The sequence below is a fragment of the Hyperoodon ampullatus genome, assembly GCF_949752795.1.
Source record: "Hyperoodon ampullatus genome assembly, chromosome: 13".
NCBI classification, from domain to species: Eukaryota; Metazoa; Chordata; class Mammalia; order Artiodactyla; family Ziphiidae; genus Hyperoodon; species Hyperoodon ampullatus.
In genome coordinates this window covers 66,551,548-66,695,726 of record NC_136926.1, presented here as the reverse complement: position 1 = coordinate 66,695,726, position 144,179 = coordinate 66,551,548, and the positions used below count along the sequence as shown (strand labels likewise).

At 42.4% G+C, this 144,179-nt stretch overlaps 4 protein-coding genes across 25 annotated transcripts; 3 read left to right on the top strand and 1 right to left on the bottom strand.

The window, feature by feature from the left end:
* Positions 1-26,542: 26,542 nt before the first annotated feature.
* On the top strand, positions 26,543-31,367 carry CXXC1 (CXXC finger protein 1; the record flags this gene model as incomplete). Its single annotated transcript, XM_079718187.1, is given in 16 exon segments — positions 26,543-26,561; positions 26,800-26,835; positions 26,838-26,973; positions 27,075-27,175; positions 27,495-27,730; positions 27,821-27,997; positions 28,410-28,436; positions 28,513-28,758; positions 28,927-29,034; positions 29,167-29,351; positions 29,643-29,850; positions 29,933-30,043; positions 30,171-30,220; positions 30,310-30,406; positions 30,698-30,850; positions 30,931-31,367. Coding segments are annotated over 16 exon segments (2,037 nt in total). The 3' UTR covers positions 31,078-31,367.
* A 21,163-nt stretch (positions 31,368-52,530) lies between these two features.
* On the top strand, positions 52,531-68,248 carry MBD1 (methyl-CpG binding domain protein 1; the record flags this gene model as incomplete). Of its 22 annotated transcripts, XM_079717465.1 has the most annotated exons (17): positions 52,531-52,640; positions 58,806-58,920; positions 59,016-59,182; positions 59,268-59,350; positions 59,522-59,562; positions 59,920-60,066; positions 60,160-60,288; positions 60,452-60,526; positions 60,657-60,776; positions 60,860-60,928; positions 61,525-61,692; positions 62,067-62,366; positions 62,460-62,597; positions 62,948-63,082; positions 63,167-63,249; positions 66,283-66,443; positions 67,936-68,050. In XM_079717465.1, the coding sequence occupies 17 exons, from the start codon at positions 52,531-52,533 to the stop codon at positions 67,950-67,952; spliced, it is 2,058 nt and encodes a 685-aa protein (XP_079573591.1). The 22 variants fall into 22 exon arrangements, with proteins under 22 accessions (XP_079573591.1, XP_079573611.1, XP_079573606.1 ...); XM_079717485.1 differs by lacking the exon at positions 66,283-66,443 and having other exon boundaries at positions 63,167-63,228; positions 67,936-68,248; XM_079717480.1 differs by lacking the exon at positions 67,936-68,050 and having other exon boundaries at positions 63,167-63,230; positions 66,299-66,447.
* A 997-nt stretch (positions 68,249-69,245) lies between these two features.
* CFAP53 (cilia and flagella associated protein 53) lies at positions 69,246-138,055 on the top strand (the record flags this gene model as incomplete). The annotated part of the gene is made up of 8 exons (XM_079718131.1): positions 69,246-69,329; positions 73,130-73,359; positions 73,868-74,041; positions 102,514-102,817; positions 107,746-107,964; positions 126,106-126,322; positions 128,136-128,238; positions 137,827-138,055. The coding sequence occupies exons 1-8, from the start codon at positions 69,261-69,263 to the stop codon at positions 138,053-138,055; spliced, it is 1,545 nt and encodes a 514-aa protein (XP_079574257.1). The 5' UTR covers positions 69,246-69,260.
* LOC307061896 (BAG family molecular chaperone regulator 1-like) lies at positions 81,885-102,351 on the bottom strand (the record flags this gene model as incomplete). Its single annotated transcript, XM_079717267.1, has 4 exons — positions 81,885-82,824; positions 100,204-100,399; positions 101,864-101,969; positions 102,202-102,351. 4 exons carry the CDS (start codon positions 102,349-102,351, stop codon positions 81,885-81,887), a joined length of 1,392 nt encoding a protein of 463 aa, XP_079573393.1.
* Positions 138,056-144,179: the final 6,124 nt, after the last annotated feature.

Sequence of the window (144,179 nt, the reverse complement as noted above, 5' to 3'; positions counted from 1 at the left end):
TCTTCAAATGTTAATATTTTGCCATATTGTGATATATATGTACTTCAGAAATATTATTGTATATTGCAAAATCTAGGGAAACCACTTGTATATGGCCATACTGCTCAGCTTGCGGGATCTTAGTTCCCCAACCAGGGATTGAATCTGCACCATGGCAGCGAAAGCGCCAAGTCCTAACCATTGGACCGCCAGGGAATTCTCCAAAATTTTTTTAAAAGAAGAATAATTGTTTACTAATAAAGAATGCTCACCTAAAACCAGAGAAGTTAAGAAAATAAGCCTCTGGTGACAAATAGAAAATAGTTACAAACATTGTTGGTATTAATCCAAATATACCAATAATCACTTTAAATGTGAATGGGTCTAATTACACCAATTAAAAGATAGAGATTGTCAGGCTGGATTTAGAAAAAATAAACACACACACACAGGACCCAACTATATGTTGTCTATAAGAAACCCACTTTATATATAAAGAATCTAATAGATTAAAAGTAAAGAGAGAGGTAAAGATATACCATGATAACACTAATCAAAAGAAAACTGAAATAGCTATATTAATTTTGGACAAAGTAGACTTCAGACCAAGAAAAATTATCAGAAATAAACAGAGACACTACATAATAACAGAGGGGCCATTCTCCAAAAAGACATACAGTCCTAAACATGTATGCACCTAACAACAGCATCAAAATACATGAGGCAAAAACTGATAGAAATGAAAGGTAAAATAGACAAATCCACTCTCACAGTTGGAGACTCCAAAACCCTCTGTCAAATAACCAACAGATCAAGCAGGCAGAAAGCATTAAGGATATAGTTTAACTGAACAACACTATCAATTTGATCTAATTAGCATTTATAGAATACTCCATCAAACAACAGCAGAATACATATCCTTTTCAAGCTTGAATGGACCATTCACCAAGAGAGACCACATTCTGGGCCATAAAATATACCTTAACTAATTTAAAAGAATAGAAATAATACATAGTATGTTTTCAGACAACAATGGAATTAAAATGGAAATCAATAGTAAAAAGATAGCTGGAAAATCCTCAAATATTTCGAAATTAAACAACAAACTTCTCAGCAACACATGGGTGAAAAAAGGAGTCTCAAGTGAAATTATAAAATATGTGAGGGTTTCACTTCTGGGATGGCAATGTGGGGAGCCCCCCAGCAGAACAAACATAACTAGTGTAGACTCTGAAGGGAAAAAAAGCCATTTAAAATGTCTGGAAGTTGTCTGAAGGGCATACAGAAAATTAAGAAATATTTATTCATAAAGGCTACTAAAACTTAGTTAAGACCAGTGAAAGTCTGTGGGCCTTGATCCACCACCTCCTTCCTGTCTTTCCAACTCCAGCTCAGCTTGAGGGAAGCTCTACTCCAGGCCGTTGTGGCCAAGAAGACAGTGGGGATCGCTCTCCCCTCGGGTTTCTATCAGGGAACACAGTATCTCACCAGCAGGGCAAGCCACCAGTATTGCTCATTCCCTCCAACTCTGAGTTGAAAAGGCTGAATTTCTGGTGAGAGCGACCAAAAAGTCGGGGGATCCCCTTCCTCTACGCAGCCCCTCCCTACAAAGAGGTTCCACCCCAGGCTTGGCAGGCAGGCTGAGACTACTAGGACCCCAATGGCCCTCCCTCCAGCTCATTCACAGGGCAGAGGGTCCATGCTGGGAGGGGCCAGCCGCGAAGACCCCACCCAGCACCCAGAGTAGTGGTTCACAGATTTTGCCCTTTGTGTAGCATTTTAATTTTCCCTTTTGCCTTTTGATGTACTCTTTAAATCTTTATATGTAAGCATCTGTCATTTTAATGAAAAAGTAAACCAGTATGGGCTTTCTTTAAACGGGGTGAGGGTGGGGTTTGGACTGGAAGCAAATATGTCAAGTAGGCTAGCAGTGGTTATATCCACTGTTACTGCTGTGATAGGATTTTTGTCCCTGCATTTTCAATACACATAAATAAAGCATGCACGGTCTTAGCTTGAGCTTCTTTAAAAAAATTTATAGTCTCAGTGTCTTAAACAACAGACATTTACTTCTCACAGTTCTGGAGGCTGGGAAGTCCAAGATCGAGGTGCCAGCTGATTCGCTTCCTGATGAGAACCCACTTCCTGGCTTGTAGACAACCACCTTCTCCCTGTGTCCTCCGGTGGCAGGAGTGGTTGGGTTGGGGTAGGGCGGGGATGGGGAGAGAGGAAGAGAGAGAGAGAGAGAGAGACATCTCGTCCTCTTCTTATAAAGGCCACCAATCCTATCGAATTAAGCCCCCCAGCCTTATGATTTCATTTAACCTTAATTGACTCCTAAAAGTCATATCTCCAAATAGTCACAATGTTGGGTTAGGGCTTCAATATATGAATTTTCAGGGACACAATTCAGTCCATAGAAAGGTTGGCAGTCTCCAACTGAGACTGGGAGGCTAATCTTTTATATCTCTGGCTTCTAGAGTCTAGCATTTACAAAATTTTTTTAATTATTTTTTTTTCGGCCGCTCCCTGTGGCATGTGGGATCTTGGTTCCCAGACCAGGGATCGAACCCGTGCCCCCTGCAGTGGAAGCACAGTCTTAACCACTGGACCGCCAGAGAAATCCCTAGATTCTAGCATTTTAATGTGACAGAATGTGTATATGTAATAGTAGGATAAGATGAGAGGATCAGCTGCCTATTTAGAGGAAGGGACAAGGGCACAAATGAAAGAAATTACTTAATAATTTTTCAGTAATAAGAAAATCCATCCTCTTTCTCATTCACATATTCTAGAGAATGGTTGCTGCATACAGGGGTATAAAATGTCCAATGCAAACATTAGCAATGTATGAATAATCCCTTGAATCCTGGCAGGCTGTGGGTGACCTGACTTCAAGAGAGACTCAGAGCTGCCTGGAAATTGGAGCATTGGTTTCTATCAATACTTAAAAGGAAGAAGAGAGAAATATTAATAGAGCACATTTGTCGTACACAATTTCTCCAGTTTTTCACAATTAGAGGTTGTGTTTTAGCACTTTTTTGGGCATATGCTTAGTTCACACAGAGGAAGAGAATAACTACATTGTATCATTCAATACCTTGGCAAGAATCAGACTGAAAACTCAAAAGGGATAACTGGAGGAGAATTTAATTAAAAAGCTACCCACAATGTGTAGGCAGAGATTACAGAAGGTAACAAGTGATGGCGAGTTTCCCTGGCGTTCACAAACTCAAGGACCAGTTATTACCTCTAAGCACGAATACTAACGGTCACGTGACCATGGGGAGACAGTTCTATGGAGGTGCCACCAGGCAGGAGCTGTGGCCTCTGGTTAGGTTCAGAGCACACCTGTCAGGAACATAGCAGGAAGGAAGCTGGGAGAATAAGTACCTGCCTCTACTGTCCTCCCACCTGTGGATCTTCCCAGTCCCATTGGCTACATCCAACCTGAAGTCAGAAAGCAAAGGACACTCTTGAAGTAGTCTGTATAGGTCAGGCCCCCTGGGTCCAGGGCTGGATGGAAGACCATGGAGAGTGGTTACTGAGGGGCAAGCAGAAGGCAGCCCGGACATACAGTTAGATTACAGCATTCATATATTGACATACTTTGTGAATTTGGTAAAATATTTCTTAGAACAGGCATCAATATTTATATATAAATATTTGAAATTGGGTACTGTAATGTTACATAACTGTATCTTTTATTTGATAGACACTTTTCCCAAAGCACTTAAAGGATATTATTATATTGATATTTACAAAGTGGGCAGTTGTCCGATTCTTGAGATAGAGAAGAGTAAATCTTGTCACATTTTCCAGAATCAATTAATTGTGGAAATAGCTGCCAATCAGATCTCTAATAACAGGGCACAGGAAAGCCAGAAAAGACTGTTTGGGTATCATTTATATCAGCGTGTTCATTTTGCTGAATATGTTCTAATTTCCTGGAACTAAGGTGTTTTTCTTGCTTACCTTCTGAAAGTTCTTCTCCTTAAGAAAAACTTAGCAATGAAAAGGAAAACTCGGTTAGAATTTCATTTTATTAACTGTCATTTTGATGTCCAAGTCTGTATGATGAGGTAATTTCCACGCTCTGGAAAACTTCTGTCTGCATGGATGCAACCAAACATACTGAAGTACATTCTGTATAACAGGTACATTTACAAATCTTGTGTAAGCCTTATTTAAATCTAAATTAATAATAACTCATGCATTTCAAAGGTGCTTATAATAAATTGGAAGATTTTCAATCTTTGCCTCAAAGATTTATCAGAAATCATCAGAGCACTCTTAGGATTTACTGTATCCCCCAAACCTCCAGATAAACTTCCTGGATAATCTAGAAAATGGTCAAATTACACCAGGAATCTCTCACCATGTGTTGTAATACTATTGTAGGAGAGACAACAAACGCAAGCACAGCACATTTACCCTCCCAGTTGCTACTGATGTTCGAGAGACAAGGTCACTCAGGAGTCTGAAGTGCAGATGAGGGCTCCCGGCCACACTCACAGCAGCACAATCACGCCAGCCCACGTGTGCCTGCGCCACGCCAGCGCCTGGAGCAGCAAAGCTCGGCCCTCCAGAGCTTAGCAGTTGTGCACATTCAGCAGTTGAGTGGCTCTAATCCCCTTCACCACATCCCAATGAAGCTGCTCCCAGGACCTTCACTAGCCCAGACTTTCCCCTCTGCCTTTTCCCTTGTACCCAGCATGGGTCCTTACACCATGTCTTTAACCTCAATGCCTGGACCCAGCTGTTCACCTCCCTTCTCCCCTCCCCACGATGCATTTCTGCACTATCCACCCCACTGTTTGTCTGGGTCCAGATCTCCCCACCATCCATTATGCTCCATGCGTCTTGCCCAGCTGTTGCCCTGCTCCTTCCACTCTAGCCTGACTCACTGCCATCCATGGCACCTTTGGATGTGGTAACAGCATTCTTCTTCGTATCTTTTGACTCACACTTGTTATTGTTTACAAAAGTAGAATCAGGGCTTCCCTGGTGGCGCAGTGGTTGGGAGTCCGCCTGCCGATGCAGGGGACACGGGTTCGTGCCCCGGTCTGAGAAGATCCCACGTGCCGCGGAGCGGGTGGGTCCGTGAGCCATGGCCGCTGAGCCTGCGCGTCCGGAGCCTGTGCTCCACAGCGGGAGAGGCCACAGCAGTGAGAGGCCCGCGTACTGCAAAGAAAAAAAAAAAAAAAGTAGAATCAGAACTGTGATTCAGCTGACTTGAGGGCAGCCAAATAGGGGAGGCAAGGACGGGATGGTCAGGAGTGAGCGCAGTGATCACGGTGGGTCTCAAGGCTCCCTTTCTGAAATGCTGAAATTGATGCACAAGTCCACCCTTGACCTGGGCCCTGCCTGCCTCCTCATCTTCATCTCCCAGTACCTCTTGTTTGTGGGGATACACCCGTGCCCCTGTGCATGAGCCCTGCCAAGACACACGCAGACCCTGCCATCCTATCCGTGTTATTTGACCCCTCTGTGTCTTTGCTCACGATGTTCTTGGCTATGTCCCTCTTTATTTTCTACCTCAAGCATTTCCATTCATTTTTCAAAATGCAGCAAATAAATCCGCTTCTATCCGAAGCCTTCCTGAATCCCTTCATTTGGGTTAGGTTTCCTTGCAAATTTCCTCCAGCAATTCTGATTCAACTGATCTACGGGTAAGGTTCATGATTAGAATTTTTAAAAAATTCCTCAGATAATTTTAATGTGCATCAGGGTTAAACACTATTGAGGGAGAAGAAAAGGAAGAGGGGAAGAACCGAGGAGCTGAGGATTTGCAGGTACCAACCTGAGGCTAACTGGTCTCCTTCTGAAATGTAACATTGGGAGGTATTATGGGTTGAATTGTGTACCCCACCCCTCAAATTCATATGTTGAAGTCCTAACCCCTCTACCTCAGAATGTGACCTACTTAGAGATAGGGTCTTTCAGAGGTAATCAAGTTAACTGAGGTCATTAAGTGGGCACTAATCCAGTATGACTGATTTCTTTATTAAAAGGGGGAGATTTGGACACTGATCCCTTTAAAGGGAAGATGAAGTGAAGAGACACAGGTAGAAGATAGCCAGCCACAAGCCAAGGACAGAAGCGTGGAAGGAATCCTTTCCTCACAGACCTCGGAAGGAAGCAAACCTGCCAACACTTTGATTTTAGACTTCCAGCCTCCAGAACTGTGAGACAACAGATCTCTGTTGTTTAAGCCACCCAGCCTGGCACTTTGTTATGGCAGTTCTAGCAAACCAACACAGGGCGTAACTGTAAGAAACTGCTACCACCATGCCCTGGATTTACTGATTAGCTACAACTAAGCCTGGGTTCTTCCTGATGATGGAGCTATGTATCATTTCAAAAGACCATGAACTCGAGGATAGGTTGTTGTGTCCAATATATTCAGTTTAAGAATTGAGTGAGAATGTTCATTTAATTTTTATGTAGTAGTGTAGAGTTAAGCTTTGAGTGGAAATCTGTATTCCCAGATGATGCAAAAAAGATGAGATATTATCACAAAACAGAATACTTTATCTGCGTTTGTTATCACTAAGGCTTCAACCAAATCAAAGTTTTACCTAGAACACAGTATATTTGTTGTCTTCTTCAAACTTGATAAAACAGACTTTGGCTTTACCGGAATGCTCGTTGGAAGGCTCCCTTGCCACATGGTCACTAGATGTCAGGGAACACCATTCTTTTGAGGGCACCAGCAAAACAAACTGCAAACTTAGGGAATCATGGCCACAGATGGGCAGTCAACCTGCTCTAAAAGTTTATGAAATTAAACTTCACTATCTTCCTTTTTAGCACTCGCTTTTTCTACTATAAAAGGGGCACATGTTTTTAATTGAAAATTTGAAAAACACAGAAGAGTATAAAGAATATAATGAAAACTCTCATTATTCCACCTGTCAGAAACAAATGTAGGGTCCACGTGCTTACTCCTAGGATAAAATGCGTAAATGTGGACCATTTCCAGCATTCTCTGTAAACACCTCTGCTCATGGTTTCCTCTTCTCTCACTTATTATGACTTTTACCCAAACCTAACCATAATCCCAACTCTGATCCAATGTTACCTAAACCATAACCTCCCTTTTAACTGTATAATGGCTATTTTTTGAAATTTGTTGGCACTGTGGGTGAAAGGATACATTCACCATTCATAGTACTCACCATGGATACCAAATCTTGTGACAACAGCAGCAGTAGGTACCAAACGAGGAAAATACTTTTTTAATTTTAAAACAGTCATTTTAAAATACAGGTGAAACACTGACACCTGAGGAGATGTCACAGAGAAATTCAACTTTGGTGAAATGTTTGTTCAAATCTATTGCCTGTGTTTTAAGATTGGGTTGTTTAGGTTTTCTTACTTTTGAGTTTTGAAAGCTCCATATACATTTTAGATAGACATCTTTTTTGGATATGTGTTTTTAAAATATATTCTCCCAGCCCTTCTTGTGTTTTCATTCTCTGAACAATGTCATTCACGGAGCAAAAGTTTTGAGTTTTGATGAAGTTCAGTTTATCTATATTTTTATTTAATGGATCTTAATTTGATGTCATGTCTAACTGCTCTTTGTATAACTCCAGGTCATAAAGATTTTCTCCTATGTTTCTTTCTAGATGTTTTATAGTTTCATGTTTTATATTTAGTTGTATGGTACATTTTCAGTAACTTTTTGCATAAGATGTGAGGTTTGGGCTGAGGTTCTTCTTTTTTTGCATGTGGATGTCCAATTGTTCCAACATCATTTGTTGAAAAATACTATCTTTTCTCCATAGAATTGCCTTTGCATCTTTGCAAAAAATCAGTTGGCTGTATTTGACTGAGTCTATTTCTGGACTTTCTATTCTGTTGCATTGATGTATATGTCTATCCCTTCACTAATACCATCCTGTCTTGATTACTATAGTGTCATGCCTTAAAATGAAGTCGTGTGAACCCACCAGATTTCTTCTTTTAAAAATTGTTTTGGGGTTTCCCTGGTGGTGCAGTGGTTGAGAGTCCGCCTACCAATGCAGGGGACACTGGTTCGAGCCCTGGTCCGGGAGGATCCCACATGCAGCAGAGCTGCTGGGCCCAAGTGCCCCAGCTCCTGAGCCCGTGTGCCACAACTACTTAAGCCCAAGCACCTAGATCCCATGCTCTGCAGCGAGGGAGGCCACCGCAGTAAGAAGCTCGCACACCGCGCAGCAACGAAAACCCAATGCAACCAAAAATAAATAAATTTAAAAAATTATTTTGGCTATTCTAGTTCCTTTGTCTCCATAAAATTTTAAAATAAATTTGTGTATATATACACCAAAAATTCTGCTGATACTTTGACTGGAATTGTGTTAAATCTGTTGCTCAACTTGGGAATGACTGACATATTAAATATATTGAATTATCTAACCCATGTACCTGACATGTTTCTCCATTTAATTACATCTTCTTTTATTTTTCTCATTAGCACTTTGTAGATTTCAGCAAAGATACAGCACATATTTTGTTAGATTTATACTATGTGTTTCATTATTTTGGAGTTATTTAACTGGTATTATTTAAATTTTTTTGCTTTCAAGTTGGTATGACGTTCATATGTTCACATGATTAATTTTGTCTGTTGACCCTTTATCTTGTAGTGTTACTAAACTACTTATAAATTATGGAGGCCTTTTTTTAAAGTCTTTTTTGGATTTTCTACGTAGAAAATCATGTTGTTTGAGAATAGGGGATGTTTTATTTCTTTCTTTCCAATCTGTATGCCTTTGACTTCTTTTTATTTTCTCATTTTACTGACTAGGCTGTAAGTATAATGTGTAACAGGAATGGTAAGAGCAGATGTTGAGCAAGTAACACCTGTTGCCTAGCAGCAACAATCCCAGGGTGTCAACCCTCCATGGTTTGCAAATGTCAGGGTAGCAGAGAAAGACATGACTCGCATAGGCGCTGGATGGAACAATGCTTTCCTCACGTAGAGAAGAGACAGAGCAAGATCAGCTTCAATAGTAAGTGTCTGTCCCTTATGGCCAGCAGGGCTTGCCCAGCAGCTGACACAAGGAAATGGTCTGCATGCACCCCTCTTGGGCTGCAGGTAAAGGAATCCATTACCTCCCCTCCAAGAACAGATATAGCAATGGGGTTGGCCAGGTGCTATAGGACACACACCCATAAGCAGAACAAAGATGTATGCATTAAGCCTGGAACAGGGAAAGATATTCCCAAGCAAAGAGATATGCCTAGCTTGGGCTGTGAGGGCTCTTTATCTCTTTGCTAGGAAATGTTCCAGGTCAAAGGCCTCTCTTATACAACTGTGCAAGGGGCAAGAAACTGCATGTGACTGTGTTTCCCAACAGCAGACATCCTTGCGTTGTTCCCAGTCTTAAGGAAAAAGCATTCAGTCTTTCACTATTTAAGTGTGGTATTAGCTATAAATTTTTTTTTATGGATGCACTTTATCAGGTTAAAAAGTTGATCCTGTACCTTGTACCTTGCAACTTTGTTTAATTTGTTTATTATATCTCATATTTTATTTTTGTGAATTCTTTGGTATTTTATATATATAACATTATATCATCAAAGAATAGAGATGGTTTTACTTCTTCCTTTCTAATCTGGATGGTTTTTTTTCTTGCCTAATAACTCTGAACTTCCAGCAGAATGTTGAAAACAGTGGTGAGAGTGGCCATTTCTTGTCTTCTTCTTGATCTTAGGTGGAAAACTTTCAGTCTTTCACCATTTAGTATGATACTAGCTGTGGATTTTTTCAAAGCTATGCCCTTTATCATGGTGAGGAAGTTTCCTTCTATTCATAGTTTTCTGGGTGTTTTTACCATGAAAAAGTGTTAGATTTTGTCAAATGTTTTTCTTCATTAATTGAGATGACCATTTTTCCCCTTCATTCTATTAATGTGGCATATTACATTGGTTGGTTTTCTTTTGTTGAACCATCCTTGCATTCCTGGAGTAAGTCCCACTAGATCATGGTGTATAATTCTTTTAATATGCTGTTTAATTTAGTTTGCTAGTATTTTGTTGAGGATTTTTTGCATCTATATTTTTAAGGGATATTGGTATGTAGTTTCTTTGTGATATCTTTTTCTGTTATACTTTGGTATCAGGACTGCTGGCCTCATAAAATGAGTTATGAAGTTGTTATAGACGGAATGTGTCCCTCCTAATGTTCATATCTTGAAACTTAATCCCCATTGTAACAATATTTGGAGATGAAGCCTTTGGGAGGTGATTAGATCCAGAGGTGGTGCCCGCACAAATGGGATTAGTGCCCTTAGGCTCCAGAGAGTGCCATTGCTCCTTCCACCATGTAAGGACACGGTGTGGTGACTGTCACCTATGAACAAGGAAGCAGGCTTTCACCAGACATAGAATCTCCTGGTGCCTTGATCTTAGACTTCTCAATCTCCAGAACTGTAAGAAATAAATTTCTGTTGTTTATGAGCCACCTAGTCTATGGTATTCTGTTGTAGCAGCACAAATAACTAAGACAGTGTTCCCTCTTCTATTTTTTGGAAGAGTTAGAGAACAATTAGTGTTAATTCTTCTTCTTTTTTTTTTTTTTTTTTTTTTTTGGCGGTACGCGGGCCTCTCACTGTTGTGGCCTCTCCCGCTGCGGAGCACAGGCTCCGGACGTGCAGGCTCAGCAGCCATGGCTCACGGGCCCAGCCGCTCCACGGCATGTGGGATCTACTCGGACTGGGGCACGAACCCGTGTCCCCTGCATCAGCAGGCGGACTCCCAACCACTCCCAACCATGGAAGCCCAATTCTTCTTTTAAGTTTGGTAAAGTTCACCAGTGAAACTAAGCTATTTATCATCCAAAATGGAATATCTGGCCCATGATCTATTGTGCTGTTCTGGCCTTGACCAGCTCCTGGAGGTCCTGCCCTTTCATCTGGCCTGCCGCATAGATGTTCATGACAAATTTGGAATTGACAACAATATCCTCATCACACTCAGATTTGTTATTGATTAGAAAAACAGGGTCAGGGACTTCTCTGGCGGCGCAGTGGTTAAAAATCTGCCTGCCACTGCAGGGGACATGGGTTCGAGCCCTTGTCCAGGAAGATCCCACATGCCGCGGAGCAACTAAGCCCCTGCGCCACAACTACTGAGACTGTGCTAGTGAGCCACAACTACTGAAGCCCATGCGCCTAGAGACCCTGCTCCATAACGAGAGAAGCCACTGCAATGAGAAGCCTGAGCACTGCAAGGAAGAGCAGCCCCTGCTCACCGCAACTGGAGAAAGCCCTCAGGCAGCAACGAAGACCCAATGCAGCCAAAAATGAATAAAATAAATATTTTTTTTTAAGTAAAAAGAAAGAAAAACAGGGTCAGAATTGGAGTTCAGCTGACAGGAGGGGAACCAGATCAGGAATGTCTGATACACAATGGTCATGGGTGAGCATGGTGATTGTGGCAGGACTCACATTTTTTTCCCCCTGAAAAAAGTGCCTTCATGGCTCCCTATCATCTTCAAAGGAAAGCCCAGGTTCCTTGGCATGACATACCCGTTGCCCTGGCTCCTGCCTACCTCAGCAACCAGCCTCTCTAGCCAGGAAGTTAATCCCACCCAAACAGCTGTTTCTGGAGGTTGCCACTTCTGTGTGCCTCCAACCGCACCCTACCAGTACAAGCACGCTCTTTGACACCTCTGAGTTTCTGTTCATCACGTTCTTCTGTCCAGAATATCCTTCGGCCCACAAAATTTTTTTATCCTCTGTGAATAATTCGAATCATCTTTCAAAATTTAAGTCAATAATTACCTCTGCAGGGAATCTTCCTTGATCCGTTTAGACTAGGTCATATTTTTCTGAAATTTGCATTCCTTTATTACTGATGAGCTTTTAACAATTTTATATCGTCTCTCCAACTACATCGTGAGTTTCTCATGGGAAAGGACTGTTATGGTAGTTACCATAATCGATTTCCTGAGCGTCTGCACCTTTCCATCAGAACGTGTGAGCAAGCGAGGAACGGAGCCTATGGGCGTGACCAATGGTGAGGTGAGAACTGCGCAGACTCAGCCGTTCAACCCCATAGGAAGTCGCGAGTCCTGGAGTCTTCGGTTCCCATGGAGACAGAGCCCGCTTCCGGTCTCTTACTTGGAAAGTATCCCCTCTGAGCGCAGGGCGCTGATAGGCGTCCTGCAGCGAGAGGTGTAGGGCCCCACTCCCAATGGTTATCATGGTAAAACTCGGGAGTTGGCGGGAGTGTGCGAGACCCTTAGATTTCTCCGGCTTTCCCCATCCTTAGGCCCAACCTAGCGCACCCAACTGGATCGCAGTCAGGGCTCCAGTTAAGAGGGGACTGTGCTCTGGTTTACTAGGGCGGTTTGGCAGGTGAGTTCACTATGTACCCTACTCCTAAGAAATATACCCCACTAGTCAGACTCAACATATAAATTATGTCTCTGGAAAATCATCATTTGAGGTCTTGAATGTCCTTCAGTCTCCAAGATACATCGGGGAGGGGGGTCGGGGATGCTGTCTACTTGTGATAGGTTATGTCCCAAGAGACACAGGGCTGAGAGGCAGGAGATCTGGGCTCTGAGCTGGCTGTTAACCAGCTTGAGATATGGAACTAGTTCTGCATCTCTTGGAGTGTGGTCTGTGGTATGTGATGGAGCTGTGGATTTCATGCCTATGTCCCTCAGCCTTCTATGACTGCTTTATGTGACCAGTTCTACCCTGAGAGATGCTTGGCGGAACTGACCCTGCAGACCTGGAAACTGGAGGAAGGACGGGCGCTGGAAGGACTATGGTTGTGGAAGAGACCAAGGGAATGCTGCTTGCCATAGAATATTGATAATTTCTGCACAGCACTGTAGAATTGTTGGTATAAGCACCCAAATTCCTTTGTTTCTGCCTAACCAGTACAACACTCTAGTAACCCCTCCATTTGCATTTATGCAATTACAGACATACTGATTTAGCCCCACATTGATTCTGCAATGTGTACAGTATGATGGAAGACACAGGAGGTCACAATTATCCCATGCATTGCTGGTGGGAATGTAAAATGATGCAGCCACTTTGGAAGACAGCCTTGCAGTTCATCAGATGATTAAAGATAGAGTTACCATATGATCCAGCAATTCCATTCCCAGGTATATACCCAAGAGTAATGAAAACATATGTCTATGTAAAAACTTGTACACAAATGTTCATAGCAGCAGGGGTCATAAGTGCTAAAAAAGTGGAAACAACCCAAATGTCCATCAACGAATGAGTGGTAAAATGTGGTATATCCAAATAATGGAATATTATTTGGCTATAAAAAGGAATGAAGTACTAATACATGCTACCACATGAATGAACCTTGAAAGTTTGCTAAGAAACCAGTCACAAAAGTCTACATATTGTATGATTTTGCTAAATTTTGCTAAGAAACCAGTCTACATATGTAGACAAAAGTCTACATATTGTATGATTCCGTTAATATAGAATGTCCAGTCTAAGCAAATCTATAGAAACAAAAAGTAAATTAGTGATTGCTTAGGGATGGAGAGGTTGCAGGGAAGTGGGGAATGTCTGTTAATGGGTACAGACTTTCTTTTTTGAGGTGATGAAAATGTTCTAAATTGATTTTGGTAATCGTTGTACAACTGTGAATATACAAAAAAACATTGAATTGTACACCGTAAACAGGTAAATTTTACGACAGGTGAATTATATCTTAATAAAGATGTTTTCAAAAAAACAATGAGATAAATAAAATACATTGCTCATGAGACTGGTACAGCCACTCTGGAAAAGTTGGCAGTTTTTAAAAACTTACCAAATCACCCTACAATCCCAAGTAGGTATTTACTCAAGAAAAATGAAAATTTATGTTCACGTAAAAAATTGTATGCAAATATTTATAGCAAGTTTATTCATAACCACCAAAACCTGAAAACAACCTAAATGCCTTTCAGTAGATACATAAAATATGGTACATTCATACAAAGAATACTAACACAATTAAAAAGAAGGAACTATTGATACATGAACAACTTGGATGGATTTCAAAAGTATTAATCCAAGTGAAAGAGGCACATGTAAAAAGTTTCCTTTTATATGACATTTTGGTAAAGGTGAAATTATAAATAGTATAATTATTAACATGTTGCAACAAAGGAGTCCCAAAAGCCCTAAAAGGAAGGGTCTGGCCCAAAGATTCTTCCTGATGGATTGAAGAAGTTGCTTGTACAATGCTGAGACTAAAAACAGTTACCTTATCAAGGAAGAGTTGTAACTAATCTTAAAATACTATAATGGTAGAAAAAAAGTCAGTGACTTCCCTCCTCTCCCCTTTTTGTCAGGTCAAAGGAAAATATTTATGAAATGAAAACAGTAACCTTTGTATTTGCCATTCTTCTTTGTAGTATTACAAATGATTTTTCAAAAAATCCTTTATGTAATGAGGAAATATAAGCACATATATTGTAAATTCATAAAGATTACATAATACATTTAAGAACAAACAGTACAATGTTTTATAGCTACATTTGTTTTTTGAAATGCAAACAAAAACACTATCTATATTAAGCTAAAACACTAAAAACTGTTCCAAACTATTTCAAAGAAATTACACAAGAATTTTTTTTTCTTTTTGGTTCTTTGTTTTGTTTTCACACAATTCCCTGTTATGCTTGAGATCAAAAGAATGTTGGGACAATTACACTTTTTGAAACAGCACAAAGCAGAGACATAACATGGAGCCTAAAATAAACATTCCGAAACTTGCAAACATTTGTTTTATCTTCCTAAATCATCAAGAGAAGAAAAGGGTCAGTCGGGGACATAGGAGGGAGACAAAGTCATATCACAATACTAGAAAAAAAAGACAATCTGGCAAGTGGTGATAGTAACTTTTAATTCAGTTGTGGTGTGAAAGGTGGTGCCTGGGAGAGAATAACAATTATCACACAGCGGCCTCCAGCAGATCTCCCACTGCTGATGGGATTCCTCTATCCTAGTACTCATGGCCCACAGAAGGTAGGGAGGATGGAGGCTGACAAATGCAATCAGATACCCAAGGAAGCAGCCTCAAGTCCCCTGTCCAGGTGACACCTATCCCTGATGGGCTGCAAACTCCAGCCAGCCAGTGATGCAGGTTTTCTAACTCCTGCTTCTCCTTGTGTCACGGTCCCCAGGGACCCGTGATGCACTTCCTGGCTTACTGAGGTCAACCCAGTTCCCAAGCCACATGCTCTTCATGCCGCCTGTCCCCGGATCTGAACTGGTTGGGCCAGGGCTCTGTGATCTGGCTCTCCCTAGGCAGCGGCAGAGGGGTGAGTCCTTGAGGGGGATGAGAGTGGCTTGATCATGGGCTCCCGTCTTATGCCACTGTCTTGTGACTTTGTTAAATTAACATTTGTTAAGTGAAGCATAGCGTGCAGGTTGGTGACAACAGGACCACAAGAATACTTAGAGAAGTTTATTACTCACAGGTCCTGGAGAAAGTACACTTCATCTCTACAGCAGCTGTCAGGTCAAGGCAGAGTGCAAGAAGGCAGGACATGGGGGCACATGCCCTTGCTAGGGTCCCTGGGTGGAGTGCTTTGGGCTTCCCAGGCTAGGACCTGATAGGTCAATTCAAACCAGAGTTTTGGTAAGCCTCAGGAGTTCTATCTAAGGGGTGCATAAGGCATACAGGCGCTGGGAAGCGGGGGAGACTGTTGATCAAAAGAGCTGTTGGGGAAGGCATACCAGGAACTTCGGTTTGCCTGTGACTCTGTGGCTGCCATGGAGGGTGTGCGCTTGCATGAGGGGGCTAGTGTCAGTTTAAGGTCCCTGCAAGCCACTTGGCCAAACAAAATGGATGAGGAGGCAGCAATACCCAGGAGTAGTAGCTCAGTTAAACTCTCCGTATGTCGACATGGGTTTCTCCGTAAGAGCGAAGGGCGCCCGGCGGCCGGCTGCAGACCTGGCCAGGAAGACGCCCGGCTCCCACCCGGTCCCCGGGGCTCGGCTGAGAGCTACCCTGCCGGTGGGTAGTGTCTGGAGGAGTCTCCCCAGTAGAGTGCCGGGCTCGGGCACAGCCCGGGCCTCCTGTCGCTGAGCCGAGGCCCCTCCAGCTCCAGGTACGCGCTGATCGCCGGGGGATGCAGGATTTCCAATATGAAGACCCATCCTCCCAAGAGCGGTTTCAGACGTTGGACAAACCTGCAGAGGGCGGACGGACCTCACGCGGGACTCGAGTTCCGGGGCTCCTTGGCGGGTTGCGGAGCTCTTGGAGTGCCCGGGGTCTCCGGTTGGGGCCCTCCCGCCGATGCCAAAGCCGAGGCACCCGCAGGCAGCGGAGGGGGCCCGGCGGGGGGCGGAGCCGCGGCTGCTGTGGGAGGCGGGGAAGGGATACCTTGACCGCTACCACGACCTTCGCTCTCCTCCGCCTGATCCGGGGGGGGGGGCACTCCTGCCCGCCCACCCCCATTTTAAGCCAGTACAATAAACAACAAAATAACACAAATCTTCCCGACGTGCTAAGAAAGCCCGAACTGTGCACTCCTGGTACCAGGTGCGATCTAACCAAACCTTTATACCTATTATAAGATACAATTAGTTGTATAAATTGGAGTTGTATTTAGACCTTCGACTTTGCCAAGGGGAAAGACGTACTAGAACATGATTTGCCTCCGGGCAAAACCCCGAAAATATCCAGAGAGGTGGAGGAGAGAATCTCGAAGCCTAGAGCCAAGAGGAAGTAGCTGGTCTCGGCGTTCTAGGTTCCCATGGTCACGCTGCCCACTTCCGGCCAGGCGCAGACACAGCGCCACACACCTTCCTCTTGGAGTTGGTAGCCCGGGGCAACCAGGACGCCGAACTTGAAGCACTCCTCACTGGTCGCTGCAATTTGTGACATCCTGCCAGTATGGCGGCGGCTGACGGTACCAGGGGCTCTGAAAACGTAAAGACAACTTTTTGGCTTTCTGGGGCACAGGGAGGTGAAAGGCCTGACACTCCCTACTTGGCAAACCTGGCGATTGAGGAGTTGGAGGGCAGGGAGCTGGACATGGGAAGGGAAAGGGGAAAGAAGGGAGTTAATGACCTGGGCCCTAGACCCTAGAAAGTTGTCCAGCTGCCTCCAATTCCTGGGCCCAGACTAGCCCAGCTGGACCTGCAGTCAGGGCTAATGTTAAGAGGAAAGAATGACATCCCATGTTTCTGGATGGAGAAACTGAATATTGTTACTATGATAGTACTGCCCCAAACTGATCTACAGGTTCAACACAACCCCTATCAAAATCCCAGGTCACTTCTTTGAAAAATTAAACAAGCTGATCATAAAATTTGTATGGAAATTTAAGGAACTCAGAATAGCCAAAACAATATTTTAAAAGAATAACAAGTTGGCGGACTCACACTTCCTGCTTTCAAAACTGTCAGAGGCAAATAATCAATAAACAATCTATAATAGTGAGACCATCACTTCAAATAAAACAGTTGATGGCATTTGTTGCCAGTGATAAAATTAGAGCTTTCCTATGCATGATCATTGTCAACAATACCCACAACTGCTCACATTCGGGCAACATAGCCAACTGGTAAAGGAAGCACCAGATTTGAGTCCTCACCCACACCTTGCTCTTATTTGCCATGGTTAAATTCCACTAGCCCAGTTTCCCAGAGGTAAGCATGGAAAGTAAAAGAAGAGTGAGGAGGGTTAATAATGTGGTTTGGGTCTCTTAGAGCCAGCTTGGGTCTTTTATTCCCCTACCCAACCATGAGGCTGAGCATTCTATCAAATTGGAGGCGTGCTTCCTAGAATTTCCACATTACTGCCTATCTTATTGTGTGCTTTACTGGAAACTGAGTTTTGATTGCCCACTTATTTAGTTTTTCTTTTTAGAGTCCATTACACTCAAATCAACAACGTAGATTTTCAGATTAAAATAAATAGAAAAAGGAAAGCAAATTAAACCCATAGCGATCAGAAGGAAGGATAATAAAGATTAAAGTGTAAGTTAATAAAGATGCAAAATCAAAGAGCTAGGTCTTTGAAAAGATTTGTTGTTTTTTTTTCACCACACGGCTTGTGGGATCTGAGTTCCCCAACCAGGGATTGAACCCAGGCCCTTGGCAGTGAGAGCGTGGGCTCCTAACCACTGGACTGTCAGGGAATTCCCATGAAAAGATTTCTTTAATGACAAATTAGCTAGAATGACCAAGAGAAAAGTGATTCAAATTACTAAAATCAGAAACGAAATAGGAACTTTACAGAAGTAAATGATTATTTTAAAAAATAGTATAAATCATTGCCAATAAATTAGATAACTCAGTTGAAATGGACAAAATCCTAGAAAGACAGAAATGACTGTAACAGAAATAGAAAATCTGAGTAGACCTATAACAAGCAAAGAGACTTAGTAATTTTTAAAACTTCTCACAAAGAATAGCCCAGCCCACATGACTCCACTGGTGAATTCTACCAAATGTTTAAGGATTAAGTAATGTCAATTCTTCACAAACTCTTCAAAAAAAAATACAAGAGGAGGTAACAGTTCTAACTCATCAAAAGAGGCTAGTATTACTCTGGTACCAAAACCAGACAAAAATATCACAAGAAAATAAAGTTATAGATCAAGATTTTTTATGAATATAAAACACAGTATCCTCAATAAATGACTGGCAAGTCAAATCCAGCAACATATAAATAAGATCATACACAATGATCAAGTGGGTTGTATTCCAGGAATGCAAACATGGCTTAACATAAAAAAATCAATCTTTATAAATCAATATTTATAGAACATTAATCTTCTCAATAGACACAGAAAAGCATTTGACAAAATTCAACAGCCTTTCATGATTCAAAAACAAAACACTCAACACATTAGGAATAGTAGGGAACTTCCTCAACCTGATAAAAGGCATCTACAAAAAACCCCACGGCTAACATCATATAATAGGAAAAGACTGAATACTTTCCCTCAAGACTGGAAACAAAACAAAGATGTTTACTTTATGTCTCTATAGATTTGCCTATTCTGGACATTTCATATAAATGGAATCATACAATATGTGACCATTTGTGTTTGTTTCTTTTATTTAGCAATGTTTTCAAGGTTCATGCATGTTGTATTGATAGCATGGTGTATGAGTACTTCATTCTTTTGTGTAATGGTATAATATTACATTGTATAGCTATAATACATTTTGTTTATCTATTCATCAGTTGATGGACATTTCGATTGTTCCCACTTTTTGGTTATTTGTTGCTATGAACATTCATCTACAAGTTTTTGTATGGACATATGTTTTTAATTATCTTGGATAATTAATTATCTTGAATGAGTGGAATTGCTAGATCAAATGGTAGTTCTACGTTGAACTTTTGAAGGAACTGCCAAAATCTTTTCCAAAGCAGCTGCACCATTTTACACTCCCACCAATGTATGAGGGTTCCAATTAATTCTTGGGCCAAATGGTATGGCTAGAGTTGGCTGATTAGACTGGAATCTCACTGTAAGCTGAAAAGTGGCAGGAGTGGTGGGTCATCCTTGGTATCCCTAAAGGCGAGTCAAGAGTTCTATGTAGTCAATCCATCAAGAGCAGATAGGGCCAAAGTCTTTTTCTTTGTGCCCATCCCAGATGGTGGATGCACTGCAATGTCTGGTGGTGATCTGAGCAGTGCAGTTTGATGAGCAGCTTGATTACAGTCAATCTCATCAGAGAATAATCCCTTACTGTGAGTATCTACATGAGTGACCAGAAGGTCTGATTAGCAGCTGCAGTTTGTTCATGGCCCCAGAGAAGAGTGTCTTACTCTGCCAGTCTGTACTCTTAAGTGGCAGACAAAACAGTCCAAGAATCAGTAAACAAAGCAAAACAAAATGGGTTCCTGAAGGGAAGTACTGGTTGCCACTATGAAAATGCCTTTTGAATCCTTCCCATGGAGCACAGTGATGACATCTGCTTTTGATTCTACATAGCTGACAGGTTTAACAGCAGCTGTAGCATAGTTGCCAGGTTTTCATGCAAAACTGAGACTTTCTTGACACTGAGACTTTGATTTGCCAAACAACAGGTTATCATTGATTAAGAGAAAGCTTTGGAATCGGGATAGAAGCGCTTGTGCTATATCCTGACCTTGCACTGGTGTCAATGGCAGGGGAATTTGTCCCATAATACTTCTCTACCTGTAGCTCTACCCCAAAGGGGAGAATGTTTCCTGGAAGTTTATGAGCATTTATAGTTCAGGCATATAACACATCAATTTTATTGTATATTTGGCAGAGGAAGCTATAGCAACAGTAGATTAATTGGCCCAGAGCCCTCACCTGTATGGTAACTTTAATTTTTTTCCCCTTTTCACTGTAAGTTTTGCCCAAATTCTATCAGGACATCATGTTACATTCTGGCTGAGAGCCTGAGGATTGCTGGAGGATGGTGGAGGCTAGGCAGTAGAGGTTGGCTGGAGCAACTGGGGAGCCTTTTTTATCCTTTGGCTCCTTGCCCACTGGATGCGTCCTCCACCCCTGTGTGTCTCCCAGTGTCTGGAGAGCACCTGGGTTCCAAGGCTTGCTCTTTCTTCCTCCTCACATGCCACAGCTTAGTCCTGCAGGCCTTGTTACAATCAGCTACCCCTGTGCCTCAACCACACCCACCCCCATCCACCATGGTAGGATGATGACTTGGGCACCTGAATCCAACAAATCCAACTCAGTAAAAATTTGAGTCCTTCCTCTACCCGGAATTCCCCAGTTTACTTGACATTTTTCCTTTTAAAGCAGCTAAGGACAGAGGAAAGCAGAGATCAGGGAGGGAGAGAGTAGCTCAGCACCAGTAAGGAAGGCTTTGCATATACTTGAAGCTTCTTGCAGCTGCCCACTAATGCTAAGCATACAAACTCATAACATTTTTCGTCTACCCAAAGCTCTATATCCTCATTGCTGACATTATTTATTTTCAGTTTTTCAATCCCCTAATTCACTACCCATAGCCTACATTGCCTTTTGACCTAGGCAGCAGGGTCTGCTGTCCCATTATCCTGATGACATTGCTTTCTTCTCTTGCACTGGAGGTGAGTGAACAACCACCAAAGCACAAGTCAGGTGACTTCTTTCAATCCTACTTCTTGCTGCCCAGTCTGTAAACATTCATTAACAGGTTGGATAATGGGGGACACTTAATCCCCCGTCACCCACCACTTAGGCAAGAGCATTTGTTACTGGATCCCAGGGAGTCTTAGTGTTCACTGCCCCAAACTGTCAAGTGGACAAGCGTTCCTTAAGCACTAGTGTGGTGGTTAATGAGGTTACATGAATCACTACTATAGCTGTTCAGTTGCTTACCATGCTTTCATAGACTCAGTTGGTTAGGAGACAACAAGCCCATATACATTCAGACAGTTCATTGCAGTTAGCAAAAGAACAATCATCATGATATCAATTTCTTGCATCCCTAGTCCCATGGAAAACACTAAAACAGAGGAGCCATATAATAGGTAATTAGAATGGTGGTCATTCTTTCACTGAAGAGTCAGCTCTAAACTTAAGCCAAGTGCTTCTATAACCTGCAGCCATATCCAAAGAGGAGGTGAAATGAAGTCTTGAAGTCAACTGTAACTGAGAAGGTGGATGACAAATGGTCTTTTGGCTATTTCTGTTAAGGCTGCTTGTCTCCCTTGGTTTGGGGGAATGCAGGGCATTCTACCAAGACTCATTTACACTGCAATTAAGCTTTGCTTACTTGGCCTGTATGGAGATGTATAAGGTAAACAAGGTGCCGTGGTGTAACTATTCCCCCAAGAGACTTCAAATCTTAAACTAATCTTGCATTCCTGGGATCATTCATGGCATAAATACAGTTGCTCATGGTGTGTTATCATTTTTATAAATTGCTGGATTCAATTTTCTTATATTTTGTTAATGACTTTTTCATCTATGTAGTAAAGAATTTAACCTTGGCCAAAGAGAGGTCTGCCCTTTGCCCTCCTTGGCTTAAGGTGGTAATATCTAACTAAGCCTGTCAATGTTATTCCTCACAGGAGTGTCTTTGTTTGCCTGTGGATCTTTAGTCACTTGACAGTAATGTGATTTAGGGTTGTGGCTGGCCATAAGTCTAACAGTGTGATTTAGGGTGAGGACTTTGGGTCACATGGTATCAGCTTGACCTCCTGAGGGGCTAAAAACTGAGATCAGGCACACGGGCAGTCAACAGTGCGTATGTAATGGAACCCCAATAAAGATTCTGGGCACCAAGGCTCAGGTGAGCTTCCCTGGTTGACAGTTCTCCATGCATATTGTCATACATCATCCCTGGGAGCAGCTAACCCTGTCCATGATTCCTCATGGAGAGGATAACTGGAAGCTCTGAATTTGGAGCCCTCCTGGACTCTGTCCTATGACTGATTTTAATCTGTATCTTCTTCCTGTGGTAACTGTGGATATAACAACTTTCAGTGAGTTCTGTAAGTCCTTCTAGCAAATTAGTTGGGGACCCCCAAACTTGCAGTTGGTGTCAGAAGTAAGCATGGTCTTGGAGGCCCTTAAACTCTGCCATGATGTGAGAAGTAAAGATGGTCTCTTGGAGACCGTTCCTCAAATTTTGCAGCATCTATATTCATGGGGTATATTGGTCTATCATTTTCTTTTCTTGTAATGTCTTTGTCTAGTTTGGTATTAGGGAAATGACTCCTAAAAGGAATTGGGGAGTATTCCTTCCTCCGCTATTTTCTGAATGACTTTATTTAGGATTGCTATTTTTTTTTCCTCCTTAAATATTTGACAGAATTTACTAGTGAAGTAATCTGGACTTGGAGTTTTCTTTGTGGGATGGTTTTTAATCAGAAACTCAAATAATTTTATATCTATATGGCTACTCAAAGTTTCTATTTCCTCATGTGTTATTTTGGTAAATTGTCTTACTAAAGACAAGGAATTTGTCCATTTTATCTAAGCAGTCAAATATATTACATTAAGTCAGTATAAATGTGTGAATAATATTCTCTAGTCAATATCCGTAGGATCTGTACTGATGGCTTTTTTTCATTCATGATTTGGGTAATTTATGTTTTGTCACTGTTTTTTCTTAATTAAATAAATCATATTTAATTTAATAAATTATATTTCAAAAATATAGTAATTGACTATAAATTTAGTTAACTCAGTGTAATTAATTACATAATAAAATTTTAGTTTAATGAATTAAGGTGAATTTGAATTAAAATCTAAATATGTAAAATTAAATGGAATGACCTAAATTAAACCATATGAAATAAAATGTAATATACTAAATTAAACCAAAATTAAATTGAAATTAAAAAATACACAAGACATTGAATTTAATACATTAAATTAATATTAAATTGTTTGAAACCAAATTAAATTTAATAAATCCAAATTCAATTATGTTAAATTAAATTTAATTTGAGTAATTAAATTTCAGTTAAACTTGAACTATATTGCCTTAAACTTACTTTCCTACATCAAACTGTAATTAAGTTAAAATTGAATTATATAAAATTCATTAATTGATGGTAATAAAATAAATTTATCTAAGTACCTTACCAACACATATTCAACTATACTAAAGTTAATTTAATACATTAAATGAAAAACTAAATTAAAAATTAAATTATATTAATTAAAATGTTACAATCCAATTAAGATTAATTCTACATTAATAAATAAAAATGAGGCAACTCTTATGCTGGATCTGAAGGTCTCTGTTTAGTGGGTTAAAAACCCCTTTGGGGAGGAGGTCACAGAACCCATGTTGTAGCCTCTGTGTCTTGGTGTCTGTGACAGTGTGGAAGAGACCATGAGTAAAAATGTTTAGGAAAGGTGAAAAAAAAATCAAGTCTAAACCACGAATAGCAAAAAAGTTGCTACTATGTCCAGAGCCAAGAAAGCCAGAAAAACTCTCAGCCAAGGGTGAAAAATCTCATTTTCCCCAGACCCCTCTCCTCAACCTGAAAGAAAGTCATTTTGACTTTGAACATGGACATGTGGACATGTATAATAACCACAACTTCCGTATCCAGTGTGTGTGTGGAGGGGGGCAGGTGTACTGACGTTTTGTACCCCATTTGATTTTCATGGTTGCCCAGGTTAGAGCATTACCCTGAAGAGATGTCCAGCTCTCTGATCTGTACAGATTTTTGATTATACGTAATATAATTTTTTAAAAAAAATTTTAAATTAACTTTATAGGAGAGAATACTAAATACATATGAAACAAGAGAACCAAAGTGGACATCACCAGGAATTGAGGAAATCTACACTCCGGTAGTGGTGGGTGTCAGCTAGGCAGCAGTAGGGATGAGATGGGGTTAAACCAAAGTGTGCTTTGTTTTGCAGAAGCTAGCCATTAATTTGCAGAAAGCTGCAGACACCAGATATTCCAAAAAGGTTACAGTGCATTCCAGTCAACAAAATACCACAGTGAGAACAAGTAACCAAGCACCTACTTACTTGCAGTTTTGGGAAACCTAGAGTAACCTTTCCCTCATTGTAATGATCATGCCTTCCCCAGGCTTAAAACTCCCCAGGGACACAGTGCTTTCTTTTTTTTTTTTTTTTTTTTGCCACACCGCGTGGCATGTGGGATCCTATTTCCCCCACCAGGGACTGAACCCATGACCCCTGCATTTGAAGCGCAGAGTCTTACCAGCAGGGAAGTCCTTTTTTTTTTTTTTTGACACAGTGCTTTGAGAGCTATCTCCCTGTCTCCTTACTTGTCGCTAGTAATAAACAAGTAATAAATGCTTCTGCTTTAATTGAAACTTCTTGGTGTGTTCATTGGCTAAGCACCCCAAGTGACAGAGCCATTGTGTGTGGTCAGAGGAAGACTTGGTGAAGCTGGTGGTCCCTGATTTCAAAGTCTACTTTGGTCCAGCCATTCTCACCAGAGATGGTCAGGTCACCATCATTTATGGCCATCAATTGTTGCTCTGGACTAATTCTGATGGATGAATGCTGCTGTAGAGGCCCAGAGGCTGAATCATCTTGCGAGGCCTGGCTAAGGAACTGCTGGGAGGAGTGACAGCTGGAAAGAGTGGTGGGAGGTAGCAACACAGATAATCAATAAACTATTTATATTAAAGAATAGAAGAGAGTTTTATTTGCGCCAAGATGAGGACTGGCCCAGGAGTGCAGCCTCCACCGAGGAAAAAAACACTCCAGAGAAGCATGGTTTTCAGCAGTTTTATACCATGTCAGAACAAGGAACATATATCAGACATGACAGAGGTACATTCCTTCAAGGTTTCAACAGAGGTGTATAGTTACAAATTATCAGATACACAGTGAGTGAGCATGACCTTGGCATCTGGGACGGGAACTTTATCTTCCAAGGAATACTAGCATCGGTGTCACAGGAAGGGAAGCATTTCTCCCTATTGTCAGAGTGGGCATGCTTTACCGTAATGGTTAAAACAAATGTACAACATATATTTGACAGACCGTAAGTCAGGCTGTTCCAGTTTACATAAAGCTCAGGCCACATCAGGTATAAGCCTGACTGGCTTCCCCAGCCCCCAATATACAAAAATTTCCTCAGTCAGAAGTAATGTGGGAGGCATATGCCAAAGGGACTGCTTTCCTTCCCAGCGTAAGGCACACAGTATGCCGGCGCCGATTAGTACATGCAGAAGGGAAAAATGATTTTACGGTGATTAATCCAGGTAGTGTTCCTAAAGCGGGCCCCTTTCCCTGTGAACATCTAGGCAGTACCAGCTGCTGGCGCCGGAATCGACCGCCAAGATGGCGGCGCCCTCTCGGAAGCCGATTAGCACGCTGCCATGTGTTGCCAGTGAACGTACGGACTACGCCATCTTACGGAATCAGACTCCAAGATGGAGGCGTCCAGAAATACAGGCGTGGCCATGTTTCCTGAGAATGTATGGACTCGCCGCCGTACGGTCTCAGTAGTCAAGATGGCGGCGCCTGAGAGACTGTCGGAGCTCTAGGCGGGCGACCGACTTGTTTGTCGCGAAGCCGACGCACTGGGCCTGCGCAGTAGTAGTACGGTGCCTGGGAGGCGCGACGAAAAGCGGAAGTGCTTGTAGGCGCTTTCGTCAACGGTCGGGGACGCCGTTGAGAGGGTCTGTGAAGGCTCGTGGGTCGCTGACGGGGTTCGTGAGGGGGTGCGCTGGAAGCGGAGAGATGGTGAGTACGAGGTCCCAGGAGGGAGTCGGCGGTAGAGGTCAGTGGGGCGGGAAATGGTGGTGTCCATCGGCAGACTCATGGGGGTTTGTGGTGAACCATAACGGGAGTCAGTGGGCAGAATGGGGCGGGGGGCTGTTTCGAGCCTTAGAATGATGGGAGTCTGATGGTCAAAATTTTTTACTCGTGTGTGAACCATGTGAGAGTTCTGTGATGAGCCATTATGGGGGTCCGTAATGGAAGTTTAGTGGTAGTTCCTTGGGGGTCCGAATGGGGGATTCTTTGTGCGGAGTGATGAGGGGTTTGAGAAGTGTCGTACTGGGCAGTCTGGAGTGAGCCGTGATGAGTCTGTATCGGGGGATCTAGGGGGGCGGGGCTGTCTGTGAGGTTAGTAACGGAGGATCTGAGGGGAACCGTGCTGTCTTGAGACCCGGTGATGGGGGTCTGTGAGGAGCCATGACGGGGGCAAAATGTGGTGAGTGATGCGGTGTTTGTAACGAGCAGCAGCTGGCTCAGTGGGTGAATAGAGTGATGGGGTGTCAGTGGGGTAAGCGATTGGAAGTTCTGAGGCAGAGTGATAGGGGTTTATAAGCAGGCTAAGGGGGTGTTACAGCGGTGAGTGAGGGGGGTGGTCTGTGGGGACTGTGGTGGAGAGATTTATGAGGAGCCATGGTGGGAAGTCTATTGGCAGCCGTGATGGAGCTGTACTGGAGGGAGGAGGCATCATGATGGGGGTTCTCTAAGGAGCCATGATGGGGGCTCCCACAGGAGGCGGATGCTTCAGACCCAGAGCCTCCAGATGCCGGGGAGGACAGCAAGTCAGAGAACGGGGAAAACGCGCCCATCTACTGCATCTGCCGCAAACCAGACATCAACTGCTTCATGATGTGAGCCGGGGAGCGGTGGGCGGGCTGGACACCTGGCCGGGTGGGGAGAGGCCGATGGGTCCGGCCCCTCACGTCTCCCTCACTCGCCCCATCCTCCGCAGCGGCTGTGACAACTGCAATGAGTGGTTTCATGGGGACTGCATCCGGATCACTGAGAAGATGGCCAAGGCCATCCGCGAGTGGTACTGCCGGGAGTGCCGAGGTGAGGGGCCAGAGTGGACAGGGCAGGCAGCTGGGGCTGCCAGGGGGGAGGAGGAGGAGGAGCCTTAATGGGAGGGTGGTTCACGGGGAGTAGTGAGCTGCGTCTGTGGGCAGAGTGATTGTTGGTCAGTGCTAAGCCGGGATGGAGGCTCCATCGTGAGCTGTGATAGAAAGCTCCACCGGAAGGGACAGCTCTGCCCTGGAGTAGGGAGACAGAGCAGGCGGGTGGGACCGAAGGGGAGAGAAGAGGAGGAAAGAGTTCTGGGGCCATCCAAGTCCCCCGGTGCCAACCCACGCTGGCTCCACCCTCTACCCCGCAGAGAAGGACCCCAAGCTGGAGATCCGCTATCGGCACAAGAAGTCACGGGAGCGGGACAGCACTGAGCGAGACGGCAGTGAGCCCCGGGATGAGGGTGGAGGGCGCAAGAGGCCTGCCCCGGATCTGGACCTGCAGCGCCGGGCGGGGTCAGGGACAGGGGTTGGGGCCATGCTTGCTCGGGGCTCTGCTTCGCCCCACAAATCCTCTCCACAGCCCCTGGTGGCCACACCCAGCCAGGTGAGTGGCCACGATGGCTGGGCTAGGGGAGGTGATCCCATCTCAGGCCCTGCTCGGTTCCTGAGCTCTGTTGCGGGCGCCTCTCGCTAGCATCACCAGCAGCAGCAGCAGATCAAACGGTCAGCCCGTATGTGTGGTGAGTGTGAGGCCTGCCGGCGCACCGAGGACTGCGGCCACTGTGACTTCTGCCGAGACATGAAGAAGTTTGGGGGCCCCAACAAGATCCGGCAGAAGTGCCGGCTGCGTCAGTGCCAGCTTCGGGCCCGGGTGAGCATGGGCAGAGCTGGGCAGGGTCAGGTGGGGGGCCAGGATGTCTGGGAAGAGCTGATTGAGGCTAGGATGGGTGGGCCGGGTGGGGTGGGGCCTAATCGCCTACAGACAGGTGGGGAGGGACCTGGCTGGTTCAGACGAGTGGGTCGTGACCAGATGTGCTGGGCTAGCGGGGGAGCCCCCAACCCCAGACGCGCGGGGTAGGGCCAGGCGTTCCTAGGTGGTCAGGCGTGTCAGCGCAGCTGGGGCAGGGCCGAGCATGTCCTGGCGATGGGGGGCGGGGGGCGCTGGTGTGTCTAGGGAGGCGAGGCGGGGCTCGTTGGGGGAGTCGGGCACTTGTGGGCAGGGCGAGGGCAGGGCCCCCTCCATCCACCTGGGGCTGACCTGGGCCTTCCTCCTGCCGGCACAGGAATCGTACAAGTACTTCCCTTCCTCGGTGAGTCCAGCCCCCCAGGGCGGGCAGGGCCTGCGGGCAGGGCGGGCAGGGCCAGTCCTGAGATTCTGCCCCGCAGCTCTCGCCAGTGATGCCCTCAGAGTCCCTGCCAAGGCCTCGCCGGCCACTGCCCACCCAGCAGCAGCCACAGCCGTCGCAGAAGCTGGGGCGCATCCGCGAGGACGAGGGGGCAGTGGCATCATCAGCAGTCAAGGAGCTGCCTGAGGCTACGGCTACACCCGAGCCGCTCTCGGACGAGGACCTCCCACTGGACCCTGACCTGTACCAGGACTTCTGTGCAGGAGCCTTCGATGACCACGGCCTGGTGAGCAGACAGAGCGTCCCATGGTGGAAGGGTGGCAGGTACAGAAGCAGAGAGTGTCTGTAATGAGGAGAGAGGAGGCAGAGCGTGTGGAAGGCTGACGAGGGGACCGAGCGCGTGGCGGGGAAGTCACGGGTGGAGCAGGCGACTCAGCGTATGCCTCACTCGCAGCCCTGGATGAGTGACACGGAGGAGTCCCCGTTCCTGGACCCTGCGCTGCGGAAGAGGGCGGTGAAAGTGAAGCACGTGAAGCGTCGGGAGAAGAAGTCTGAGAAGAAGGTGACCGAGAGGGTGCAGGGGGTGTGGGGAGGGAGGGCGAAGGTCAGGGGCTGAAGGGCTGGGCTGCAGGGGGAAACAGGGGTCCGGGGCTGACTTCAGCTGCGCCCTGCCCTGGCCCGTCTTGTCCCACAGAAGGAAGAAAGATACAAGCGGCACCGGCAGAAGCAGAAGCACAAGGACAAGTGGAAACACCCAGAGCGCGCTGACGCCAAGGACCCTGCGTCGCTGCCGCAGTGCCTGGGCCCTGGCTGTGTGCGCGCTGCCCAGCCCGGCTCCAAGTATTGCTCAGACGACTGCGGCATGAAGCTGGCAGCCAAGTGAGTCATTGCTGGAGGGTTCAGGGGAGTCAGGGAGTACGGGGGGGGGGCATGACCAGAGCCCTCTGTGTGTCTGCCAGTCAGTCACCATTCAGTCGACCGAGCACCCACCGGGCCATCCACCTGCTCCCCCATCCGTCTGTCTGTCCGCCCAGCCATCTGCCCTTCAGTCACCTGGTTCCTTACCCTTTCACCACTGAGTCACCCATCTGCTCTGTGCCCTTGGGTCACACCGCTCATCTTACTGCCTTGCCTCCTTCTCTGCTCACCCAATTCACTGCCTCCCTGCAGCCGCATCTACGAGATCCTCCCCCAGCGCATCCAGCAGTGGCAGCAGAGCCCCTGCATTGCTGAGGAGCATGGCAAGAAGCTGCTCGAACGCATCCGCCGGGAGCAGCAGAGCGCCCGCACCCGCCTTCAGGAAATGGAGCGCCGATTCCACGAGCTCGAGGCCATTATCCTGCGGGCCAAACAGCAGGCTGTGCGCGAGGACGAGGAGGTGAGCGGGCGCGGGCGCAGCAGCGGCGCAGGGCCCAGTACCCGCTGTCGCCTGGCCTCATCGTCCCCTCCACCCCGTGCAGAGCAATGAGGGTGACAGCGATGACACGGACCTGCAGATCTTCTGCGTCTCCTGCGGGCACCCCATCAACCCACGTGTTGCCTTGCGCCACATGGAGCGCTGCTACGCCAAGGTCCGGGTGTCGGCCTGAGGGGGCGGACGGTGTGGGGACATCCCTGGGTCCCTGGGGGCGGGGGTGCCGTGTCGCGAGGGCGTGCGGCGCACATCCACAGTCCCTCCGTTTGTGCTCACCCCTCCAGTACGAGAGCCAGACGTCCTTTGGGTCCATGTACCCGACCCGCATCGAGGGGTGAGTGTGGGCGCTGCGGGGGTTAGCGGGGCCGGGCCTGGGCGCCACCCTCCGCTTCCTCTGCTACCTTCTCTGCTCCACACCCCCAGGGCCACACGACTCTTCTGCGACGTCTACAATCCTCAGAGCAAGACATACTGCAAGCGGCTCCAGGTGCTGTGCCCCGAGCACTCCCGGGACCCCAAAGTAAGCTTTTCCCTCAGCTCTCCCCATTCCGTCCCCCTCCCTTCCCCCCGGGCCACACTTCTCCCTTCCTCCCTCTCCCGCTTCCCTCCTTCCTGCCGGCCCACTTCCGCAGCCCCCACCTGCCCTGCCTCCTCGCCCTCCGTGCCTCTCCCTGCCCTGTTGCATCCCCTCCTATTCCGCCCCCCGCCTCTCCTCCTCCCCTCGCCTTTCCTTCCCACCCCCCGGCCCCCACTCCTGTCCTCCTCCCAGCCTCGCCGCCCCACACTCACGCCCACCCTGGTCTCCCCGCAGGTGCCAGCTGACGAGGTATGCGGGTGCCCCCTTGTACGTGACGTCTTCGAGCTCACGGGTGAGTTCTGCCGCCTGCCCAAGCGCCAGTGCAACCGCCACTACTGCTGGGAGAAGCTGCGGCGTGCCGAAGTGGACCTGGAGCGCGTGCGCGTGGTAGGTCTCGGCGCCGGATGTGTCGGGGGGGGGGTGGCTCGGGGAGCCCCTTGTCACTGCTCCCCCTGCTCCCCCGGCAGTGGTACAAGCTGGACGAGCTGTTTGAGCAGGAGCGCAACGTCCGCACCGCCATGACCAACCGGGCGGGCTTACTGGCCCTGATGCTGCACCAAACCATCCAGCACGACCCGCTCACGACCGACCTGCGCTCCAGCGCTGACCGCTGAGCCCCAGCGGTCCAGACGCCCTCCTGCCCTGTGGCGCGGGCGGGAGCGGCCCCGGAGCCCCCATTTGTCTGGTCTGCCATTCATGTTCCTCCCACGGTCCCTGAGTTTGTCCCTGTGCCCGTCCACCGTTTGACCGCCTGTTTGCCCTTACCACAGGGCCTCGGAGCTTCCTCACGTTCTTGTCGGTTCCTCTGCCTCTCCGTTCTCTGTGCCTGGGAGGGGCTGCAGGGTCTGCGCACCCTTGCCTCCCCCACTCTGGTTTTGTTAATAAAACTTTGATGAACCAAGAAAACTAACTATGGACAGTCTCCAAACTTTTTTCCGTTGCAATTGCGTTCCCGCGCCCCCAGAGTAGAGTGGCATACCTGTACTCTGGAGAGGCTGCAGTATAGGTGTAGGCTGCACATATCCAGTCGGCGCCCACTCTGTGCTCTGCAGGCTCCGCCTTGGTCTGTGGGGATATGAGGTGCTGAGGGAGAGTCCAGGGACCTGCGCTGTCAACCTGTCCTCTCATTGTGTGACAGTGGGTATACAGTCAGTGCTCAGTCCGTGTATGGCTGATTCATCCTTCCTGTGTGAGCAGGAATTTTCTTATTTACTCTTATTGATGGTCTCCAGACCAGAGTTGTATGAAATGATGGACACAAGGCTCTCCTCTTTCCCCAGAAACCCCTCTCTCGGGACGCGGGTACAGCAGGAGCCCACTAGGTTTCGGTCGGGAGCACCAGCCTGTCCTCTCATTGTCAGGTGCAGTCAGCCACACAACACTACCTTTCTAGCATAGACCTGCCCTCGCAGGCCTCCTGTTTACCTGCAGAGCAGCGCCAGCCTTCCCCTAGTGGAAGAAGCTCTGGCCATCGCCAGGCATGACTTGTCCCTAGGCGCTCTAGTGACTCCAGCGGGGAAGAGAGAACGGGACACAATAGCCCTGGGGGAGATCTTATGTTTTAAGGCCGTATAAGAAAATTTAAGCATAACATACTCCCTACCTGTATTGGGCCCTCCCCAATGGGCAATGTGCATCTGCATTATACATTAACCAGACCTCCTCAAAGGCAGGAATGTCTTTTCAACCATAAAGATCAATTTTTTCCTTCTCGACGCCAGGTGCTGTGCCCCGAGCTGTGCCTTCTCGATGTTACTCCTTAGACGGTAACATTCTTAATTCTTTCCTAATTTTGTAAGGGGTCATGGTGACCTGGTGCTGCTTCCTATGTGCAGATCTGGACTATGTATCTTTGGTGAACTTTATGTAAGATGTCAGTGTGTCATTTTGATGTGCGACCCTTTGTCTCAAAAACGTGTATAACTTCTAACAGGCGGAATAGTCCTCAGAGTTTTCTGAACAACTCCTGTGGTTCTAATCCTCAGGTTGGCTCGAATAAAATTCTCTATTTCTCCTTTAGATTGACTGTTGATTAATTTTTCATCACCATAGGTCTTATTCTGTTCAGCACCTCTAGTTGAAGTAGATATTGTTGAATATTAGGCAGAGGCTTGGAGTTGTCAACAGTCATTTAAATAGGAGTGGCTGACACAAAGGTATATAGTGACAGGGAAACATAGGCTATACATGTTATCAATCATATTGACTTGTTGCACAAACATTGTACGTGTACTTTTAGCAGTAGAATTTAAGCAAGCAGTGATACACGCCATGCGTAGCTTGATAGCTAGGAAAAGGATAATAATGCATACAGTGAAAGTAATAATCATCTGTAAAACAGCAAAAAAATTACCTAATCCTGAGGAGAGCCAACTAAACAGATCATTAAAAGGGTCGGGTTTTTTTTTTTTAATGTCATAACCATTTTGCCTCTTAAAAATTTTATCTGGGAGCATCTCTACTTCTGCACAGGTATTGATATAAGTGCAACAAGTAGTGTGAGCAATAGCACAACTCCTTGTTTAGCCAGTAGAAAATCAAAGGTAGGGAATTCCCTGGCGGTCCAGTAGTCAGGACTCCGTGCTTCCACTGCAGGGGGCACGGGTTCAATCCCCAGTCAGGGAACTAAGATCCTGCAAGTGGTGAGGCCAAACAAACAAACAAAAAAGATTAGAAAAAGAAAAGAATATCGAAGGTAACTATTATCCAGTGCTACTTAGGTTAAGGAATTGAGGGATGTCTCTTGTGCTGCAATGCTTTTTGTAGTCTCTTCGGCTATTTGACCAACGGGTGGCTGATAGATTTCTGACCATATCTCTCTTTACATGTACTCCTTCACTAGGAATCAAGATTCTCAAAAGACTTTGCCACCAAGTATCTTGGTATCCTAATAACATTGATCTCTTCTGTAATGGAGAGAGAAAGGAGATTTATCTGTCTCTTTTATATAGACAATGGGATACCATAACATCCCAATAAGCATAAATCTTCTACCTGTCAGCTCTTAAGATATTTATGTGCCCATTCTTGGGAAGGTGGGTCAATTCCAATGCCGTATATGAAGACAAAACCTGAGAATGCAAGTGATCCCAAAGTTGCAAGTCCAACAGTCGGTTAAATGGCCCCCAGTAGCTATACTCTGTGACAACTTTACTAAAGAATTTTCTTTCCATCCTAAACACTGGGTCAAAAGTATAGCCAGAAGTGAAACAATAACTCTCAATGTTGACAGAGAGACAGACAGTTGGTAAATAGTACAACTGAACCAGTAGGATGGGTCTTACAGGGCTGATCTGGACTCTTGGGTTAGCTGTCTGCTACTGTTGTCGACTTCTTCTCATCCCAGCTTGGTGAAGCTTGTCTTAGTCGAAGTCAGGTGTCAGAAAGAGGGGTCACGGTCCATTTAGGAGCAGAAGCCTTTTTAAAAACTGAGAGATAGGAACCTAGGAGTTTACTCCTTTAAGCTTTGCAGCACAGGGGTTAGTACTGATACCTGATATGGCCCTTTCCAACACAGCTGCAAAGCATCTTGTATTTATGCCTTTTCCAATGGACAAAATCTCCAGGTTGCAGTCCATGATCCATAAGGTCTTCATCTCCTGGGAGCTCACAGTGAAAGGAATGTTACCAGCTTTTCATTTTCTTTAAGTGCCTTAACGAGTCCCTGACGATAATGCAACATATCACACCCTTATGCAATGCTGGTTCATACATGCCTTCATCTGGGCACATAGGTCGTCCAGTGGTTATTTCAAAAGGACTCAGTTGCTGCTTACTAAAAGGAGTGGACCTAAGGTTGAGAAGCACCAATGGGAGAGCTTCTGGCCATGAAAGATGAAAAGCCCCTGAGAGTTTTGTCAGTTGAGTTTTTTGTTTGTTTGTTTGTGTGTTTGTTTGTTTGTTTGTTTGCGGTACGCGGGCCTCTCACTGTTGTGGCCTCTCGCGCCGTGGAACACAGGCTCCGGACGCGCAGGCCCAGCGGCCATGGCTCACGGGCCCAGCCGTTCCGTGGCATGTGGGATCCTCCTGGACCGGGGCACGAACCCGTGTCCCCCGCATCAGCAGATGGACTCAACTGCCGCGCCACCAGGGAAGCCCGTCAACTGAGTTTTGATAGTGCTGTTAGTTCTAACAGTCCTGAAGATTGGAGGGGGGTGATAAGTGCATTAAAGATGCTGCATTATTGGCTAAATGTCATAAATAGATTTAATTATTTGTCTGGCAAAGTGAGTCCCTGGTCACTATGTAACTCAGAAGGAATTCCCCAAACAGGAATTATTATTTCCAATAGTGATTTACCTACTGTTATACCCATTGCTCTCCTGCAGGGAAAAGCTTCAACCCAGTGTGAAAACATACAGATCATCACCAAGATTATTTATATCCTCGAGGTGGTGGCATTTGGACAAAGTCTAATTGCCATACCTCAAAGGGTCCCTTAGGAAGAAGAACGTGGCCTTGTGCCCCATGAAGTGGTTTTCTGGGATTATATTTAGGACACAGAGTACAGTGAGTACATACTTTATGAGCCACCATGGGAGAACGTTTCCAAAACTATAGTTTTCCCCATAAAACCATCTTTCAGGTGCCTAATGAGTTAAAGAATATACATGCTGGAGTAACAGCCATTGTGCTCTAACAGACACTATAGATTTTTAAAATCATGTCCAAAGCATATTTGTGTGATGGGCTCAAAAATTCCCCCTTTTTGTAGCCACATGTGTTTATCTTCTTTAGTGGCGATTTCTTGAGCCTGTGGAAGGAAATCTTTTACTGGGTTAGCAGGATTCACAGAGAGCAGTGGAAGTTCTCAAAGCTGAACAGGATGAATTTTTTAAATTTATTATTATTATTATTATTATTATTTTTTTTTTTTTTTTTGCTTTATCACAAATTTAATCAGTTATATGTATACATATGTTCCCATATCCCCTCCCTTTTGCGTCTCCCTCCCATCCTCCCTATCCCACCCCTCCAGGCGGTCACAAAGCACCGAGCTGATCTCCCTGTGCTATGCGGCTGCTTCCCACTAGCTATCTACCTTACGTTTGGTAGTGTATATATGTCCATGCCGCTCTTTCACTTTGTCACAGCTTACCCTTCCCCCTCCCCATATCCTCAAGTCCATTCTCTTGTAGGTCTGTGTCTTTATTCCTGAACAGGATGAATTTTTAAAGTTGTCTGTCTGCAGCATCAGCAAGCTCATTTCCTTTAGCTTCCTTAATGTCAGGTTTGGGATGCCCCAGTGTTTTAATACTTGCCAACTGTTTTGGTAGTGGTATAGAACTACAACCTGCAGTTAAGAACTCTGCAACCTGTCTCCATTTTTCATAGGCTGCCCTGAAGTGGTTCAAAACCCTTGTTTCCATAGCGTTCCAAAGTCGTGTGCCACGCCAAAGGCATAACAACTGCCAGTATATATATGGACTATCTGGGCTTTGCCTAGCTGACAAGCCTGGGTTGAGGTCATTCATTAGGCTTGCTGTGTGGACTTTGTTTCTGGTAAATAGGAGCTTTCTCTTATGTCCACTGTGAATGTTATTGCCTATCCAGCTCAGTAATGTCCCTGTTCATCCCTTAAACAGGGTCCTTCTGTGAACCTAATTAAATCAACATTATCAATAGAAATTTCTTATAAATCATACCTGGAACAAGAAGATAATCTGTTTCGTGGTTGTTTTCTTCCTGTGGTGCTGGAAGCAAAGTTGCAGGGTTAAGATTCTTACATTGCTGTTCATGCCCACCCAGGGACGCTAAGAAAAAAAAAAGATTATTACATTGAACTAAGGTAATATTAGGTACAGAAAGCAACAATACTTCATAAGAAGCTAGTCACCTTACAGAATAGTGCTGAGTGTGGTAAGAGTTTAGAAAAGACTCGACTGAGTGTGGGACATAAATCATTAAAGGAGACCCCATTATTATTTCTCCAATAGCCTTACATAAGAAAGCCTTTGCTGAAATAGCCCTCATACAAGGTGGAAGTCCTTTTCCTACTGAATCTAATTGCTGACTATAATATCCTATGGGTCACGGTTTATCACCATGCTCTTGAGTCATACACCTAAAGCAGTTCCTTTAACTTCAAGTACAAAGAGAAAAAAGAGCAAGTTATAATTAGTGTGACCCAAAGCCAGTGCCTGAGTTAAGATGGATTTTAAGGTGTTTATGGCCTCTTTTCCTTTTGGCATCCACTCAATCAGATCAAGCTGGTCAGACTTAAGTAATGCATATAAAGGTTGAGAAATAAGTGGAAAATTAGGTACCCAATAGCTACAATATTCAGTCAGACCCAGAAATCCCCTCAATTGTTTCTGTTTTTGGAGAAGTGAGAAAGCTAAAATCTCTTTACTTCTTTTAGAGTTGATTAATAGTCCTTCCTTAGATATAAAGCGGCCCAAATGTTTTACAACAGGTCAGCAAATTGGAGTTTATCTTTAGGCAACTTGTGTCCCTTAGAAGCTAGTTGTTGTAACAGATGGCTGGTGTCTTTCTGAGAATCCAATTCATTTCTCGAACATAAAAGCAGGGGCTTCCCGGGTGGCACAGTGGTTAAGAATCCGCCTGCCAATGCAGGGGACACCGGTTCAAGCCCTGGTCCGGGAAGATTCCCACATGCTGCGGAGCAACTCAGCCCGTGTGCCACAACTACTGAAGCCCACGCACCTAAAGCCCGTGCTCCGCCACAAGAGAAGCCACCGCAGTAAGAAGCCCGTGCACTGCAAAGAAGAACAGCCCCCGCTCGCCGCAACTAGAGAAAGCCCACGCACAGCAACGAAGACCCAACGCAGCCAAAAATAAATACCTAAAATGAATAAATTTATTTAAAAAAAAAAGAACATGAAAGCAAATCATCTACACATTGAATTAAAGTGGAGCCACCAGGAAAGTTTACGTCAGCTAAATCAGCTTTAAGCACTTGAGAAAAGTAAGTGGGGTTCTCACTATAGCCCTGTGGCATGGCAGTCCAGGTATATTGATGATTTTCCCATGTGAAGGCAAAAACGTACTGACTGTCCTTCTTTACTAGGATACTAAGGAAGGCATAAATCAATTACTGAAAAATAGCAGCTATCAGCTGGAATGACTGAGAGCAGAGTGTGTGGATTTGGGACCACAGGACAACGAGGAATCACAATGTTATTTATAGCTTTCAGATCTTGAACAAATCTCCAACCTTTCCCATTTGCCTTTCTCACCAGTAAGATAGGTGTGTGTGACAAGGACTGGTACAAGGAATTATAAGTCCCTTCTTAAGAAAGTCCTGAATAACAGGGTTTATTCCATTTAATGTCTCTGGTTTAAGTGATATTGTCAAATATTAGGTAGAGGCTTGGAGTTGTCAACAGTCCCCTTAACAGGAGTAACCAATTTAATTTTTTCAATATCTGAAGAAGAAGACGACCATAATTCTTTAGGAACTGGCAATAACAGGTCATTCATTTTTTTCTTGGTCTGTATGAACCACTGATTTTATAACCATCTATTTTTCAGTAACTAGATTTTGCTCAGCACTAAATTTTCTAAACCTAGAAGCATTTCACCTTTTTGTGAAAAGGCAATATGAGCATTGCTGGCTTCTGAAAGGTCTCTTCCTATCAGATGAATTGGGGCACATTTTACTAAGAGAAACACAAGTTTCCCTGTGATAGTTCCTAACTGAAAGGTTAGCGACTCTGATTTTAAAATTTACAAAGGTAAATTAGAAACCCCTACTATTTGAATTGACCTTATAATTCCAGGGAGAGGGCAATGAATAAGCGTAGGGTAAAGACCAGAGATTGTAGCCCCAGTATCTACAGCGGCCTTTGAAGTTTCCCCTCTGATTGCTGTCTCAATTTCCCCTAAGGTATTGTTGAGGAGCTGGGGGAAATGCCCTCTCATAATTGTCAGAGCAGTCCTATTCCTTTTTAGTTTTGCCATGTTCCAAATTCCATTTAAATGTATGGCACTCTCATTTGAAGAGACCGTGGCTTTTGCACTAAAAACAAGTGAGGGCATTTCGTTTTGGGCCAGGGTTAGAAGAAAAGTGTTTTAATAAGGCCTCTAAGTTGCTGTAGTTGTACATTCATGACTTTAGTGACTCTTTCTTCTTTCTTTGGAAGGTTTTAGAGAGCTTCTCTGCAACAGTGACAAGCATGTTAGAATGTATTATGGCCCAGTCCAATTCATGTCTTTTAATTAGTTTTGTTATTTTTTCATCTAATCCCTCTTAAAGATTGAATTTAGAATTGGATCATTTTGATGATTTTGAAAACATTCAGGGGCCATTCCAGGGTGCTATTTGAAGGTTTTCTCAAACCTCTCAAAAAAAAAAAAAAAAAAAAAAAGGTTCTCTGCGCTTTTAGCTTGCATTGGTGGATCATTGTTCACTCTATTTTCTCAGGAGAAATTTTGGGGATGGCTTGGTACAAGTTACGAGCAAGTTCTCGACACCTGTGAACATCTGCTTGCTCGTGCTTATGAAAATCTTCCATAGGTGTCTTCCATTCTCCCTTTTGTAGCCATACTTGGCTTTACTTTTGGATACCAGCAATTGCTCAAGCTATTACAAATCTGAGTATCCTGGCTCATGTATCCTTACAGAATGAATTCTCTAAAAAACCCTAAAGGATCTTGTAAAGGGCCTGGAAAATCCTTAGTTAAATTTTTAGGTTCAGCTCTAGTCCAGGGAGTATATATTAGTTCAGGCTCACCTCTTCCAGTAGGTTTCTCTTTAAAGGGACCTGCAATGATTTTAGGGCTCTCATTTATTCCCTGGGGTCCAGTTAATTTTTCCTTTGGAGGTGGAGGAGGAGGTAGAACAGACAAGTTGAGATATGGACATTCAGAAAGGAGAAGGTATAAAGTTCAGAAAGGAGGGGAAGGAGGAGGGGAAAGGGATAGGGTAGCTTCTGAGCTTTTCTCCAATTTAGCAACAGTTTCTAATAATTTTCAGTTAGTTTCCTGTAAAGGTGTCATTTTATCATTACCATGCTTCAAAGCTTCTAAGTACCAATTGAAATATGTTTCCCATCCTGTCTATGTTTTTTTTTGGGGGGGGTGGTACGCGGGCCTCTCACTGCTGTGGCCTCTCCCGTTGCGGAGCACAGGCTCCGGATGCGCAGGCTCAGCGGCCATGGCTCACGGGCCCAGCCGCTCTGCGGCATGTGGGATCTTCCCGGACCGGGGCATGAACCCGCGTCCCCTACATCGGCAGGCGGACTCTCAACCACTGTGTCACCAGGGAAGCCCAGTGTCTATGTAATTTTATAGCTGGCATTTTCCAATTTTGCACGCAAGTAAACTAATTTTGGTAAGTCGAATGTTCCCCGTTTTGGCCATTTAAGAGTTAAGTTAGAGCCTCGCATTTTACGAAGTTCTTGCAAGTATCGGCTCCGTACATACTGTACATGAAGCCAGCCGAAGTTCCAGTGGGTGGCTATCCATCTGGGAACTGGTCGGCTTTAGAAGCACGATTTCCCATTTTCCTTTTGTTTAATTTGTATTATGAGGTCACAATTTCTAAGGGCGCTGCAGGGTCAGAAGTGTGCTGCTTGTGAGCTTAGCTCCTCAAGGTGTCACCCTTGAGTCAGTTCAGATCTTCTGTGTCTCCTTTTCTCCTGTAAGCTGTCTAAAGTCACCATGGGGGCTTGGAGCACCGTAAATTACCTAAAGTGTTAAAAGGGCGTTTCCTATGGGACTGCTACTCATTATAATGATTAATCCTCAGACACTTCCCCTAGGTTCTCAGTCACCAGAGAAGGCCTGGTGGCTGGAAGGAGCAAATGTCCGTTTTCTTCAGAGCTGAATAGGTTCAGTTTCTTGTTCTGCTATCAAACAGTTTGTTCAAACCATTTATACACAATCTTTCCAACTTGAGCCAAATTAAAAAAGACCAGCCAACCGTGTTCACTCCAGAGTTCCTTCTTGGCTTTCCCCTTCTAGGAACCTCCATCTAGCCCATTGCCTAGGAAATTCCCTCTTGGTCCCTTTTACCTGGAAATGTACCGGTACCCTGTTAAGACTATAAATCCTAAAATTTTAACAGATTGGATAAAATTCAGGATCATCATGCAAAGCAAAGAGGTCCAGATATCAGGAGAACTCACCAAAGCAACTGAGGAATACCAAAAAGCTGGTGGGGCTCAAAGGGCCAGTGCTGGTACTGAGCGCTGGTTTAGAGTAGACACCAGGTGTCCTCTGGTGGGTGTCTCTGATATCCTGCTAACTACGCCAAGCAAATATCAACAAAAAAGTAATCAGTATCGATCTAAAGTAGAAATAGAGAATTTTATTTGAGCCAACCTGAGGATTATAACCCAGGAGACAGTCTTTCAGAAAACACTGAGGATTGTTCCACCTGTTAGAAGTTGAAGGCACAATTATATACATTTTAAGACAAAGGATCATACATTAAAATGACACACTGACATTTTATATAAGGTTCACCAAAGATACATAGAGCAGATCTCCACATACAAGGCAAGCAGTCACCATGACCCCTAACAGGATTAGGAAAGGAAAAATTAATCTTCTCTGCAGGTACACTGCTGGTGTCAGAAGAAGGAAAAAATGATTTTGCAATTAAGCAGACATTCCTGCCTTTGAGGAACGCTGGTTAATGTATAATACAGATGCACATTGCCCATTAGGGAGGGCCCAACATGGACAGGGAGTATGATACACTTAAATTTTCTTATCCTACCTCAAAACATAAATTTTATTCCATCACCTGTTATTCAGGAATTTCTTTTAAAAAGGCTTATAGGGCTTCCCTAGTGGCACAGTGGTTGAGAGTCCGCCTGCTGATGCAGGGGACACGGGTTCGTGCCCCGGTCCGGGAAGATCCCACGTGCCGCGGAGCGGCTGGGCCCGTGAGCCATGGCTGCTGAGCCTGCGCGTCCGGAGCTTGTGCTCCACAACGGGAGAGGCCACAACAGTGAGAGGCCCGCGTACCGCAAAAAAAAAAAAAAAAAAAATATATATATATATATATATATTTATTTATTTATTTATTTATTTATTTATTTATAGCTGCATTGGGTCTTCGTTGCTGTGCATGGGCTTCCTCTAGCTGCGGCAAGCAGGGGCTACTCTTCGTTGTGGTGCATGGACTTCTCATTGTGGTGGCTTCTCTTGTTGCAGAGCATGGCTCTAGGCACACGGGTTTCAGTAGCTGTGGCATGTGGGCTCAGTAGTTGTGGATCGCAGGCGCTAGAGCTCAGGCTCAGTAGTTGTGGCGCATGGGCTTAGTTGCTCCGTGGCATGTGGGATCTTCCTGGACCAGAGCTCGAACCAGTGTCCCCTGCATCAGCAGGCAGATTCCTAACCACTGCGCCACCAGGAAAGTCCCTAACAAATATCTTGAAGAGAAAAAGAAAAGTTGTACCAGCAACTCCCTTATGTCAAATACCATATAGATGGCTCTTGGAAAACCTGCAAGAGAAGTGACCATGTTTAATACCATGTTAGCAAAATTTCCAGTTGATGAGGCTATCAATGAGAGCTCTCTTGGAAGGATCACTTGCACTCTCTCAGGTCTGTCTTCATATGTGGTATTGGAATTGACCCACCTTCCCAAGAATGGACACATAAATATCTTAATAGCTGGCAGGTAGAAGGTTTATATTTATTAGGATGTTATGTTACCCCATTGTCTATATAAAAGAGACAGATGGACCTCCTTTCTCTCTCCATTATGGAATCAAGAGATCCATGTTATTAGGATACCAAGATACCTGGTAGCAAAGTCTTTTGAGAATCTTGATTCCTAGTGCAAGAGTACATGTAAAGAGAGATATGGTCAGAAATCTATCAGCCACCTCTGGTCAAATACCTGGAGTGACTGCAAAATGCATTGCAGCACAACAGACATCCCTCAATTCCTTACCCCAAGTAGTATTGGATAATTAGAGTCACCTTCGATTTTCTACTGGCTAGCCAAGGAGTTGTTTGTGTTATTGCTCACACTACTTGTTGCACTTATATCAATACCTCTGCAGGAGTAGAAATGCTCCTGGATAAAATTTCCAAAAGGCAAAATTGTTGTAAGACTGAAAAAAAAAAAAAACCTTAAAAAATCTGTTTTGGTCACTCCCTACAGGACTAGGTAATTTTTAATTTTTTTCCTTGTTTTACAGATGATTATTATTTTCATTGTATGTATGATTATTCTTTTCATAGCTATAAGTTACTCATGGTATGTATCATTGCTCACTTAAATTCTATTGCTAAAAGTACACGTACAATGTTTGTGCAACAAGTCAATATGATTGATAACATGTATAGCCTATAAAATGTTTTCCTGTTAGCATATATCTCTGTGTTGTTCACTACATTCAATTAACTAATTTCTCCTTTAGTTTGCTTAATTCTGAAGTTTTTGTGATAAGGAAATCAGTGTTGCCAAACCAAATGGATCTTGACATTTTAACTGCTTGGCAAGGAAGAATGCGTGCTATAATCCAGACTGAACGTTGTGTTTTCATGCCAGATCTGTCCTCTAATATAACTCATCTAATGAATCACATTAAAAATTAAATCTCTGCATTAGGGGATACCATTCCTAGTCTAGGTTACATCTTGGATAAATGGTTCAGCTCTGGGTGTTCATGATTTAAATCTCTGCTTATGACTTTATTATTGTTGTTGGCTATATTGATTGTGCTCTGTATCGTTTATAGAGTAATAATCTATTGTGCTTTCTGTTGCATATACAAACCTGCAAGTAAGATAATGATGTCTATAAGACTTGAAACTATTGATCATATGTATAGCTCTCTATAAAATACTGGACATACACAATGCACATAGGAGGATGACTGGACAATAATTGGCATGAGTTCTATTGAACAGCATGAGATTAGCTATGAGTCCTTGCCTGGTACTTTACTGACACATAAACCCCTGAAAGATAGAGGAAACTGGCCTATTGGGACCTGGTATTGCAGGACTGGATAGATCCAGGGCAGGTAAGACACCACCTTGGTGTCGAGGGACCAAGTATTTCATAACCTAATACTTCCTATCGAAAGATTAATGATCAAAAGTGGGAAACGATGGAATAAAATTTATGTTTTGAGGCAGGACAAGAAAATTTAAGAGTAACATACTCCCTGCCTATATTGGTCCCTCCCTAATGGGCAATGTGTATCTGCATTATACATTAACCAGACCTCCTGAAAGGCAAGAATGTCTGCTCAACCATAAAGATCATTTTTTCCTTCTTCTAATGCCAGAAATGTAACTCCTTAGAAGATTAATCTTTCTTTTCCTAATCCTGTAAGGGGTCATGATGACTTACCAATCTGGGAGCATTTGCAGCTGCACTCTGTGCTGCTAAAAGGAGTACAGGGGCATTTAGTGGGGCCAAAGCTAAAGACAGAATCTGAATACTAAGTGAGAAACACATCCACATAACGGGAACTGGTGTTTTCCCTCCCCCTGGGGTTCTCGTGACCGTCATTCCTCATGGACCATTAACCATCTGTGTCAGCAAACAGACAAACAAACAAACAAACTAAACAACATTCTTTCACTTTTCATATAAGATGAAGGCAAGGGTAAAAGTTGACAGGGAACTTATCTGGCTTGGGCACATTCCTTGTGAGTAGGCTAAAGCTCAGTCACACGGAAAGGGGAGGGGATAGGACTGCAGGCTTAAGATGGAGCTGAGAAAAATGGAGTCAGTGTGTTCAGCCACACATTTCACCCCCAACATCTATATGGCCCACACAATCTTATCTGCCATTCTTCCTTGAATACCCTAGGGCCAGATATTGGGAGGTAACCTGCATGCCTAACCCACAACAGCAATATACACAACAGCAAGCACAAAGAATCCCTGCTAGACAAGGAAGGATGCCTAACAGGGCCATGCCCCATATGCCAGGTAAGCAGGTCAACCAACAGATGAAGTCGTCTGCAAAAGAAATATTCCCTACATGGTTAATAGCCTTTTTCATATGAGACAATAAATCAGTGATGTTAGATTCATAAGAGGGGCTGTAAGTGCAGCATTGTTGTTGAATTAGGACATGTTTCCCCTTGTGCCTCTGTCAACATGTCCAGAGTCATATGGTTTTGTAAAACTACTTTCCTCATTTGTGCAGTTTCCTGATTTAGTAGAAAAATGCTTTATCTAGAATTATTTAACACAGAAGCAGTGAACTTGGCTAGGGCTTGCATTTCTAATTCAGCATGAATGCCTACATATTGAGGGAGAAAGGTAGAGACCAGCCATTCACATCGGGAGAGACTATGCTTCCACCTAGTTTTGAGAGCCAGCAAGTTTGAGAGTATCTGGCAATGAGGAATAGATCTTTCTTGACAAAGAGGGAAAAGCAAGGGTATAGTGGCCAGTCCACCCATATGGGAGATAAGGCCAAAGATTGGTGCCACATATCCAGATGCACCTTTGGGTGATAAGAAAGCCCCTGCCTTAAGAATCTTATTTTCTTGACCTGTCCATTCAGTTTGTAAAACCAGGTGGACAAAAGAACAAGAGGTTGGTGGTAGCCACTCAATATGTTTATGTCTGGTGAACCAGGTGTGATTTTGTCCCTCTTTACAAAAAGGAGCAGTATGTCCCAGTTGACTGTGTTTAGCACATAACCCCCCAAAACCATCTCAGACATGATAGGCAGTGTCAAGTTTAGAGGAGTTGGGTTCAAGAACAAGCCAAGGAGAAAATGCTTTTTACTATCATTACAGTCAAAGGGGGAAATGTGAGCCATGGTGACATCTAGTGTCCCCAACAGGAGTTTACCTGACATGCCCACCCATTGTCCTCATGCAATGAGGTTGAAAGGCAAAATGACCCATGCATTCCTTCAGTGCTAGACATTGGCAGCAATTGGTACACCCAACAGTCAGAGCAGTTATGGACTTCAGCATAGGTGGTGGCCCAGGACAGAAACACATTGTTGGAGGTAGGTGGCATGAATCCCAGAAGGAAAAGGCTAAGAATGATAAGCGTTTGAAAGGTGTCAAGAAAGGCAAATGTTCATTCAGAAACAACACCATAGAAGTTTGGTCTCCATGTACCAGGATCACCCCAGGCTTTGGCACTTTTCCCAGAGGACAATACCAGACATTTTTTCCCTTTATATCAGAAGTGAGCAGGGAGATATTATATGTGGGACTTTTGGTAGAGCCCATAAGAGGAGCCCTACTTCAGTCCCCCATCTAATTTCAAGGAGGGGATCAACTTGTTTATGGGTGGGCCTTCTCTTAGAAAGGTTGGGGAAATACTATACCAGGGGCTACCCCTTTCCACCAAGATATAAGGATGCCAAGCCACCTGGGAGGGGGATACCATTTAAGTCTCCAATGTGGGAGGTCCTGTGACACTCTTAGGACAATATCTGTATCCTGCTAGATGGGTCGCAGTCCTCCTTCCAAGACTTGTACTTTTAAGGCCCTAGCTGATAAAGCAGGTGCAGTCAGTGTCTTATAACTAGGTGTATAGCCTGCTGTAGGTTGCAGTGTTTAATAGCTGGATGGCCTCTAACAGTCGTGAAGACCATCCTCTTAAAGACCTGTCCAGAGAAATCTTCTTCAATGTCTCTTTCAGTAACCCATTAACTCTTTCTACCCACCTTGCTGCTGTTGGGTTATACAGCAGATGGAAAGTTCATAAAATCTCACAGGCTTCTGCCCATTCTTGTACATCATGTCCAGTGAAAAGGCTCCTTTGGTTGCTATCTATGTGAGTGGGGTCTCTTATACACTTTTCAACTTGGTCAAACCCCTTGACCTGTCCATTCAGTTTGTAAAGCCAGGTGGACAAAGAACAAGAGGATGGTGGTAGCCACACCGTATGCTTATGTCTGGCCAACCAGGTATGCTTTTTGTCCCTCTTTACAAAAAGGAGCAGTATGTCCCAGTTGATTATGTTTAGCACATAACCATCCCAGATTTGCTCTTTTACTAGCAAAGGATTGCATCAGACCGGAGGCGGTAATGTGTGTTTGTGTCTCTCTGATAAGGGTAGCAGGTCGATATAGTGCACTTCCGGTCACTGGGTCAGTGGCTCCTTCACTGTGACCAGGGGTATGTCTCAGGGATTGTTGCCACAGGTTTCAGTGGGGGCAGTCCCAATCCCATTTTTGTCTCTTTTTAACTAGAGAGTATAGAGGTTGTATTATTAGTGCCAGATGAGGTATGAACAGATGCCAATAACCTAGTAAGACCCCCCCTCCAAAGGTTGTAATTCCTTGACCAACTGTGGAGTGGGAAAGGCTTGGATTTTATCAATAACTTCAGCCAGCATAACTTTTGTCTTACCCAACCAGACAATTCTGAAGAACTTTGCTGATTGCTCAGGTCCCTGGATCTTGTCAGCGTTTATTTCCCATCCTTGATTTTGGTTTGTGTAAATGTGTCTGTAAAGGGGCAGCTGCTTAGGAGAGGAGAGACAAGTCATCACAGGTTAACATAATGTCATCAATATAAAATAATTCCAACTCAGAGTGGGGCTTTTGCCAGATTTCCAGGTCCTGGGAGACCATACCATGACAAATTGTGGGACTATGTAAACAACCCTGAGGCAAGACCTGAAAGGTCCATTGCCTCCTGTCCCAGGTGAAGGCAAATTGATCTTGAGGGCTAGCATCCAAAGGAATTCTGAAAAACGCATTAGACACATCAAGCATACAATAAAACATTTTCATCACAGAGATATTCTAAAATAGTAGCCTTATTGGGAACTGCCATATGGATGGGAGGGACCACCTTATTTAATTGGCTATCATCAAGGGTCATCCTCCAAGTCCTGTTGGGCTTCTTTAGCAGCCACACTGGGCTATTATAATTACTGTGGGAGTGTCTGATAACTCTCACCCTTTCTAGTTCTTTAACAGTAGCAGTAATCTCGTCATAGCCCCTAGGCAGCCTATACTGTTTGACATTAACAATACAGTGGGGTGTGGGTAAACGGACATGCATGGCCTACCAACATTGGTGTCACCACTCTGGTGTGAAGGCGACACTCTCCAGTGGTGGTGGTCAAATCTAGGTCTTGTAAAACATCAACACCTAGGATATATTCTGGTACCAGGGAAATATATACGTGGAATTGTCGGTTTGGCAAACAGACAATTTGGAAATAAAATCTGATTTGTCTTATTTGAATAGTTTGACCCCCGTGTCTGTCTGTAGCCCATATTTCTCCCTGAAATTTAGAGGGTTTGCCATACAGCAATGTACACTCAGCTCCAGTATCTACAAATGCTAAGACTGTTTGTTTATGTGGGACCAATAAACTGTCAATTCTACATGAAGCCTCCAGTCACTCCTACACTGCATGCACTACAGGGCAACATTGGCCCTACACCTAGTTCCTCAGTGAGAGGACAATCCACCCCTGGGATTCTACTTTTAGCAGGGGACACTGGGATGCATTGCCACATGTTTATTGTCAGTAGAAAGAGGAGTAATTTGTTTGTCTTCTGCTAGGGACTTCCACAAAGATAACAAGACTGAATTAGGTTTTCTGTTCTTTGGTTTTGCTGTTGTTGCTGTTGTTGTCATTGTTTTATCACTGTTTTCCTTTGGAGTACCTGCTAACACTAAATCCTGACAAAGTTGTTTGTGTGATACCTGGGTTGGTCCTTTCCCTGCTTATTCTCCACCCTTTGTTTGTTTCCCTTTTATCTCTTTATTTTTGTCCACTTTTCTATTTCCTCCATGGAGGACTCTTTCTGTTTCACTGAGATCTGCTACAATGGCATCTACCAGAGCTATCACTTTACTGAATATAGGTGCCAGAACTGATACTAAGGTGTCATACCAAACTCCAGGAGCAGACTGTAAGATGCAGCCCTTCATACCTGAGATAAATTATTCTTCATCTGGCCCCATAAAGTTGTCTGGATATATAGCATGTCTCATTCCCAGTTCTCTAATGATGTCTTGTAGTTTTTCCATGGAGTTCCAGTGTAATGGAGGAGATGGGACATTTCCTTTGTTAGGCCAGGCCAACTTTACCCAAGCCCTAATCCGAGGAACCAAATCAGCTGCCATCCTCAGTTCCCTCCCATTCCAGCAGCATATAACCTTTGTCTCAGGGCTGGCTGAGCTGTCACCAAATCCAGTTTAGATATCTCCAGGCCATTTAGCATGATACTATCTGTTCCTCTGTCCCACAGGCAGAGTAACCATGCAGTTACTCCTTCCCTGGTCTTTTGTTTGAACCTGGCTGTCAACTCAACTACTTCTGCAGAAGAATACTCCCTCATAGTTATCTTTTGGCTAGTTGGTATCACTTCTTGGTCATCTCTGGGCTCACGGGTTGCCTGAGTCTTTGTTTGAATGAGGGGGCAAGCCCTTAGGTCATCTTCCCCTTCAACAACTATATTTCCCTTCTCAGAGAAATCATTACACCATAGATCCCATCGTTTGGGATTCCAATTTTCCTATGAGATAATGGTCCTCACCGTGTTGGATGGTGCCACCCTTGCATTTTTGCCACTTTGCATACTATGACCTCTAGGTGTCCCTCCTGTTGTTGTACCTTTTTGGTTAGTAGGTCTGAATTAGAGAAACAAACACTCTTAGATCCTTTTCTAATGCCAGGGCCTCTTTAGTTTTCCCCTAGTTCCTGCCTGAGTCGGAGTTCTTTTTCTGCACTCAGTCACAGGGCCCAAAGCAGCAGCCATACTACTGCGGCTATAACATGTTCAATTTCCTACCTTAGCTTCTCTTTACCTACTGCTTTGGTTAGAATCTCCAGCAACCCTTATAGCATTTTGGGGGTGTCCCTGTACTCACACACCAGTCTGAAGAATTCCAAAAACTTGGCTAAGTCTACCCACATGGAAGAGGCTGGCCATCCGGGGATTTCCCCCACTGACAACAGGCTGTCTCCCAACATGGTCCCCTTACCCATGCCTATTTCATTTTTGGTCTCCTGGCTGGCTCGCCAATCCTTTGAAGGCAGGGATATTGAATAAATCCCCTGAGCTGAGAAGAAACTTTGAGACTGAAAAACAAAGCAGGCCACTCCATAAAGTACAATTATGAAGTTTATTGTGGGTAAGTTACATACAGGTAGGATCTGGCAGATTTCAATCCAGAATCATTCACAGCTGCACTATATACCTCCGAATGTGGTACAGGATTATTTTAAGGGGCCAAAGCTAAGGATAGAATCTGACTACTGTTACCAAGCCAGATTCATTTGCCTGTATGCAGCAAGCCAAACGCTGAGATGCCAAGCTTTGTAGTAGAGAAAAGCTTTACTCACAGGCAGCCAAACGAGGAGATGAATCTCAAATCCACCTCCCAAAGATAGGTTTTAGGAATATTTATGGGATAAAGAGGCAGGATGGTCTGAGGCATGGGGAAAGGTGATTGGAAATAAGAAAAGCGAGGTAATCAGTGATCTGTGCAAGTGTAGTCAAGCTTCATGGTTCTTCATAGGACACATGTTCAAAAACTGACAGTGTTAGCATGTTCTGAGGGAGGAGTTTTTGGCCCTCTGACATTAAAAGGTCATCATGCAGGTCCAGTTAGATTGTTGGTAGTCTCAACCAGTCTGAATCGGGCAAGAAGTAGCTCCAAGTTCCTGAAAAACAACTTAAGCAACCATTACTACAGTGACCCATATGTCAGGGGTGTTATATATAAGGAAGCTAGTGGGAGTTTAGTTTAAAATCAACTAAAAGCAAACTAAAAGCAAGTGAGGCAGGTTAAATTTGGTGGGCCTACTCAGGTTAGCCCTCCGTTTCACTACTAAGGGAGAAGCACGTCCATGCCAACGGGAACCAGGGTTTTTTCTCTCCCCAGGGGTCTCATGACTATTATTCCTCACAAATCATTAACCATCTGTGTCAGCAAAAGGCATTCTTCGAATTTTCATATCAGATGAAGGCAAGGGTAAAAGTTGGTAACTTCTCTGGTGCCAGTGCATTCCTTCTGAGTAGGCTAAAGCTCTGTCACAGAGAAAGGGGAGGAGGGTAGGACTGTGGGCCTATGATGGAACTGAAAAAATGGAGTCAGTGTGGTTCAGCCACACAGCATCTTTGGCTAACTTAATGTAAAATGTCAGTGCCATTTTGATGTTTGATCCTTTGTCTCAAAGATGTACATAACTGTGCCTTCCATTTCTAATAGATGGAACAGTCCTCAGAGTTTTCCAAAACACTGTCTTTCAGATTATAATCCTCAAAATGGCTAAAATAAAATTTTCTATTTCTTCTTTAGATCGACTATTGATTAATTTTTCCGTGACAGGAGGAACGGTAGAGCACAGGTGCGACCAAGGTAACAGGTGCGAAAGGAGTGTTCTGGCACGACCCCAGCCTTCTCCGCTCCTCCCTCCCAGTTACTCCTTGTGGAGATCGCCAACCAAACGGAGACCAGGACCAACCCCAATCCCCCTCCTCCCCTTAGGTTGGGACTGGAGAGCGCAGGCGAGAACGAGATGGACGGAGGGGCGCGAAGCGAGGTGCGCAGGCGCTGCAAGTCTCCGATGAGGCGCGAGCCTGAGTGGGACGTCGGCGCGCAAGCGCAGCAGGTCCCCTCAAAAGTGGCACGCTCCTCCACCGGACTCAACACGCAGGCGTGGAGTCTTCCCCGCTAAGCGTTCGCGCAGGCGGGGTATTAGCGCGCAGGCGTCCCGCCAGGGGGCAGAGCTCGAGCGTTGGGCTCGAGCGGATATCCGGTTACTGGAGCAACGAACGGCCGCGGCGGCGGCTGCGACGGAGACAGCTACAGCTTCTGAGGAAGCGGCTACGGAGGAGGAAGAAGAGGAGCTGGGCAAGGCGAGAGCCACAGGCGGGACCCCCGCCATGGGTCAGCGGACCTAGAGCGGTGGAAGGTACCGGCCGGGAGCCGAGCTGGTGAGACAGTCGTGGGGGTGGAAATGGAGACCGCTCAGGCGGAGAATGGGGAAGAATTGAGGTTCAGAACGCTGACGGAGAGCAATGAAGGGCCCTCAGGCCGATGAGTGGGAGGAATGGCGGCGTCGGAATATTGAAGGGGAGTAATGGGGGGATTTAGGGGGAGGAAGGGGAGGAATGGGCTCAGAAGACTGACAGGTGGAAGTGTCGGGATCTTGGACGAGGACGGAGAGGAATAGGGGAGGATCCGAACGCTGAGGGCAGATATCGGGGCCTCTCAGGTTAAGGAGAGAGAAATGGGGGTTCAGAACGCTCAAGGGGAGAAATTAGGGGCTCTCAGGCTGATGACGGGGAGAAACGCGTTGGAACGCTGACAGGGAGGCACGGGGGTCTCATATGGAGGACGAAGAAAAATAGGGGGTCAGAGCGCTGACAGTTAGGGATGGCATGGTCCTGGCCCGAGAGGAGAGGAATGGGGTGGGGGAGTTCAAACGCGGAAGGGAGAAATCAGGGTGTCTCAAGCTGATGGGAGGATGAGGACGCTGAAGGGAACTTTTTAGCTGCAGAAGAGCGGAATAGGGAGGTCTGGGGGCTTGGGAAGAAATTGTGGCTTAGAGCACCGACAGAGGGAAAATAAGGTGGGCGAGGCTGTCAGCGATATGGAGGAGCTGGGGGCTCTGTGGCAGAGGACACAGAGGAAGTCGAGGCAATAATACTGAGGTAGCAGGATAAGAGGACAGCAGACAGGGAAGGAATGGGAGAGTTAAAAGACTGAAAGAGAGAAATTAGTGACTCCTGGGTCAAGGAAGGGAATGAATGGGAGGTTAGGATACTGAGGGAGAGTTTGGGACCTGGGTCTGAGGACGAGTCGTATGGGGGCCTCTTGCGCTGAGGATGGGAGGACTGAGGTCTCTCAAGCTGAGGCTGGGGGGGAATCGGGGATTAGGACGCTGAGAGTGAGGAAGGCATTGAGGATGGGGACCCTTAGGTTGAGGATGGGGCTACCAGGTTAAGAAGCGGGGGGACTGACAAGTTCCTGGGCCCAGGACAGGGAAGAATGGAGTGGGGATGGGGGTTTTCTCTTCCTTATATTGGCCAGTTGCTTGTGGCAGGTCCTAGATCTTAAGCATTAATAGATCCGTGGGTTTGTGTGGCCTGGGGCACAACATGTTCCTCCCTAGAGCCTCAGTTTCTCCCACTGCCCCCTCCATGTTGCAGGCCGCTGCTCCTTCTTGTGGCCCCATGGCTGAGGACTGGCTGGACTGCCCGGCCCTGGGCCCTGGCTGGAAGCGCCGTGAGGTCTTTCGCAAGTCAGGTGCCACCTGTGGACGCTCAGACACCTATTACCAGAGGTACTGGGTGGGTGGTGGACAGAGTCAGGGGTTAGGGCTGAGCCTGGTTAGGCAGGGTGAAATCAGGGAGTGGGGTTAAATTATGCATATACAGTTGATCCTTATTATTTGCAGATTCCATATTTGCAAATTTGCTTACTAAAATTTGTGCCCCCAAAGTCATACTCACTGTGCTTTCATGGTCATTTGTGGATATGCACAGAGCAGCAAAAAATAAGTCGCCTGATGCATGTGTTCCCAGCCGAGGTTGTACGAGGCTTTCTTATTTTAGCTCTTGTACTGTAAACAAGTATCCTTTCTGAGGTCTATTTAGTGTCTGTTTTTTGCATTTTTGTGCTTTTTAATGGTGATTTTGCTGTTTGTAGTTGCCCCCAAGTGTAGTGTTGAAGTGCTGTCTAGTGTTCTAAGTGCAAGAAGTCGGGGATGTGCAATATGCAGAAAATACATATTAAATAAGCTTTGTTCAGGCATGAGTTGCAGTGCTGTTGGCTGTGAGTTCAATGTTAATAAATCAAAAAGGCAGTATATCTAGAAAAAGAAGAGGAAATTTGCCAATTAGTACACGAGGCTGCTCCAGAAAGTGCTAAAGTAACATCTATAGTATCTGATGAAGCTAAGGAAAAGGTGGGAAAGTGGCTAAATTCGCGGAACCATGAGATGATGATTAAAGTGTAGTGGACAGCGTTGTGAGGCTGAAAACAAAGGACATTGACAGTTACGTTACCCAGGGTTATGAAAATGTTAAGCCTGTCTCAGCTGGTGCTGGCTGGCTCACACGTTTCAGAAGGTGATACATCGTGAAAAGTGTTAAATTTGCAAGTGAGGCAGGTTCTGCAGATAAGAGACTGTGGAAGAATTTTAAAAACACCTGATAAGTGTTATAGAGGAAAAGGGTTATGTAGAAGAGTAGGTTTTCAGTGCTGATGAGACTGGCTTGTTTTACATCGACAAAGGAACCTATATAACACAGATGGCTTCCAAAGCTCCTGGCTTTAAATCATTCAAAGGCCATGCAGTTAATTATTTGTAAGAGGACTGTATTAAGCAGGGTGTCTTTAAACAGAAACACACATAAAACAAGGTTACATACTGATCAGTTGACAGAATGTGACCAGAGGCTTACAGGAACCTAACCTGTAGTTCCATTAGGAGCAGTGGTTCTGTACTCACTAATTCAGTGTTCAAGGTGACTTTATAGAACAGATTACTGTGAATAATGAGAATTGACTGTAAATACATGAAAATATATTTTTATAAACAAGTTACATTTAAGGATTTAAGGTCTTTTAGAATATGCTAGTGATATAGTTATTAAATTTTCTGAACATTTTTTGTATGTAAGTTGTTTCCTTGGAGGAATATAGTAAAATTATACTTACAATTACATTTATTTATATGTTTATAAATAAACATATGGTGTTTTTTAAATGTTTATATGTTTATTTATATTAGTTGTACGTTTATCCACATATTTACAATTTTTATAAAACTTTCAAAATTTATAAATATAAGTGCAATGATCAAGAACTGAAAAGGCCAGAGATTTTACCCTAATTAAGGCAAGATAGCAGGTGAATGTGTCGCACTTTTGTGGATGCCTAGTAGGAGATACGAGGCTTCTGGTTCAGAGATGAAAGACCGTTTATTACTCACAGCATTAGCAGTATCCAGTATGTCATCGTTATTGTGCCAGTTCCCCAAATGCCAGTTCCCACAGGGTGACATGAAGAGGGTAATTAATTAGCACCTACACACGCACTGGGTTGTATTGTAGGAAAGGAACCTTGAGCTTAAGGAATCCAGTCTTTTATAATGTTAGGACAGTAAGGATGCCTTCCCTTTGCTCTGGAAGGACACCCTATCTCTTATCTTCCAAGGCTGATGCTGTACACACATCCTTGAAAAGATAGTTCATAACAAAGGATAGTCAGTGCTGCTCTTGAAAGACATGTGTAGAAATGTGAGAGACCTGTGGAATATTGTCTCCCAACATCAGTTACTTATACTTCGTTTTGTATGTAGTTGCATTTATTTGTTTACATATGTATTTGTATGTATATCTATATGTACACTTATTTATATGTGTACAGTTGACCTTTGAACAATGTAGGGATTGGGGTGCCAATCCCCTGTGCAGTCAAAAATCCACATACAACTTTTGATTCCTTAAAAACTTAACTACTGGGGACTTCCCTGGCGGTCCAGTGGTTAAGACTGTGCACTTCCACTTCGGGGGCATGGGTTCGATCCCTGGTGGGGGAAACTAAGATCCTGAGTGCCATGTGGCGCAGCAAAACAGACAAACAAACAAAAAAATTAACTAATAGCCTCCTGTTGACTGGAAGCCTTACCGATAGCATAAATAGTTAACACGGATTTTGTATGTTGTATATATTATATACTGTATTCTTACAGTAAAATAAGCTAGAGAAGAGATTAAGAAAATCATAAGGGAGTTCCCTGGTGGCCTAGTGGTTAGGATTCTGGGCTTTCACTGCTGTGGCCTGGGTTCAGTCCCTGGTCGGGGAACTGAGATCCTGCAAGCCGTGTGGTGCAGCCAAAATAAAAGAAAATCATAAGGAAGAAAAAGTTCATTTACAGTACTGTACTGTATTTATCAATACCATAAGTTTACATCATCTGTTTACAAGATGAATGGCTTGTCTGTCAGTACCTACATCAATATTGTCTTATATGATACAAAACATTGTAGATATTATACATATTACTAATACCAGACATCAAAAATGAAAAGATAATTGAAAAATTTACGTTTATTTACAGGTATAACAATTCATGCATTGATAACTAAGAAGGAGCAATATGATTGCTTTATGGTAGGGTACTATAATTGATACAGTTGCTTCATGGATTGCTTCATGGTAGCCTCACCTGTACACTAATGAATGAATTGTAAAATTTTTATGGCATACAGTATTATAATCATATTCATAATGCAGTATTGGGAACATAGTTACATTTTTAAAAACCACTTACTTGTGATGATAGGCAGTTTCCCTGATTGCCAGAGAGAGAGGCATACCATATGGTAATGTAATTCTTTGAAAGCAAAGTTATAAAACAGTAAGAAAACTAACATGTTAAGTTTATGTTAAATCTCACTCACCTTATGCCTGTGTAAGTATAGGCAATCCACTTAAAGTCTCACACAGATGAATACTTGGGTGATGAAATGTCTCATACAGTTCTTGCCGTACCGTTGTTAGGTTTTCACACAAAGATACTCACGCACAAACACGACAGGTAAGTATTAACGGTACAGCCTGATGATTATTTACTGTTCGTTAAGTGGAAGTGGAGCATCATAAAGGTCTTCATCTTTGTTGTCTTCACGTTGAGCAGGCTGAGGAGGAAGAGAAGGAGGAGGGGTTTGGTCTTGCTGAGGAGGGTGGCGGAGGCAGACGGAGGAGGAGGTGGCAGGGAAGGCAGGAGGGCCAGGACACTCGGTGTAACTCTACAGAAGTACATTGTAATTTCTGTCCGACTTTTTTGCTTTTTCACTTTTCCAAAAATGTTTCTACACAGTACCACTCTTTCTTCCACTGTTTGCTTTAGTTTCAGTGTCCATATCATAGAAGGGTCCGTGTTGTGAAATAAGCCAAAGTGTTCTTGAATATCGGAACCCTTCTCCTAGATTGTCTAATGTCTGGCACTCCTTTTTCTGCGTCCTCTTCCTCATCATCCGGCAGTGGTTCGGCAGCATTCATCTCCATCAAGTCGTCTTGTGTTAATTCCTCTGGTGTGGTGTCTGATAGCTCTTGAATCCAAGATCCATGTCTTGAAACCCTTCATCCCCTCCCCGCTTTTTGCCGTATCCATAATCTCTTTCATGATATCCTTAATCGACTTGGTCGTAAATTCTGGGAAGTCATGCACAACATCTGGACGCAGTTTTCTCCAGCAGCAGTTATTGTTTTGGGCTTGATGACTTTCACAGCCTTTTCTATAACGATGGCATCTTCAGTGGTGTAATCTTTCCAGACTTTCATCATGCTCTGTCTATGAAGGTTCTCTTCCATAGTGTTGACTGTCTTTTCTATAGAGTACTGTGTGTAATGAGCCTTCAAGGTCCTTATGACCCCCTGATCTAGAGGCTGAATTAGAGACATTGTGTTTGGGGGCAGGTGGACCACTTCGACGCCTTTGGTGTTGAATTCATGGGGTTCTGGATGGGCAGGGGCGTGGTCCAATATCAAAAGAACTTTAAAGGCTGTCCCTTACTGGCAGGGTACTTCCTGACTTCAGGGACAGAGCATCAATGGAACCAATAACAAAAAGGGTTCTCGCTGTCCAGGCCTTCTTGTACAACCAAAAGACTGGCAGCTGGGGTCTATCTTTTCCCTTCAAGGCTCTAGGGTTAGCAACTTTATAGATAAGGGCAGTCCTGATCATAAACCTGACTGCATTTGCACAAAACAGTCCCTTCCAGCCTGTCCCTTCCAGCCTTAAATCGTGTTGCTCACTTCTCTTTCTTACTAATAAATGTCGTTTCTGGCATTTTTTTTTTTTTTTTTGCAGAATAGGGCACTTTGATCTGCATTAAAAACTTGTTCAGGCACGTATCCTTTCTCCTCAGTGATTTTGTTAATGGCATCTGGGAACTTGTCTGCTGCCCCTTGGTTGGCAGAACCCACTTCTCCTGTTATCTTGACACTTTCAAAGCCAAACCTCTTTCTACAATTATCAAACCATCCTTTGCTGGCATTAGGTTCTCCGGCTTTAGAGACTTCACCTTCCTTTTGCTTTAAGCTGTCATTACAATGACTTCATTTTTTCTTGAGTTATATTGGAATTTATAGGTATGGCTTTCTTCTAGCAATCCTGCATCCACATAAGAGCTGCATTTTCAGTGCGAGATAAAAAGGTGTTTTGCAAAAAATACAAGGTTTTCGAGCTGCTGGTGTAGCTGCAGCGACGGCTTTGTGAATTTCCTTTTTTTTTTTTTTTTTTTTTTTTAACAATAGTCCTTACAACCGGATTCATTAATCTTGAATTGGAGGGCAACCACAGCTGCAGATCTCAGTCTATGGTACATGTCAAGCAATTCAGCTTTTTCTTGTAATGTCATGACTTTTCTCTGCTTCTTGGGAGCACTTCCAGCATCACTAGTTACACTTTGTTATGGGTCCCATGGTGTTATTCAGGGTTTATGGTATTGCGCTAAACGCGATGAAAATGACATGAGAACCACCGCAAGGGGTCACTTTCTACTGTGATGTGCAATTTACTGGAGAAACAGACTGCTCACTTGGAGATGATTAGCCTTCCATGGCATTTTAAGCAGATACTCGCAACACTTGAGCTCACTGCAGTAGCAACAGGAGGTGGCTGTTAGATGATTATAGTAGTACAATATGTACTACAGTTAATTTTATGCAGTTATGGTATAATACTGCATCTTTATGTTTGTTTACATTTCTCTTGACTGCGAATGGTACCACATATGGTCTTTAAGTGTGTGATGAATAAGTTTTGATGTTTAAACTTTTTATAATAGACATATGTATATTTTACGGTGGTAAAAGATAAAATAGACTAGTATCTACATATATTTTATGCATTCATGACACACCTAACTTTTTCTTAATTTTTTCAATATTTCTAGGCTACATGGTTCATTGAGTTTTTTTAAATAGTCACAAATCTCCAAAAAATTTTCCAGTATATTTATTGAAAAAAATCTATATATAAGTGGACCTGCACAGTTTAAGCCTGTGTTATTCAAGGGCCAGCTATATTTAAAACATTTGTTTGCGTCTTATATAAGTTTTCTTTATTTGTCTATGTATTTAGTATGTAATGCTAACACAGTTACATTATTTAATGTATCTGTGTTCCTATTTGTGTTTATTTTCACTTACATAGAATACCACTAGTAGCACACATTATAAATACATGCATATCTGTTTACATTTATATTACTTATTAGTGTTTGTATACTTGCTGGTATTTATATGCCTTTTATCTTCCTGCTGTTCAGGGTTATTTGGGGTAGTTACTTGGTCGGGGCTCATAGGCTGATCCCAGGCTGCCTCCTGTATCCCACCAGCTCTGCAGGCCTATTCACCAGCCCATTGGGAAGGTTGTGTGGGTGGAGTGGCAGTGGTTCTGCCTAGGTACCAACCCGTTGTGGCCCACCCCCAGCCCCACAGGAGACAGGATCCGAAGCAAAGTTGAGCTGACCCGATACCTGGGCCCTGCGTGCGATCTCACTCTCTTCGACTTCAAACAAGGCATCCTGTGCCATCCAGCCCCCAAGGTACTGTACAGTGTGGGATACCCAGGCAGGAGTGGCTGAGCCACCTAACACCCACCCGCTGACTTACATCTTCCTGCCCTTGCTCTTATCTCCAGGCCCATTCCTTGGCCATCCCCAGCAGGAAGCGGAAGAGGCCTTCGAGGCCAGCCAAGGCTCAGAAACGTCAGGTTGGACCTCCGAAGAGTGAAGTCAGGAAGGAGGCCCCAAGGGATGAGACCAAGGCTGATGCTGACACAGTCCCAGCCTCACTTCCTGCACCTGGGTGAGTGTTGGCCTCAAGTGAGCCAGGTCCACGAGGGCTGTGGTTGGGGGTGCACTCGGCCCCATGCCCATGTTTCCCGTCCCAGGTGCTGTGAGAACTGTGGAATCAGCTTTTCAGGGGATGGAACCCGACGGCAGCGGCTCAAGACTCTGTGCAAGGACTGCCGAGGTGAGTGGCCCCTGGGGCACTGGGAGGTAGAGCCGGAGCAGGCTTGGCGTCAGGCTAGGACACAGGTGTCTGGCTGGAGATTGAATGGTAGATGTCAGGACGGAAGCAGTCATGAGGTCAGGTATCTGATGCTCCCTTTACATTTCTCTTCCACTCTCTCCCTCCCTGCAGCACAGAGAATTGCTTTCAACCGGGAGCAGAGGATGTTTAAGGTAAGCACGACCTGCTTCCTCCTACAAGTGTGCAGTGGGAACAGGATGTGATAGGGGCTGGTGAGGGTCCGAAGGGACAGTGATGGGTCCACAGGGTGTCAGAGTCATTTTGTAGGGAGCCGACAGTAATGGGAGTTAATCAGTAGACACAGTGACGAGGTTCACAGGGGAACAGTAGACATCGTTACGGCCTCAATGATGGTGGCTAATCAGTAGTTATCAGACAGTGATGAGACAAATGGGGGACGAGCAGACATGATGATGGGGGCCAGTGTGGGGTCAGCAGACACACGAGGGGCAGTGCTCCTGGAGCCACTCTGCCTGGACCTGAGACCTTGCCCCGCCCATTCCTGGCAGCGTGTGGGCTGCGGGGAGTGTGCGGCCTGCCAGGTAACAGAAGACTGTGGGGCCTGCTCCACCTGCCTTCTGCAGTTGCCCCACGATGTGGCCTCGGGGCTGTTCTGCAAGTGTGAGCGAAGACGGTGCCTCCGGATTGTGGAAAGGGTGAGTCGGGCAGGTGGGGTGGGCCCGAGACTCATCTGCACTCCTGACCCTCAGAGCCCTGGCCCCATGCGTCACACCTCCGGCCCTCCACAGAGCCGAGGGTGTGGAGTGTGCCGGGGCTGTCAGACCCGAGAGGACTGTGGCCGTTGTCGAGTCTGCCTTCGCCCTCCCCGCCCTGGTCTCAGGCGCCAGTGGAGGTGCGTCCAGCGGCGTTGCCTGCGGGTGAGTCAGGCTGGAGGGGCCGGCGCTGGTGGGCCGCGGCAGAGCTCACTGTACTGTTACAGCTGCCGCTCCTTCCTCCCCACCTGGCCTTGCGCACCTCATGTCTTCTTTTCTCCCCCGTCCCGTGCTCACCTCCTCGGCCCCGCCTGCCTCTGTCTGCCAGCACCTTGCACACCGCCTCCGCCGCCACCATCAGCGATGTCAACGACGCCCTCCCCTAGCTGTGGCTCCCCCTGCTGTGAGTGCCCCGGCCCACCCTCTGCCTGCCTGTCCCACATGCATGCTTTCTGCACACCTCGGGGGAGGCAGGTGGTCCTGTGTCTGCCTGGTGCCACCAAGGCTAAACTGTCCTTCTGGCTTTCTCTCAGGGTAAACACGGCCGCCGCAGGGGAGGCTGCGACTCCAAGGTGGCTCCTCGGCGGCGCCCCCCCCGAACCCAGCCACTGCCTGCACTTCCGCCCTCTCAGCCTCCAGAGTCTCCAGAGCTGGTGAGGCCCTGGTGGGCAGGGGGAAGGCACAACTGTAACCTCACCCACTACCTGCCCTGACCCCACCCCATTTGCCTCTGCAGCACCCCAGAGCCCTGGCCCCCTCGCCACCTGCTGAATTCATCTATTACTGTGTAGACGAGGACGAGCTAGTGAGTGGCCTCGCCCTACCTGGACAAGCCTAGACTCTCCCAGGGCACTTGGTTAACCACAAAGAAGCAGATGCTGCCATGGGCCTAATAAGGGAATAGTAAGGCACAGTGATGGGTGCTAGTGTGGGATGAGCAGACAGTGGGGTAGGCACTACTACGGGATCAACAGGTGCATTGACAGTACCTAATGTCGGATGAACCAGCACTCTAGTGGGACGAATAGAGGAAAAGCTGGCACGGTGACTGAAGTTCACGCAGGATGAGCAGATGTTGCAGGTGCAGTGATGGGAGCTAAAAGGGTGTCAGCAAAATCCTGCTGGAGACGGGGGTCAAAGACATTGTCTTGGTAGCTAGTGGGGGACTAGCAGAGAACGATGGATACCGTGCTGGAGCAGCCACAGTCCTCGTGGTATCAAGGGCCATCCGGTGCAGTGATACTGCCTGGTGCTCGACTAGCAGACACTGAGGTGTGACTAGTGGGGAGTCAGGCTAAGACCAGTGTCCAGCCAGTTCCCTCCAGTGGGGCTAGTGGAGGAGTAACAGGAGCAGCATTGTAACTGTCCTAGTGACAGCATCCCCATCCCTCTGCTCCCCAGCAGCCTTACACAAACCGTCGGCAGAACCGCAAGTGTGGGGCCTGTGCGGCCTGCCTGCGGCGGATGGACTGTGGCCACTGCGACTTCTGCTGTGATAAGCCCAAGTTCGGGGGCAGCAACCAGAAGCGCCAGAAGTGTCGTTGGCGCCAGTGCCTGCAGTTTGCTATGGTGGGTGCAGCAGGATGGGTCAGGTGGGTGGGATGAACAGTGCCAGGCCCCCTGGTGCCTGAGAGGGATGGGCCGGCCTGGTAGGTGGGTGGGGCCCGGCCAGATGGGTCCTGCAGCTTCGGAGCGGTGGGTGGGGCAAGGGGTTCAGCCAGCAATTAGCAGACATTGTGCTGGGATAAATGAGGAACCTGGGTGGTGCTGGCATTGCCAACAGGAGACTAGCAGGCTTGATGGCAAGGGGCTCATACCTGAGGAGACTCTGTGCTGGGATTAACGGGGGCGGGGGAAGCGGAGTCACAGGCACATTGATCGGGGCAGGGTAGTGTGGTTGGCCATTGTACCCAGTGGCCATAACACCCCATCTCTCCTCACAGAAGCGGCTGCTGCCAAGTGTCTGGGCAGGGTCCGAGGATGGCGCCGGGCCACCCACACCTTACCCGCGTCGAAAGAGGCCTGGCTGTGCTCGAAGGCCCCGTCTGGGTCAGACCCCGAAGCCTCCCTTGGCCACGCCCATGGCCCAGCCAGCCCGTGCCCAGACTCCAGTGAAGCAGGAAGCAGGCAGTGGCTTTGTGCTGCCCCCGCCTGGCACCGACCTCGTGTTCTTACGGGAGGGTGCAAGCAGTCCCGTGCAGGTGCCTGGCCCAGCTCCAGCCTCCACAGCAGCTCTGTTACAGGTGAGGGTCCCACCTTATCCTGCCCTTCCCGACCCTACCCAGCCTCATGTGGGGAAGCTGGGACCAAGTCTGCTGCCATCCTCCTTCACGCAGGAGGCCCAGTGCCCTGGCCTGAGTTGGGTCGTGGCCTTACCCCAGGTGAAGCAAGAGAAGGCGGATGCCCAGGAAGACTGGACACCGGGCACAGCCATCCTGACTTCTCCTGTATTGCTGCCTGGCTGCCCCAGCAAGGTGGGGGTCAGTGATGGGTGGTCTGTGAGCAGAGTGATGGTGAGCCATGATGGTGGTTCTTTGAGCAAAGTAATAGTGTGCTGATGACAGCCTCTCACAGAATCATCCCGCCTGTCCGACAGATGCCCCACCCTCCCCAGGCAACTAGTTTTGCCTGCTTTGCTGCCCAGCTAACAGAAGAATGGAAATCTGTGAGGAATGGGAAAGGTTTGTAGGCAGAGACATGGTTTTTCTGTGCTCAAGTGTGACAGAAATGGGATTGTCAGCGCAGTGACAGGTTGGCTGATAGAGACGCTTTCCTCAGGCCAGCCCTACCCTTCTGACCACTGCCCGTTTTCCACCTCCCCCAGGCAGTAGACCCAGGCCTGCCACCTGTGAAGCAAGAGCCACCTGACCCTGAGGAGGACAAGGAGGAGGAGAACAAGGATGACCCCACCTCTGACTTGGCCCCAGAGGAGGAGGCAGGAGGGGCTGGCACGCCCGTGGTCAGTGCTGGGGGACACCTCACTCTTCCTGACCCTGCTTTAGCCCCACCAGCCATGTTGACCCTGATGTTAATTCTTCCCCAGATCACGGAGATTTTCAGCCTGGGTGGAACCCGTCTCCGGGACACAGCAGTCTGGTTGCCAAGGTGTGCCCTCCACAGGGAGGGGTGGGGATGGGATGGGGTGGGGTGCCGGTCAGATGTGGGCCCTGAGTTTTGAAAGTACACTCAGCGTTTTGGCATGGTGTAGTGGGAGGTAAAGGCCCCACACCACTGCTCTGGTCACAGTCAGTGACGGGGTATGTATAGGACCTTAGAGATTTCTCCTGAGGTCCAGGTCAGGGCTGTTCTTGAGAAGGGTTACGGGAGGTGATGGGGCGAGAGGATTTGGTGACCTGTGATGAGATTTGAAGAAAAGAAAAGGAAAGCCTTGCCCCTATATCCCTAAGAAAATCCACAGAGGTCAGGCTTAATATATAAATTCTTATTCAGAGAATCATCATTCGGGGTCTTGAAGGCCTGTGGAGTCTCCAAAAGATGAACGGGTGGGCTGGGCAATGGTGGGTGGGCAGGAGATCTGGGTCCTAAGATGGCTTTGTGATCTGGGTCCACATACAACTGGAGTATCCTCTGTGGAAGGGGTTAGGCTGTGTTTCTTCAGCCTTTCCAGAGCCCGTTGAGGTCATTTACTGTTTCAGCTGCTGCACAGGACTGTCCCTGCAGGCGTGGCAGTGGAAGGCAGGATAGGTGCCTGTAAGGACTGGGACGGTGGGAGGAGGACAGGGGGATGCTGCCTCCTGCAGAACTGCTGACAGCCCTGAACAGAGCCCCAGACACAGGCAACATAAACCTGTTGGCCTAAACTCCTGGATTCCTTTGTTCCTGCAAACTAGTGTCTGCAGGCCAGAGACTCCTCCACCTGCACCTGGGCAAGCACTGAGGTACTGATTGCGGCCCTTCTGGGTACACTGCAGTGTGGCAGATACATCGGTGAATCAATGACCCTGGAAGGCTTATCCTTCAGGAGACACAGGATTTCTGCCTTCAGGGAGCTTATAATCCAACTGGGGAGACTTATTTCCCCTATGCGTGAAGTCATTACGTATTACCAGAAAAGGTAGTGATGTGCTTGATGTGCTACATTGTCTGTAATGGAAGATTTTAGAAGAGAGAAAGGAAAATTAAGGGGAAATGGAAGAGTAGGGAATGGTTTGTGATGCTCCATTTTGCACATAGGAAACCTCATTCAACATACAGACCTGCTCCCTCTTCTCTAGGTCCAAGGACCTTAAAAAACCTGGAGCTAGAAAGCAGTAGACTGGAGGCTTCTGCAGACTGTAGGACTCAAGGTGATATTTACAGACCGACTTTATGAGAGACAACACTGATCTGCTCAGAGGCTGGACCATAGATGGATTGCCAGGGCTTGTGTGGGAGTCAGTAGGAACTGGGAAAACCTACCACCAAACCAGAGGAGCAGGCCTGTTCAGTACTTTGAGCTCATAGAGGAAGTAAACAGAAAAGGAAGGAGAAGAGTAGAAAGTCGGTGCATCTGCTCCAACCAGTGCAAATCCCAGGAGCCTGAGTGTGATAAGAAGTGTGGATATTAAGGATGGGGGAGTTGGGATGGGAGAGCGGATGTAGTTAAAGCCACCTTCAGCCTAAACAAGCCATCATCATAAATAATTTTAAATACATTTGGATGAGACCTGGCCGTGTCTCTAAACATTTCCTCAGGGAGACAGCAGCTGGGAATGTAATGTGAATAAATGAGGAAAGGAACTGCTATTTGGTGAGTTCCTCCCATGGACCTAGTTTAGTCCTCAGAAACATCTTTCTAGAAAGGCATTGGTTTTGCCCATTTTTGCAGACAGGAAAACTGAGATGCAGAGAAACTACATAACTTGTCCAGTGTCGAACAGCTAATATTGATAGAGCCTAGAATCAGACCCAGGTTGTAAAAGCCTTGTCCTAAGTTAAGCCACTAAACTGTAAACTATAACCTGTATCCAATAGTGTGTAATAACGTTATATTAATGGAAGTTTCCAGTGACCTTGAAAACAAGGTGGATTACTCTAAGCTTTATAACAAACCCCTTAACACTGCTGCCCTTAGGGTGGTTTAGGGAGCACCAAGGCATTGTGGATTGTGCCACCTTATCAGAGCACCCGTGCCTCCTGAGACTGGGTTCTTCCCAGGCCTCAGGTGCTGCATAGGATCCCTCAAACCCAAAAGGGCATCTTTCCGCATTGGCGCTGCTTGTTACTGTCACTCCACGTCCTCAGCCAAAGCAATCTTCAGAGGTAAAGCTCCTGGCCTGGCTCATCGTTCCTCACAACTCGAATCCCCTGTCCCTTGGTGACTTTTGTGCTTGGTTTCTGCTCTCAGCCCCTATCTACTAGGAGTCTGAGTTTCACCTGCTTCAGGTCCTGCCTAAGGGCCAGTCTTGGCTCAGCCCGGCCTCACTTTCCAATTTTGCATAAAGTGCCAAGAAGATTAGCCCTTGATTCATTACTTAGTTAGCTTTACAGTGCCAGGACAGAGTGCATGCCTCCCTCCTTAAATTTTGTAGCCTATGTGCTTCGCTTGCCTTACTCTAATCCCAGCCCTGCAGCTTTAGATAATTCAGATGTAGATTAAACTTTTCTCTAGTTTAACTCGTTACATAGCCCTCTGCCACCCTCCTGTGCTCCTTCCGTTGCCTCACCCTGCCTACATCAGCCAGAGGCAAGACTGGATAATTTTATTGATACTGTTTTGCTCCCCGCCCAGGATCCAACCACTCAACCCTAGTATTCTAGTGGTATTTTGACAGTGATGTCCTAAGTGAAATTTATTTGAATATCATTCTGATTCATGAGATAAGAATCTGGTTATTGTGTGTATGAGGATACAGTCAGAAAAGCAGCACCACTTAATATAAAGATTTTATGTGTATATGTACATATAAATATGTATATTATGTTAAAAGATTTATTGTAGGGATTTGACCTTAGGTAGTTGTGGGAGCTGGTTGAACAGTCTCTGTAAGGCTGTTGTTTTTACATCTAATGCTGGAGCTTGAAGTCTGCAGGGCAGGCAATCGGGAAGGGAAGCTGGATGTAAAGAGTGGGAGACCGAGGAGACACTGGCGCCCACGAGCACGAGCTGGAAACCACGCGGATGGCCCGGAACCCATGTCAGCCTCTCACCACCTGCAACTTCGATGATGTGGGTTTCCTGCAGAAGAAGCTGGTGCCCTTCATCACAGAGTTAAATATGCATCTGGGCCAGGAATTAGAGAAGCCGAAGGAAGATCCTGGGGAAGGTGGAGCAGCTGCAGGCCTGGCTGCAGGCCTGACTGCTGCCCCATACCAACGAGGTGAGCCAGCAGATAAATGACATGTGTGAACTGCAACAGTGCCTGGTGCCCCTGCACCAACCTTCCGAGTGTGCGGCTGCTTCACTTCTGCCCTCCAGATATCACGCAAAATGTCTCTTGTGGCCCATCCTAACCGGAAGCGTACGGGGAAGGGAGTACTGGGAAACGTAGCCTAGTCAAGGTGACACATTACAAAGCCACCCTGCCAGGAATCAGCTCCCAAGGGTCTCACTACTCACCTGAGGATAAAGGATAACTTGATAAAGCTGCGTTGCTGAAAATGCAAAGCTGAAGACCATGGATTTCATGGTGACCCCAGCAAGTACAGAAATTCTGTCAAGCCCACCCAGAAAAAACTTGCTGGTCTCGGCTATTTTTGTGTCATTCAAGTATTGAGAACCTGGCCCATGGTAGGCACTGTATTTAATACTGGGATTCAGGAATGAAAAAGATATAGTCCATGCAGTTTTATTAAATACATCAATATGTATTTACAAATGGTGAATGGATTTCCAACTTTATCATGGAATTTAATGGCGAAAACGCAGAATTCAGGAAACTGTTGGGAGGACAGCCCTTGCGTGAACCTTGTTGGGGCACAATAGGCATTGGAAATAATATAAATAGTTTCTATCTCTATGCTGTTCTATTTTAAAATTATTTTTAAATGATTTTTATTGTCCGGTTTACTGATTTATACACTTCGTGTTTCTTTTGGAGAGTCTTGATGGTGCTTAAGTGTTGATAGACTGCCTCTGAGAAAGTGGTATAGTGGGTGGCAAGAGCAAGGTCAGGTTCTGTCCGTGGACCTTGGGTGAATCACTTCTCTTAGGCCTCCCAGGAGGTTGAGACTTGGTTGAAAGCCTCCTCTCACCGGGCTTGGCGCCTGGCCCGGCCCCTCCACCCACTGAATAGGCCCGCCAGGGGGCTCCGGCGCCCGGACCGCGGTCCTCCCACCAGGGCTCGGGAGACGCTGCCCCTCACTCGCCTGCCTGGGCGGCCCTGGGGCGTGGGCGTGGCCTCCGCTGGGTCCAGGCTTCTGTTCCCAAGCCGAGCCAGCACGGTGGGAAGCGGAATCCCCTCTTCACAAAGTGGCTCAACAGGTAAAACCGAAGCGGAATTAAATTACGGGACACGCCCAGGGTGAGGGCGCGGCAAGACGAGCTCAGGACCAACGCTGGGATGTTCAGGGCAGCCGGGTATTGCCAAGGGTCCGCTTCCCCTGTCTGTCGCTGAAAACTCCAGGCTGTAGACCTAGGAGGTTACCGACGGGCGCCCAAGGATCTCAGTGGCTTGTACCAAACCCAGCTCCTAGGCCGAGGGCGTTTTCGTCGCCTCTCTTGCCCAAGGGTGTGGTGTCAGGGTGCTTCCACCCAGACCAGCCAGCGGGCCAGGCACCCTTGGGAATCGAAGATCAAGGAACTGGCCATCAGGACCCCGTCCAGGGAACGGAGACAACCATCTAATTTCTTTCTTTTTTTGTTTGTTTCAGGCTACGTAAACTCTTAGCAGTAAATGAAAATGAGTATTTTACCGAACTGCAATTGAAGGAAGAAGCTTTATAGGACATAAAAGACAAAATGAGAGAATTATTAAAAGAAATTTTGAAAGAGAAGAGAGACTCTGTTTTGTGGCTGAAAGCCTGAACCAGCTATTCAGGAAATGGAGTCCAAACCTAGAAACATACTGCCTACAAAATCCGAAGTGGGCGGATTACAGATGATTAAGCAATACTAATTTACCGTAAATTGCGATCTTAAGATGGGATGCACAGTACTAGTTGTACTTTGGTTATTACACGTCAGTGACCGACTAGGTGCTGATTTTTTTGTGTGTTGTGATAGTTCTATGTTCACCCCCACTATAGAAAGAGTACCAAAGTGTTATTTGGCTTTTAGCTATTAACTACCACCTTGCTCTTGACCAGAAGTACAGCTGTGGTCTCCACCTGTAATGAGGGCCCCTTCTGGTTTCCTGACCTGTGTTGTTTTCCTGCCTGGGATCTGGAATCTCAGAGCCCGATCACCTGCAATTCTAATCCACATCCTACGCCTGGCCCTAGTTTTTATTGTGCCCAGCCAGGTCGTGTCACTGGCGTACCAGCCCATCTGATTGCCCCCCATCCTAGGGTACCTCAAGTCTAAGCCCCGGTTTCCTGATTTTATTAACAAATTTGTCATTACTGGTTGAGTTGGCTGACAAAACAGGCTCTCTCAGCTTTAATTGTTTAGCTGTAAAATGAGGATAATACCTGCTGTTGCATCAATTTTGTAAGATATTTGTGAGGCTCAGAGGTTTTATATGTGAAAATACCTTGTAAATTCCTGTAAAGAACTACGCGAATAAGGTTGTCTTGTGATGATTTATGTCATGAAGATTAACTTAGAGATGGCCTCAAAATTTAACCTACCAACAAAATGCCCACTAACCTTTCTCATGCTTTTAGACCGATTACAAGATATAAATAGAAAAGTCAATTGGAATGTAGTTAGGTCTTCGACTTCACTTCGGGTTAAGGAGGCTCTTTTTCTGCTATTTGATGAACCCTGGAATAAGGGAGCGAGGTCGGCGGGAGGCCTGGCCAAGGGCGGGGTGAGGACTGCGCAGACTCAGCTTTTCCACTGCCAGAGGAAGTCGTGAGTGCTGGCGTCCTTGGTCACCATGGTGACAGGACCAACTTCCGCCGCACTCACCTGCCCCGATCCCCGCGAGGCGCACCATGGCAACCAGATTTCTGCTTGGCGGAATCTGGGCCCTCAGGTCGCTGTGGTTGGGGAACCGCGGCGGGCACCGCCCCCAACCTGAGGGGACTCGAAAATGTACAGCCAGCGATTTGGCATCGTACAGCGGGAGGTTAAGGGCCCCACTCCCAAAGTGGTGATCGTGGTAAGCACGGGATGTGTGTGCGGGACCGCTTTCTGCATCTCCCCCAACTCAGCGCCCACCGCAGCCCACCCTGGCCCCCAGCAGGGGCTCTCTCGAGGGAAGCAGGTGCTTGATGCAGCAGCTTGAATTTTGAAAGAGGGAAGGATAAGGTCTCTTACCTAGCTCTCGTACTCCGTCCCTCCCTACCCCCCAACCCCCCGCGCCATATAATATTTACTTTCTGTATTTGGAGAAACACCACTTTAGATCTTGAGGGTTTTCAGTCTTCCAAGACTGCTGAAAGAGGTCGTCCCCTTGCAATGCGGAGGGTGTGTCAAGGAAACGGTGCTGGGTCAGGCGGCAGGAAATCTGGGGTCTGGGCTGGCAGTGATGCAGCTGTACGGTCTTGGGCTAGTTCTACACGCCTAGGAAAATCGTCTGTGGAAGGAGTATTGGGCTGTGAGGGGTTGTGAGTGGTTATAGAGCCCTTTCTCTGCTGACTCAACCATAATAGAAGCGTCCCTGCAGGCCTGGGAATAGGAGGTTGGTTGCCTTTAAGGCAGGGGAGGTGGTAGGAGGCCAGGGGAATGCTGCGTGCTGCAGAGTTTGATAGGTCCTGCTCAGAACCCCAGACACTTGGTCCATGCACCTTTGTTTCTACACACTGGTTTCTACAGGCTAGAAAACCACGTGTAGGTAGGCAATTATAGAGGTATTACTTGAGCCCCTGCTGGGTGCACAGCTCTGTGGAAAATACAGGGGTGAATACAGTGACCCTGGGAGGTTTACCCTTCTTTAGAAGTCTGATCCCTGCCTTCATGTTGCTTATCATCTAACTGCAGAAACAATTTGCTCATGCACAAAACCATCAAAGGTTAACACAGTAGATAATGATGTGCTATATTATCTGTGTTGGAACATTGTGGAAGAAATATCAGGGATAATGAAGGGTGCAGTTTTATTATGCTCCATAGTGCACATAGCAGTTCTCAATGCTCCCTCTTCTTTAGGTCCAGGAACTGTAGGATCTGGGTTTGGAAATCAGTAGAGTGGAGTCTTTTACAGTCTGTGCGGTTCAAGGTGATCATTATAGATAGACTGTGAGGGACAGAAATTGATGTACTTTGGGTTCTGTATGCGAACACTGAGCTCAGGGGCTGGGCCATTGGTCAGGTGATATTACTTGTGTTGGGAACCAATAAGGATTTCTGTTCCACCAAATTACCACCAAACTGGAGAAGCAGGCCTATTGAATACTTTGTTTATAGAAGAATAAAGAGGAAAAGGAAGAGGTCAGAGCTCGTGTATCTCAGATGTCAGAGTGTGATAAGAAGTGTGGATGTTAGAGGTTGCAGAGTTGTGGTGGGAGAAGAATTAAAGCCACCAGAGATGAGACTTGGATGCTAAACAATTCCTCCAGGAGAAGGTGGTGAAAGATGAAATGTCTGAAGTAATGGAGAAGCAAAAGGAGCGGCTATTTGGTGAGTGCCTCCTAGGGACCCAGTTATTTACTTCTTGAAATAATTTTTTAGGAGGACATTTATTTTGCTCATTTTGACAGGAGAGAAAACTGAGACTTAAAAAGATTAAGTAACTTGCTCAAGATCACACAATTAGTAATCAATAGAGACCAGAATCAAACCTAGGCTGTAAGACATCATTCTTTAAGACATTAAGCTGTAAACTGTAATAGTAGAAACTAATTTGAGATGTTGCAGTAACAAAAGCCTTCAGTGACCTTGAAAGTACAGAGTAGCTATTAAACCCTTTGTTCTGAATTTAGCATGGTTTAAGAGTTGCAGTGTCCTTTATGGTGGCCACTAGCCACAAACGGCTTTTGAGCACTTGAACTATGCGTAGAGTCACATATTGAAATGAGAATATTTTGGATATATTGGTTAAATAAAAATATATTATTAAAATTAATTTCCCCTGTTTCTTTTTACTTTTTAAAATACAGCTACTAGAAAATGTTATTAAATTACATATCTGGTTTATATTATATTTCTGTTAAACAGGACAGGTTTTGATTACATAATGCTAAGACTCTGCATGGATTGGCACCACCTTGTTGTTAGAGAACTCCAGATCATACCTGTTCATCCAGAGATAAGGTCCTTCCTGACCACAAAGTCCTACACAGGATGCCCAAGCCTTAAAGGGCTTCCTAATCCCCAGCTACTGCTCAGGCTGTTTCTCACCACCCTCCACCCCCATCCCTCTCTTCAGTCAAAATGTACCTCGGAACCTGGTTCTTGCCCTGACAATCTGACAATTGATTCCTTATGACCTTGGTGCTTGGTTCCTGTTCTCAGCCCATCTGTCTACTGGGAGCGTGAGTTCCTATGTATATCCTGCCCAGGGTGCAGTCTTGACCCAGCTCTGCTTTGTTGTCACTGAATCCGCATTCATAAAATGTTTTATGTATTAGAGAACAGTAGTTTGTTAACTAAATTTAGGCTCTAAATAATTTGAATATGAATTAGCTACTTCCCATGATGTAACCCTCAACATCGTCTTTTGTCTCCAACCTACCTCAGCTTTGTATTATCTTGTTCAGTTAATCTAGGTATATATATATATACCCTGAGCCCTGAATCTTTTCATGAAGCTGTCTTCAAATGTTGATTTTCTTTCCCTAGGAGATTCCCTTACCAAGTTCCAATGCCAGTATTCTGGTAATCCTGACAGTACTGTTCTAAGTGTAAATGATCAGATTGACTCTGCCACATGAGTTAAAAGTTTTGTTACTGTGAATCAGCACACCAGAGTCTCACTACTCACCTAAGGATGATTTGATAAAACTGGCCAAAAATACAAAGCTCAAGACCATGGATTTCATGGTGGCCCAGGAGGAGCAGGAATAACATCAAGCCCACCCATAAACATTGTTTCATTCATTCATCTTTCCCATTCATATTGAGAACCTGATGCTGGTAGGCATGTTCATTGCTAGGAATACAGAAATGAAAAAGATATAGTCCATATGATTTTATTAAATGTGTCAATATGTATTCACAATGATGTATGCATTTCCAGCTTCCTGGTGGAAGTTTGTATAAAATGAACATATTTACAGAAATTCAATTTACCCCAAAATGTCAGGAGCACAGCTCTTACATTAAACTTCTGGGCACAATAGAAATAGGAAAAAAGTTCTACCACTAGGGTTTTTTTTTCCCCCCTTTTCTTTTCCTTCTTTCCCTCCCTCCCTTTCTATCTTCCTTACTTCCTTCTTAGTAAAGGGTTTTTCATTGTCACAACTCGTTATATATTGATATATCCTTATACTTAGATAGTAGTCTCTTAATTGAAAGAATTTTTATGTTGGTAACTATGTTGTCCACCCCTGAGAAACAATGTGGGATAGTTGGTGGCAAGATCAAGGTCAGGAATTAGAAGACCTCTAATTCTTGTTCTATCCAGGCCTGCCCTAACTATTTAAAGCACTTTGAGCAAATAACTTGTCTATTGTTAAGTTATAACTTATCTAGATAATCCAGAGATTATCTAGTCAATTATCTATTGACTAGATAATCTCTGGAGCCCTGTTCAAATTTTTAACTTTATAATTCCATGAACTTTTACTCAAATGGCATTTGAGAAATACTTGAGACTGATTTGATGACATCTTAGGTATAGGTTCAAAGAATCAAACAAGTTACATCTTAGGTACCTAAGTTGTTTTCAGTTGTAGCAGGATGTATTAGTTTTATATACCAAGTTTTGATTAATATGAGTATTGGTGGAGGTCATGATTAATTGAAAATATGCAATTGATTTTGGGTCTGTCATAAGTGATAGTTGCTATTTGTTTTCAGAGAGCCAAGCCTCCCAAAGGCCAAGGGGCTGAGCATCATCTGGAAAGAATCCGACGCAGCCATCAGAAGCATCATGCTGTTTTGGCTTCCATTAAGTCAAACGAGCGGGATCGCTTGAAAGCTGAGTGGGACCAGCACAATGACCGCAAGTTTGTGGACAGTCTTGTGAAAGCAAGAGTCAAGGATGCCATGCAAGGGTTTATCATCAATACTGAAGAAAGACGAAATAAGTAAGGCTCATAAAGCAGCTGATCCAGACTCTGAAACATTCCTAAAACCACAGTTTGAGATTGATCAGTCAAAAATCAAGTGAATTTTTACAGTAAGGATCATGGCTGAACTATGCATATTCCTACCAAACCAATAGCTATTGCTTGTTTCTGTTTTCACTTGTGATAACCTATGTTTGATAGAAAGCAAAAGAACATATTGTTTCAAATTTCTTTATTTTTAATTAAAATCTGCTCATTTTGCTTTTTTGTTGAAGATATACATTACGTATCTCATCTGTATGTGATCAGATAAAACATGGAATAGATTACTATCTTTATTGCTTTAAATGGCAACTAGTCTTATTTTATGGAATACTGTAATGATATTTCCTTCTTACAAAATTTATGACTGAACGTGTACTTCTGAAATCAGATTTAACAAAATAAAAATCAGTTAGTGAAATGGTACATGTGGCATGATAGTTTTAATTTCCTTTTCTGTTGTCATTTTGTTTTGTGAACTTAGGTTACGTGAACTTTTAGCATCAGAAGAAAATGAATATTTTATTGAAATGCAATTGAAAGAAGAAACAATTGAGGAGAAAAAAGATAGAATGAGAGATAAAATCAGATTATTAAGAGAGAAGAAAGAAAAAGAGAGACAGGATTTTGTGGCTGAAAAGCTAGACCAGCAATTCAGGTAATGATATCAGAAAAACACACACACAGAATCTGAAGTTGGTATATTAAAAATTATTTAGGAAAACTAACTACAGTAAAGTGTAGCCTTAAGAGGGTATACACAGTAGTTGTACCTTTAAGTCTTGTTAATTATATATACATCATTGCATAATGCAGATACTGAGGAGTTTTGTTTGTTTTGAGGTGAGAATGCATAAGATTCACTCTCAGCGTATTTCAAGTATATAATACAGTATTATTGCCTGTAGTCACCATACTGTACATTAGATCCCCAAAACTTATTCATTCATTTTATAACGGAAAATTTATATCCTTTGACCAATATGTTCAGATTTCTCCCACCCTATAACCCCTGGGAACCAGCTTTCTACTCTCTGTTTCTATACGTTCAACTTCTTTTTGTTAGATTCCACATTTAGTGAGATCATACAGTACTTGTCTTTGTCTGGCTTATTTCACTTAGTATTATATCCTCCAGGTTGATCCATGTTGTCTCAAATGGCAGAATTTTCTTTTTTTTTTTTTTTTTTTTTTGCTACACGGGCCTCTCATTGTTGTGGCCTCTCCTGTTGCGGAGCACAGGCTCCGGATGCACAGGCCCAGCAGCCACGGCTCACGGGCCCAGCCGCTCCGCAGCATGTGGGATCTTCCCAGACCGGGGCACGAACCCGCGTCCCCTGTATCGACAGGCAGACTCCCAACCACTGCGCCACCAGGGAAGCCCAGAATTTTCTTTTTTATGCTGAATAATATTCCATTTCGTACTTTCTTTATCCATTCATACGTCAATGGACACTTAGTTTGTTACCATATGTTAGTTCTGGTTTTAATTTTTTGAGGGATCTCCATACTGTTTTTCAGAACGGTGATACCAATTTATACTCCCACCAACAGTGTACAAAGGTGTCCTTTTCTCTACATCCTTGCTTTCACCTCTTGTCTTTTTTATAATGGCCATCTGAACAGGTGTGGGGTGATATCTCATTGTGGTTCTGATTTGCATTTTTCTGGTGATTAGTGATGTTTTCACATACTTGTTGGCTATTTGTATGTCTTCTTGGAAAAATGTCTATTCAGGACTTTTGCTCATTTTTTTTAGTCAGATTATTTGGTTTGTTTTTTTTTTTTGCTATTGAGTTAAATGAGTTTCTTATGTATTTTAGATATTAACCCTTTAACAGATATATGGTTTGAAAATATCCTCTCCCATTCTGTAGGTTGCCTTTTTATTTTGTTGATTGTTTCCATTGCTTTGCAGAAGCTTTTTAATTGGATATAGTCCTACTGGTTTATTTTTCATTTTGTTGCCTTTGCTTTTAGTGTCATATCCGAAAAATCATTGTCAAGACCAGTGTCAAGGAGCTTTTTCCCTATGTTTTCTTCTATGTGTTTTACAGTTTCAGGTCGTATGTTTAAATTTTTAATCCATTTTCAGTTAATTTTTTTTTTTTTTTTTGCGGTACGCGGGCCTCTCACTGTTGTGGCCTCTCCCATTGTGGAGCACAGGCTCTGGACACACAGGCTCAGCAGCCATGGCTCACAGGCCTAGCCTCTCCGCGGCATGTGGGATCTTCCCGGACCGGGGCACGAACCCGTGTCCCCTGCATCGGCAGGCGGACTCTCAACCACTGCACCACCAGGGAAGCCCTTGAGTTAATTTTTTTGAATGGTGTCTATAGGGATGCAATTTCATTCTTTTGCATGTAGATATCCAGTTTTACCAAGACTGTTTATTGAAGAGACTATCCTTTCCTCATTGTGTGTTCTTGGTCTCCTTGTAAAAGATTGGTTGACCATATATGCCTGGATTTATTTCTGGGCCCTCTATTCTGTTCCACTGGTCTATGCATCTGTATTTATGCAGCTACCATACTGTTTTGATTATGATAGCTTTGTAATATAGTTGGAAATCAAGTGTGTGATGCTTCCAGCTTTGTTCTTCTTTCTCAAGATTACTTTGGCTATTCAGGGCCTTTTGTAATTCATTCGGAATTTGGGGATTTTTCTTTTTCTGTTTCTGTGAAAATGCCATTGGAATTTGGATAAAGATTGCATTGAACCTGTAGATCACTTGGCATAGTATGGACTTTTAAAAAAAATTAATTAATTAATTAATTTTATTTTGTTTATTTATCTTTAGCTGCGTTGGGTCTTCGTTGCTGCGTGCGGGCTTTCTCTAGTTGCGGTGAGCGGGGGCTACTCTTCATTGTGGTGTGCAGGCTTCTCATTGTGGTGGCTTCTCTTGTTGCGGAGCATGGGCTCTAGGGTGGACGGGCTTCAGTAATTGTGGTTCATGGGCTTAGTTGCTCCACGGCATGTGGGATCTTCCCAGACCAGGGCTCGAACCCGTGTCTCCTGCATTGGCAGGTGGATTCTTAACCACTGTGCCACCAGGGAAGCCCCAGTATGGACATTTTAAAAATATTAATTCTTCCAACCCAAGGGTCAAAGGATATCTTTCCATTTATTTGAGTCTTCAGTTTCTTTCATCAGTGTCTTATAATTTTCAGTGTACAGATCTTTAACCTCCTTGGTTAAATTTATTCTTTCATATTTTATTGCTTTTGAAGCTATTGCAAAAGGGATTGTTTTCTTAATTTCTCTTTCAGGTAGTTCATTATTAGTGTAAAAAATGCAAGTGATTTTGTTTGTTGATTTCAAATCCTATAGCTTTACTGAATTCGTTGATTAGTTCTAACAGTTTTTGATGGAATCTTTAGGGTTTTCTATATGCAAGATCATGTCATCTGCAAACAGATAATTTTACTTCTTCCTTTTCATCTTGGATGTCTTTTATTTCTTTTTCTTGCCTAATTGCTCTGGCTAGGATTTCCAGTACTGTGTTGAATACAAGTGGCAAGAGTGGGCACCCTTGTCTTATCCCTGATTTTAGAGGAAAAGCCTTCAGTTTTCTATTTTTGAGCATGATGTTAGCTGTGCACTTGTTATACATGGTCTTTATTGTGTTGAGCTACATTCCTTCTATACATAATTTGTTGAGAGTTTTTTTTTATCGTGAATTTGTCAAACCTTTTTCTGTATTAAGATGATCATATAATTTTTATCCTTCATTCTGTTAATGTGGTATATCACATTTATTGATTTGCATATGTTGAACCATCCTTGCATCCCAAGGATAAATTCCTCTTGATCATGGTATCTGCTTCTTTTAATGTGCTGTTAAATTTGCCGTGCTAGTATTATATTGAGGATTTTTGCATCTGTGTTATTCAGGGATATTGGAAGCGTTTTCTCTTCTTCAATTTTTTTGGAGGATTTGAGAAAGATGGGTATTAATTCTTCTTTAAATATTTGGTAGAACTCACCAGTGAAAGCATCTGGTCCTGGACTTTTCTTTATTGTTAGATTTTTGATTACTGATTCAATCTCCTTACTCATTATTGGTCTTTTCAGATTTTCTATTTTGTCATGATTTAGCCTTGGTAGTTTATATGTGTCTAGGAATTTATCCATTTTTTAGATTATCTAATTTGTTTGCATATAATTGTTCATAACAGTCTCTCATGATCCCTTGTATTACTGCAGTATCAGTTGTAATGTTTCCTCTTTCATTTCTGATTTTATTTATTCAAATCTTCTCTCTTTTTTCCTTAGCTAGTCCAGCTAAATGTTGTCAATTTTGTTTATCTTTTCAAAAAACCAGCTTTAGTTTCATTGATATGTTTTATCATTTTTCTAGTCTCTATTTCATTTATTTCTGCCCTCATCTTTGTTATTTTCTTCCTTCTGCTTACTTTGGGCTTAGTTTGTTCTTTTTATAGTTCCTTGAGGTTTAAAGTCAGGTTGTTTATTTGAGATCTTTCTTTTCTCTTAATATAGGTGTTTATTGCTATAAACTTCCCTCTTAAAGCTGCTTTTGTTGCATCCCATAAGTTTGGGTATGTTGTATTTCTGTTTTCATTTAAGATATTTTTTGATTTCCCTTTTCATTTCTTCTTTGACCCATTGGTTATTCAGGAGTGTGTTGTTTAATTTCTACATATTTGTTAATTTTCCAGCTTTCTTCTGGTGTTTGGTTTCCAGTTTTATGCCGTTGTGGTCAGAAAAGATACTTATATGATTTTAATCTTTTTAAATCTGTTAAGACCTTTTTGTGACCTATTATGTGATCTGTCCTGGAGAATGTTCCATGTGTACTTGAGAAGATCGTGTATTCTGCTGCTATTAGATAGAATGTTCTGTGTATGTCTGTTAGGTGCATTTGATCTAAAGTATGGTTCAATCCAGTGTTTCCTTACTGATTTTCTGTCTGGATGATCTATGCACTGTTGAAAGTGGAGTATTGAAGTTCCCTACTATTACTGCACTGCTGTCTGTTTCTACTTTGATATCTGTTAATATTTGCTTAACATATTTGAGTGCTCTCATGTTGGGTGCATATATAGCTGACCCCTTGAACAACACAGATATGAACTGTGCAGGTCCACTTAAATGTAGTTTTTTCAATAAATGCAGTATTACATGATCTGGGATTAGTTGAATTCGCAGATGTGGAACCAGGGATGTGGAGGGCTGACTACAGGACTTGAGCATCTGTGGGTTTTGGTATCTGTAGCAGGTCCTCAAACAAATCCCCTGCGGATACCAAGGGATGAATCCATATTTATAATTGTTATATCCTCTTGATGAATTGACCCTTTTATCATTATATAATGACTTTCTTTCTCTCTTATTACAGCTTTTGAGTTAAAGTGTATTTTATCTAACATAAGTGTAGCTACCTCTGCTCTCTTTTGGTTTCTACTTGCATGAAATATCTTTTTTGATCCCTTCACTTTAAAGATATGTGTATCCTTAAAGCTGAAACAAGTCTCTTGTAAGCAGCATATTGTTGGATCTTGTTTTTTATCCATTCAGACACGCTGACTAGATAATTTCAAATTACCTGTCTTTGAGTTCTCAGATTTTATCCTCTGTTTTGTTTGTTCACGCCTGATGTTGATGCTGTCTCTTGGATTTTTCATTTCATTCATTGTATTCTTCAGCTCTGGAATTTCTGTTTGGTTCTTTTTGATGATTCTATCTCTGTTGAATTTCTCATTTTGTTCCTGTGTTGTTTTCCTGATTTTGTTGCATTGTCTATCTGTGTTCTCTTGTAGCTTGCCAACCTTCCTTAAAACAATTGTTTGGAATTCTTCATCAGGTAATTTGTAGAACTTTATTTCTTTAGGATTGGTTATTAGAAAATCATCGTGTTCCTTTGTTGGTGTATGTTTCCTTGATTTTTCGTATGCTTCAAAGTCTTGTGTTGCTGTCTTTGCATTTAAAGAAGTATTTACCTCCTCCAGTTTTTACTAGCTGGCCTCAGGAAAGAAATACTGTCACCAATCAGCCCAGCTAGGGATTCTGAGACCTTTCTCAGACCTTTTCTATAGATGCACCTGCTCTACACTTCTTGTTCTCTTGAGTGTATGTAAAACATAGCCTCACATCCTGTCTTTGGCAGGATCTGGATTCTCCCTACTGGCTGCTAGAGGAGAAGATGCTGTAAGGGGCAAAGGGGACACTGGGAAGTGAATTTCAATGGACCATTAATATATTTTCCACTCTCTAGTAAATGTTTTTTGACACAGTAATAAAAATGAAGTTTCATAAGTGGTTTGTGCTCTTAAAATACATATTAATTTGGTAACAATTTTTACAGATTTCATAGAGATCTTATATAACTAAGTATACAACTTCAAGTTGTATAACTTGCTAGTTAGAATTTTTGAAGAAACAGTTATATCCTGCAACAATATACACTAGCCCCCCTTATCCATCCCCAGTAAATGTCTGAAACCGGGGCGAGTACCAAATTCTGTATGTACTATGTTTTTTCCAGTACGTACAGACCTGTGATAAAGTTTAATTTATAAATTAGACACAGTCAGAGATTAACAACAATAATGAAATGGAACAGTTGTAACAATATACTGTAATAAAATTCGTGAATGTGGTCTATCTCTCTGTCTCAAAATATCTTATTGTACTGTACTTACCCTTCTTGTGATGATGTGAGATGGTAAAATGTCTATGTGATAAGTAAGATGAAGTGAAGTGAATGATGTAGACGTTGTGATGTAGCATTAGGCTACTGGCCTTCTGACCACACGTCAGAAGCAGGATCACCTGCTTCGGGTGATCCTGGATCATTGATCAATGACGATGTTGATGGTTGATGTCAGGAGCAGAAAATGTTGACGGTTGGAGATCCCAAGTGGGTGCCAAATTTCATTACGCTACTTAGAACAGAGTGCAATTGAAAAACTTATGAATTGTTTATTTCTGGAGTTTTCCATTTAATGTTTTCAGACCACAGTTGATTGTGGGTAATAGAAACTGTAGAAAGTGAAATGGTGGATAAGGGAGACTACCATAATTCATTTGAAATCCAACTGTTTTCAGTGTTTTTAATGTAATACCACCAACTCTTTAATACAGAGCAGCAAATATAGTTTTAATTCATTATAAGGGTGAAGGGGCGGTGTTAAATTTTGATCAAGGATGCTAAATCAGGCCCCATTACTGAAAATATAATTGAGGCTTTAATGTATACATAAAGTGAGATGAAATTTTTCCTCTTCCTCTCCTTTCCCCTCCTCTTCCTTTTAGTATTCCATTGTGTGAATATACCACAATTTATTCATCTTCCAGGATATAGGCATTTCAGTCACTTCCAGTTTATTCTTTTTTTTTCCAGCCAACAATTATTTATTGAACACCTACTGTGTGCTGGGCACTGGGGATACAACAGGGCATAATAAGCTAGACAGCATTACCGGCTCCTGGGGCAAACAGTCAGTCTAAGGGGGAAGCCAAGCTTAAGGTCAGCCAACGGCAGCACAGAATGCTAAAGGCCCAGATGGGGGCACACAGGGTACTGTGGGTACCAGGCAAGGACAAGGCAGGGAAGACTTCCCAGGGGAGGTGACACCTCAGCTCAGCCCTGAGGGATAAGTAGAAATTAGGTAGGAAAAAGAAGAAACAAGGGAAGGTAATTCCAAGTAGAGAAATGAGTTTGGAAAGATCTAGAAGGGAAAGAAAGTTTATATTTCAGGAAATATAAGAAGGTGGGTATGCTGGAGTACATTCTCATTTAAAGGAGAATGGGGGAGAGGCAAGAAATGAGTCTAGAGTGAGCAGGGCCAGAACATGACCTTGGTACATCGGATCTCCTATTTGGTCTCATTTCTTCATTCATAAGACCTTGAGCCGGTCAGAGCTAAGTGAGAACACAGAAGAGAAGAAAGTCTTTGGAAGCTGCAATACTCTAGACAGATGGACACTGTCCTAACTTGGAAAACGATCATGATAATTAAAGACTCATGGTTACATTGGGCATAGAATCGACAAGCTGTGAGATTGGACGTGAGGGGTTCACAGGCAGGAAGGAAGCAAGAGCAACATGCTGGTTTCTAACTTGTAGGCTTGGGTGGCTGGTGGTGCCATGTGGAGGGGGGCAGGGTGTGTGTGGCAGGTTTGTGGGGCGACGATGTTCATGGACAGTGGAGCCTCTGGGACATCCCAGTGGCGATGTACAATGGACAATCACATGAACAGGCCTGGAGTCTAAGACAGAGGTCCAGGCCAGAGACAGATTTTTGGCCAACAGCATGCAGAGGTGGTTGAAAGCCCAGGAAACTGAAACTGCCCCGGGGGAGGGTGTACAGAGGGAAAAGCTGTAGAAGGATATGCCCAAGGAGCCCTGGGACCTCCCCCGCGCACTGTACACTGGGTGGGTGGGCAGAGCTCAGCAGGGGGTCTGGACTGGGCCAGGGTTCCTGAAGGGCACATTATGGTTCCTGAGGACGTGGCCTCATCCTTGTCTGCTGTGATGCTCAGTCAGCCAAGGCCAAGTCTGTGGCCCGCAGTCGCTCCGTCTCCTGGCAGACGCTCTGCTCTGCTGTATCGCATGCAGCTAGGAACGCCTGAATCTTATTCACCACACCCTTCCTTTTCATTCGACTGTCTTTGAAATCTTCTGGCAGAACGAGTGTGTCAGTCTCTTCCAAGATCTTCATAAACTGCTCGATTGTGGCTTTTACTCTCCTGTCGAGTTTGCAGAGAGCTTCTGCTTGCAAATCCTTGGCCAGAAAACCCTGCTGGATTCCAGTAAGCTCTTTCCTCAGCTCTTCCAGTTGGTCAGCTATCTTCTCCACAGACTTCTCCAAATCTTTCAACTTCTTTATTTCAACTGCTTCCTCTGGACTGTTCTTTTTCCCAATTAACATGACCCGGCAACCATTTTGTATTCCAAGTGCTGACAATGGCGTCTCCATTTCCTTCAGAGATTTTCCCTTAAATATGAGTTTCTGAAAAGGCAGCGGGACCCCTGTGGCCTCTTCAACAACCTGGGCCAGGTTTTGGACAATTGGTTCACTGCAGCCCTCTTGCGGGATAACTTGAAGATCGTGCTTCTCATTGCTGTGGGTGACGGTTACGCTGAGCCCGGCTGCCGCCATTCCCTCGCTCCGGGCCACCTCTTCACTCAGGGCCGCCTCTTCGCTTCCGACCGCCTCTTCGCTCCGGGCCGAGCGAGGCCGTGCTTTCTTCTTCACCCGCGGCCTGCAAGCGCAGGCGGCGGCGCCCCTGGTGGATCCGGCCTGCCCTCTGGTCACACTCCGGACGGCTGATCGCTGGGAGGGAGGCGGACCGCGCTCGCCTGGGGGCACCGACTGACGCGGCTCCCGGCCCAGCCGAGGGGCGCGCCGCCGGGGGCCCAGCCGCTCCCGGTCGCCTCGCGATCTCCAAGCGCCGCCGCGCTCCGCCAGACCTGCACTAGTTGCCCACCCCCCAGTTTATTCTTATCAATAACGCTGCTGTGGACATTCTTGTATGTGTCTTCTGGTGGACAAGCACATTCATTTCTTTTAGGTATATTCAGTGGCATACCTAGAATATTTGACCCTCGAACGGGTCATTTTTATTGCTCCAAGTCTTCTAAACAGCAAAATTATTTTCAGTAATAATAATGAAATGAAATGAAATGAATAACAGTGACAAGATAACCAGTGATTTAAAATTTTTTTATTTTTAAATAATTATATATTCACAGAAATTGCAAAGATAGTACAAAAATCTCATGTATTCTTACAGTCCCAGTTTCCCCCAATGGTTATATCTTATGTAACTCTAACACAATATCCTACAAGGAAATTGACATTGGTATAATGTATGTATATAATTCTGTGCCATTTTATCACATGTGTAGATCCATCTAATCCCCCACCATAGTCGAGATACAGAACTGTTCCATCACCACAAAGGTCTCCCTTGTGCTCCCCTTTATAGTCACAACCACCACTGTCACCCCCATCATTCCTAACCTCAGGCAACTTCTAATCCCTTTTCCGTCTCCATAATTTCGTCATTTCAAGAATTTTATATAAATGGAATCATACAATATGTGATCTTTCGAAATTGGCTCTTTTCAGTTAATGAATTGCCTTTGAGGTTCATCCAAACTGCTGCATGTATCAGTAGTTTGTCCTTTTTATTGCTGAGTAGTATTCCATTGCATGGATGTACTTAAGTTTCTATAAACCATTCACTTATTGATTGTTTCTAGTTTTTAACTATTATAAATGAATCTGATATGAACATTTGTGTACACATATTTGTGTGGACATAAGTTTTCCTTTCTCTAGGATAATTGCCATATGCTGGGTCTTATATGTATGCTTAATTTTGTAAGAAACTGACAAATTTTTTCCAGTGTGGCTGTACAATTTTATATTTCTACCAGTAATGTGTAAAAGATTAAGTTTTTCCATATCTTTGCCAGCTTTTCATACTGTCACTATTAGAGCACAGGTGTGTAATGATATCTCATTGCCACCTTTATTGGCATTTCCCTAATGGGTGGTATTGTTGTACAACTTTTCATGTGCTTATTTGGCATGTGTACATTCAATTCGGTGAAGTGTCTCTTCATATCTTTTCCCGTTTTCTAATTGGATTAGCTGTTAAGTTTTGAAAATTCTTTGTATATTCCAGATATGAGTCCTTTGTAGGATATGTGGTTTAGAAATATTTTTTCCTAGTCTATAGCTTGTTTTTTTTTTTTTCCTCTTAGGGGTGTCTTTCACAGAGAAAAAGTTGGTACATCATGAAAAAAACTTTTTTAGTCCCCTACCCCTGTATTGCCCCTTCCCCCTTCCCTCTCCCCACTGGTAACCACTAGTTTGTTCTCTATATCTGTGAGTCTGCTTCTTTTTTGTTATATTCACTAGTTTCTTGTATTTTTTTGGATTCCACATGTAAGTGATATCATACGGTATTTGTATTTCTCTATTTGACATATTTCACTTAACATAATGCTCTCCAAGTCCATCCATGTTGCTGCAAATGGCAAAATTTCATTCTTTTTTTATGGCTGAGTAGTATTCCATTGTATATATATATACCATATTTTCTTTATCCATTCATCTGTTAATGGACACTTAGGTTGCTTCCATATCTTGATAGTTATAAATACTGTTACTATGAACGTTGTGGTGTGTGTGTCTTTTTGAATTAGTGTTTGTTTTTTGTTTTTGGATATGTACCCAGGACTGGAATTGCTGGGTCATATGGTAGTTCTATTGTTACCTTTTAGAGAAACCTTCATGCTGTTTTCCACAGTGGCTGCACTAATTTACATTGCTACCAATAGTGCAACATTGTTGCCCACATTGTTATTTATGTTCTTTTTGATGATAGCCATTCGTTTTTTTTAAACATCTTTACTGGAGTATAATTGCTTTACAATGTTGTGTTAGTTTCTGCTGTATAAGAAAGTGAATCAGCTATACATATACATATATCCCTATATCCCCCACCTTGCATCTCCCTCCCACCCTCCCTATCCCACCCATCTAGGTGGTCACAAAACACCAAGCTGATCTCCCTGTGCTATGCAGCTGCTTCCCACTAGCTATCTATTTTACATTTGGTAGTGTATATATGTCTATGCCACTCTCTCACTTTGTCCCAGCTTACCCTTCCCCCTCCCTGTGTCCTCAAGTGCATTCTCTACGTCTACGTCTTTATTCCTGTCCTGCCCCTAGGTTCATCAGAACCATTTTTTTTTTAGATTCCATATATATGTGTTAGCATACGGTATTTGTTTTTCTCTTTATGACTTCACTCTGTATGACAGACTCTAGGTCCATCCAACTCACTACAAATAACTCAATTTCATTTCTTTTTATGGCTAATTTTCCACTGTATATATGTGCCACCTCTTCTTTATCCACACATCTGTCGATGGACACTTAGGTTGCTTCCATGTCCTGGCTATTCTAAACAGTGCTGCAATGAACATTGTGGTACATGACTCTTTTTGAATTACGGTTTTCTCAGGGTATATGCCCAGTAGTGGGATTGCTGGGTCGTATGGTAGTTCTATTTGTAGTTTTTTAAGGAATCTCCATACTGTTCTCCATAGTGGCTGTATCCATTTACATTCCCAACAACAGTGCAAGAGGGTTCCCTTTTCTCCACACCCTCTCCAGCATTTATTGTTTGTGGATTTTTTGATGATGTCCATCTGACCGGTGTGAGGTGATACCTCATTGTAGTTAATGATTTACATTTCTCTAATGATTAGTGATGTTGAGCATCCTTTCATGTGTTTGTTGGCAATCTGTATATCTTCTTTGGAGAAATGTCTATTTAGGTCTTCTGCCCATTTTTGGATTGGTTGCTTCTTTTTTTGATATTGAGCTACTTGTAAATTGTGGAGATTAATCCTTTGTCAGTTGCTGCATTTGCAAATATTTTCTCCCATTCTGAGGGTTGTCTTTTGGTCTTGTTTATGGTTTCCTTTGCTGTGCAAAAGCTTTTAAGTTTCATTAGGTACCATTTGTTTATTTTTGTTTTTATTTCCATTTCTCTACGAGGTGGGTCAAAAAGGATCTTGCTGCGATTTATATAATAGAATGTTCTGCCTATGTTTTCCTCTAGGAGTTTGATAGTGTCTGGCCTTACATTTAGGTCTTTAATCCATTTTGAGCTTATTTTTGTGTATGGTGTTAGGGAGTGTTCTAATTTCATACTTTTACATGTAGCTGTCCAGTTTTCCCAGCGCCACTTATTGAAGAGGCTGTCTTTTCTCCGCTGTATATTCTTGCCTCCTTTATCAAAGATAAGGTGACCATATGTGCGTGGGTTTATCTCTGGGCGTTCTATCCTGTTCCATTGTCTATATTTCTGGTTTTGTGCCAGTACCGTACTGTCTTGATTACTGTAGCTTTGTCGTATAGTCTGAAGTCAGGGAGCCTGATTCCTCCAGCTCCATTTTTTTTTTTTTTTTTTTTTTTGCGGTATGCGGGCCTCTCACTGCTGTGGCCTCTCCCGTTGCGGAGCACAGGCTCCGGACGCGCAGGCTCAGCGGCCATGGCTCACGGGCCCAGCCGCCCCGCGGCATGTGGGATCCTCCCGTACCGGGGCACGAACCCGTGTCCCCTGCATCAGCAGGCGGACTCTCAACCACTGCGCCACCAGGGAAGCCCCCTCCAGCTCCATTTTTTGTTCTCAAGATTGCTTTGGCTATTCGGGGTATTTTGTGTTTCCATACAAATTGTGAAATTTTTTGTTCTAGTTCTGTGAAAAATGCCAGTGGTAGTTTGATAGGGATTGCATTGAATCTGCAGATTGCTTTGGGTAGTAGAGTCATTTTCACAATGTTGATTCTTCCAATCCAAGAACATGGTATATCTCTCCATCTATTTGTATCATCTTTAATTTCTTTCATCAGTGTCTTATAATTTTCTGCATACAGGTCTTTTGTCTCCTTAGGTAGGTTTATTCCTAGATATTTTATTCTTTTTGTTGCAATGGTAAATGGGAGTGTTTTCTTAATTTCACTTTCAGATGCTTCATCATTAGTGTATGGGAATGCCAGAGATTTCTGTGCATTAATTTTGTATCCTCCTACTTTACCAAATTCATTGATTAGCTCTAGTAGTTTCCTGGTAGCATCTTTAGGATTCTCTATATAGAGTATCATGTCATCTGCAAACAGTGACAGCTTTACTTCTTCTTTTCCAATTTGGATTCCTTTTATTTGTTTCTCTTCTCTGATTCCTGTGGCTAAAACTTCCAAAACTATATTGAATAATAGTGGTGAGAATGGACAACCTTGTCTTGTTCCTGATCTTGGAGAAAATGGTTTCAGTTTTTCACCATTGAGAACAATGTTGGCTGTGGGTTTGTCATTCATGGCCTTTATTATGTTGAGGTAAGTTCCCTCTATGCCGACTTTCTGGAGGATTTTTATCGTAAATGGGTGTTGAATTTTGTTGAAAGGTTTTTCTGCATCTATTGAGAGGATCATTTGGTTTTTCTCCTTCAATTTGTTAATATGGTGTATCACATTGATTGATTTGAGTATATTGAAGAATACGTGCATTCCTGGGATAAACCCCACTTGATCATGATGTATGATCCTTTTAATGTGCTTTTGGATTCTGTTTGATAGTATTTTTTTTAACATCTTTACTGGAGTATAATTGCTTTACAATGGTGTGTTACTTTCTGCTTTACAACAAAGTGAATCAGTTATACATACACATATGTTCCCATATCTCTTCCCTCTTGAGTCTCCCTCCCTCCCACCCTCCCTATCACGCCCCTCTAGGTGGTCACAAACCACCTAGCTGATCTCCCTGTGCCATGCGGCTGCTTCCCACTAGCTATCCACCCTACGTTTGGTAGTGTATATATGTCCATGCCACTCTTTCACTTTGTCACAGCTTACCCTTCCCCCTCCCCATATCCTCAAGTCCATGCTCTATTCCTGTCCTACCCCTATGCTCTTCATGACATTTTTTTTCTTAGGTTCTATATATATGTGTAAGCATACGGTATTTGTTTTTCTCCTTCTAACTTACTTCAATCTGTATGACAGACTCTAGGTCCATCCAACTCACTACAGATAACTCAATTTCGTTTCTTTTTATGGCTGAGTAATATGCCATTGTATATATGTGCCACATCTTCTTTATCCATTCATCTGTTGATGGACAGTTAGGCTGCTTCCATGTCCTGGCTATCGTAAACAGAGCTGCAATGAACATTGTGGTACATGACTCTTTTTCAATTATGGTTTTCTCAGGGTATATGCCCAGTAGTGGGATTGCTGGGTCATATGGTAGTTCTATTTGTAGTTTTTTAAGGAACCTGCATACTGTTCTCCGTAGTGGCTGTATCAGTTTGCATTCCCAACAACAGTGCAAGAGGGTTCCCTTTTCTCCACACCCTTTCCAGCATTTATTGTTTCTAGATATTTTCATGATGGCCATTCTGACCGGTATGAGATGATATCTCATTGTAGTTTTGATTTGCTTTTCTCTAATGATTAATGATGTTGAGCATTCTTTCATGTGTTTGTTGGCAATCTGTATACCTTCTTTGGAGAAATGTCTATTTAGGTCTTCTGCCCATTTTTGGATTGGGTTGTTTGGTTTTTGTTATTGAGCTGCATGTGCTTCTTGTAAATTTTGGAGATTAATCCTTTGTCAGTTGCTGCATTTGCAAATATTTTCTCCCATTCTGAGGGTTGTCTTTCATCTTGTTTACGGTTTCCTTTCTTGTGCAAAAGCTTTTAAGTTTCATTAGGTCCCATTTGTTTATTTTTGTTTTTATTTCCATTTCTCTAGGCAGTGGGTCAGAAAGGATCTTGCTGTGATTTATATCATAGAGTGTTCTGCCTATGTTTTCCTCTGAGAGTTCGATAGTGTCTGGCCTTACATTTAGGTCTTTAATCCATTTTGAGCTTATTTTTGTGTATGGTGTTAGGGAGTGTTCTAATTTCATACTTTTACATGTATCTGTCCTGTTTTCCCAGCGCCACTTATTGAAGAGGTTGTCTTTTCTCTGCTGTATATTCTTGCCTCCTTTATCAAAAATAAAGTGACCATATATGTGTGGGTTTATCTCTGTGCTTTCTATCCTGTTCCATTGATCTATATTTCTGTTTTTGTGCCAGTACCATACTGTCTTGATTACTGTAGCTTTGTCGTATAGTCTGAAGTCAGGGAGCCTGATTCCTCCAGCTCCATTTTTTGTTCTCAAGATTGCTTTGGCTATTCGGGGTCTTTTGTGTTTCCATACAAATTGTGAAATTTTTTTCTTGTACTTCTGTAAAAAATGCCAGTGGTAGTTTGATAGGGATTGCATTGAACCTGTCGATTGCTTTGGGTAGTAGAGTCATTTTCACAATGTTGATTCTTCCAATCCAAAAACATGGTATATCTCTCCATCTATTTGTATCATCTTTAATTTCTTTCACCAGTGTCTTATAATTTTCTGCATACAGAAAATTTGTCTCCTTAGGTAGGTTTATTCCTAGATATTTTATTCTTTTTGTTGCAGAGGTAAATGGGAGTGTTTTCTTAATTTCACTTTCAGATTTTTCTTCATTAGTGTATAAGAATGCCAGAGATTTCTGTGCATTAATTTTGTATCCTGGGGCTTCCCTGGTTGCACAGTGTTTGGGAGTCCGCCTGCCGATGCAGGGGACATGGTTCGTGCCCCGGTCTGGGAAGATCCCACATGCCATGGAGTGGCTAGGCCCATGAGCCATGGCTGCTGAGCCTGTGCGTCCGGAGCCTGTGCTCCACCACGGCAGAGGCCACACAGTGAGAGGCCCGCATACCGCAAACAAGCAAACAAACAAAAATTTTGTATCCTGCTACTTTACCAAATTCATTGATTAGCTCTAGTAGTTTTCTGGTAGCATCTTTAGGATTCTCTATGTATATAGTATCATGTCATCTGCAAACAGTGACAGCTTTACTACTTCTTTTCCGATGTTGATTCCTTTTATTTCTTTTTCTTCTCTGATTGCTGTGGCTAGAACTTCCAAAACTGTGTTGAATAGGAGTGGTGAGAGTGGGCAACCTTGTCTTCTTCCTGATCTTAGTGGAAAAGGTTTCAGTTTTTCACCATTGAGGACACTGTAGGCTGTGGGTTTGTCATATATGGCCTTTATTATGTTGAGGAAAGTTCCCTCTATGCCTGCTTTCTGCAGGGTTTTTTGTCATAAATGGGTGTTTAATTTTGTCGAAAGCTTTCTCTGCATCTATTGAGATGATCATATGTTTTTTCTCCTTCCTTTTGTTAATATGGTGTATCTTGTTGATTGATTTCCATATATTGAAGAATCCTTGCATTCCTGGGATAAACCCCACTTGATCATGGTGTATGATCCTCTTAATGTGCCATTGGATTCTGTTTGCTAGTAGTTTGTTGATGATTTTTGCATCTATGTTCATCAGTGATATTTGCCTGTAGTTTTCTTTCTTTGTGACATCTTTGTCTGGTTTTGGTATCAGGGTGATGGTGACCTCGTAGAATGAGTTTGGGAGTGTTCCTCCCTCTGCTATATTTTGGAGGAGTTTGAGAAGGATAGGTGTTAGCTCTTCTCTAAATGTTTGATAGAATTCGCCTGTGAAGCCATCTGGTCCTGGGCTTTTGTTTTTTGGAAGATTTTTAATCACAGTTTCAATTTCAGTGCTTGTGATTGATCTGTTCATATTTTCTATTTCTTCCTAGTTCAGTCTCGGAAGGTTGTGGTTTTCTAAGAATTTGTCCATTATTCCATGTTGTCCATATTATCATCATATAGTTGCTTGTCGTAATCTCTCATGATCCTTTGCATTTCTGCAGTGTCAGTTGTTACTTCTCCTTTTTCATTTCTAATTGTGTTTATTTGAGTCTTCTCCCTTTTTTTGTTGATGAGTCTGGCTAATATTTTATCAATTTTGTTTATCTTCTCAAAGAACCAGCTTTTAGTTTTATTGATCTTGAGATCATCTCCTTCTTTTCTATTTCGTTTATTTCTGTTCTGATCTTTATGATTTCTTTCTTTCTGCTGACTTTGGGGTTTTATTGTTCTTCTTTCTCTCATTGCTTTAAGTGTAAAGTTACGTTGTTTATTTGAGGTGTTTCTTGTTTCTTAAGGTAGGATTGTATTGCTATAAACTTCCCTCTTAGAATAGATTTTGCTGCATCCCATAAGTTTTGGGTCATCGTGTTTTCATTGTCATTTGTTTCCAGCTATTTTTTTATTTCCTCTTTGATTTCTTCAGTGATCTCTTGGTTATTTAGTAGTGTATTGTTTAGCATCCACGTGTTTGTATTTTTTACAGATATTTTCCTGTAATTGATATCCAGTCTCATAGCGTTGTGGTCAGAAATGATACTTGATACTATTTCAATTTTTTAAAATTTACCAAGGATTGATTTGTGACCCAAGATATAATCTATCCTGGAGAATGTTCCATGAACACTTGAGAAGAGAGTGTATTCTGTTGTTTTTGGCTGGAATGTCCTATAAAATATCAATTAAGTCCATCTGTTTAATGTATCATTTCAAGCTTGTCTTTCCTTATTTATTTTCATTTTGGCTGATCTGTCCATTGGTGAAAGTGGGGTGTTAAAATCCCCTACTATGATTGTGTTACTGTTGATTTCCCCTTTTATGGCTGTTAACATTTGCCTTGTGTATTAAGGTGCTCCTATGTTGGGTCCACAAATATTTACAATTGTTATATCTTCTTGAACTGATCCCTTGATCATTATGTAGTGTCCTTCTTTGTCTCTTGTAATAGTCTTTATTTTAAAGTCTATTTTTTCTGATATGAGAATTGCTACTCCAGCTTTCTTTTGATTTCCTTTTGCATGGAATATCTTTATCCATCCCCTCACTTTCAGTCTGTATGTGTCGCTAGATCTTAAGTGATTCTCTTGTAGACAATATATATATGGGTCTTGTTTGGTATCCATTCAGCCAGTCTATGTCTTTTGGTTGGAGCATTTAATCCATTTACATTTAAGTTAGTTATTGATATGTATGTTCCTGTTGCCATTTTGTTAATTGTTTTGGGTTTGTTATTTTAGATCTTTTCCTTCTCTTGTGTTTCCTGCCTAGAGAAGTTCCTTTAGCATTTGTTGTAAAGCTGGTTTGATGGTGCTGAATTCTCTTGGTGTTTGCTTGTCTGTAAAGGTTTTAATTTCTCCGTTGAATCTGAGTGAGGTCCTGGCCGGATAGAGTAATCTTCGTTGTAGGTTTTTCCCTTTCATCACTTTGAATATGTCCTGCCTGTCCCTTCTGGCTTGCAGAGTTTCTGCTGAAAGATCAGGTGTTATCCTTATAGGGATTCCCTTGTATGTTATTTGTTGCTTTTGCCTTGCTGCTTTTTTTTTTTTTTTTTTTTTGCAATACGTGGGCCTCTCACTGTTGTGGCCTCTCCCGTCGTGGAGCACAGGCTCTGGAAGCGCAGGCTCAGCAGCCATGGCTCACGCGCCTAGCCGCTCTGCGGCATGTGGGATCTTCCTGGAGCGGATCTCGAACCTGTTTCCCCTGCATCAGCAGGTGGACTCTCAAGCACTGCGCCACCAGGGAAGCCCCCGTTACTGCTTTTTTTTTTTTTTTTTTTTTTTTTTTGCGGTACGCGGGCCTCTCACTGTTGTGGCCTCTCCCGTTGCGGAGCACAGGCTCCGGACACGCAGGCTCAGCGGCCATGGCTCACGGGCCCAGCCGCTCCGCGGCATATGGGATCCTCCCGGACCGGGGCACGAACCCGTATCCCCTGCATCGGCAGGCGGACTCTCAACCACTGTGCCACCAGGGAGGCCCCCCCTTACTGCTTTTAATGTTTTTTCTTTTATTTAATTTTTGATACTTTGATTAATATGTGTCTTGGCATGTTTCTCCTTGGAATTATCCCATATGGGACTCTGCGCTTCCTGGACTTGATTAACTATTTCTTTTCCCATATAGGGAAGTTTTCAACTATAATCTCTTCAAATAGTTTCTCTGTCCCTTTCTTTTTCTCTTCTTCTTCTGGATCCCCTCTAATTTGAATGTTGGTGCATTTAATGTTGTCCCAGAAGTCTCTGAGACTGTCCTCAGTTGTTTTCATTCTTTTTTCTTTATTCTGCTCTGTGGTAGTTATTTCCACTCTTTTATCTTCCAGGTTACTTATCCATTCTTCTGCCTCAATTATTCTGCTACTAATTCTTTCTAGAGAATTTTTAATTTCATTTATTGTGTTGTTCATCATTCTTTGTTTGGTCTTTATTTCTTCTAGGTCCTTCTTAAATGTTTCTTGTGTTTTCTCCTTCTATTTCCAAGATTTTGGATCATCTTTATTATCATTACTGTGAATTCTTTTTCAGGTAGACTGCCCATTTTCTCTTCATTTGTTTGGCCTGGTGGATTTTTACCTTGCTCCTTCCTCTGCTGTGTGTTTCTCTGTCTTCTTATTTTCCTTGACTTACTGTGTTTTGGTGTCTCCTTTACACAGGCTGCAGGTTCGTAGTTCCTGTTGTTTTTGTTGTCTGCCCCCAGTGGCTAAGGTTGGTTCAGTCGGTTTTGTAGGCTTCGTGGTGGAGGGGACTAGTGCCTGTGTTCTGGTGGATGAGCCTGGATCTTGTCTTTCTGGTGGGCAGGACTGCATCCGGTTGTGTGTTTTGGGTCATCTGTGAACTTAGTATGATTTTAGGCAGCCTCTCTGCTAATGGGTGTGGTTGTGTTCCTGTCTTGCTAGTTGTTTGGCATAAGGTGTCTAGCACTGTTGCTTCCTGGTCATTGAGTGGAGCTGGGTCTTAGCATTGAGATGGAGATCTCTGGGAGAGCTTTTGCTGTTTGATATTACGTGAAGCCAGGAGGTCTCTGGTGGACCAACGTCCTGAACTCAGCTCTCCCATTTCAGAGGCACAGGCCTCACACCTGGCCAGAGCACCAAGACCCTGTGAACCACATGGCTTAGAAGAAAAGGGAGAAAAGAAAGAAAGAAAGAAAGAAAGAAAATAAAGTTATTAAAATAAATTTTTTAATTATTAAAAATTAAAAAGTAATTTAAAAAAGAAAGAAATACAGAAGAGAGCAACGAAACTAAAAAACAAGTCCACCAATGATAAAAGTGCTAAAAACTATACTAAAAGAAAAAAAAGGACAGACAGAACCCTAGGACAAATGGTAAAAGCAAAGCTATACAGATGAAATCATACAAAGAATCATACACATACACACTCACAAAAAGAGAAAAGTGAAATATATATATATATATATATGAAAAAAAGGAAGCGAGCCACCAAATCAATCAACAAACCTACCAATGATAATAAACTCTAAATACTAAACTAACGTAAACATAAAACCAGAAACGAATTACGTGCAGGAAGCAAACCCCAAGTCTACAGTTGCTCCCAAAGTCCACCGCCTCAATTTTGGGATGGTTCATTGTCTGTTCAGGTATTCCACAGATGCAGGGTACATCAAGTTGATTGTGGAGGTTTAATCCGCTGCTCCTGAGGCTGCTGGGAGAAATTTCCCTTTCTCTATTTCGTTCACACAGCTCCTGGGGTTCAGCTTTGGATTTGGCCCCGCCTCTGTGTGTAGGGTGCCTGAGGGCGTCTGTTCTTTGCCCAGACAGGACAGGGTTGAAGTAGCAGCTGATTCGGGGGCTCTTGCTCACTGAGGCCAGGGAGAGGGAGGGGTATGGAATGCGGGGCAAGCCTGCGGCGGCAGAGGCTGTCATGACGTTGCAGCAGCCTGAGGTGCACCGTGTGCTCTCCCGGGGAAATTGTCCCTGGATCACGGGACCCTGGCTGTGGTGGGCTGCACAGGCTCCCGGGATGGGAGGTGTGGATAGTGACCTGTGCTTGCACACAGGCTTCTTGGTGGCTGCAGCAGCAGCCTTAGCATTTTATGCCTGTCTCTGGGGTCCACGCTGATAGCCACAGCTCGTGCCCGTCTGTGGAACTCGTTTAGGCAGTGCTCTAAATCCCCTCTCCTCATGCACCCCGAAACAATGGTCTCTTGCCTCTTAGGCAGGTCCAGACATTTTCCTGGACTCCCTCCCAGCTAGCTGTGGCTCACTAGCCCCTTCAGACTGTGTTCACGCAGCCAACCCCAGTACTCTCCCTGGGATCCGACCTCCGAAGCCCGAGCCTCAGCTCCCAGCCCGCACCTACCCTGGCAAGTGAGCAGACAAGCCTCTCAGACTGTTGAATGCTGGTCGGCACTGATCCTCTGTGCTGGAATCTCTCTGCTTTGCCCTCTGCACCCCTGTTGCTGCACTCTTCTCCGTGGCTCTGAAGCTTCCCGCCTCCACCACCTGTCTCCACCAGTGAAGGGGCTTCCTAGTGTGTGGAAACTTTTCCCCCTTCACAGCTCCCTCCCAGAGGTGCAGGTACCGTCCCTATTCTTTTGTCTCTGTTTTTTCTTTTTTCTTTTGCCGTACCCAGGTATGTGGGGAGTTTCTTTCCCTTTGGGAGGTCTGAGGTCTTCTGCCAGCGTTCAGTAGGTGTTCTGTAGGAGTTGTTCCACATGTAGATGTATTTCTGATGTATTTGTGGGGAGGAAGGTGATCTCCACGTCTTACTCCTCTGCCAGCTTGAAGGTCTCCCCTGACGATAGCCATTCTGACAGGTGCAAGGTGATATCTCATTGTGGTTTTGTTTCTTTCTTTTTTTTTTTTTTTTTTTGGCCATGCCTCGTGCCTCGTGGGATCTTAATTCTCCGACCAGGGATTGAACCTGGGCCCTCGGCAGTGAAAGCATGGAGTGCTAACCACTGGACCACCAGGGAATCCCCTCATTGTGGTTTTGATTTGCATTTCCCTGATGATTAACCATGCTGAGCATCTTTTCATATGCTTTTTGGCCATTTGCATATCCTCTTTGGAGAAATGTCTTCAGTTCTTCTGCCCATTTTTTAATCGTTTTTTTTTTCTTTTCTTTTGATGTTGAATTGTATGAACTGTTTATATATGTTGGATATTAACCCCTTATCAGTCATATCATTTGCAAATATTTTCTCCCATTCAGTAGGTTGTCTTTTCATTTTGTTGATGGTTTATTTTGCTGTGCAAAAGCTTTTAAGTTTAATTAGGTCCCGTTTGTTTATTTTTGCTTTTATTTCCCTTGTTTAAGGAGACAGATCCAAATAAATATTGGTATGGTTTATGTCAAGGAGTCTTTTGTCTGTTTTCCTCTAGGAGTTTTATGGTATCCGCTCTTACATTTAGATCTTTAATCCATTTTGAGCTTACTTTTATATATGATGTTAGAGAATGTTCTGATTTCATTATTCTACATGTAGCTGTCCAGTTTTCCCAACACTTATTGAAGAGACTGTATTTTCTCCATTGTATATTCTTGCCTCCTTTGTCATAGATTAATTTACCATAGTTCATGGGTTTATTTCTGGGCTCTCTATTCTGTTCCATTGATCTGTGTGTCTGTTTTTGTGCCAGTACCATACTGTTGTGATTACTGTAGCTTTGTGGTATAGTTTGAAGTCAGGGAGCATGGTTTCTCCAGCTGTATTCTTCTTTCTCAAGATTGCTTTAGCTATTTGGGGTCTTTTGTGTTTCCATACAGATTTTAAAATTATTTGTTCTATTTCTGTGAAAGATGCCATTGGTATTTTGATAGGGGTTGCATTGAATTTGTAGATTGCCTTGAGTGTGGTATGATCCTTTTTAAACAATATTAGTTATTCCAATCCAAGAACACAGTGTATCTTTCCATTTCATTGTGTCATCTTCAATTCCATTCATTAGAGTCTTTTAGCGTTCCAAGTACAGGTCTTTTACCTCCTTAGGTAGGTTTATTCCTAGGTATTTTATTCTTTTTGATGTGATGGTAAGTGGGATTGTTTCCTTAATTTATCTTTATGATAATTTGTTGTTAGTGTATAGAAATGCAACATATTTCTGATATTAATTTTGTATCCTGCAACTTTACCAAATTCACCAATGAGCTCTAGTAGTTTTCTGGTGGTGTCTGTAGGATTTTTCTATGTATAGTATCATGTCATCTGCAAACAGTTTTACTTCTTTGTTTCCAATTAGAATTCCTTTTATTTCTTTTTCTTCTCTGATTGCTGTGCCTAGGACTTCCAAACTGTTGAATAAAAGTGGTGAGAGTGGGCATTCTTGTCTTATTCCTGAGCTTAGTGGAAATGCTTTCAGTTTTTCACTGCTGAGTATGATGTTAGCTGTGGGTTTGTCATACATGGCCTTTATTATGTTGAGGTATGTTCCCTCTGTGCCCCAGATTTCTTTTAAAATGTCCTATATTTGTACACAGTGATTGGACCCCAGATTAAGGAAGGAATTTTTTTGGCTTTTTAGTATTTTGTGGTGTTTTTATTAAATGAATATCCTAGGGTGTGTGGTCAGAACACTTGATGATATAATGAAGTACCAAGGAACTCCAGGACCAAACTGCCAGGTCTTCAGTCCCTGCTTTACTACATACTGAATGTATGAAATTACGTAAGATACTTAACATCTCTGTGCCTTCATTTCCTCATCTGTAAACTGGGGATAAAATAATAATAATAATTAGCTTACGATAGTGTTTGTTGCAACATTGGTTGTTGTGAAGATCATAAGAGTTCAGACATGTAAAGTGCTTAGAACAGTGCCTGGTAAATAGTAAGCACTTAATAACTGTTGCTAATAATATTACTACTCCTGGCTCTGTGGCTTGGAAAGATACTTAGGCTCCCTGAGTTTCTATTTCTTTCTTTCTTTTCTTTTATTATTATTTTTTATTTATTTATTTTTGGCTGCGTTTGGTCTTCGTTGCTGTGCGCGGGCTTTCTCTAGTTGCGGTGAGCAAGGGCTACTCTTCATTACAGTGTGCGTGCTTCTCATTGCGGTGGCTTCTCGTGGCGGAGCATGGGCTTTAGGTCCATGGGCTTCAGTAGTTATGGCACACGGGCTCAGTAGTTGTGGCTCAAGGCTCTAGAGTGCAGGCTCAATAGTTGTGGCACATGGGCTTAGTTGATCCACAGCATGTAGGATCTTCCCAGACCAGGGCTCAAACCCGTGTCCCCTGCATTGGCAGGAGGGTTCTTAACCACTGCACCACCAGGGAAGTCCCTCTTTTTTAAAAAATATTTATTTATTTACTTGGCTGCACCGGGTCTTAGTTGTGGCATGTGGTACCTTCATTGCCACATGCAGCATCTTTAGTTGCAGCACGTGGGATCTTTTAGTTGTGGCATGCGGGACCTAGTTCCCTGACCAGGGATTGAACCCAGATCCCCTGCATTGGGAGTGTGGAGTCTTAACCCCTGGACCACCAGGGAAGTGCCAGGTTTCGATTTCTTTAACTCTAAAATTGGGATAATACTTGTTGCCCCATCTAAGTTATAAGGCACTTATGAGGATGAAATGAGATTTTATGTGTGAAAGTACCATGTGAAGCACTGACAAAAAGTTTTCCTCTTATTAATGATTATTATCATTAAAATAGATAGATATTCTATTTGATGTTTTTTAGCTCATCTATTTTAATTTTAATTTTTGCATATAAATAATTTATATGATATAGTTACATATTAATAACCTCATATAATTTATAAACAATGTTGTGGGTGCTTAGAAGTTTTTTTACTGAAAGACATACATAATCAAAAAAGCTTGAAGACCTACTGATCTAAAGGAATGTTTATGATATGAGCTCATTCATGTAGTGTTAACACATTATTGACTGGGGGATTTTTGCATAAACTAATGCCTGTGGCCAAAGATTTGTTTTGTAAGTGAATGTTGAAACACCCACGTTTGAGTAAATATCAACAACTTTTTTTGCACTTAATGTATTTATTTGAAACTTTGTACATGTCTTGCGAAAGCATTCTAATATTTCGTTAGAGTGTGATAGGCCCTAGCAGGCACCTCGGTGCAGGGGAACAGAACATCTATTACAAATATACCATGTTTCACTGCACTTTCCCCTGGAAGAGCAGACTCCACACTTTCTGGTGACATTTTTTTTTTTTTTTTAGTCCTGTGGATATTATTTCCTCTAGAATACGTTATTTTATTTTACTTGACAGTTGACAAGGTGGATCTTTGCAGGGGGCTCTTTTAGAAACGCCACGAGAAGGACCAGGTGTGGGACTACCACTACATTCACCAGAATGCTCAGTTACCCATTCTCTAGCTACTGCTAACAAAAATTGCTTGTAAGTCATTTTATTCTGTGCGTTAAAGCTACAATAAAATTTAAACACATTGAATAAACCGCAATTACTCAAATAGAAACCCACTTTCTTATACCATTTTTGAGTTTTTCAGAGGATATTGAAGTTTTCCAGGCATTGATTGGATCGATCAACTCCTTATATATTTATTATACTCTATTAGACAAGTGGGCTTAGTTATCTGATGGCCACTCCTCCTGTCTTCCTTTCCTGTATATGCTATGGAGTCGTCATGTATAATAGCTGTCACCATGTGGACTAACCTCTTGTCTTTCCGTATAAGAAGAATCACTTCTCCCTTCCATAAGAATGTCATTTCTCCCCTCTGTAGATTTTTAGATTTATCCTTTAATTGGTTTGGTAGACCACGATTATCTCTTATAGTCCCACAAACTCTGGTTTTATTTTTCAACAATATTTCAGATGTGGACACACTGTTGTAATAATTGTTTTGGTAAATATGGTGCCATGAACTAAGATAAGGTTGTAGGACTGAAACTGTTTCTTGAAGTTTCTTTTCTTCACCCATGTAAATCTCAAGGTTGCATATATATCCAGTTTCACTTTTGCTAACCATCCTGACCAAAATTCCATATTTTGTAAGTTTTCCGGGATTATAGGTTTTGAATCTGAGTCGTCCTCTCCACTTTATCATTGCCTCATCAAATGATAGCTCTTGTTTGAGTGTATAGATCAATTGAAATTTTGGTAGAAAATAATCCAAAAGAGCTTTAACTTTTGAAATTCTGTCTGCAGGAAGTAGAGTTTCCAAGTTATCATTAAAGTGAAGAAATGTCATTATTTGTTCGAACCTTCTTCTCCTCATAATCTTTGGAAAGATAGGTTTCAAGTAAGGGATCAACCGACTATTCTTTCCAGTGTGACTTTCTTATTTGTCCCATCAAAATTATTAATCCAAGAAACTTCTTCATGTCACTGTTGGTTACATCAGTCCATTTTAAAGCCTTATCATATTTTTATATGATTTTTCATTCTGTTGGTGATACAAGTTTGTTTGAGAAGCGACCAACTTGAAAAAGTCATTACCAAAAATTAATTCTGTTATTTTGCTAATACTTTGCGGGTTATTACATTCAATAGTTATACCTGACACACCTCTAAAGTCTTCTAATTTTTGTGAAATGTTGTCCTCAGCCCACTCTTCTGTAGAAGCAAAGGAGCATTCTCTAGCACCGTGAGTTTCATTTTCACTTTCTGTATCAGAATCGATCACTATGGTTTTTTGTCTTTTTGTTGGTCTAATATTCACATCATCTGAATCAGAACTGTATTCTGAAGAACTATCATCTTCTGAGACACTAGCATATATGTCGCTCAGACAATCAGAGAAAGTATCTGCATAAAATTCACCGAAAAATTCTTCTGCACTCAAAATTCCGCGATGCGTTATTTTTGAAAATTTTATGGTAATAAACTTGCATTTATAATATACACAGGGTTGGAACAAAAACCTAACTAAGAAAAATGTGAATGATAATGACAATCATAAGTTGTGATCAATTTTAAGCTGTAACAACTTCGCATGGTGATGTTAATTGTATCACTCTCTAAAACCATATTGATACGTCTCTGGTCAATAATGTTCAGGTAACAAAAGATGTATTAGTACATCTCTGGTCAATAATGTGTTAATTCTGGCATTGTTGGCAGCATGCATCATCAACTGCCTTAAGAATGTCTTTGTACTCTTAGATTTCATATTAAGGAAAGAATTACCTTAAGAAAATCATTAGCAATAAACAGAAAGAGCTACAGAAACAATGTTCATTGCAACATTGTAATAAAAGTTAGACATAACCTATATGTTCATCAAATAGGGGAATGTTTAAGTAAACTGTGATATATTTATAGGCTGTAGCCTCTGTTATGCAACTTAGTAAACTATAATAAAGTTCTAAGGTTAGGAATTGTTTTAAAGAATATTTCATGAGGAAGCATTAGGTGGGAAAATTAAGATACAAGGAGATATAGATATGCAGAATAACTCCAGTTCTAGTAAAAATGCACATACATAAGACTGGAAAGAAATATATTATCATGCTAATAGTGATTATCTCCTGATAGTAGGATTACGTGTTATTTTTAGTGTCTTCATACTTTTCTATATTTTCTAGTTTTTCTGCAATGAACATGTATTAGTTTTATACTTAGGAAGAAAGAGTTGATTTTAAATAAAAATTTAAAAATATAAGCCATACTTATTATCCTTAGGCTTTAGATTTCCATTAATTGAATACCTTTGTTAGAGTATGAATCATAGGATTGGGAAGGACTTTAATAAGTTATCATGGCCAATTCTGAGAATTTCACTGATGAATTTCAGACAGCTGAATTAGTTTTTTTAAATGTTAAAGTGTATTTTGGGGGTTTCATTTTGTGTGATATTGACCACTTGCAATAAGAGTTTAGACCTCATCCTTTCTTTCAATCTTAACAACTCGAATTTCTTTAAAAGTTCTTTATTGAGCCCATTCTCCAAACTTAGCTTCTTGGTGTAGAATTTGATTTAGAAACCAGGAAGACTTGATGGTTATAAAAAACATTGCCTTCTGTCACAGGTTCTCAAACTTGGCTATATGTCAGAACCATCTGAGGAGCTTTTAAAAAATACAGATGTGTTAAATATTCTGATTTAACAAGTCTGGTCTGGGAGGGGGTAGGGAGGAAGGGGAGAGTAGGGTTTTGAAAATATTGCTAAATAATTTCACAGCTCTTAAATTAAAAATGGGCTCAATCAAGAACATTTGAAGAAATTTAAATTACTGAGGCTGAAAGAAAGGATGAGGTCCAAACACTTACTGAAATAGCATTTCTTCTTGAATGGTGACACAAGCCTGGTTGTGAAAAGGCAACAAGAGGGCTGTCTTCTCAACTCTGGCAGAAACCCCTTCAGTGGGTGTGTGACCTGCCAGGAATCCAGATGCAATGGGGAAACATCACCATGATATGCTAACTCTATCCTTGGGTCTTTTCTTGGATGTACATGCAGAGTCTCTTTCTACCAAAGCCTTAATCTGCTTGTAATGTTGCAGGGACTCGTCCCTCTTCTATTTCCTCTATAGTAATAATAGTAGTTACCATTTACTGAGTTCCTGTTACCTACTAGGTATTTATATCCATCTATCTCTGATCCTTACCAGAACCTTGAAAGTCAGTTCTTTCACAGATATAGAAACAGGTTCAGATAGATCGAGTTTTTGATCTAAGGTCACATAGGAAATATCAAAACCAGATTTCAAAGCCTGCTCTGCTTGCCTCCAGTGCCTGTACTTTGTCTGTGGCGTCATGGTGCCTGCCTCCTTGCTGCTCCCTCCTGTGTTTCCGGTGCTCAGATGGCCTACATCCAGGTCTTTAACTTTCTTACTTCAGTGTCTGACTGTGCAGATCTGTGCCTAAAGAAAGCAATGTCTTAGGAAAGGCTGGGTTTCTTTTTTAAATTGTCCTTTCAGGGAACGCTGTGAGGAGCTCCGTGTTGAGTTGTTCTGTATCCATCAGAAGGCAGTGAGCAAGGATCAGAAAGCACAGATAGCATTTAAGGAGGAGCTGAAAAGGCAGAAGCTGGTGGAAGAGCAGATGTTCTCCAAGCTCTGGGAGGAAGACCGACTGGCCAAAGAGAAGCGAGAAGCCGAAGAGGCGAGGAGACAGAGAGAGCTGGTGGAGAACACACGGCTGGGGCTGAATGCCCAGATCACCAGCATCCAGGCGCAAAGGCAGGCAGCGCGGCGGCTGAAGGAGGAGGAGGCGCGCCTTGTGGTGGGTCTTTTGAAATGCTTGTGGTAGGACGATGAACTCTGGCTAGAATACACAGTTTGCCTGCCTGCTACTGTAGTTTGCCTGATGGCCAAGGCTCGTTCACAGAGCAACAGACCATGGTCAGAGCCTTGGATTCCAAGACCCAACTGACAGTGCCATCTCATTGTATAGGGCAAGTTACTTCACTACTGTGATTTTTTCCTCATCTACAAAATGAGGCAAAGGGCACTTGTCTTTGTTGTGAGGATGAAATGGGATAATCATCGGCAGTGCCAATGAAGCCTAGTGGCAATTTGGCAACATCCCCCCATTCTTTGATATGGATAATTGATAGTTTCCAAATCCTATATAAAGTGCTTATACAACAGCCACAGTGAGCCCCCAGACTACCAGCATCAATAATTTTGTTCCTACAAGATCACTACCCCTAGTATATACAAATTAGACTTGTCAATGGAAATGTGTGCAAGCACTCAAAAAGGTAGCAATTTTATACGTATATAAAGCTTTCAACATCTGATACTTTAATACCACTAAATTTAGGAAGATGGTAATATTTTCCTGGGAAATCCCAAGTATTGAAATTTGAAACCATAAGAAACATCAAAGGTAGGGTACATGCAGAGGCCAGAAATCTTCTCTGGGTTTAAGATTGTTTTATTTTGAAGAGTTTAGTAGAAGATCTCTAAGAAAATCAAAATAGTGGCCCCCAAATGGCCTTATATATACCCCCTCCTCTGGTGTAAGATACTTAGTGAGCCAGTTTTACTCACAACACTTCTGACACCAAATGTGTGGGGTTTTTTCTCACGTCAGACAATACTCTGATGCTCTGCAGACACTGATTAGGTGTCCTACAATTTGATTCAGTTCTGATACTATCTGGAGTTAGTGTCAGACTCCATAAGTTGAAGGCCTTAGTCCCACAAGACTGCCCTCACTTCAGATACCCATCGCAAGTAGTGGGTCCCTAGGTTACCCACACTTCTGTCCAGCTTGGCTACAAAGTCCAAGGTTCTCATGACTCCCCCCTCAGTTTCAGTAATTCACTAAAACAGCTCATAGAACTTAGGAAAGTGCTTTACTTACCATTACCAGCTTATTGTAAGGTATACAACCCAGAGATGGTCAAATGGAAGAGATGCATAGGGGAAGGTATGTGGGGTGGTACACAGAGCTTCCAGGCCCCCACCACCTTGATGTGTTCAATCCAGGAGCTCTCTGGACCTCGTCATTTGGGGGTTTATGGGGGTTTCATCACATGGGCGTGATTGATTAATTCAGTCGCCATTGGTGATTGAACTCAATCTCTGGCCCCTCTTCCCTCCCTGGAGGTCAAGGGGTGGAGCTAAAGTTCCAACCCTCTGATCACATGGTTTGATCTTTCTAGTTATCATCTCCCATCCTGAAGCTATCTAGGGGGTCCAGCCACTGGTCATCTCATTAGGCTACAAAAGATAATCTTATCACTTTGGAGATTCCAAGGGTGTTAGGAGCTATGTGCCAGGAACCAGGGGCAAAGACAAAATATTTATTTTTTATAGCACACCTAGCTATCTCTATTTCTACCTTACATTTAAAAAAAATTTTTTTGGAAATAACTTTAACAAGGAGTTGCCAAAAATACTAGAGTTTCTGTGTACCTTTACATAACCAAATATTATATATATAGACTTATAAAGACTTATACTGGTATAATACTTTCAACTAAAGTTACTCCCTTATTTAACTAAACTAAAAAACCCTTCTTTGGATTTCACCAGCTTTTACATGCACTCTTTGGAGGAAGGGGTATAGTTCTATGAAATTTTACCATATATAACCACTACATTCATGTAACCACTACTGAATCAGGATACAGAATTGTTCCGTCATTCAAAGAAACTCCTTCCAGCTACTCCTTTATTGTTATAACTTCTGTCAAAAACAATTCAATTAACAATCAAGTTAAGAAGAAAAAGAGAATTTTATTCAAGCCAAACTAAGGATTATAATACAAGAGACAGACTCTCAGAAGCTCTGAGAATTGTTCCACCTGTTAGTAGTTGAAGGCACAGTCATATACATTTTCAAGACAGAGGATCATACATCAAAATGACACACTGACATTTTACATAAGTTCACCAGAGATACATAGTCCGGGTAAGCGTGTACAAAGCAAGCAGTAAGTCACCATGACCCCTTACAGAGTTGGGAAAGAATATTAATCTTCTATAAAGTTCTACTGCTGGCGTCAGAAGAAAGAAAAAAAAAATTGATCTTTGCCATGAAGTAGGCATTCCCATCTTTGAGGAGGTCTGGTTAATGTATAACGAAGATGCACACTGCACTGTAAAGGGGGAGGGAGGAGGCCCAAATGGACAGAGAGAGAGAGAAATTTTTTTTTTTTTTTTTTTTGCGGTACACGGGCCTCTCACTGTTGTGGCCTCTCCCGTTGCGGAGCACAGGCTCCAGACGCACAGGCTCAGCGGCCATGGCTCATGGGCCTAGCTGCTCCGCGGCATGTGGGATCTTCCTGGACCGGGGCACGAACCCGTGTCCCCTGCATCGGCAGGCAGACTCTCAACCACTGCGCCACCAGGGAAGCCCGAGAGAGAATTTTATGCTTACATTTTCGTCCTACCTTAAAATATAAATTTTATTTCAACCCTAACCCCTGGGAGCCACTGATGGGTTCTTTATCTCTATTATTTTGTAATTTCAAGAATGTTATTCCACCCTTTTTAATGTTATAACATTTGTTATAACAGTAATGTCATATTAAATAATAATATGAACATTTTCAAATGCACAGAAGTGGAGAGTACAATGATCATACTCATGTACTGATCTCCCAGTTTCAGCAGCTGTTGCATTTTGACATGTTTATTTCCTATATTCTACCCCCTTCCGTTTTTGTTTTAAAATATGTCCCAGGGACTTCCCTGGTGGTCCAGTGGTAAACAATCCACCTTACAATGCAGGGGACGCAGGTTCAATCCCTGGTCAAGGAACTAAGATCCTACATGACGCAGGGCAACTAAGCCCGCGTGCCACAACTACTGAGCTCGCGTGCCTCAGCTAGAGCCCACGTGCTGCAAACTACAGAGCCCACGTGCTCTGGAACCCAAGCACAACAACTAGAGAAGAGAAAATCCACATACCGCAACTAGAGAGAAGCCCGCATACCATAACAAAGAGCCCGTATGCTGCAATGAAAGATCCCGTGTGCCTCAGTGAAGATCCTGTGGGCCACAACTAAGACCCGACGCAGCCAAAAATATATATGTGTGTGTGTGTGTGTGTGTCTGTGTGTGTGTGTGTGTGTATATATATATATATATATATATATATATATATATATCCCAGACATGTCATTTCTCCCTTAAATACATCTCAAGTATGCATCTCAACAACATGATTAAGGACATTTTCTTATACAATGCCAATATCAAACCTAAAAAAAATTAATAATAATTCATTGTTATCTAAAATCAGCGTCAAATTTCCATCACTGTCTAAGTTATTTGACATTTAAGTCAGGATCCAAACATTGTTGTCCTCTTATAAGTCTCTTTTAGAATGAGTCACTGTTTCTTATTCAAATCTGGTCACATTTGAGATTGAAAGGGGTGCATTTAATTCAGTACATAAGCGCAACAGTGTAAAATCAGAACTATCCTGGGGAAACTAAGACATAGTAAACTGCTTTTAGGTCTCTTAGTTTTGAGCAGTTCTCTCCCCATACCATCTTTACCTGCTTCATGGTCTGATTTGGCTGATTGCTGCCTCCTGGTATAGTCAACCTTACTTTTTAAAAAATGTGGCCTGGAACTTCCCTTGTGGTCCAGTGGCTGACTCCGCACTCTCACTGCAGGGGCCCTGGGTTTGATCCCAGGTTGGGGAACTAGATCCCACATGCCACAAGTAAAAGTTTGCATGCCACAACTGAAGATCCCGCATGCCGCAACGAATGTCCTGCACACGGCAACTAAGACCTGGTGCAGCCAAATAAGTAAATGAATGAAAAATAAATAAATAAATAAAAGTGTGGCCTGCTATCCCACTGGCTTTCATGTTTGATATCCATCATTTTTCCTTAAATATTGCAGAGCATTTTTACTTTTATTGTTTCATTTGCCCTTCACAGTTCAGTGTGGATTTACTCTCATGACATTAATGGAGAAGTCTAGCATATAACTTCCCTCTCACAAGCCAGAAATCGTGGCAGTCATGGCTGTTGTGAGTCTCAGATCAAGTCAATTGGGGATTGTATCCCTCCTCACTATAAATGTGTCATCTCCTGTCCCTGCTGGGCAAGGACTTATCCCTCCAGGAGAGTGCAAATGCCTTTGACAGGAGGATTAATGCCTCAGTTTATACCAAACTCACAGAACCCAACAGCAGTGGTACCCCAGTTAAAACTGATTAGTCAGGCAGTTAAGCTAGCCAGGAGGGTCGGATAGATAAGAAAATGAGAGGAATGGGGGAGAGCTTTTAAAGAACAAAATGCTTAATTTACTTGTGTATATTTAGCTGATGTGGACATCTCCATTTCTGGACCCTTATTGCTGGTTAATAATGTATCCAAATCTAGATGTGCAGATGTGCATAGAAGACTAAAATCTGGAAGGTCAATACACCAAAACGTTGAGAATCGTAGTGGGTGAATGGGTATTAAGAATAAAAGTGATTTATCCTTATACTTTTCTGCATTTTGAACACCACAACTATTTATTACTTTATAATCACACACAGACAGCAATTTCACAAAGCCATATTGCTGATTCAGCAATGAAAAGGCAAGTTTTATTTCTTATAGTACCTTTTCACCCAGGAGTGTGTGTTTCCAAGAAACCGTTTATTCTCACCTCTTAAATGAAATGCATTAACTTCTTTGCTTTGTCCAACTGTACTGATGCAGTATCTTCACTATTGTTCTACCATAGGAAAATGACAAAGCACAGGCGAAACTTGAGAATGAACAGGATAAGCTAAAGAAACAGAAGACAAAACAGGAAATAAGGGCTACTTTGCAAAAAGCCCTCCAAGAGAAGATGGAGCATATTCAGCAGGAATACAGAGAAGATCAGGACTTGAACATGAAGCTCATGCAAAGCGCCCTTCAAAACTTACAGGAAGAGGCTGATAAAAAGAAGCAAAAAAGAGTAAGACATTTATTCAGTGCCTACTGTGTGCTGGATGAGGTTCCTTGTTGAGCTCTCAGTCTTATGGGAGCCAGCCATGTGTAGAATAAAGCATAACTGCTACTGTAAGTGTGGTCCACGAACCAACAGCATTAGCATCATCTGGGAGGATGTTAGAAATAGAAATTCATAGGCTTCAGACTCAGAATCTCCAAATTCGGATCTTGGCTGGGACAAGAAACCTGTTTTAACAAGCTCTCCCAGGTGATTCTGATGCTCACTAAAATTTGAGAACTCCTACTCTATAATATGGTGTTAGTACTGTGATAGCAGGATGGGATCGCAGGAAGTGGAATGACTAAGTATGTCCAGAAGTTGAGGAAGACATCACTGAGAAAGTGGTGTTCAAGTTGTACTTTGAAGGATATGTAGTTTTGACAGGCAAAGAAAGTAGAGAAAATCATTCCAGTGTTTATTTAGCTGTTTCTTTAAAATTTGTATTGAACTCTTTAGGGTGTTGTTCTTTTCCTAAAGGTACTATGATTTGTTTTGTTTTGTTTTGATAGACTTTATTTTTTAGAGCAGTTTTAGGTTCACCGCAAAATTGAGCAAAAAGTACAGAAACTTCTCATATACCCCCTGCCCCAACACATGCATAGACTTCCCCATTCTCAACATCCTCCACCAGAGGGTACATTTGTTACAATTGATGAACCTACATTGACATATTATCACCCAAAGTCCATAGTTTACATTAGGGTCCATTCTTTGGTGTTGTAGATCTATAGGTTTGGACAAACATATGATGACATTTATCCACCATGAGAGTATTATACAGAGTGATTTCACTAGGCTAAAAATCCTCTGTGCTCCATCTGTTCATCCCTTCCTCCACCCCAAACCCCTGGAAACCACTGATATTTTTACTGTCTCCATAGTTTTGCCTTTTCCAGAATGTCATATCATTGGGATCATATAGTATGTAGCCTTTACAGATTGGCTTCTTTCACTAACTAATATGCATTTAATTTCCCTCCATATCTTTTCATGGCTTGATAGCTCATTTACTTTTAGCACTGAATCTATTCCATTGTGTGGATGTACTACAGTGTATTTATCCAGTCACCTTCTGAAGGACATCCTTGGTTGCTTCCAGGTTTTGGTGATTATGAATAAAGTTATTGTGTACATTCTTAGGCAGGTTTTTGTGTGAACATAACCTTTGGGTAGATATCATTTGGGTAAATATCAACATAACCTTTGGGTAAATATCATTTGGGTAAATATCATTTGGGTAAGTATCAAGAAGAGTTATTGCTGGATCATATGGTAAGAGCATGTGTAGTTTTGTAAGAACAGCCAAACTGTCTTCCAAAGTGTCTATACCATTTCGCATTCCCACCAGCAGTGAATGAGAGTTCCTATTGCTCAGCATCCTTGTCAGTATTTCGTGTTATCAGTGTTCTGGACTTGAGCCATTCTAATAGGTGCGTAGTGACATATCATTGTTGTTTAATTTTAATTTCCCTAATGTCATGTGATATAGAGCATTAAAGATTCTGAACCCAATTCCAATGTGTAGAGTTGTATCCAAGCAATGCTTGGGACACGAGCTGGGTATCCTACAATTCCATTCAATTCTGGCACTATCTACCCAGAGATAGCATCGGATTCCACAGGGAAAGGGCTCGGTTCTATAAGACTGCCCTCTACTTCAGTTGCCAGTCGCAAGCCCAGATGGTTACCTGTACTTCTGACCAACTGGATACAAACTGGAAGTTCCAATGATCCCCCTCAAACTCAGGACGCCAATTGCAAATCCAAGTTGTTACTTGACAGACTGGCTGTAAATCAGAGGTTCCCATGACCCCCTCCTTGAGTTCAGTTGATTGGCTAGAGCAGCTCACAGAACTCAGGAAACCAGTTTGCTCACTAGATTACCAATTTATTACAGAGTATATTAAAGGATACAAATAAATAGCCAGATGAAGAGACATATAGGATGAGGTCCTGAACAAAGGAGCTTCTGTCCTCATGAAGTTTGGGGCCTGGCATGGTGGAAGTGTTCTGGTTCCCCAATTCTGAACCCTCTCCTTTGGGGTTTTTATGTAGGCTTCATTACATAGGCATGATTGGTTAAGTCATTGGCCATCAGTGATTGATTTCACCCTCCAAACCTTCTCCCCTCCCCAGAGGTCAGGGAACTGGGACTGAAAGTTCCAACCCTCTAATCACATGGTTGGTTCTCCTGGCAACCAGAGGTGTGGTCCAAAAGTCACCTCATTAACAGAACAAAAGACAACTTTGTTGCTCTCATCACTTAGGAAATTCTAAGGGTTTTAGGAGCTCTGTGCCAGAAATGGGGATGAAGACCAAATATATATTTCTTATTATAAATCATAATATCACAAGCATCTTTTTATATGTATCTCATCGGTATATTTTTGATGAGGTGCCTGTTAAGATCTTTGGCTCATTTTTTGAGTTGTTTGTTTTCTTCTTGTTGAGTTTGAAGAGTTCTTTGTATATTTTATCGTGAAAGCACCCTTCCTACCATCTTGTAGCTTATTCTTTGTCTTTGGATGTAGAATATCTCTTCTGGTAGGTCCCAGTCTTTTTTTTTTTTTGCGGTACGCGGGCCTCTCACTGTTGTGGCCTCTCCCGTTGCGGAGCACAGGCTCTGGACGCACAGGCTCAGCAGCCATGGCTCATGGGCCCAGCTGCTCCACGGCATGTGGGATCTTCCCGGACCAGGGCACAAACCCGTGTCCCCTGCATCGGCAGGCGGACTCTCAACCACTGCCCACCAGGGAAGACCGGTCCCAGTCTTTTTTTGTTAATGGTTGTTCAGCAGTTAGTTGTGATTTTTGTGTTTTCGTGACAGGAGGGGAGCTCAAGTCCTTCTGTTCCACCATCTTGTCTACAATGCTCTCTGTATATTTTAGATAACAGTCCGCTATCAGATAAGTTTTTAGCAAATATTTTCTCCCTGTCTGTGACTTGTCTTTCATTCTCTTGATCAGAGCTTTCATAGAGCAAAATTTTTAATTTTAATGAAGTCTAGCTTATCTATTCTTTCTTTCATGGACTGTGCCTTTGCTATTGTATCTAAAAGCTTATCACCAAACCCAAGGTCACCTAGATTTTCTCCTTTGTTATCTTCTAGGAGTTTTATATTTTATGTTTAGATCTTTGGTCCATTTTGAGTTAATTTTTGTAAAGGTGTAAGGTCTGTTTCTAGATTCTATTTTTTTTTTTTTGGCATGTAGATATCCAGTTGTTCTAGCACAATTTGTTGAAGAGATTCTCTTAACTCCATTGTATAGCCTTTCCTTCCTAGTCAAAGATCAGTTGACTATATTTATATGAGTCCATTTTGGGGCTCTATGTTCTTTTCTATTGATCTATTGATCTATTCTTTCACCAATTCCATACCGTCTTGATTACTATAGTAAGTCTTAAAGTTGGGCAGGGTCAGTCCTCTGACTTTGATCTTGTCCTTAAATACTGAGTTGACCAATTTGGGTCTTTAGCCTCTTCATATAAGCTTTAGAATCAGTTTGTTGATTTCCACAAAATAATTTGCTGGAGTTTTTTTTTAATTACATTGAATCTATAGGTCAAGAATGGAAGAACTGACATTCTGACAATATTGAGTATTCCTATTCATGAACATGGACTATCTCTCTATTTAGTTCTTTGACTTTTCTCATCAGCTTTGTGCTTTTCCTCATATAGATCTTGTACATATTTTGTTAGATTTGTACCTATGCATTTCATTTTTGGGGTGATAATGTAAATGGTATTGTGTTCTTAATTTCAATTTCTACTTCATTGCTGGTATATAGGAAATAAGTTGACTTTTGTATGTTAACCTTGTATCCTGTAATCTTGCTTTAATTGCTTATTAGCTCCAGGAGTTTTTTATCGGTTCCTTCAGATTTTCTACATAGACAACCAAGTTATCTGTGAAAAAAGACCAGCTTTATTTCGTTCTTCCCAATCAATATACCTTTCATTTCCTATTCTTGTCTTACTGTTTAAGCTAGGACTTTCAGTATAATGTGAAAAAGAGTGCTGAGAGGGGGCATCCTTACCTTGTACCTGATTTTAGTGGGAAAGCTTCTAGTTTTTCATCATTAACTATGATGTTAGTTGTAGGTTTTTTGTAGATATTCATTATCAAATTGAGGAACTCCCCCCTTTATTCCTGGTTTACTGAGAGGTTTTCTTTTTTTTATTTTAACATGAGTGGGTGTTGGATTCTGCCAAATTTTTTTTCTGCATTAATTGATATGATTATGTGGTTCTTCTTCTTTAGCCTGTTGATATGATGGATTACATTAATTGATTTTTGAATGGTGAACCATCCTTGCTACCTAGGATAAACTTTTGTCATGTTGTATAATTCTTTTTATACCTTGTTGGATTCAATTTACTACTATTTTGTTGAGGATTTTTGCATCTTTGTTTATAAGAGAGATTAATGTATAGTTTTTTTAATAATATCTTTTTCTGCTTTTGGTATTAAGGTAATTCTGGATTCATAGGATGAGTTAGGAAGTATTCCTTCTGCTTCTGTCTTGTGAAAGAGATTGTAGAGACTTGGTATTATTTCTTCCTTAAATGCTTGGTAGAATTCACCAGTGAACTCATCTGTGACTGGTGCTTTCTGTTTCAGAAAGTTAATTATTAATTCACTTTCTTTAATAATAGATATAGGCCTATTCAGATTGTCCTTTTCTTCTTGTGTCAATTTTGGCAGATTGTGTCTTTCAAAGAAGTGGTTGATTTCCTTTAGGGTATCAAATTTTGGGGCATACAGTTGTTCATAGTATTTCTTTCTTACCCTTTTAATGACTCTTGTATTTGTACATGTAGTGATGTCCCCTCTTTCATTTCTGATATTATTAATTTTGGTCATCTCCTTTCTTAGTTAGCCTGCCTAGAGGCTTATCGATTTTATTGGTTTTCTCAAAGAACTAGTTTTTGCTTTCATTGATTTTCTCTTTGATTTCCTGTTTTCAATTTCATTGATTTCTCCTCTAGTTTTTATTTCTTTTCTTCTGCCTACTGTGGATTTAATTTGCCTTTTTTTCTAGTTTCCTAAGGTGGAAGTTTAGATTATTGATTTAAAAAAAATTTTAAGACCTTTATTGGAGTATAATTGCTTTAGAATGGTGTGTTAGTTTCTGCTTCATAACAAAGTGAATCAGTTATACATACGTCCCCATATCTCTTCCCTCTTGCGTCTCCCTCCCTCCCACACTCCCTATCCCACCCCTCTAGGTGGTCACGTAGCACCAAGCTGATTTCCCTGTGCTATGTAGCCGCTTCCCACAAGCTATCTATTTTATGTTTGGTAGTGTATATATGTCCATACCACTCTCTCACTTTGTCCCAGCTTACCATTCCCCCTCCCTGTATCCTCAAGTCCATTCTCTAGTAGATCTGCGTCTTTATTCCTGTCTTGCCCCTAGGTTCTTCATGACCTTTTTTTTCTTTTTTTTAGATTCCATATATATATGTTAGCAGACGGTATTTGTTTTTCTCTTTCTGACTTACTTCACTCTGTATGACAGACTCTAGGTCCATCCACCTCACTACAAATAACTCAATTTCGTTTCTTTTAATGGCTGAGTAATATTCCATTGTATATATGTGCCACATCTTCTTTATCCATTCATCTGTTAATGGAAACTTAGGTTGCTTCCATGTCCTGGCTATTGTAAATAGAGCTGCAATGAACAATGTGGTACGTGACTCTTTTTGAATTATGGTTTTCTCAGGGTATACACCCAGTAGTGGGATTGCTGGGTCGTATGGTAGTTCTATTTTTAGTTTTTTAAGGAACCTCCATACAGTACTTCATAGTGGTTGTATGAATTTACATTCCCACCAACAGTACAAGAGGGTTCCCTTTTCTCCACACCCTCTCTAGCATTTATTGTTTGTAGATTTTTTGATGATGGCCATTCTGACTGGTGTGAGATGATATCTCATTGTAGTTTTGATTTGCATTTCTCTAATGATTAATGATGTTGAGCATTCTTTCATGTGTTTGTTGGCAATCTGTATATCTTCTTTGGAGAAATGTCTATTTAGGTCTTCTGTCCATTTTTGGATTCGGTTGTTTGTTTTTTTGATATTGAGCTGCATGAGCTGCTTGTAAATTGTGGAGATTAATCCTTTGTCAGTTGCTTCATTTGCAAATATTTTCTCCCATTCTGAGGGTTGTCTTTTCATCTTGTTTATGGTTTCCTTTGCTGTGCAAAAACATTTAAGTTTCATTAGGTTCCATTTGTTTATTTTTGTTTTTATTTCCATTTCGCTAGGAGGTGGGTCAAAACAGATCTTGCTATGATTTATGTCATAGGGTGTTCTGCCTATGTTTTCCTCTAAGAGTTTGATAGTGTCTGGCCTTACATTTAGGTCTTTAATCCATTTTGAGTTTATTTTTGTGTATGGTGTTAGGGAGTGTTCTAATTTCATTCTTTTCCATGTAGCTGTGCAGTTTTCCCAGCACCACTTATTGAAGAGGCTGTCTTTTTTCCACTGTATATTCTTGCCTCCTTCATCAAAGATAAGGTGACCATATGTGTGTGGGTTTATCTCTGGGCTTTCTATCCTGTTCCATTGATCTATACTTCTCTTTTGTGCCAGTACCATACTGTCTTGATTACTGTAGCTTTGTAGTATCATCTGATATCGGGGAGCCAAATTCCTCCAGCTCCGTTTTTCTTTCTCAAGATTCCTTTGGCTGTTCAGGGTCTTTTGTATTTCCATACAAATTGTGAAATTTTTTGTTCTAGTTCTGTGAAAAATGCCAGTGGTAGTTTGATAGGGATTGCATTGAAACTATAGATTGCTTTGGGTAGTAGTCATTTTCACAATGTTGATTGTTCCAATCCAACAACATGGTGTATCTCTCCATCTATTTGTATCATCTTTAATTTCTTACATCAGTGTCTTATAATTTTCTGCATACAGGACTTTTGTCTCCTTAGGTAGGTTTATTCCTAGATATTTTATTCTTTTTGTTGCAATGGGAAATGGGAGTGTTTCCTTAATTTCACTTTCAGATATTTCATCACTAGTGTATATGAATGCCAGAGATTTCTGTGCATTAATTTTGTATCCTGCTACTTTACCAAATTCATTGATTAGCTCTAGTAGTTTTCTGGTAGCATCTTTAGGATTCTCTATGTATAGTATCATGTCATCTGCAAACAGTGACAGCTTTACTTGTTTTCTGAGTTGGATTCCTTTTATTTCTTTTCTTCTCTGATTGCTGTGGCTACAACTTCCAAAACTATGTTGAATAAGAGTGGTGAGAGTGGGCAACCTTATCTTCTTCCTGATCTTAGTGGAAAAGGTTTCAGTTTTTCACCATTGAGGACGATGTTGGCCATGGGTTTGTCATATATGGCCTTTATTATGTTGAGGAAAGTTCCCTCTATGCCTAGTTTCTGCAGGGTTTTTATAATAAATTGGTGTTGAATTTTGGTGAAAGCTTTCTCTGCATCTATTGAGATGATCATTTGGATTTTCTCCTTCAGTTTCTTAATATGGTGTATCACATTGATTGATTTGCGTATATTGAAGAATCCTTGCATTCCTGGGATAAACCCCACTTGATCATGGTGTATGATCCTTTTAATGTGCTGTTGGATTCTGTTTGCTAGTATTTTGTTGAGGATTTTTGCATCTATGTTCATCAGTGATATTGGCCTGTAGTTTTCTTTCTTTGTGACATCTTTGTCTGGTTTTGGTATCAGAGTGATGGTGGCCTTGTAGAATGAGTTTGGGAGTGTTCCTCCCTCTGCTATATTTTGGAGGAGTTTGAGAAGGATAGGTGTTAGCTCTTCTCTAAATGTTTGATAGAATTCGCCTGTGAAGCCATCTGGTCCTGGGGTTTGTTTGTTGGAAGATTTTTAATCACAGTTTCAATTTCAGTGCTTGTGATTGGTCTCTTCATATTTTCTATTTCTTCCTGATTTAGTCTTGGAAGGTTGCACATTTCTAAGAATTTGTCCATTTCTTCCAGGTTGTACATATTATCGGCATAGAGTTGCTTGTAGTAATCTCTCATGATCCTTTGTATTTCTTTCTAATTCTATTGATTTGAGTCTTCTCCCTTTTTTTCTTGATGAGTCTGGCTAATGGTTTATCAATTTTGTTTATCTTCTCACCAACCAGCTTTTAGTTTTATTGATCTTTGCTATCGTTTGCTTCATTTCTTTTTCATTTATTTCTGATCTGATCTTTATGATTTCTTTCCTTCTGCTAACTTTGGGTTATTTTTGTTCTTCTTTCTCTAATTGCTTTTGGTGTAAGGTTAGGTTGTTAATTTGAGATGTATCTTGTTTCTTAAGGTAGGATTTTATTGCTATACACTTCCCTCTAGGAACTGCTTTTGCTGCATCCCATAGGTTTTGGGTAGTCGTATTCTCATTGTCATTTGTTTCTAGGTATTTTTTGATTTCCTCTTTGATGTCTTCGGTGATATCTTGGTTATTTAGTAGTGTATTGTTTCGCCTTCATATGTTTGCAGTTTTTACATATTTTTTCCTGTAATTCATATCTAATCTCATAGCGTTGTGGTCAGAAAAGATGCTTGATACGATTTCAATTTTCTTAAATTTACCAAGGCTTGATTTGTGACCCAAGATATGATCTATCCTGGAGAATGTTCTATGAGCACTTGAGAAAAATGTGTATTCTGTTGTTTTTGGATGGAATGTCCTATAAATATCAATCAATTCCATCTTCTTTACTGTATCATTTAAAGCTTGTGTTTCCTTATTTATTTTCATTTTGGATGATCTGTCCATTGGTGAAAGTGGGGTGTTAAAGTCTCCTACTATGATTTTGTTACTGTTGATTTCCCCTTTTATGGCTGTTAGTATTTGCCTTATGTATTGAGGTGCTCCTATGTTGAGTGCATAAATATATACTGTTGTTATGTCTTCTTCATGGATTGATCCCTTGATCATTATGTAGTGTCCTTCTTTGTCTCTTGTAATATTCTTTCTTTTAAAGTCTATTTTGTCTGATATGAGAATTGCTGCTCCAGCTTTCTTTTGCTTTCTTTTTGCGTGGAATATCTTTTTCCATCCCCTCACTTTCAGTCTGTATGTGTCCCTAGGTCTGAAGTGGGTCTCTTGTAGAGAGCATATATACGTGTCTCGTTTTTGTATCCATTCAGCCAGTCTATGTCTTTTGGTTGGAGCATTTAATCCATTTACATTTAAGGTAATTATCGATATGTATGTTCCTATTACCATTTTCTTAATTGTTTTGGGTTTGTTATTGTAGGTCTTTTCATTCTCTTGTGTTCCCTGCCTAGAGAATTTCCTTTAGCATTTGTTGTAAAACTGGTTTGGTGGTGCTGAATTCTCTTAGCTTTTGCTTGTCTGTAAAGGTTTTAATTTCTCTGTCAAATTGGAATGAGATCCTTGCTGGGTAGACTAATCTTGATTGTAGGATTTTCTCTTTCATCACTTTAAATATGTCCTGCCAGTCCCTTCTGGCTTGCAGAGTTTCTGCTGAAAGATCAGCTGGGGGGACCAGCAGAAGATGGAGTTAGAGTAAGATGTGGAGATCACCTTTCTCCCCACAGATACATCAGAAATACATCTACACGTGGAACTGCTCCTATAGAGCACCTACTGAATGCTTGCGGAAGACCTCAGACCTCCAAAAAGGCAAGAAACTCCCCAAGTACCTGGCTATTGGAAAAGAAAAAGCAGAGAGAAAAGAATAGGGCCGGGACCTGCACCAGTGGGAGGGAGCTGTGAAGGAGGAAGGGTTTCCAGAACTAGGAAGCCCCTTCGCAGGTGGAGACTGTGGGTGGCAGAGGGGGTAAGCTTCAGAGCCACAGAGGAGAGTGCAGCAACAGGGGCATGGAGGGCGAAGCAGAGAGATTCCCACACGGAGGATGGGTGCCAACCAGCACTCACCAGCCTGAGAGGCTTGTCTGCTCACCCGCTGGGGCGGGTGGGCACTGGGGGCTGAGCTCAGGCTTCGCTTTGATCGCAGGGAGAGGACTGGGGTGGGCTGCGTGAACACAGCCTGAAGGGGGTAGTGCACCACGGCTAGCCGGGAGGGAGTCCGGGAAAAACTCTGGACCTGCCGAAGAGGCAAGAGACTTTTTCTTCCCTCTTTGTTTCCTGGTGCATGAGGAGAGGGGATTAAGAGTGCTGCTTAAAGGAGCTCCAGAGATGGGCGCGAGCTGCGGCTATTAGCGCAAACCCCAGAGACGGGCATGAGATGCTAAGACTGCTGCTGCAGCCACCAAGAAGCCTGTGAACAAACACAGATCACTGTCCACACTGCCCCTCCCAGGAGCCTGTGCAGCCCACCACTGCCAGGGTCCCGCGATCCAGGGACAACTTCCCCGGGAGTACACACAGAGCGCATCAGGCTGGTGCAACGTAATGGCAGCCTCTGCCACCACAGGCTCGCCCTGCATCCATACCCCTGCTTCCCCCCAGCCTGAGTGAGCCAGAGCCCCTGAATCAGCTCCTCCTTTAACCCCGTCCTGTCTGAACGAAGAACTGATGCCTTCAGGCAACCTACATGTAGAGGCGGGGCCAAATCCAAAGCCGAACTCCGGGAGCTGTGCGAACAAAGAAGAGAAAGGGAAATTTCTCCCATCAGCCTCAGAAGTAGCAGATTAAAGCTCCACAATCAACTTGATGTACCTGCATCTGTGGAATACCTGAATAGACAGCAAATCATCCCAAATTGAACAAGTGGACTTTGGGAGCAAGATATATTATTTTTTCCCCTTTTCCTCTTTTTGTGCATGTGTATGTGTATGCTTCTGTGTGAGATTTTGTCTGTATAGCTTTGCTTTCACCATTTGTCCTAGGATTCTGTCTGTCCATTCTTTCTTCTTTTTTTTTACTTAAAAAATTTTTTTCATAATAATTATTTTTTATTTTAATAACTTTATTTTATTTTATCCTAATTTATTTTATTTTATACTCTTTCTTTCTTTCATTCATTCTTTCTTTCTTTCTTTCTCTCTTTCTCTCTCTCTCTCTCTTTCTTTCTTTCTAGTTTTTCTTCCTTTTATTCTGAGCCGTGTGGATGAAAGGCTCTTGGTGCTCCAGCCAGGAGTCAGTGCTGTGCCTCTGAAGTGGGAGAGCCAACTTCAGGACACTGGTCCACAAGAGACCTCCCACCTCCATGTAATATCAAACGGTGAAAATCTCCCAGAGATCTTGATCTCAACACCAAGACCCAGCTTCACGCAGTGACCAGCATGCTACAGTGCTGGACACCTTATGCCAAACAGCTAGCAAGACAGGAACACAGCCCCATCCATTAGCAGAGAGGCTGCCTAAAATCATAATAAGGCCACAGACACCCCAAAACACACCACCAGACGTGGACCTGCCCACCAGAAAGACAAGATCCAGCCTCATCCACCAGAACACAGGCAGTAGTCCCCTCCACCAGGAAGCCTACACAACCCACTGAATCAACCTTAGTCACTGGGGACAGACACCAAAAACAACAGGAACTACAAACCTGCAGCCTGCCTGAAGGAGACCCCAAACACAGTAAGATAAGCAAAATAAGAAGACAGAAAAACACACAGCAGATGAAGGAGCAAGATAAAAACCCACCAGACCTAACAAATGAAGAGGAAATAGGCAGTCTACCTGAAAAAGAACTCAGAATAATGATAGTAAAGATGATCCAAAGTCTTGGAAATAGAAAAGAGAAAATGCAAGAAACATTTAACAAGGACCTAGAAGAACTAAAGAGGAAACAAGCAATGATGAACAACACAATAAATGAAATTAAAAATTCTCTAGAAGGGATCAATAGCACAATAACTGAGGTAGAAGAACGGATAAGTGACCTGGAGGGTAAAATAGTGGAAATAACTACGGCAGAGCAGAATAAAGAGAAAAGAATGAAAAGAACTGCGGACAGTCTCAGAGACTTCTGGGACAACATTAAACACACAACATTCGAATTATAGGGGCCCCAGAAGAAGAAGAGAAAAAGAAAGGGACTGAGAAAATATTAGAAGAGATTATAGTTGAAAACTTCCCTAATATGGGAAAGGAAATACTTTATCAAGTCCAGGAAGCACAGAGAGTCCCACACAGGATAAATCCAAGGAGAAACATGCCAAGACACATATTAATCAAACTATCAAAAATTAAATACAAAGAAAACATTAAAAGCAGCAAGGGGAAAACAACATATAACACACAAGGGAATCCCCATAGGTTAACAGCTGATCTTTCAGCAGAAACTCTGCAAGCCAGAAAGGAGTGGACATATTTAAAGTGATGAAGGAGAAAAAGCTACAACCAAGATTACTCTACCCAGCAAGGATCTCATTCAGATTTGATGGAGAAATTAAAACCTTTACAGACAAGCAAAAGCTGAGAGAGTTCAGCACCACCAAACCAGCTATACAACAAACGCTGAAGGAACTTCTCTAGGCAAGAAACACAACAGAAGGAAAAGACCTACAATAACAAACCCAAAACAATTAACAAAATGGGAATAGGAACATACATATTGATAATTACCTTAAATGTAAATGGATTAAATGCTCCCACCAAAGGACACAGACTGGCTGAGTGGATACAAAAACAAGACCTGTATACATGCTGTCTACAAGAGACCCACTTCAGACCTAGGAACACATACAGACTGAAGGTGAGGGGATGGAAAAAGATATTCCATGCAAATGGAAATCAAAAGAAAGCTGGAGCAGCAATTCTCATATCAGACAAAATAGACTTTAAAATAAAGACTATTACAAGAGACAAAGAAGGACACTACATAATGATCAAGGGATCCATCCAAGAAGAAGATATAACAGTTGTAAATATTTATGCACCCAACATAGGAGCACCTCAATACATAAGGCAAATACTAACAGCCATAAAAGGGGAAATCAACAGTAACACAATCATAGTAACACCCCACTTTAACACCCCACTTTCACCAATGGACAGATCATCCAAAATGAAAATAAATAAGGAAACACAAGCTTTAAATGATACAGTAAAGAAGATGGAATTGATTGATATTTATAGGACATTCCATCCAAAAACAACAGAATACACATTTTTCTCAAGTGCTCATGGAACATTCTCCAGGATAGATCATATCTTGGGTCACAAATCAAGCCTTGGTAAATTTAAGAAAATTGAAATTGTATCGAGTATCTTTTCCAACCACAACACTATGAGACTAGATATCAATTACAGGAAAACATCTGTAAAAAATACAAACACATGGAGGCTAAACAATACATTACTTAATAACCAAGAGATCACTGAAGAAATCAGGGAGGAAATCAAAAAATACCTAGAAACAAATGACAATGAAAACACGACGACCCAAAACCTATGGGATGCAGCAAAAGCAGTTCTAAGAGGGATGTTTATAGAAATACAATCCTACCTTAAGAAACAGGAAGCATCTCAAATAAACAGCCTAACCTTGCACTTAATGCAATTAGAGAAAGAAGAACCAAAAAAACCCAAAGTTAGCAGAAGGAAAGAAATCATAAAGATCGCCTCAGGAATAAATGAAAAAGATATGCAGCAAATGATACCAAAGATCAATAAAAATAAAAGCTGGTTCTTTGAGAAGATAAACAAAATTGATAAACCATTAGCCAGACTCATAAAGAAAAAAAGGGAGAAAACTTAAATGAATAGAATTAGAAAGGAAAAGGGAGAAGTAACAAGTGACACTGCAGAAATACAAAGGATCATGAGAGATTACTACAAGCAACTCTATGCCAATAAAATGGACAACCTGGAAGAAATGGACAAATTCTTAGAAATGCACAACCTGCCAAGACTGAACCAGGAAGAAATAGAAAATATGAACAGACCAATCACAAGCACTGAAATTGAAACTGTGATTAAAAATCTTCCAACAAACAAAAGCCCAGGACCAGATGGCTTCACAGGCGAATTCTATCAAACATTTAGAGAAGAGCTAAAACCTATCCTTCTATCAGATTTAGCCCTTTTCTGAAGGTGCCATTTCCATTTTAACAGTGAGGCCTCAGTGGCCGTGCCGAGCCTCTGCCAGGTTGAACCCCTCACAAAGTGGAGGAACATGGCCTTGTAATTTGGGGGGGACACCCTGTATGAAGAATTATCTGCATTTGGGGTCAATTAGGGTCTCTTCAGGATTGGAGGTGAAATCTAGGTCATCTGGGTTGCTCTGTTCAAAGAAGTGATAGATCCATTGACCCATACCAGTCTTACAGAGAGAGAGTCAGGCCTCATCTAGTGTTTTCCATTGGCTTTGAACCTTTGTGATAATAACCGCAGTAGAAGGGTGATCTCAGTGTCAAGCATTAAAAATCCAAGTAAACAGGGGAAGGGATTCTCTTTCTATACCTTTAGGGCTAGTGCCTTTGGGTTTGGACTCTCCCTGGTCATTGGAAGCCTCAATTATGGTGTTTCCCTTTTCCCACATGGAAGGCTAGAGGTTGCCCAGAGTTGGGTATTTCCCTTCCCCCAGGTCAGTGAGGCTCTGATAAAACCCCAGCAGGTTAGGCTCTGGTTAAATACTTTCTCCTGAGGGCAAACCTTATTAAGAAGAATAGAATGCTCTGGTGTATTTCAGAATGGTTCATTTCCCCCTCCCTTGCCATAAGCATGAGGGGATTTTTCTCTGATATTTACTGTAAGAACCTGAGGTATGATTTTGTGAGTTTACAGGAGGTAAAACTCACAAAAGTGTGGGGTCCCCCTGGATGATTGGGTCCCCTTAGAGTTTTTAACTCAGAGCAGTCCAAACTGAGCCTCCAGCCAATCTCTTTGTGTTTTCAATTTGCATTTCCAGAATAGCTAATGATGTTGACCAACTTTTAATGTGCTTATTTGCCATCTGTATATCCTCTTCAACCAAATGTCTTCTGATATCTTTTGCCCATTTTCTAATTGGATTGCTTATTTGATTTTTCCCTTTCTTTCTCTTTCTTTCTTTCTTACTATTTTGGCTATTGAGCTTTTTCTTCTCAATTGGATCTTTTTTTATTAATTCCTTAACAGCTTCATTAAGGTATCATTCATAAAACATACAATTCACCCATTTAAAGTGTACATTTCAATGGATTTTAGTGCAACCATCACCACAGTTGATTTTAGAACATTTTTATTATCCCACTTTCCCTCTTCTCCTCCCTCCACCCCCACTCCTAAGCAGCTACTAATAGACTTTCTGTCTCTATTGATTCCCTATTCTGGACTTTCATATGAATGAAATCATATACTATGGGATCTTCTGACTGGTTTCTTTGACTCAGCATAATGTTTTCAAGGCTTATCCATGTTGTAACCTGTATGAGTAGTTTATGCCTGTATATGGCTGAATAATATGTCAGTGTATGGATATACCACATTTTGTTCATACATTTGTCAGTTGATGGACATTTGAGTTGTTTCTACTTTTTTGCTATTATGAATAATGCTAATGTGAACATTCATATGTGAATTTTTGTTTGGATGTATATTTTTGTTTGGCTTGGGCATACACCTAGGAGTAGAATTACTGACTCTATGTTTAAGCTTGAGTGATCACCAAATTGTTTTTCAAAGTGGCTTCACTGTTTTACATTCTCACACACTTAGGAGGGTTCTGATTTTTCCACATGCTTGTTAACATTTGTTATTGTCTGTCTTTTATTTTAACCATCCTAGTTTGTCTAAAGTAGTATGTCACTGTGGCTTTCATCTGCATTTCCCTAATGACTAATAATGTTGAGCCTCTTTTTCTGTGCATATTGGCCATTTATATATCTTCCTTGGAGTAATCTATCTAAAGGCTACTGAAGTCTTAAGAAGTATATTCAAGTTATTTGCCCAGTTTTTAACTGGGTTGTCTTTTTATTATTGAGTTGTAGGAGCTCTTTTTATGTTCTAGACACAAATCCCTTGTCAGATAAGTGATCTGTGAATATTTTTCTCATTCTGTGGGTTGCCTTTTCACTCTTGATGGTGTCCCTTGAAGTACAAGAGTTTTAAATTTTGATGAAGTAAAATTTATCTATATTTTCTGTTGTTACTTGTGCTTTTTGGTGTCATATCTAAAACACTCTTATTACCCCAAGGTCATGAAGATGTCCTGTTTTCTTCTTAAAGTTTTATAGTTTTAGCTCTTACATTTAGGCCTTTGATCCATTTTTTTAAAGTTTTTTTTGGTGTGGAGCATTTTTAAAGTCTTTATTGAATTTGTTACAATATCATTTCTGTTTTATGTTTTGTTTTTTTTTTTGGCCGTGAGGCATGTGGGATCTTAGCTCCCCAACTAGGGATTGAACCCACACCCCCTGCATGGGAAGGTGAAGTCTTAACCACTGGACTGCCAGAGAAGTACCTGCCTTTGATCCATTTTGAGTTAACTTTTGTATATTGTATGAGTTAGAGGCCTAACTTCATTCTTTTGCATGTGGATATCCAGTTGTCACAGCACCATTTGTTGAAGAGACTATTTTTCCTCTATTGAATTGTCTTGGCACTCTTGTCAAAAATCAATTGACAGTAAATGTGAAGGTTTATTTTGGACTGTCAGTTCTATTCCATTAATCTATATATCCATTCCTAGGCCAATATCATGTCTTGATCACTATAGATTTGTAGTAAGCTTGAAATCAGGAAATGTGAATTTTCCAACTTTGTTCTTCTTTTTCAAATTGTTTTGGCTATTCCAGCTCCCTTGAATTTCCATTTGAATTTAGGATCAGCTTGTCAATTTCTGCAAAGAAACCAACTGGGATTTTGATAGGGATTATTTTGAATTTATAGACCAATTTGGGGATAATTGCCATTTTAACAATATTGTCTTCTGATCCATGAACATCGGATATCTTTCCATTTATTTAGGTCTTCTTTAATTTTTTTCAGTAATGCTTCTTAGTTTTCAGAGTATAAGGTTTGGACTTCTTTTGTTAAAGTATTCCCCAAAGAATGAAACTATGTATACAAGCCATTCTGAGGATGCAGCTACACCCTCAGATCTTGCTAGTTCTACCTCAAATCTGTGATATTCTCAAAAGAGATCAGAGATTGGATCGAACAGCACAAATATAATACCATGAAAGACAGAAGCCAACTGAAATTACCTGTGTTATAAAGCCTAGTTCACTGCCTAAGCTGCACAGTCAAATCACCTGGGGAGCTTAAAAGCTATCCATTAGATAGGAATCTCAAGGAGTGAGACTTAGTACTTTTTAAAGCTCCCCAGGTGATTTCAAAGTGTAACTAATATTGACATTTGCTGTTGTAAATTATCAACTAACTCATCTTCTAGTCAGAGACAGTGCTGTAATAATAGTAGTGACTTATTTTATCAGGTTGATATTTCATCTACCTAAATTAAAATAAATGAAAATAAAGTTGTATAATTGAAAATTATTTGGGAACTTCTTTGAGAAACAATTTGAGAAAGTATTTGAATTACTATTTGAACTGTTCAAAAATGTGTTATAAAACATTTCAAACAGATGCAAAGAATAGTACAATGAACCCCCATGTGTCAATTTCCTAACTTCAACAACCATCAACCAATAGCTATTCTTGTTTCATCTGTCCCTCCCACCCATTCCCCACTGTCACCCGAGTTTTTTAAAATTTATTTATTTATTTGTTTATTTATGGCTTCTTTGGGTCTTCGTTGCTGCATGCGGGCTTTCTCTAGTTGCAGCGAGTGGGGGCTACTCTTCGTTGTGGTGCGCAAGTTTTTCATTGCAGTGGCTTCTCTTGTTGTGGAGCACAGGCTCTAGGCACATGGGCTTCAGTAGTTGTGGCACGTGGGCTCAGTAGTTGTGGCTTGCGTGCTTTAGAGCACAGGCTCCATATCTGTGGCGCATGGGCTTAGTTGCTCCGTGGCATGTGGGATCTTCCCGGACCAGTGATCGAACCCATGTCCCCTGCATTGGCAGGTGGATTCTTAATCAGTGCGCCACCAGGGAAGCCCCACCCTGAACATTTTTAAGTAAATCCTAGAAATAGTATTTTACAATATCTGTAAATGTTTCAGTATGTAATTCTGAAATATTGGAATTGTAGCTCTAAAAGATTATTTTAAAACTTATCCTCTATATCATTATCGCACCTAAAAGCTTTAACAACATGAGGTAATTTTTATGTTATGTAGGAAGATATGATAAGAGAACAGAAGATATATCATCAGTACTTGGCACAGCGGCGTGAGGAAGAAAAAGCTCAGGAGAAAGAACTGGACAGAATATTAGAGAAAGAGAAGGAAAAGAAGTTTGCTGAGAAGGACAAGGAGCTGAGACTTGAAAAGGAGGCAAGAAAACAACTTTTGAGTGAGGTCATGTGTACAAGAAAACTGCAAGTTCAAGAAAAGTGTAAGGAAATGAATTATAATTATATTATATTTGGGCCTTAATTCAATTTAAGTAGCAACCAAAATATTTATTAAATTAGTATTATGTGTGAAATACTATGAAGAATGTAAAAAGGATTAAGGCAAGATCCCTGCTTTGCAGGGACATTACCTAATTGAATACTTGAATATCTTTCTGCAGGTGTCTCCATACGTCCATGCCTGCATGCCTTTGCTTGGGTAGTTTTCTCTCCCTATGATACTTTTTTTTTTTTTTGCGGTACGCGGGCCTCTCACTGTTGTGGCCTCTCCCATTGCGGAGCACAGGCTCCGGAGGCGCAGGCTCAGCAGCCATGGCCCACGGGCCCAGCCGCTCCGCGGCACGTGGGATCCTCCCAGACTGGGGCGCGAACCCGTTTCCCCTGCATCAGCAGGCGGACTCTCAACCACTGCGCCACCAGGGAAGCCCCCTATGATACTTTTGATCTTGAGAAATCCTGGACATCCTTCAAGGCCAACTCAAATATCTCATTCCTTGAGAGGCCCTCCATGTTCCTCTATTCATAATAAACCTTCTTTCTGGGGTTCTCACCATTGCTTGTTCACAGCTCTTAGCATACCACTGAATTCCCTCAGCTTCAGTGCTTGGTCACAGAAGGAAATATTTATTGAGAGGATTTCTATACCCAGATGTAAACATTTACTAGTAGGGTACTATGGACTTCACACTAGCTGTCTTTGCAAGAGAAAGCTCATCTTGGTTCCATTGATTAATTCTCCACTCCAGGAATTATAATGGCAGTCGAAAACTGTTAAGCCAGTATTAGATGGAGTTTTAAGAAATGAGAAGAAAGCTTCTACGATAAAATGATTTCTGTATTCTCCCATGATAAATGTTTTAGAATATATTGAGAAAACATGGAAAATTTAAGTATTGGGAACCATTTATAAACAAGGAAATAAAATCAACCATAATGCACCACCCAGGAATAGCTACTGTTCACAACTTCCTGTATTTCCTTCGAGTATTTTTATTATGTATGTCATTTCCCCTCACAAATTAGGATCTTGTTGTATATATTTTTTTACAGCCTGCATTTCCCACTTACTATAAACATTTTCCAGGTTATTTTTCTTCTGTTGTAAGATTTGTAATGCTGCCTAGAAATCCATTATAAAAATGGACCATAATTTATTTTACCTAAACACAGCTAATGGACCTTCAGCTTGTTTTGAATCTTTTTCCTCCTGTGTTAGCATTGGAGGTTACTATCTCTGTACATAGGTTTTTGGGCTCATATATAATTAAGATAAATTCCTGTAAATGGATTTGGGACCAAAGATATGTACATTTTAGATGTATATTGCCTGGTTTTATTTATTCTTTTGTGAACTCTGTTCTCTTTGTCATTTTTTTACCTACTGGGTTAAGTTTTCCTTATTTAATTTATAAAAGACTTACATACTGGTTTTCCAATACTTACTTTGTAATAAATAAAATCCCCTATTAATATAAATGGCAATAGAACTGTTTGTCCTCAAGAAGGGAAAGGTGAGAAATGTTCAAACAGTGGTAATCTGGTATGAAAAAGGCTGATCATAGATTTCAATGACAAATGATTAAGAGAAAATTTCTATAGATTGCAGCACATATGAATCTAAACCCTATTATTTCCTTAATGGAGATGACTACTTCTACCTTATTAAGCTAAGATCCAGCCCAGTGATTCTAAGCTCTGCCTTTCTAAAGACAATACGGCATTGATGCCCCAAAAGATGTCAGCAAGTCTTTTCTGAAAAAGTCATTCAGCAAAAATTACTTTTGTCTTTCTTAGTGCAACGAAAAGCAAAAGAACAGGAAGAACGTGCTATGGAACAGGAACGCATAAATGAAGGTCTTAAAGAGCTTAACCGTGAAGAGAGGGAGGATTTTACAAGGTATGATTTTGTTTTCTTTATTATTACTAACTAACCAAAAATAGGAGATTTTTAGCATATGTGCCATAATTTTTAGCAATGTGCCATAATTCATGTATTATTGATGTTATTTTACATCAGTCTTACATTTGTCCTAAAAGCTCAATTCAGTTTATAAAATTTCATATAAAAATAAGCAACAACCATTTTGGTAAAATTAAATTCTGTACATTGTGTAAGTCTGATTATACACATTAGGTATTAAACTAGATAAACATCTTAAGAAATAAAACAAATTAGAAACAATTTTTATAAAGTAGGCACCAACCCTAAATCGTAATGAAATAAGTTTTTTCCCCCATGAAATAAACCTGGAAATACAGCGTGACCTAATTAGTTAGATTGACAGAAATGGCTTATGGGGTTATGATTCCATGAAAATGTCCCAGGAAGATTTTTTGTAGCCTCGCTGAGCTGGAAAACTGAAGTGCTCTGGGTGCTTTGAGATGTACCACTTCCCTCCTCGGGCAAGTGTCCCTCCGATCATCATAATCAGGCTCAGGTAGAGAAAATTGGCTAATGCCTCCTTACAGCCTTTCACAGATCATAGCAGTCCCTTCCCACCGATGACTGTGACACCCAATTCAGGTGATCAGTGTGGTGGAGAAAGAGGACTTGGCTCCTCTAATTGCTGGTCACCCTCCCTGTCCCTAGGGCCTGTTCCCCGGCTCACCCACATTTGGTGCATAGAAATAAGCTCTCTTCTTTATAGGAAGAGTGTGGTTTATATACCTGAGCCTATTGTTACTTTGGGGGCACTACCAACAATATCTGGCCTACCCTACTGACTTCCTCTACTTGTTCTGCTCTGGAGGTCCTTCCTTCTCACTTTTGAAAAGTCTGTTGTTGGAGATGTGAATTTAATGAATAACAACTCTCTTCCCTGCCCAACTTTTTTTTTCTTATTTTAACATCTTTATTGGAGTATAATTGCTTTCCAATGGTGTGTCAGTTTCTGCTATATCATAAAGTGAATCAGCTCTACGTATACATATATCCCCACATCCCCTCCCTCTTGCGTCTCCCCCCCACCCTCCCTATCCCACCCCGCTAGGTGGTCACAGAGCACCTAGCTGATCTCCCTGTGCTATGTGGCTGCTTCCCACTACCTATTTTACATTTCGTAGTGTATATATGTCCATGCCACTCTCTCACTTCATCCCAGCTTACCCTTCCCCCTCCCCGTGTCCTCAAGTCCATTCTCTACGTCTGCATCTTTATTCCTGTCCTTCCCCTAGGTTTTACTTCACCCTGTATGACAGACTCTAGGTCCATCCACCTCACTACAAAAACTCAGTTTCGTTTCTTTTTATGGCTGAGTAATATTCCATTGTATATATGTGCCACAACTTCTTTATCCACTTATCTGTCGATGGACACTTAGGTTGCTTCCATGTCCTGGCTATTGTAAATAATGCTGCAATGAACATTGTGGTACATGAGTCTATTTTCTCTTTTTTCAGTTTTGCTTCAGAATGTATTTATTTAGGTTTATAAAATATTAAATATATTTATAATATATGTAAATATATATTTTTTAATCTGAAATTCAAATTTAACCCAGTGTCCTGTTTTTTTTTAACACCTTTATTGGAGTATAATCGCTTTACAACAGTGTGTTAGTTTCTGCTGTATAACAAAGTGAACCAGCTATACATAAACACACATCCCCATATCTCCTCCCTCTTGCATCTCCCTCCCACCCTCCCTATCCCACCCCTCTAGGTGGTCACAAAGCACGGAGCTGATCTCTCTGTGCTATATGGCTGCTTCCCACTAGCTATCTATTTTACATTTGCTAGTGTATATATGTCCAGTCCACTCTCTCACTTCATCCCAGCTTACCCTTCCCCCTCCCCGTGTCCTCAAGTCCATTCTCTACATCTGTATCTTTATTCCTGTCCTGCCCCTAGGTTCTTCAGAACCCGTTTTTTTTTTTTTTTTTTTTTAGATTCCATATCTTGTGTTAGCATATGGTATTTCTTTTTCTCTTTCTGACTTACTTCACTCTGTATGACAGACTCTAGGTCCATCCACCTTACTATAAATAACTCAATTTCATTTCTTTTTATGGCTGAGTAATATTCCATTGTATATATGTGTCACATCTTCTTTATCCATTCATCTGTCGATGGACACTGAGGTTGCTTCCATGTCCTGGCTATTGTAAATAGAGCTGCAATGAACATTGTGGTACATAACTCTTTTTGAATTATGGTTTTCTCAAGGTATATGCCCAGTAGTGGGAATGCTGGGCCATATGGTAGTACTATTTTTAGTTTGTTTTTTTTTTTTTAAGATATTGGGGGTAGGAGTTTATGAATTAATTTATTTATTTTTGCTGTGTTGGGTCTTCGTATCTGTGCGAGGGCTTTCTCTAGTTGTGGCAAGCGGGGGCCACTCTTCATCGCGGTGCGCGGGCCTCTCACTATCGTGGCCTCTCTTGTTGCGGAGCACAGACTCCAGACGTGCAGGCTCAGCAGTTGTGGCTCACGGGCCTAGTTGCTCCGTGGCATGTGGGATCTTCCCGGACCGGGGCACGAATCTGCGTCCCCTGCATCGGCAGGCAGACTCTCAACCACTGTGCCACCAGGGAAGCCCCTATTTTTAGTTTTTTAAGGAACCTCCATACTGTTCTCCATAGTGGCAGTATCAATTTACATTCCCCCCAACAGTGCAAGAGGGTTCCCTTTTCTCCACACCCTCTCCAGCATTTATTGTTTTTAGATATTTTCATGATGGCCATTCTGACTGGTGTGAAGTGATACCTCATTGTAGTTTTGGTTTGCATGTCTCTAATGATTAGTGATGTTGAGCATCCTTTCATGTGTTTGTTGGCAATCTGTATATCTTCTTTGGAGAAATGTCTATTTAGGTGTTCTGCCCATTTTTGGATTGGGTTGTTTGTTTTTTTGATATTGAGTTGCATGAGCTGCTTGTAAATTTTAGAGGTTAATCTTTTGTCAGTTGCTTCATTTGCAAATATTTTCTCCCATTGTGAGGGCTGTCCTTTTGTCTTGTTTATGTTTTCGTTTGCTGTGCAAAAACTTTTAAGTTTCACTAGGTCCCATTTGTTTATTTTTGTTTCTATTTCCATTTCTCTAGGAGGTGGGTCAAAAAGGATCTTGCTGTGATTTATGTCATAGTGTTTTGCCTATGTTTTCCTCTAAGAGTTTTACAGTGTCTGCCGTTACATTTAGGTCTTTAATCCATTTTGAGTTTATTTTTGTGTATAGTGTTAGGGAGTGTTCTAATTTCATTCTTTTACATGTAGCTGTCTAGATTTCCCAGCACCACTTATTGAAGAGGCTGTCTTTTCTCCATTGTATATTCTTGACTCCTTTATAAAAAATTAAGGTGACCATATGTGCATGTGTTTATCTCTGGGCTTTCTATCCTGTTCCATTGATCTGTGTTTCTGTTTTTTTGCCAGTACCATACTGTCTTGATTACTGTAGCTTTGTAGTATAGTCTGAAGTCAGGGAGCCTGATTCCTCCAGGTCCATTTTTCTTTACAAGTTTGCTTTGGCTATTTGGGGTCTTTTCTTTCCATACAAATTGTGAAATATTTTGTTCTAGTTCTGTGAAAAATACCAGTGGTAGTTTGATAGGGATTGTATTGAATCTATAGATTGCTTTGGGTAGTATAGTCATTTTCAATGTTGATTCTTCCAATCCAAGAACATGGTATATCTCTCCACCTGTTTGTAGCATCTTGAATTTCTTTCATCAGTGTCTTATAGTTTTCTGTATACAGGTCTTTTGTCTCCTTAGGTAGGTTTATTCCTAGATATTTTATTCTTTTGTTGCAGTGGTAAATGGGAGTGTTTCCTTAATTTCTCTTTCTGATTTTTCATCACTAGTGTATAGGAATGCCAGAGATTTCTGTGCATTAATTTTGTATCCTGCTACTTTGCCAAATTCATTGATTAGCTCTAGTAGTTTTCTGGTAGCATCTTTAGGATACTCTATGTATAGTATCATGTCATCTGCAAACAGTGACATCTTTATTTCTTCTTTTCCATTTTGGATTCCTTTTATTACTTTTTCTTCTCTGATTGCTGTGGCTAAAACTTCCAAAAAATGTTGAATAATAGTGGTGAGAGTGGAGAAACTTGTCTTGTTCCTGATCTTGGAGGAAATGCTTTCAGTTTTTCACCATTGAGAACAGTGTTGGCTGTGGGTTTGTCATATATGACCTTTATTATGTTGAGGTAAGTTCCCTCTATGCCTAGTTTCTGCAGGGTTTTTATCATAAATGGATGTTGGATTTTGTCAAAAGCTTATTCTGCATATATTGAGAGGATCATATAAATTTTCTCCTTCAGTTTGTTAATATGGTGTATCACATTGATTGATTTGTGTATATTGAAGAATCCTTGCATTCCTGGGATAAACCCCACTTGATCATGATGTATGATCCTCTTAATGTGCTGTTGGATTCTGTTTACCAGTATTTTGTTGAGGATTTTTGCATCTATGTTCATCAGTGATATTGGCCTGTAGTTTTCTTTCTTTGTGACATCTTTGTCTGGTTTTGGTATCAGGGTGATGGCGACCCTTAGAATGAGTTTGGGAGCGTTCCTCCCTCTGCTCTATTTTGGAAGAGTTTGAGAAGGATAGGTGTTAGCTCTTCTCTAAATGTTTGATAGGATCTGCCTGTGAAGACTTCTGGTCCTGGACTTTTGTTTGTTGGAAGATTTTTAATCACAGTTTCAATTTCAGTGTTTGTGATTTGTCTGTTTAGATTTTCTATTTCTTACTGGTTCAGTCTCAGAAGGTGGTGCTTTTCTAAGAATGTGTCCATTTCTTCCAGGTTGTCCATTTTATTGGCATATAGTTGCTTGTGGTAAGCTCTCATGATCCTTTGTATTTCTGTAGTGTCAGTTGTTACTTCTTTTTCCTTTCTAATTCTATTGATTTGAGTCGTCTCCCTTTTTATCTTGAGGAGTCTGGCTAATTGTTTATCAATTTTGTTTATGTTCTCAAAGAACCAGCTTTTAGTTTTATTGATCTTTGCTATCGTTTCCTTCATTTCTTTTTCATTTATTTCTGATCTGACGTTTATGATTTCTTTCCTTCTGCTAACTTTGGGTTTTTTTGTTCTTCTTTCTCTGATTGTTCTAGGTGTAAGTTTACGTTGTTTATCTGAGTTGTTTCTTGAGGTAGGATTGTATTGCTCTAAGCTTCCCTCTTAGAACTGCTTTTGCTGCATCCCATAGGTTTTCGGTCGTCGTGTTTTCATTGTCATTTCTCTCTAAGTATTTTTTGATTACCTCTTTGATTTCTTCAGTGATCTCTAGGGTATTAAGTAGTGTATTATTTAGCCTCCATGTGTTTGTATTTTTTACAGATTTTTTCCTGTAATTGATATCTAGTCTCATAGCGTTGTGGCCAGAAAAGATTCTTGATGAGATTTCAATTTTTTAAAATTTACCAAAGCTTGATTTGTGTCCCAAGATATGATCTGTCCTGGAGAATGTTCCATGAGCACTTGAGAAGAAAGTGTATTCTGTTGTTTTTGAATGGAGTGTCGTATAAATATCAATTAAGTCCATCTTGTTTAATGTATCATTTCATGTTTGCGTTTCCTTATTTATTTTCATTTTGGATGATCTGTCCATTAGTGAAAGTGGGGTGTTAAAGTCACCTACTATGATTGTGTTACTGTCGATTTCCCCTTTTGTGGCTGTTAGTATTTGCCTTATGTATTGAGATGCTCTTATGTTTGGTACATAAATGTTTACAATTGTTATGTCTTCTTCTTGGTTTGATCCCTTAATCAGTATGTAGTGTCCTTCTTTGTCTCTTGTAATAGTCTTTATTTTAAAGTCTATATTTTCTGATAATGAGAATTGCTACTCCAGCTTTCTTTTGATTTCCATTTTCATGGAATATCTTTTTCCATCCCCTCACTTTTTGTCTGTATGTGTCCCTAGGTCTGAAGTGTGTCTCTTGTAGACAGCATATATATGGGTCTTGTTTTTATATCCATTCAGCCAATCTATGTCTTTTGGTTGGAGCATTTAATCCATTTACATTTTAGGTAGTTATCGATATGTATGTTCCTATTACCATTTTGTTAATTGTTTTGGGTTTGTTATTGTAGGTCTTTTCCTTCTCTTGTGTTTCCTGCCTAGATAAGTTCCTTTAGCATTTGTTCTAAAGCTGGTTTGGTGGTGCTGAATTCTCTTAACTTTTGCTTGTCTGTAAAGGTTTTAAATTCTCCGTTGAATCTGAATGAGATCCTTGCTGGATAGAGTAATCTTGGTTGTAGGTCTTTCCCTGTCATCACTTTAAATATATCCTGCCACTCCCTTCTGGCTTTCTGAGTTTCTGCTGAAAGATCAGGTGTTAACCTTATGGGGATTCCCTTGTATGTTATTTGTTACTTTTCCCTTGCTGCTTTTAATATTTTTTCTTTGTATTTAATTTTTGATAGTTTGATTAATATGTGTCTTGGCATGTTTCTCCTTGGAATTATTCTCTATCGGACTCTTTGTGCTTCCTGGACTTGATTGGCTATTTCCTTTTCCATGTTAGGGAAGTTTTCAGCTATAGTCTCTTCAAATATTTTCTCAGTCCCTTTCTTTTTCTCTTCTTCTTCTGGGACCCCTATAATTCAAATGTTGGTGCATTTAATGTTGTCCCAGAGGTCTCTGAGACTGTCCTCAATTCTTTTCATTCTTTTTTCTTTATTCTGCTCTGCGGTAGTTATTTCCACTATTTTATCTTCCACATCACTTATCCCTTCTTCTGCCTCAGTTATTCTGCTATTGATTCCTTCTAGAGAATTTTTAATTTCATTTATTGTGTTGTTCATCATTGTTTGTTTGCTCTTTAGTTCTTCTAGGTCCTTGTTAAACATTTCTTGTATTTTCTCCATTCTATTTCCAAGATTTTGGATCATCTTAACTATTATTACTCTGAATTCTTTTTCAGGTAGACTGCCTATTTCCTCTTCATTTTTTTGGTCGGGTGGGTTTTTTCCTTGCTCCTTCATCTGCTGTGTATTTCTCTATCTTCTCATTTTGCTTAACTTACTGTGTCTGGGGTCTCCTTTTCAGAGGCTTCAGGTTCGTAGTTCCCGTTGTTTTTGGTGTCTGTCCGCAGGGACTAAGGTTGGTTCAGTGGGTTGTGTAGACGTCCTGGTGGAGGGGTTGGTGCCTGTGTTCTGGTGGATGAGCCTGCATCTTGTCTTTTTGGTGGGCAGGACTGTGTCCAGTTGTGTGTTTTGGGGTGTTTGTGACCTTATTATGATTTTAGGCAGCCTCTCTACTAATGGGTGGGGTTGTGTTCCTGTCTTGCTAGTTGTTTGGCATAGGGTGTCCAGCACTTGAGGTTGCTGGTCATTGAGTGGAGTTGGATCTTAGCGTTGAGATGGAGATCTCTGGGAGAGCTCTTGCCAATTGATATTACGTGGGGCCGGGAGGTCTCTGGTGGACCAATGTCCTGAACTTGGCTCTCCCACCTCAGAGGTTCAGGCCCGACACCCGGCAGGAGCACCAAGACCCTGTTAGCCACATAGCAGCTGTGCAAACTTGGGCAGCCTATTTTATTCTCCAGGCCTCAGTTTCTCCATCTCCAAACTCTGGAACTCCACACTCCAGAGGCCCTCCTTTCAAGGTGCTGCCTCTCCCCTTCTGTGCAGGTCCTAAGCCCCTGCCCAACTTTTGAATCAACTGAGAAATAAGAAAAGTAGTGTGAGCAGAAGGTATTACAGTTACCTACTGGTGTATAACAACACCCCCCCAAATTTGTGGTTTAAAGTGAGTTATGATTATGTCTCATGATTCTGTGGTTGATAAGGCTCAGCTGTGTGGTTCTTGCTTGGGGTCTCTCATCTGGTTCAAGTCAGATGCTGGCTGGGGCTACATTCATGTGAAGGCTCAGCTGGAATGCACACCTAAGATACCTATTCATATAGCTTGTAGCGTGTGCTGACTCTGCCTGGGGATCTCATCTGGTATTACCAGCCGGAACACCTACACATGGCCTCTCCATGTGGCTTGGGGTTCTTACAGTGTGGTGGCTGGTTTTGAGAGGGATAGTTCCAACAGCAAGCATTCCAGGAGACAGGAAGAACAAGCTGCCAGGCCAGTTAAGGACTACATCTAGGACTGCTATAGCATCACTTCTGTCATATTCTGCTGGTCATACAAAGCAGCCACAGGGCCCATCTAGATTCAGTGGGATGGAGAAATGAGCTCCACCTCTTGATAGGGGGGTAGAGGTTCACATTGCAGAAGAGCATATGGGAGGGGGCGACATCACTGTGGCCGTCTTTGGAAAATGGAATCTGCCACACAGAGGCGTACGCATGCTGTAATCTCTATTTCTGATAAAGTCTTATATTAATAATGTGGCTTCTAGATTGTAAAATGGTAAAAGTGCTATGGAAAACAATGTGAAGTTTCCTCAAAAAATTAAAAAGAGAAATACCGTATGATCCAGTAATCCCACTTCTGGGTATAAATCCAAAATAAATGAAAGCAGGACCTTAAAGAGATGTTTGTATACTTATGTTCATAGCACCACTATCCACAATAGCCAAGGTGGAAAGAACCCAAATGTCCATTAACAGGTGAATGGATAAGCAAAGTGTGGTATGTACATACAGTGGAATATTATTCAGCCTTGAAATGGAAGGAAATCCTTTCAGATACTACAGCATGGATGAACCTTGAGGACATGCTAAGTAAAATAAACCAGTCACAAAAAGACAGATGCTGTATGATTTCACTTACTTGAGGTACCTAGAATAGTCAAATTCATAAAGACAGCAAGTAGAATGATGGTTACCAAGGGCTGGTGGGAGGGGACAAAAAAGAGTTGTTGTTTAATGGGTATAGAGTGTCAGATTTGCAAGACGAAAATGTTCTGGAGATCTGCTTCACAACAATGTGAATATACTTAACACTACTGAACTATACACTTAAAAATGGTTAAGATGGTAAATTTTACATTATGTGTTTTTTACCACAGTAAAAAAAAATCACTGTAAATTTTTAAATGTGGCTTATATATTTTAACTGTGGCTTATATATGGAGGAAATCATCTAGTTAATACTGAACAGAATGAGTCAAACTTACCCACCCGGTCACCAGCAACCCACCCAGTCACCAGCAGTGCCAGACCACTGCAGGCCTCCCCTGCAGGGAGAGTATGCCCCCTTTGATATAGAAAGCAGACAAGAAATAGGCAGAACAACCTGTTCCGTTTTACCTTCTTCCTTGGAGGGGAGTGAGAGGGGATGGAGAGAGGCCAAGGGCTCTCTCCACATAGCAGTCAATATTTTGAATGAAGAAGAGACATTCCCTCACTAAAATCAGTTTTTCTTCTAAGGTTGCCTAAGGTTCTAAGGTTGTCTTAATGATTATTGGATAATAAACACATTATTGAATTTTTCATCTATTTCTTCCCCACTCACCCTGATTTTAATGGGAATTCTAATTTGACTTTGAAAATTACATTTTAAGTGTAATGGCCTACATAAATCCAAATACTTACTTTGACAGTTTTATACTTTGACATTTCTGATACTTTAGACGCTCGAGTTTAGCCCAGGAGTACAGGAAGCAACTTCAGATGCAAATGTACTCCCAACAGCAGGCCCGTGAAGCAGAGAAGGAGGAGGAACGCCGAGAGTTTGAAGCAGGGATGACAGCAGAGAAGAATTTCCAGGGCAAGATCCAGGAGATCCTGTCCACCCATCAAGTGCTGCCCCAAAATATTCATCCCATGCGGAGAGCATGCCCTAATAAACTTACACCATAGTTTCATAAACATCAACCTAGTTTTTCTCAGTCTTTTACTATTTTAAACTATAGCATGCTTGTATATCCCTTTTAACTCATGGATAAACTGTTCTTTTACACTCTGAGTTTGCATAATTATATGCCACGAAATTTTCTTCTTACAAATTAAACTGTTCCTTTTTGAGATTTCATAGACTGACAAATCTGAATGATCTACTTCCTATCACATAGTTATTTTCCTTATTTATCTCCATGCCTCCTTTTCTTGTTCATTTATTAATAGCTTCACTTTCTTCCATCCATCTGCCAATATGCCCACTTCCTCTTTCCTCCTTTCTCTTCTCTCTCACAGACATAATTCACAATATTAGCAGGGCATTTTTGCAGGCAGAGCTGGGACTATCAGCCACTTTCATTAACCTGCTTATTCAGTCATTAAACAAACGTTTACTGAGTGCCTTTCATGTGCCAGCACCATTCTGGATCCTGAGACTTCAGCAAGAACAAAGCAAACCCCTTGCTCCCATGGATCTTACATCCTAGTGGAGGAAACCAGGTAAGTGTTAAGTGCTATAGGCAAGAAGTGGCAGGAGTGCTATTTTATTTTATATGTGATAGTCAGAATAGATCTCTTTGAGCAGCTGATATTTGAATGAACCAGCCATGTGGCTATCTGGGGGAAAAACATCCCAGGCAGAAGAAAGAGCCAGTGCAAGGGCCTTGGGGCAGAAGTCTGCTTAGTGCATATGAAGCATTGCATTTGTGCTGGAGTAGAGTGAGGAGAGAGTGGTAGAAGACTAATTGGAAAGGTAGTGGGGGCCAGATGATGTTAGGCCTTGGAACCAGGGTAAAGACGCTTTTACTTCTATAGGAAGCTGTTATAGGGTTTTGAGCAGAGGAACAACGTGATACGATGTAAGAGGGTTGCAGGCTACCATGTAGAGAATAGACTTCAAGGAGACAAGAAACAAGGATTCAGTTAAGAAGTGATCACAATATCCCAGGTTAGGGGTGATGGTGGTGTGGTAGCCAGCCTCCAAGATGACCCCTAATAATTCTCAATGTAGAGAATGTACACACAGAAGTATGTGTTTATGCCCTTGTATAGTCCCCTTCCAGCCTGAATCTTGGGCACTACGTAAAATGTGTACATTTACTGGTTAAAAAAAAAAGGTAGAATGAAATCGACATGTTCATATTGCTAAAGTTCAGCATTATAATTATTTCCACTTCTTTGAAAAGTTCCCTCCAAGGTTTTTTTTATATGGATACTCATTTTTACATTGCAAATACACTGCCACGTTTCTTCACCTATCACATTTACAAATGGCTACATAATAGTCTACTGTTTGTCCTATAATTGATTAAACATTAGACTTTGAGTTTATTTCAAATTTGTCACTATTACAAATTTTTCTATACAACATTCATTTGAATTATTTCCTTAGAGTCATGCAGTTCCCTGGAGTGGGATTTTTGGGTCAAAGGGGATAAACATTTACATACTTTTGCTTTCAAGCACCACATTTGCAAAAGAAGTTTTTAGAGTTGCAGACTCTTTAGGGAAATGTTTTCAGGGCCAGCTGGTATTCTCCCTGAAGGTTTAAAATGTATTTAAGCAAATTGTTTGCTAGAATCTCTGAGAGGTTTTTTCTTTAACCTTTCTACCCATTCATCCACTCTTAACCTCAGCTCTGGGAATCTAGCTCCTCCTTTGGATCCTTTCGAGCCTCCCTGTGGCCAACATTAATCTCTAACCCAAAAGTGGGAGTGGGAGTCTTGGCCACAAAAAAAAGAAAAAAAAAAAAGACTATCATTGAAGTTTTGTTGAAAATCAACTGACCGTTAATATAAGGGTTCATTTCCAGACATGCTACTCTGTTCCATTAATTTGTCTGTCCTTACACCAACAGAAAACTGTAGTGATGATCACTGTAGCCTTTAATAAGGCTTGAAATTGGTAGTGTAAGGCATCCAATGTTGTTCTCTTTTTTTCCCACCCAAAATTGTTTTGTCTGTTGTAGTTTCTTTAAATTTCCATATAATTGTTAGGATCGTCTTGTCAATTTCTACAAAGATGCCTACTGAGATTTTGATAGAGATTGCATTGAATCTATAGATCAATTTGGGGAGAACTGCCATCTTAAACAATAATGAGTTTTCCAACCCATGAAGAAGATCTATCTCCCCATCCACTGAGGTCATGTTTAAATTTTTAAGCAATGTTTTATGGTTTTCAGTGTGCAGGACTTGTGCTTCTGTTGTTCAACTTATTCCTAAGTATTTCTCTTCAATGCTATTACGAACAGAATTGTTTTCTCAAATTCATTTTAGGATTTTTCATTGTTAATATACAGCAATGTGACTGATTTTTGTATATTGAACTTGTGTCCTGTGACCTTGCTAAACTCACTTATTAGTTCTTGTAGGGTTTTTTTGAGATTGTGTAGGATTTCCTACATTCAGGATCATGTCATTTGCAAATAAAGACAGTTTATTTCTTTCCAATTTGGATGCCTGTTGTTTCTTTTTCTTGCCTTAACTGCACTGGTTAGTGCAATAGCAAGTATGATATTGAATAGAAGTAGAAAGCATAGACATTCTTGACTTGTTCCCAGTTTTAAGGGGAAACGCTCATTCTTTAACCATTAAGTATGATGTTATCTGTAGGTTTTTCATAGATGCCCTTTACCACAGTGAGGATGTTCCCTTCTCTTCCTGTTTTATTGAGAGTCTGTATATAAAGAGGTGTTGGAGCTTATCAAATGCTTTTTCTGTGCCTGTTGAGTTGAACATGTGGTTTTTGTCCTTTTGTTCTATTAATATGGTGTATTACATTAATTTTTCAGATATTAACTAACCTTGCATATCTGGGATAAATGCCACTTGGTCATGGTTTATGTTTTTTTTTTAATTAAGTTGCTGCATTTCATTTGCTTTTTTTTTTTTTGTCACTGTGTTGATCTTGGTCTGTTGTGTATCTTCCATCTAGGTCTCTTGTGATGTTGTCTGGGTCTGGTATCAAGATATTATCAGCCATATAAAATGAGTTGGAGAGTATTCCCTCTTCCTTTATTTTCTGAAAGATTTGTGAAGGATTGCTATTATTTCTTCCTCAAATGTCTGATAGAATTCACCAGGGATGCCACCTGGGCTTTCTCTGTGGAAAGATTATTTTTTATTGCTAATTCAATATTTTTACTGACTTGGGTCTAATCAGATGTTCTGTTTCTTCTTGAGTCAGTTTTGGTAATTTGTGTTTTTCTACAGATTTGTCCACTTCATCTAAGTTGTCTAATTTAAACACATAAAGTAGTTCATAAAATTTCCTTATAATTATTTTAACTTCTAAAGGGTCTCTAGTAATGTGCCCCTTTCATTCTACTTGGAATTTGGGGTTATTTTGCTACTCTGTGACCAGAAAATAACTGGAAAGTATGGCTTCTCCATCCAGTGTCTTTCCCTGCCCCCAACCCAGAATAACTCTCTACCAGAGAGCATTGTACTTTGATGATTGAAGCAATGTTTAAAAACAAAAGTAAAAATCACTTATTGTTAAATTATGCTGTTTATCTTTTTCTTATTTTTATGTAAAGGAAACTAGCCTTCATCATACAGATGCAAACATTTTTTTTCTAGTTTTTCTACCCTTTTGATGGCAGAGCAAGGGTCTGGATTCCTGATATTTTATTATCTGGTAGGGCTGATTTCACCACTTTGGTCTCCTTTTACAGTTTTTTTTTTCAGAGCTATCATATCGGTTTGTTTTTTTTCCCCCCAGATCAATACTACTATCATTTGATTATCCCAGTAATATTTTCATTCAGATTGCATTGTGTTTATAAATTAGTTCAGGGATACTGTCAACTTTACAATGTTGCATTTATTCAAGAAAATCCACTAAACCTTGGTGAGAATGGTGGGAGTCTATGGCATTTTGGCCTGGAGCTGCTTCCAGATCCCCCTCAGCTGCATGGACCAGTGGTTCTGTCAGGGCAGAGTAGGTTGTAAGGACCTACCTGCAGCCTCACTGCCAGAGGGGGTTGACTTGATTGACAGCAAATTTGGAAAAATCCATGCTTGGGACATTGTCAAAACAAGAGCAATCTTGGTAGCAGTAAATCAGGGAATGCCAACATCACAGCTAGCTTGAGACTGTGATACTGGTTGGAGCAAGCAACAGACAGACCAACCAGAAATTTCACAGGAAGATCTGGGGAACATGACAGCTATTATGGGCTTTGATAAGCTCCCACATATTCTTGGTGATATGGAAACTGCTTAGACAAAAAACTACATGCATGCTTATGAGAAACCTAGCAGGCCCTCATAGTCTACTGATCCTTGGCCACACGTGAGGCCTTGCACATACAAAAAGTAAAAGCTGGGGTGGATTTGCTAATGACCTAAACTTTGAATGTGTTCCCCACCCCCTTACACAGATCCATCAGCAGAAGGTGGAAGCCTTACTAGCTCAATCACTTACTGACTACTGCAGTGACCCAGGGCAACCCCTGGGAAGCCATGCTTAAAACTAAAAAGAGGAATTTAAGAAAATGAGCAGAGACATCAATGTTGTTTTTCCAGGTGGTATAAAGGGTCAAATGAAGTCAAGTATGTGTAAATGACTTGATTTACTATAAAATGTTATACATACATGGGCATTATTATCGAGTCCATTCACCTAGTGCAGGGAAATCAATAAGAAAAGATAACCCAGTAGAAAAATATACGAAAGACTTGTGCAGACACTTTGCAAAGGAGGATAGGAAGATGGCCAATGAACAGCGGAAGAGATGCTCAAAATTATTACTCATCATGGCAATGAAATGAAAACTACTGTGTGTCAGGAAGGGGGATATTTCCCCCTTTATCCATCTTGAGTTCTTGTGGCTGGACTAATAATAAAATGGACACAAGACAGATTAACAGAAGAAAAACAAACAAATTTTAATTCGTGCACACAGAAGTCTCATAGAAATGGGACCTAAGAAGTGGCCAAAGCAGGCAGCTTTCATATCTTTTAGATGAAAACAATACATTTGTGAGAAATTGACAGGACAAGGAAACTTAGGCATTGGGTGCTTAATTTGTGAAGAATCTAACTAAACAGAGTTTGGGATTGGGGTATTTATTCAAGAAGTAACAAGTTTTGTTTGTTTGTTTGTTCAGGCTTTGTTTGTTTGTTCAGGCTTCTTGGCCTGAATGCTGTATCTCTGGTGATAGGGTGTCCTTTTACCTCCAGATGCCAGGAGTACACCTGTTGTCGAACCCAAGTTCGTGTGCCTGATGCACAGTGAGGCCAAACAAACCGAAATGTTGGAGTTTGGAGCAGAGAAAGGTTTATCGCCGGGCCATGCAAGGAGAAGGGGTGGCGCATGCTCAAAAGACCCACACTCCCCAGTGGGCTTCAGGGAAGCATTTTTAAAGGCAAGGTGAGGGAAGGGAGCTGCTGGGTGTGTGACTTGCTCATGCACAATTCTCTGATGGTGAGGTAACAGGGCCATGTCACAGGGGTTAACATTGTCAATCCTCAGACTCCAGTAGCTCTGGGGACAACATGCTCATGGTCATCAAGTAAGGTAACTTCTTCCATTTGGTGGGGGTTTTAGCATCTATAAAATGACAGTTCTCCTGGCCCAACTTCTGTTTTTGTCACTATGTGTTCACATTCTTTCAATCATTAATGCTTGAGCCAGGCTTTTGTGACTCAGGGGAGGCCTGGGAGACTACGGCTTTTCTACAAAGAAGAGGCAGGCAGAGGATATGGGGGCAGGAGTCTGTCCCAGGAAAGCCCCATAGGGTCCTGCTCACTTACACACCTTTCACATGAGAGATTTATTTCCTACTTTCAGGGGGACAGAGAGGTGGGTTCGATCTCCGGGGCCATGGGGTGCAGTGGCTTGAAGCGGAATCTTAGTTCCCTGACTGGGAATTGAACCCAGGCCACAGTGATAAGAGTGCGAGGCCCTAACCACTAGACCACGAGTGCCAGCAGGCTTGAAGCAGGACCTCTCTCCTTGACTTCTTTGAAGAAAGAATTCAGTAAAGAGACAGAGGCAGTGAAGCGGGTTAAGTGTTTATTAGAAGCAAAGTACGTGTGGAAGGACACACAGGCGGGCTTGGAGTGAGTCATGCGCTTT